The sequence below is a fragment of the Megascapheus bottae genome, chromosome 15 (assembly GCF_031878675.1).
Source record: "Megascapheus bottae isolate mThoBot1 chromosome 15, mThoBot2.hap1, whole genome shotgun sequence".
NCBI classification, from domain to species: Eukaryota; Metazoa; Chordata; class Mammalia; order Rodentia; family Geomyidae; genus Megascapheus; species Megascapheus bottae.
In genome coordinates, this window is record NC_143523.1 from 28,268,046 (window position 1) to 28,373,385 (window position 105,340).

At 40.2% G+C, this 105,340-nt stretch overlaps 2 protein-coding genes across 2 annotated transcripts; one reads left to right on the forward strand and one right to left on the reverse strand.

Annotated features, from left to right (window-relative positions):
- Window positions 1–694: 694 nt before the first annotated feature.
- On the reverse strand, window positions 695–81,191 carry Btaf1 (B-TFIID TATA-box binding protein associated factor 1). Its single transcript, XM_090346271.1, has 38 exons — window positions 80,912–81,191; window positions 74,829–74,952; window positions 71,593–71,707; window positions 68,044–68,190; window positions 64,132–64,295; window positions 60,210–60,346; window positions 59,676–59,805; window positions 59,366–59,434; window positions 56,741–56,830; window positions 55,457–55,552; window positions 55,191–55,367; window positions 52,589–52,729; window positions 50,867–50,991; window positions 46,893–47,013; window positions 43,541–43,645; window positions 39,566–39,715; window positions 39,144–39,286; window positions 38,473–38,647; window positions 35,941–36,144; window positions 33,492–33,918; window positions 31,284–31,474; window positions 28,770–28,923; window positions 28,055–28,164; window positions 25,673–25,874; window positions 24,326–24,474; window positions 21,842–21,994; window positions 21,461–21,582; window positions 21,206–21,373; window positions 18,232–18,309; window positions 17,989–18,118; window positions 14,775–14,916; window positions 14,562–14,692; window positions 12,793–12,918; window positions 10,418–10,570; window positions 7,112–7,323; window positions 6,109–6,268; window positions 5,397–5,567; window positions 695–3,674 (listed from the first exon to the last, which is right to left on the reverse strand). Exons 1-38 carry the CDS (start codon window positions 80,923–80,925, stop codon window positions 3,531–3,533), a joined length of 5,550 nt encoding a protein of 1,849 aa, XP_090202397.1. The 5' UTR covers window positions 80,926–81,191; the 3' UTR covers window positions 695–3,530.
- Window positions 81,192–87,767: 6,576 nt separating this feature from the next.
- Window positions 87,768–88,569, forward strand: Fgfbp3 (fibroblast growth factor binding protein 3). Its single transcript, XM_090346927.1, has one exon. The coding sequence runs from the start codon at window positions 87,768–87,770 to the stop codon at window positions 88,557–88,559; it is 792 nt and encodes a 263-aa protein (XP_090203053.1). The 3' UTR covers window positions 88,560–88,569.
- Window positions 88,570–105,340: the final 16,771 nt, after the last annotated feature.

Below are 105,340 nucleotides of genomic sequence, written 5' to 3' on the forward strand. Positions count from 1 at the left end.
CATTTACTGATGGACATAATTTTCTTTTTTCTTGTCAGTTGTGGGGCTTGAACTCTGGACACTGTTCCTAAACTCTTCAGCTCAAGGTTAGCACACTACCACTTAAGCCACAGTGCCACTTCGTTTTCTGGTGGTTAACTGGAGATAAAGTCTCTTCTGGACTTTTGTGCCCAGGCTGGCTTTGAACCAAAATCCTCATGTCTCAGCCTCCTGAATAACTAGGATTACAGGCATAAGCTACCAGCGCCAGGCTCCTAATTTGTTTTTGTAACTATTTTAATTCTATTTCTACAGTTTTTCTGATTATTCCATTTGCATCTGTTGACACTCCTGTAAACTAACCTTAAATAAAAACCCTTCTCCCTGAAGTAGTCTTATAGGTCAATTTATTGCTTTTAGGGTGTAAGAATATGTTTAGTAAAATGATGAACCATTAGATTTACCTGTCGTGTAACCTGGGTTTGATTCCTCATAGATAATTTTTTGGGGGGTTAGGATGATTTTAGAGCCACATGATTGCACTGTGGCTTTTATGGGAAGACTAAATGTTTTTCTCTTTAAGGGTCTTAGGATTTAGCACTATATGCAACAGAACTTGACTGGTTTGGTTAAATTTCTCAGACACACAGAAACCATTTCTAGCAGGCAAATTTTATCAAATGAGAGCTGTTTGGTTACAGAGCTCAGTATCAAGACCAGGCATTTTCTATTGTTGTAACTCAAAAGTTTTATTTTATTAATTCACACTGAGTTTTCTGGCATTTGATAACACATTTCTGCAATTTAACATAATTCCACTGAAGCAAGCATGTATTCTGGGAAACTGACTGCATTGGAGTTAATTTTTTGGGGGGGTGGGGGGGCCAGTCTTGTTATTGGAGATATGCATCTCATGGACTCTCCTGCCCGGGCTGGCTTTCGACCTCAGATCCTCAGATCTCAACTTCCTGAGCAGCTGGGATTACAAACATGAGCCACCAATGCCTGGCATGCTTTCTGCTTTTGTATAATTCCCATTGTGTCTGCATTGTCCTACTTTTTGCCTGTTAATGGTCATCTTCTCAACTAGTTTCATTGGAATATTTACTTTTGAATAAGCTTACATAAAGTATCCAGAGGAATAAGGTTCTGTCCGTTTAGTATCAAGGAAAAGTCAAAGAGTTTCTTTTGTGTTACCATTTTAATACGCTGTTGAAAAATTAGGATATCTTAAAGAAATCTTTATGGAATAAATAAGTATATGTGTAGTAAGTATATGTGTAAACATATATGAAAAAGAGCAATAATGTCCAGACCACCAAATTCTTAAAATTTCTCTTGGAAATACCAGCAGTAAAATCAATAATCTCTGAATCTATAAATGAAGATTAATTGTTTTAAATTTTCTATAACAGACACACAGAAAAGGGAAACAATACAATGGACATTCACGAACCCAATACTCAGTTAAAAACAGTGCTGATGTTCTACTGTGCTTGTTTTATTTCCCAGGCTTGCACATTAAAAAAAAAAAAAAAAGTGTCATCACATACATAAAACTGACAGCAGGTCCTAAATGCCACTCATGATCCATTTTCCTGTGTCACCATGAGGAAGGACAAGTGACTGAGACACTGAAGAATTCTTGTTTATATATTTTCCTTTACTTGGAAAAACTGGAATGTATGGTTTAGCATTTCACAACAAAGGTTTTTTTTTTTTTTAAATAAAACATTATTTCCCACTCTGACAACCCCTAAAGATCTTACTAATCTACACACATACTTTGAAATTAAACCTTTCAAGTTTTACTTGCTTTAAATAACTTGCATCTAGTTCTAATGTTCAAATTGGGGTATGGGAGCACAAAATAACTTTTTAATTTTTAGGATGTAAATTTTGTGTCCTTTACTATCTTTTTAATGATATTCTTCTCCATACATCTTCTTAGAAAATAACAATTGCTATGAGCTATCTTAAAGTTGGTCTATGGAAATAGCAGTTGTTTTTTTTTTAAGTGTTCAGCTTTTAAAAACCTGTGTATCTGGACTATCTATAATCAATCTTTTGTTTTTTTTTTCCTAATGATTATTTCCTACAAATAACACACAATTGCATATATTGTACAATTTCAATCTTATATTCACTCTCTTGTGGAATGCTGGGTTGAATGTTAACAGTATGGTTGTCAAGAGTAATGAAATGTGACACATGTCCATGTCTAAGTGCTGTAGAACAGTAGAACTTTTATAATTTTAAATACTTGTTATTGTACAGCTGAGGTCTGATGGTTTTTAAATTGATGCCTAACTGTATGATCTGATACGAACCTTGGGGATGTTTATTTTCTGTACATATATACAAATATACTCCATGTATGTGTATGCACATAGGCATGTATTAATTTATATAGGAAATTTATAAAATTATATATACATATGCATACATGCATATCTATATACATCTCCACCCTCACTGTTGAGCTCACTTCGGTAACACTATTTAATCCGCTTTATGCCCAATTATTGCTGCCTGGTATAATTACATGATTTTAGTGTCCAACCAGGCACCTCTGTGGGTGTGGGAGACACATCTGTGCATACAGATATGTATATTCATGTATGCGTGTGTGTATATATATATATGTGTAAAAGGGGAGTTATATCTCCCTCTTAGTTTCAGTCATGCATTACTACAATAAACAGTCTTCACCATAGGTTTTGGAATTTTTAACAGTGTAAAATCTACTTCTGAAAAACTGGATCATTCATAGTTACAAAATATATTATATATTTATATATATATATATGATTGAAACTTATTGAGTACACACGTTCTTCAGACTCTGGCTATATTCTAGCCATTAGATAAATTAAAAAAAAAAAAGAAAAGAAACAAAAACACCCTTGTAATAGGATGTTATGGTAGTTTTAAATACACCAGTACCTGAATTTAGCTATATTTAAAATTGACAAAATGATGTTAAAGATTGGAAAAACACTATGCACCTGCATTAAATATATAAAGGTTTTCAACGAGGGCCTAGTTTAACTCATTTACATTTTCATGTTCCAAAATTGACTATCATAGTCATTATTCTTAAAATTATGGCTCATTAAGGCTTTTGCACAAAAACCTCTATTTTTTAATCAGTTATAAAAACAAGCTTTATATATTTTAAAGAAAAAATGTACATGAACCCCAGAGTACCCTGGATATCATCCTGTACAAAGTGACTCCATAGAGAAGAGGCCCGCCCATAAGAACACCCTCCTGGTAGTAGCACATGTAAACCTTGTTTGGTTCCTCTGCTCTGCAGCTATTCAGCACATAAAATTTAACCCCTTTCACATTAACATGTAAATTTAATACAGTGCAAATATTTGAGAATAACTTGTTCCCCCCAGTGAAACAAGAGCCAGCATTGTGCTGAATATTCTTCAGATCTATTTACACATTGAGTTAAAAGTTCACCCTAAACTTAGAATTTTGCTGAATATCAGCAGAAATGTAACTGAACTAGCAGCAATTTTGTTCACAATATTTGATAATTATTTGAGAGAATGCATAAAATGTTCCAGGCTATATTCTGAATCATACTGCTCTTGATCCCAAAGATCACTCAGATTTTCAAGAATTGATTTCATACTTGCTTTTCCAGAGGTTGAAGTGTCAGCTTTTTCTGCTTTGCCATCCTTAAAAAAAATTGGCAAAAGATGAAAGATAATTAACTTCAGAAAATATTTTCTTTTAAAATATCACACTAGCCCCTAACACTGTATTTATTCATAGCCCACTCTATGTTCCTACAATTACAGTAACTTTAACTTTATTTGGAAAGAATTCTAAGCGCATTACAAACTACTCTGGTAATTGTAATTTTGTTGTTGTCTTCAGTCTCCCATACACAGTGTACATGGATGTATAATACTAGTCAGATGAGTTGAATACTAGTTATTTAATTTAAAAACAAACCAGGAGTATGAGAGGTTCCAGGAGATGCTGCGGCTATCTCTACCACTGCCACCACTGCCACCCAGGCATCATCTGTCCTCCAGGGCACTATTTCACTCCCAGGAAGCTGCGGCCCTGTTCAGATTTCTTTATCTCCAGAAACCAACCCCCCTCTTCCCCAAAAAAGGATACCTTGCATCCTGGAAGTTCATTTAACACTGTGAAATTAGCGGCCTCTTTCAAATTTAGACATAGCTAATGGAGGGGCAACAAGACCCAATGGGCTAAATAATGGAAATAAAATATGCCAGGCTGAACTAGTACTACTGGGAGAATCTTCTGCTGGAAAATCTAGTCTAGTGCTAGGTGAATTCAAGACAGTACCACTGGGGCTGCTTTTCTAACCCATCTGTGTCTTGATTACCCAACAGTAAAGTTTAAAATAAGGGATACAGGAGCTGTTCAAGGGAGATATCATCTCTTGGTACCAATGTGCTACAGAGGAGCACGAGCAGCCACAGCTGTGTATGGCATCACTAATGCAAGATTATTTTAAGTGTTTTGAAATTAACTTTTAAGCCAGGAGCGGTAGCTCACATCTGTAATCCTAGCTACTCAGGAGGCTGAGATCTGAGGATCAAGGTTCAAAGCCAGCCTGGGCACAACAGGACCTGAGACTCTTATCTCCAATTAACCTCTAGAAAATGGGAAGTGGGGCTTGACTCAAGGGTAGGGTGATAGCCTTGAAGTGAAGAGCTCAGTGACAGCACCCAGGCCAAGTTTAAGTCCCATGACCTGCCCCCACCCACACAAAAATTAACTTTCAATATCCCCTTGTCTAATATTTCAGCTATAGAAAGATGAAGACTGTGTATAATTGTTTTGCTGAAAGTCAGAGAGAATAATTTCTCATCATTAGGCATAAGGTCAACTGTCAATGTGGACCCATGGTTATTCAGTTTCTCCAAACTGGGACAATGGTCATCTCTGAGAAAAGATTTAGAAATTAACTAATTTGAGCTTGTGAAAACTATTTTTAGAAGGAGACTGATTACTACTTACTTATTACTTATCATGTGAGCACTTTTCTAAGTGTTTACATATATCTTTACCCTCGATAAACATGTAGTAAAATAGTTATAGATGCAAAAAGAAGAATTTATCAAAGGTTACAGTTAATGTGCCAGAAACTCCCAGCCATGAGTTTTACTGACTCCAGTGTTAATGTGAACTTGAACAAAAATGAATTAAGGAAAGAAATTTTGAGGCATGATACCAGAGATATCAACCAAAATCCCAACATTTTTTCAACAGCTGAGAATATGCTAAAAAGTTTTTTTTTAATCTATGCAATAAAAAATTCTGTCAAAGGGTTATATAATGGACACAAAACTCTCCCCTATAATTCTTTTTACTTCTTTCAGGGAGCCTGTGGGCTCATTAAAAATAAATATATTCATTACCTTATCAAGAGTAAACAGATCAAGAAGTTGATCTGTTCCCATACTCTGCAAACTTGAATTCTCTTGACTAATAACAGTATTTGCTATGTTCATCTTGAATTTCTGCAAACCCATTATTTTTTCTTCCAATGTTCCTCTGGTTATCAAGCGGTAAACATTAACCACACGTTTCTGAATGAGAAAAAGAGATAAGTAAATATAATGTAAAATTAATGACAGGGAACTTCTATTTCCACACCAGTACCTCTATGACCCTAACTGGGTTTGAGGGTTTTTTTGTTTTGTTTTTTTGCCAGTCCTGGGCTTGAGCTCAGGGCCTGAGCACTGTCCTTGGACTTTTTCAAGGCTAGAGCTCTACCACTTGAGCCTCAGCATCAATTCCAGCTTTTTCCTGTATATGTGGTACCGAGGAATCAAACCCGGGTCTTCATGCATGCTAGGCAAACACTCTACCACTAGGCCAAATTCCCTGAGATTTTATTTTGTCTGACCTAGAAGCTCAAATGTTTGCAGAAATCTCAGAACATTAGGATGTAACAGTGGCATAAGTTTGCGTATCTCAAGTACCTTATTTTAATGCATGAATTAAGTGGCCGATATAAATAAGGTCACAACATACATTTATTATCAGAGCAAGAACTTGCAAAGATGACTTTCTTTAGGGGGATTATTTCCTCAGTACACACGTTGAAACCTATGAGATGACTTTTACCTGTCCAATTCGATGGGCCCGGTCCATGGCTTGTAGATCACGCATAGGATTCCAGTCATGCTCCACGAATACCACAGTGTCAGCGCCTGTCAAGTTAAGCCCCAGGCCACCAACATGAGTTGTAAGTAATAGAACATCTATGGATGGATCATTGTTAAACCTGAAAGTACAGATGTAAGAAAATAAAATTAGTACATTTTCTCACTAGAGATTCATTAACAGAACTGCTTAATAGTAATGAGAGAGCTAAAGTTAAAACACTGCTTTAAAAAGCCATGGAATAGATACTTCCATGATTACTTGAGATTACAGTATCTTCCTTTCATATATGAAATATCTTAGCATTTATCAGAAATTTCATAAAGAGAAATAAGACCATCCCATTTGTATTTTACATCAGATGAAGTTCAAGTTGCAAAGTAATATATGAAAACACTGTAACAAAGATAGAATCTAACTATGAACCTTTATGGGTACAGAATAGTGAAAACAGGTTATATCTATTCAGTGAAGGCAGAAGGGAATGTTCAGGATTGCTAAATTTACCAATCTTAAAAAATGAAAAAGGACATCTTTCACTTTATTTTTTGTGGATCATGGGGCTTGAGCTTGGCCTGGGAGCTGTCCCTGTGCTCTTCAGCTCAAGGCTACCACTCTACCCTTGATCCAAGCCCCACTTCCCAAGTTTTCTGGAGGTTAGATGGAGATAAGAGTCTCAAGTCCTTTTGTGCCCAGGGTTGGCTTTGAACCTTGACCCTCAGATCTCAGCCTCCTGAGTAGATAGAATTACAGGTGTGAGGCACCATGCCCAGCCATCTACTCACTTTTAAGGAACTACTATTATTACTACATTAAAGAGACTAGCCACTAAGCTACCATTTAATACAGTCTTACTATGATCTGAACTTCATACATTTGCAGACTCACGAGGCAAAATTTAATAATGTAAACACTAATAAATGTACTAGGCTTGATTTATAGTAACAGTCTGAGAAGTACTTACCGGGAAACAATTGAATGCCTCTGACCAGGAGGTATGCTGCCATCTAATCTCAAATAAGTGACAGAGGGCAAGTGAGGTTTGAGCAGATCATGTTCTACTATATCAAGCATGCTTTTAAGCTGACAGAAGATCAGTATTCTGTGCTGGGCCACAACAGACTCTGTGCCACTCTCTGAAGTGCTGCCATTTCCCAAGCCACAGTCCAATAGCAACTTGGGGAATAAAAGGTCATTACACAGGTATTCAATAAAAATAGATAGCCAATCTCACTGTGACGAACATTTCTACTCCAAAAAAGTTAAACTTACTTAAAACCTGAAAAGAACATTAGTAAATGGGTAATTCAAATGTAAATGAAATTCAATTTTTATTTGAACAGATCTAACCAGTGTCAGTCCTACGGCTTGAATTCATAGCCTGAGCTCTGTCCTTCAGCTTTTTTTTTGCTCAAGGACAGTGCTCTACCATTAGAGCTACAGCACTACTTTATCTGTTTAGTAGTGGTTAACTGGAGGTAAGAGTCTCAAAGACTTACTCTGTCAGGGCTGGCTTTGAACTATGATCCTCATCAGCCTCTTAAGTAGCCAGGATTACAAACATGAACCACCAGTGTCCTGCACCAGTTGACTATTTAATAAGCATATTTGATATCTTTTTCCAAAATAACAGAAATTATATATACTTTATATACACACCTAAAGTTTGGTCAAGCAAAAAAATTATTTTATGTCTAAGCCAATCTAAAAATTATTCTTGTTTTATGACAGTTCATTATTTGATGTTTACTAATACAGAGATAAATACGTATGTATGTGTATAAACACATATAGTTATATAGATGATATAGTAACTTATATTAACTTATGTCAAATCTAAAATCTTCATACACTATTCTCCATGAAATTTTAGCACAGAATACTACCAGTTAAATCAATTACTAAAGTCTAGGCTTTTTTTTTTTTTTGCCAGTCCTAAGGCTTGACTCAGAGCCTGGCCACTGTCCTTGAACACTTTTTGTTCAAGGCTAATACTCTGCCACTTGAGTCATAGCACCACTTCTGGCTTTTTCTGTATATGTGGTACCAAGGAATGGAACATAGGTCTTCATGTATGCTAGGCAAGCACTCTACCACTAGGCTATGCCTCCAGCCTCCAAAGTGTAGGCTTTTTAAAACTAATTAGAACTAAACAATATTAGCACTAATATTTTGGTTCTCAAAATTGACTGATTTACTCTAACCTTTCAAATCAAGAACATAATCAAGAAAATTAACATTATATCAAGCTAGGCATTGGTTGCTAATATTTTATAATCCTAGTTACTCAAGAGACTGAGATCTGAGAATCCAGGTTCAAAGCCAGGCAGGGCAGACATATCTGACAGAGACTTGTCTGCAACTAACCAGCAAAAGAGACTCAACTGGAAGCATGGCTCAAGTATTAGAATGCTAGATGTTATCAGGAAAGCCAATTGACAGCATGAGGTCCTGAGTGCAAACCCCAGATTGGCAATGTGAGATGGGAGACAACCTTTAGAAAAGGAGAAAATATGTGTAAATCATGTATCATTAAATTAATGCTTATTATTCAGAAAATAAAGACTTACACAAAAGATTTCACTCAAAAATAAAGGACTTGGGTCAGCTTGCATGAAGACCCAGATTTTATTCCTTAACACCACATGCATAGAAAAGCTAGAAGTGTTATGGCTCAAGTGGTAGAGCACTAGCCTCGAGAAAAGCCAAAGGACAGTGCTCAGGCTCTAAGTTCAAGCCACATGACTGGCAAAAAAAAAAGAAAAAAAAGACTTGTACAGGGATTTTTTTGACGAGAACACAAAAATAGCCAACAAACTCACTCAACATTAGTAAATAGAGAATAACAAATAAAACCCGGGATGGGGGAGGGGAAACAGTACCACACCTATTAACATGGCAATAATACAACAAAACAAAACTAAAATATGTTGATGAGGGTGTGGACAAATTGGGACCTTGGTATACTGATAATAGGAATGGAAAACAGAAAAAAAAGGGGCATTTCAATAGCTATTGGTAAGCCAATGTTCACTGTAGCATTACTTATTCACAATGGTCAAAAGACACCCTATGAATAGAAAAAAATGTGGCACATCTATAGTAGACTATTATTCAGCCACAAAAGGGAATAAAGGACTGACACATGCTACAAATTGACAAGCCTTTAAGAATATTGTAGTTAGGACCGGGAGTTTAGCCTGGTGGTAGAATGCTTGCCTAGAATGCATGAAGATATGGGTTCAATTCCTTGGTACCACCTAGATAGCAAAAAGCCAGAAGTGGTGTTGTGGCTCCAGTGGTAGAGTTCTAACCTTAAGAAAACCCAAGGACAGTGCTCAGGCCCTGAGCCCAAGCCCGGGACTGGTTTAAATATATATATTATAGTAAGTAAAAGTTAGTCTATCAAAAAAGGACAAACATTATGTCTCCCATCCTTCCTTGCCAATTCTGGGACTTGAACTTGGGGCCTGATGCTCTCTCTTGGCTATTTTACATGAAACGTTTTAAAGTAGATTCATAGAGAACATAGATTAAAGATCACTATGGGGAGGGGAGGTGGGTACTTGTTAAAATGGTCAGACAGGGCCAGAAACACAGAAGAATGCTTGCCTAGCATGCACAAAGACCTGCATTTGATCCCTTGGTACCAAATACACAGAAAAAGCCGGAATTGGTGCTGTGGCTCAAGTGTTAGAGCTTTAGCCTTGAAAAAGGACAGTGCCCAAGCCCTGAGTTCAAGAACCAGGACTGGCAAAATAAAATAAAATAAAAATGGCCAGACACATAATCCCAGCACTTGGAAGGCTAAGGTGAGTTATGAGTTTAGACCAACCTGCACTACATAGTGAGACCTGGTCTCCATAAACAAAGTTAATATGACACTTTTTTTTTTTAAAGTCTGTATAAAAAAATGTAAGAAGCCAACTTTTTCTTTCTTTTTTTTTTTTGGTGGGTCATGGGGCTTGAACTCTGGGCCTAGACATTGTCCCTGAGCTCTTCAGTTCAAGGCTACCACCTTACCCCTGAATCACAGCTCCACTTCCTGTTCTCTAGTGATTAACTGGAGATAAGAGTCACATTCATTTAGTGCTTGGGCTGCCTTTGAACTATGATCCTCAGATCTTAGCATCCTTAGCATCTAGGATTACAGGCATGAGCCACCACACCCAGCTTAATAAGCCAACTTTTTGAAAAGTAAACGGCAAACCACCTAAATAATCTTTGTGTAAAGGAAAATCACTATCTTACTCTTACAAGACATACATACTTGTTTCAATGCAGACAGTTTAGGAGCATGTTGAATATCATGAAGAGAAGAATTCTGAACTGCTAGTTTTTCAGTAGTACTTTTGAACTCTGGATGCTGAGGTGTTAAGACTAATGCTGGATGGTTGCACAGTTTACGTAAGTACTGCAATGCCTTTGAAAAAGGAAAAGGTATAATCCAAGTCATTTCATATACTACACTCATTTGTATTTATGTATTTTTTCCTAGCTATTGTCTAGATGCCCTTTTCACCCCTGTTCTTCAACAAATTTTGATTTAAGAATCAGTTCAGCTGGACACTGTGGCACATATCTATAATCTTAGCTAGTTTGGATGCAGATCAGGAGAAGGGAAAGTTTGAATCCAGCTGGGCAACTTAGCAAAACTATCTCAAAATAAAAATTCAACACTACAGGGCGGTACACAGTGTCGAGAAATTGCTTTGGATTAAAGCCCTGTCAATAGGGGGGAAAAAATCAGTTCAAATATCTCTTCTATGATTCTTTTATAGTATATGTATTTCCACAAGGTTATTTGTGAGTTGAAAAAAGTGTTTATGTCTACCTCCCCCACTAGATAATGAGCTCTATATAGCACAAAGGATGTTTTGTGCTTGTAATGCACTGGTAGAAGGAAGGCAAAAGAATGTCTCCTTTAGAAACCTTCTAAAGTGCCTGATAATGCACACAGATTTGTCTAAAATAGATTTCTCCAACTTCAAGGGTCACAAGTTTCTTGGGGACCCTATATAAGTCTGTCAATCTCTCTCTAGTCTAGTTACGTAGTATTCTAATACAATAGGTTTTGGTGACTAAGTGACTTTCAATTGATTCTGTCTGAGAAACAGAACCCTATAGAAAGAACTGTTTTTGGACATAACTACATTCTTCCTTTCTCCTTCCCATAACCCTTCCTTTCTTCTCCTCTCTTCTCTGAGCTTACAATCTGGGTCTCACCCATGGAATAGGAATTTGAATTAAGAAGCACCAGTGACAAGGCTCAGATACTGTTGAACATTATGACAAAAATTGTGAGAGATGGGCAGAGAGCACGGCCTAGTGATACAGTGCCTAGCATGCATAAAATTGGGTTTGATTCCCTGGTACAACATATACAGAAAAAGTCGGAAGTTGTGCTGTGTCTCAAGTGGTAGAGCACTAGCCTTGAGAAAGCCCAAGGACAGTGCCCAGGCCCTAAGTTCAAGTCCCAGGGCTGACCAAAAAAAAATTGTGAGAGAAGTGTATCACAGTCATGTTTTTCCTCCCGTTTCAATAATTAATCTTTTCCCTTTTTTCTAGTGGTTAACTGGAGATAAGAACCTCACGGTCTTTAGGATCTTTAGTGCGCAGGTTGGCTCAGATCTCAGCCTCCTGAGTAGCTAGGATTAGAGGTGTGAGCCACTGCGCTCAGCTCAGTAATCTTTTATGGTGAACTACTTTAAGGGAGAAAGAGTTGACATTGTCATCTCTTTCATTTACTAATCCTTGCAGCAGGTAGGATATCTGCATATATCAATTGTCCTTCAGATCTTTGCTTAAATATCACTTTCTCAGTGAGATGTACACAAAGTACTCCTAATTCCATGATCCTGTTCTTAGCTTTACTTTTTTTCCCCTTTTTTTTGGCGGGGGCGGGGGTGGGGTGGGGAGGCAGTCTCAGGGCTTGAACTCAGAGCCTGAGTTCACACTTACTAGGCAGGTGCTCTAAGCTGAGCCACATCTCCACCTTTTTGCACTGGTTATTTTTGAGATATGGTTGAGAAGAGGTCTTACATATATACCTGGGCTGACCTCAAGCTGCAATCCTCCTAATCTTAGCCTCAAGTAGCTAGGATTTCAGGTGTGAGCCACCAGAACCTGGCTAATGTTACTAGACTTTTCTTTCTTTTTCTTTTTCTGTTGGTGGGTCATGGGGCTAAAACTCTGGGCCTGGGTGCTGTACCTGAGCTCTTCAGCTCAGGGTTATAGCCCTATCCCTGATCCACAGCTCCACTTCCCATTTTCTATGTTTATTTGGAGATGAATCTCACAGTCTTTGGTGCCCAGGCTGTCTTTGAACTGTGATCCCCACATCTCAGCCTCCTGAGTGGTTAGGATTACAGGCATGAGCCACTGCACTTGGCTTGTTACAAGACTTTTTAAAACTGCTAATATTTAGTATTAAATAGAAATAAACTCTTATTTCTGTGTTCCATACTAAAAAATGAACTGCTCCACCAATTAACTGGAGATAAGAGTCTCAGGTCCTTTTGTGCCCAGACTGGCTTTGAACCTTGATCCACAGATCTCAGCCTCCTGAGTAGCTAGGATTACAGGCATGAGCCACCTCGCCGAGCCTTTTTTTTTTTTTTTTTTAAAGTAGCTTGTCATCTGTACCTGGAATACATGACCTGTAGCTTTAAGCTTTGGTTTTTCCGTTTCTTCAGAAAGTGCAGCTGAAGAAACAGTCTCATCAACATCACACTTGGCACGAGACTTAGCAAAATCTTCATAAAGCTGAACCTGGAACATTGCCCCATTAAAAAAAAAAAAGTTATATACGTGTGTGTGTGTATACACACACACACATACATACATATACACATGCTCATATATATTCACATATATGTTCAATTATTCAAAATGTAAATAGCAAAGGCTAAAATCAGAAAATAAATTAGCTCTCATGAAGACACATTATGATACATAAAATTCCCTACAAATAAAAGTTAATTGGTTTTAATCAGTTTGTTTACAATTACATTAATGTTTAATACATTAAGTATGGCTGCACTTAATATTTTTAAAACTATTACCAAAATTTGAAATCTAGTGCTAATGTATTTTAGCACTACAACTATAGTTAATTCTTCTGGGCTTTGCTTTCCTTATTTAAAGAAATGGAAATTATCAATAGTTACAATGCTGTTATTTTTAATGCTCTGGATGATATGACATTATCCACAGCCAGATTTTTGACCCAAATAAATAAACACTGGCTTATACTACAGCCAATATCTAGTTTTAATTTCTATGTCTGAAAACATGAAGTGAAAAAAACACAGAAACAAAAAATAATATGTCTAAAATCTTGTCCCATTCTGTGTGACAAAAAATTTGTACCAATTTACTCTGTCCTTCTAGGGACATGAATTACACCCCTCTCCTTTTATAGAACATCTTTACTTAATTTCCACTGTTAGTGACCAACTGTCACAGTACCCAAGGCCTTGCTAAACAACCTGTATTTTAATTACATTCAATATTGACCCTAACGTGCAAGAGTTAGTGATGCTAGAAATTTGTACATGCTAAAGAAGTCACTATGGGGGCCGGGAGTTTGGCCTAGTGGTAGAGTGCTTGCCTAGCATGCATGAAGACCGGATTTGATTCCTCGGTACCACATACATAGCAAAAAGCCGGAAGTGGTGCTGAGGTTCAAGTGGTAGAGTGCTAGCCTTGAGAAAGTCCAAGGACAGTGCTCAAGCCCTGAGCCCAAGCCCAGGACTGGCAAAAAAATAAAATAAAATAAAGAAGTCACTATGTGCTTTCTTTCAGTAAAAGATTAAAAGCTGTTGAGTTAATAAAGTCCCCCCCCCCTTTTTTTTGCCAATCCTGGGGCTTGAACTCAGGGCCTGGGCACTGTCCTTGGGCTTTCTCAAGGCTAGAGCTCTACCACTTGAGTCACAGGACCATTTCTGGCTTTTTGCTATGTATGTAGTACTGAGGAATCGAACCCCAGTCTTTGTGCATGCTAGGCAAGCACTCTACCACTAGGCTACACTCCCGGCCCCTAAAGAAGAACTTTTTTAAAAAAAGATGTGATGCTACAATTAATGATGAGAATAAAAACTAGTATACATACAGGTTCAATGCTACTAGTAGGTTTAAGCTTCAACTACAGTGCCTTAGAATGTAACCTTCACTGATAAAAGAGTATCTCCTCATTAATCTACCCTATAACGATCCATTCAAGAAAGAAACTATGACACTGGATTTGTTTTAATGCTGTATTCAAACTACATGCATCTGAACTCATGTCTACATATCAAAACACATTTATTCCTAAAGCCTGGGGAAGTCAAACATAGTATTAAAATTCCTTTACTCAATACAAAACATTCTGCTAATAACATACTACCAACCACCACCAAAAATCACCTCACCTGCAGAGGACTGAGAGTACAATAATAGTCTTGAATGATTTTAGGTGGAAGATCCTGCAAAACATCTTCTTTCATTCTCCTCAAAAGAAATGGCAGGACCTGGCGGTGTAGAGCATCCATTGCAAGAACACCTATTAATAAGAGAATATGGCTTCAGATAAGGAATACATGATATTCACGGGCACAGCAATTATAACTGCATCTCTTTCATACCTGCTTCTTGTTCTCGACTGGAACTTCGAGCATCCCTACTTGCTAATATAGGTTTGCCATATCGAGCCGCAAACTGGCGTTCAGTACCCAAAAATCCTGGCATGAGGAAATCAAATAATGACCATAGCTCCAGAACATTGTTCTAAATGTGAAAAAAGAAATACCAGTTATATTTTGTATTGAGACTGTTTCTAGCTTAGTGAAAACTCATCATGATGATGTAAGTGAGAGATCATCACTATATTCTTAGGTATATGGGATGTCTCTACTTTAATGTACTTAAATTTAGATCCATGTCCATGGAGAAATCTCCACTGGGATGAGACATGAGCCTAAACATACTGTGGTTATACTACCTATAACATAATAGGATAGAAAAACCAAGACGGGTGGGGGGTGTGGGGGGGGAGGGAAATGGGTACCAAGACATGTGAAAGGGTATCAATGTATGTGAATTAATGCACCTTCTATCTGGCAAATATCATGTAACCCTTTTACTAATTACAATTAAAAAAAAACAAAAACAAAAACAAAAAAACCATAATAGGATAGAAACTTATTTCTGATTTCTTTTCGTTCATCTTTGATATTCATATTGATAGCAAGACAAGGAATTTTGCCAACAATCATATCAACAAGAGAAATCTGTAAGAGTTTGATTATGCTAATTGCAGCGGCTCATGCCTGGAATTCTAGCTACTCAGGAGCCTGAGATCTGAGGACTGGGGTTCAAAGCCAGCCCAGGCACTAAAGACCCTGAGCCTCTTATCTCCAATTAACCACTAGAAAACTGGAAGTGGTGCTATAGCTCCAGGGGTAGGGCAGTAGTAGCCTTGAGCTGAAGAGCTCAGGAACAAAGCCTAGGCCCAGACACAAAGCCCCACAATCTACCCCCCCAAAAAGTTTGATTATATTCTTTATGGGATATGAGGCAAATTTCTTTCCAAATCTTTTAGAAGTTTCATAAGAAAAAATGAGGCCAGCACTTTTCTAAATAGTTTTCAAAGGACATGGATCTTAAGGTATCCTCCTCACTTCTCTCCCCTACCTCATCTGCTCAGGCACTGGCTCCCCATGCTAGGCTCCCTCCTATATGGATACCTTCTAATCAACTGAGGCTCTGCAGCACAGAAACTCACCAGACAGCATCAGAAATAGACAATTTAAATGGGGAAGGAAGATAAGACAACCTTTAATTAGACAATCTTTTAATGTCTAGGCTGAGTAAAAGTAGTAACATAAAAAAAATATTGTGGTATGTCCGTCAATCTATTTATCTCATATATCTTCCTGTCTCTACTTCCTGAATGGTAGGATTACACTGTTCGTTGTTTGCATTTATTTTTTTAGCCCGTCCTGGGGCTTAAACTCAGGGCACTGTCCTTGGGCTTTCCTCAAGGTTAGAAGTCTAACCTTAGAAGTCTATGTATATGGTACCAAGGAATTGAACCCATGTCTTCATACATGCTAGGCAAGCAGTCTACCACTAGGCCACACTTCCGGCCCCTACACTATTTTCTGCTTACATCCAGCATTCTACATAACTTTAAATTGAAACAAAACAAGCCTACGAAGCCTAAAGGTGTTTTTTTCTCCCTTTAAATGTATTTCTTAAAACAAAAAAACAAAACAAAATGCTTTTGATTGACATGTTCTTCTGTAGAAGCTGCTTTTACTGAAAAACACTTGACTCTTTGGGTCCATAAAGTAAAAAGCAGGAGAAAATTTGGCATCCCTGTGCCTCCATTTTCACATATGTCCTGGCTCTGAGCCTTTCATCATACAGTCACCTGGAACTTAGGAAGGACACAACTGTCTGATGACATGTATACAAGGAGAGATGGAGAAACCTGCCCCCAAGGAAAGGAACAGCAGAGTCTCTTTAGGACTGACCTGATGGTCTTCCTCAAATGAACACAGTGATAATTTCAATTCTTCTCAAAACCAGGTTACCCATCATGACCGGGGCAGCTTTTGTCCCCTCCCCCTTTTTGGAGGGGGGGGCTGGTTGTGGGGCTTGAATTCTGTGCCTGGGCTCTGTTCCTGAGCTCATTAGTTCAAGGATACAGTCCTAGCCCTTGAGCCATAGTGCCACTTCCCGGTTTTCTAGTGGTTAATTGGAGGTAATAGAGTCTCTCAGTCTTTAGTGTCTGAGATTGAGCCTCTTGAGTAGCTAGGATTACAGGTGTGAATCACCTGACTAAATTTATTTTTTAATCATAAAGCTCCTGTGTGTTCTCCTAAGATGGGCATAGTCTGCCTCTTCTCTTTATATCCCTGTACAAATAAAGCCCTTTTGTCAAGCAGGAGCAAGTGGGCAGACCTGATATGTATAATCTGTAAAGTTGGACCTGGGATCTAAAACTCAGATTGGCTACTATGTAAGAGGCCCTGGATTTGATCTCTAGCACTGCAAAACCTGATTGATTTAGAAAGGTTTGTAATTAAGTATCTCTCTTACAATTGTTAAAAGTTATAGTGTTCACTTAATGAGCCCTAATTTTAAATAATTTAAAAAAGAAAATTTGAAAACTAGTAAGGAGCCATCAATTCCTAAAATTCAGCAAGTCATATGGTGCTCACCATGCAGAAGCATGTGAAGATACCTGCAAACCCACTCATTTCCTCACTTTCCCAACATAAACTTCTAATTGTTTTCCTTCAGTTGTTTCCTGTAACAGGAATTTATACTACATAATGACTCCTCTCTGAATGAGTTCTAGTTTTTCAGTGCTAAATCAGACTAGATTACAATTTAATAATCCCTAAGAATGGTCAGTTTAGAATCCCATATCGTTCATATGTGGGACATAAGAACTATCATTACATAGACTCTGGGCCTGGGCGCTGTTCTTGAGCTCTTCAGCTCAAGGCTACACCCCTACTCCTTGAGCTATAGCTCCACTTCCCATTTTCTAATGATTAACTGGAGTGGAGATATAAGTCTTTAGTGCCTGGGCTGGCTTTGAACCATGATCCTGAGAACTAAGCCTCTTGGTAGCTAGGATTACAGGTGTTAGCCACCAAGCCCAGCATTTAAAACTATATCTTAAATGTGAACTTCAAAAGCTGGTTTGTTGAAACAGTGCTACATGCCAAATGAACCATTATAATAACACACAAGTGGAATATTATCATCCTCACAAGCTAATTCAGAGCCAAATGCCAAGCTTGCTCTTCATATGCAAATCGAAAAAAATAGTAAACAAATTACCTGGATTGGTGTTCCAGAAAGAATAATCCTGTAATTAGCGGTCAGTTGTTTTACAGCTTTGGACAATTTTGTTTTTCCATTTTTAATGACATGACCTTCATCAAGAATGCAGTAGTTGAATTTAATATTTCTAAGGGAGAATAAGAAAACTTAAGCAACTTTTACTACATTAAAAGTTCTTAAAAGCAGGAAAATATTTTCTTCAAATTTGATAGTTTTTCTATAGAATATTTAAATTCTTACCTAAAAAAATCTATGTCATTCCTCACAACATCATATGAAGCCACTATCAGATTATGCCTTTTAACTTGATGCTGTAACCTTTATATAAAGAAATAAATTCAGGAAATGGGGGTTATGAAAAACTGCAATTTTAATAGTGAATTTAACTTGATGCTGTACCCTTTATGTAAAGAAATAAATTCAGGAAACAAGGGTTATGAAAAACTGTGTAATTTTAATAGTGAATGTGTAATAGCATAAGGTGCTTCTCACTACGAGAATACTACCTCAAAGACTACTTTCCGAAGATACAGCACTGAATAGAAAAGAGATGAACACCTGACTCAAAAGGTGGCTAACAATTTCATTTACCAAGATCTCTTTCTTAGTAGCACTATTCTTTGACCAATCCAGGAAAAGGGGTAGAGGTGGGTGGTCGATCATGTCTCTAAATCAACAAAGATTGAAACGTTAGAACCAGTGGAGCGGGCTGGGACTATGGCCTAGTGGTACAGTGCTTTTGCCTGTCGTGCATGAAGCCCTAGGTTCAATTCCTTGGTACCACATACACAGAAAAGGCTAGAAACGTGGGGCTGGGAGTTTGGCCTAGTGGTAGAGTACTTGGCTAGCATGCATGAAGACCTGGGTTTGATTTCCTCAGTACCACATTCGTAGAAAAGCTAGAAGTGGTGCTGTGGCTCAAATGGTAGAGTGCTAGCCTTGAGGAAAAGCCCAAGGACAGTGCTCAGGCCTTGCATTCAAGGCCCAAGACTAGCAAAAAGAAAGAGAAAAAGAGAGAGAGAGAGGGAGAGGGAGAGGGAAAGGGAGAGGGAGGGAGGGAGGAAGAGAGAGAGAGAGAGAGAGAGAGAGAGAGAGAGAGAGAAGGGGAAAGGGAAGGAAGAAAGAGATAAAGAAAAAGAAAAAGCTAGAAGTGGTACTGTGTCTCAAGTGGTAGAGTGCTAGCCTTGAGAGCTCAAAGACAGTACCCAGACCTGAGTTCATGTCCCAGGACTGACAACAAACAAAAAAAACCAGTGTAGCATTGTATCTTTTGACCACAACAGCTGGTTTGTGAGCCTGAGTCAAATAAAGCCAATCAATCATTTCTAGTATGGAAATATTCCTGATGGGATGGGGAAGATTTATTTACTATAGTTAAGATAGGAAAATATAGGCCTATCAACGTTATCTCATTCATTCATTGAAAACTGATGTACAGAAGAGATCAACATAATAAGTCATCTTTAGAGAAGGAAATCAAGTTAAATGATCTAGATGTGCCTGAAGCAAGAATTCACCCCTGAATTTCTCAGATTAGTGAATTAATGAATTTCCTTATTGCTTAAGATTATTTGAGTTGAATTCCTATCTCTTGCAAGCAAATGAATTCTGAGAAGCACTACAGTAGTTGCTTATGTATGTAAACTTTTGAGTTGCCTATATTCAGATTCTGACTGTCCATTTAATTTAGTGAACATGAACCAGGGCCTTATGCCTGTGAGCAGTTAGTAACAAACTGCAACAAAAGTAAATCTTACTATGACTATGTGAATACACAGTACTATATTTTACATAAATGTAAAACTGTTTAAAATAGTGCCTGGGAGAGCAGGAGACCAGGCTCACAGTGCATAGAACAAATCTAGCATGTATGAAGTCAAGTTCAAACCCCAGTTCTGCCTCCCTTCACTTCCCGCAAAAAGTATATGATGAATATTCATACTAAAAGTTCAGAAAAGGAACAAATCTGCAGATTTAATAATCTTGACCAGCCAAACTTTAAGTGAATTAAAATCAGTTTTACAATTACCATAATCACTTCCATTCTTTATATCTAGGAATGTAAGAGATATAGTCATTAACAGTAAGAGCTAAAGCTCTAACAAATTCCCACTGCCACAAATGGGCAGCGGCAGCAGTCACCATGGATGATCAAAGGCACATGAAGGAAGAACTAATAGTGGGACGAAGGGGGAACTCTTAGAAAAGTGGACAGGGAATGAAAATACGGAACTGAAGTATCAAGGAGAAGCTATGGGTCTTAAGGCCCCATAAATGAACATACAAAACAGGAGGGGATTCTAATACTTTCCTAACTCTAACACTAAAAAAAAAAAAAAAAAAGAAAGAAAAAAAAAGCAGGCACGGTGGCTTACGCCTGTCATCCTAGCTACTCAGGAAGCTGAGATCTGAGGCTGAGGATCAAGGTTCAAAGCCAGCCCGGGTACAAAAGGACAGGAGGCTCATATTATCTCCAATTAACCTCTAGAAAATGGGAAATAGGGCTTGGCTCAAGGGTAGAGTGGTAGCCTTGAGCTGAAGAGCTCAGGGACAGTGCCCAGGATGAGTTCAAGCTCCATGACCCACAAAAAAAAACAGCTGGGGCTGGTGGCTCACACCTGTAATCCCACCTGAGATCTGAGGATCACCGTTCAAAGCCAGCCCTGGACAGGAAAGTCTGCGAGACTTATTTCCAAATAACCACCAGAAAGTCTGCAAGACTTATTTCCAAATAACCACCAGAAAACTGGAACTGGTGCTATGGCTCAAGCGAAGAATGATAGCCTTGAGCTCAGGGACAGTGCCCAGGCCCAGAGTTCAAGCCCTGTGACCCACTAAAGCAAAAAAACAGAAATGTACTCTTTACCTGACACAGCTGTAACTCCTTATTATAAAACCCCAATAGGGGAAATGGTACTGTGGCTCAAGGTGTAAGGCAGTAGCCTTGAGCTGAAGAGCTCAGGGACAACACCAAGGGTCAACATTCAAGTCCCAAGACCAACCAAAAGACAAACAAAAAACCCAATAGAAGAACAATGGCTAAAGTCTTAAAGACTTTGCTGACCTTCACTGTTACTATCTTCCCAAAGCACACTCCTTTCTTAAGTAGAAAAGGTTTTCCCATAACCAAAAGTAACTAGAATTTAAATTTAATAAATTCTTCAAAGCCACATAAAAGATTAAACATTTGTTTTTGTTGCTATAGAGCTCATACCTTATTCTTTCAGTAGGAGGTCCAGTATAGTGCAATGGATTAAGATACTCTCTGGAGCAAAATTTACCTACTTCATCTACCCAATGACCTGTTAATGTTGGCGGACAAACCACCAAAGAAGGAAGTGGCATACACTCTGCCAATTTTGATCGCGCATATTCTTGAGCCCTTTAAAAGCAAAACACAACAAATTAAGTAATTGGTTTACATTTCTCAGATTCTGGAAAACTCATTTTACAAAACATTTTATTTTACCTCTGACAGTGATCCCCTGCTAGAATGCAGATGGATTGTAAAGTTTTTCCTAGTCCCATGTCATCACACAAAATTCCATGAAGTTTATACTTATTAAGAAATGCTAACCAGTTCACACCATCCTAAAGGGTTGGAGACACCAAAAACAAAAAAAAAAAAAAAAATATATATATATATATATAGATAGATAGATAGATAGATGTAAACAGATCACAAAAGTTTTTTCTTATAAGAAAAACCAGCACACCTACATTTTTTATATAAGCAAAAGAGAAATAGGACACTAAACACAAGATTTATTAAATCAATTATAAAAACCCTAGAGGTACATTTGAAACAATACTGGCTTCCCATTTGTACAAGAGTAAGCATTAACCTTACCTGCTGATATTTCCGCAGTTCAGCATTGATTGGTACTGGAATTTTGTAGGTCTCTAATTTTTTCCCATCTAACAGTTGTTCCAAAAAGTGCCGCTCTTTTGCTTTCAATTGGATTAGTTCTTCTGACATGTTAGGAGGGTCTGGAATGCCTGCCTAAAATGATTGCTTTACTGTATTAAAATTACTCAATTTTTATTTTTTGAGACAAGATTTAACTATAGGCCTTGACTGTTTAGTCACAACATTTTATTCTAAAATAGCAAGGAAATTCACACCTTAATAAAGGTGTTAAGGGGCAGGGAGTTTGGCCTAGTTGTAGAGTGCTTGCCTAGCATGCAAGAAGACCCAGGTTCAATTCCTCGGACCACATACATAGAAAAAGCCAGAAGTGATGCTCTGGCTCAAGTGGCTCTATCCTTGAGAAAGTCCAAGGACAGTGCTCAGGCCCTGAGTTCAAGCCCTGGGAATGGCAAAATAAACAAACAAACAAATAAATGTGGTTTTGAAGGCCCCAGTGAGTTCCCAAAATCTTTTCTATTATTTCTTTTTTCTTTTCTTTTCTTTTTGGCAATCCTGAAGCTTGAACTCAGGGCCTGGGCACAGTCCTTGGACAATTATTGCTCAAGACTAGCGCAACTGCCATTTGAGCCACAGCATCACTTCTAGCTTATTTGAGCCACATCATCACTTCCAACTTTTCTTGAGTATGTGGTTCCGAGGAATAAACACTCTACCACTAGGCTACACACTCGGCCCTCTACTATTTCATAATAAAGAAATTGTTTTTTTTTTTTCATTGTTGACATTTGTGAAAATGCTTGTGCCTTGCAAAGACTCAAGGTAGGGGGTACCAAAATATACCAGACACCATTCATTAACTTACAGATATGCAACACTTTTCTAAAATAGCCAGTGTCACTTTAACATGTCCCTGATAAAGTAATAAATATAACTGTACCAAACCTCAACTCTTAAGTACACAATCTTTATAACATCCTGTGACATAAATGTGTAATATATATGAAACACTTCTGTTCCTTGTCAAAGTTCAATATACTAAGGAAAAGTCCTTGTAAGACTGCTTAAGTGAAAAATTCTGTGATATTCATAAATTAATCCTGAAAGGATGCAACCTTGTTTCAGTAGTGTGATATGTCATAGTCTTTCTTTCTTTCTTTTTTATTGATTGATTGATTGATTGATTGCCAGTTCTGGGCTTAAGCTCAGGGCCTGTGGACTGTCCTTGGATTTTTCTCAAGGCTAGAGCTCTACCACTTGAGCCTCAGCACCACTTCTGGCTTTTTCTAAGTATGTGGTACCAAGGAATTGAACCCGGGTCTTCGTGCATGCTAGGCAAGCACTTTACCACTAGGCCAAACTCCCGGCCCCGATATGTCATATTCTTAAAATACAGATGTATGGCAGGAAATGGTAGCTTTATACCTGTAATTGTAGATATCAGATTAAGAGGATCATGGTTCAAGGCCAGCACAAACAACAGTACTAAGACCTGTTTCAATCAATACCTGGGCATGGTAGTCATTCCAGGTACAAGTATAAAAGAAGGACGGCCATCAAGCTGGCCTGATTAAAATATAAGCCTAGCATGCACAATGCCCTGGGTTCCATTCCTCAGTACTACAGACACAGAAAAAGCAGGAAGTGGTGCTGTGGCTCAAGTGGTAGAGTGCTAGCCTTGAGAAAGCTCAAGGATAGGGCCCAGACCCTGATTTCAAGCCTCAGGACTGATCCCCCCCACCAAAAAAAAAAAAAAAGGATGTAGGAGCTTAAGGCAGAGCTCAAGAGGTACAGTAGCAGACTAGTAAGCATGAAGCCATAGCTTCAAATTCTAGCACCATTTCCTCCTCACAAATTCTTGGAAGAATTATTACTCTATTTTTTTTGGGGGGGGTGGGTCATGGGGCTTGAACTTGGCCTGGGCACTGTCCTTGAGCTCTTTAGCTCAAGGCTACCACCTTACTCCTGGGGACCTGGGAGTTGTCCTATGAGCTCTTCATCCTTACCCCTTGAGCCACAGCCCTCCCCCCTTTCTAGTGATTAATTGGAGATAAGAGTCTCAAGGACTTTAGTGCCTGGAGCTGGCTTTGAATGCAATACTCAAATCTCAGCCTCCTGAGTAGCTAGGATTACAGGCTTGAGTGTTACCAGTGCCCACCCAACTAAATCAATGAAATTTTAGTGTAAAAAAGTATGGAACTTTGTTGTTGTTGTTCTTGGTTGTGGGACTTAAACTCTGGGCCTGGGTATTGTCCCTAAGTTCTTCAGCTTAAGGCTACTGCCCTACCCCTTGAGCCACAGCACCACTTCCAGTTTTCTGGTGGTTAACTGGAGATAAGAGTCACATGGATTGTAGGCTTTGACCCTTGATCTCAGTCTCCTGAGTAACTAGGATTACAAGCGTGAGCCACCACGCTCGCACTCGGCATTATGAATCATTTATAAACCAAATGTCTTCAAACTTACCTCAAGTGGCATGAGTCTAATTAGTGTTGCAAAGCACTGTGTGGCCATAAATCTTACACTGTCTGTCTGGTCACTCATTCTTCCCAACACAGGAACAACTAAAAGGACAATATATGGAACAATACCAACGTCCAGTTGTTCCATTACACCTTAACAAACCATTAAGGAAATATTGAAATGGTTTCCAAGAGATGTTTTCACAAACAAATTAATGTATCAAGACTGCAACTCTGAAAAAGTCCTTCATTTTATCATCTGTACTAGTGAGAATCAAATGGCTATCCCTCCAGAGCTCTGATCCAATTATAACACCATTTGAACACTAGTGTTCATTTGAAAACATTGCTTAACTTTCTTATAATTAAAAATAAAAAATCATATTTCTATCCAAAGAAGACTAAAGGAAATTTTACTAAAGATATTTTCTTAATAAATTTCTAGATGTTTCTAGAATTTCAGTGTCAGAATAAATGAAGCCATGTTAGAAGCAAGGAATAAAACTTGGTGTCACTCAAAGATTAATTCCAAATTTCTCACCAGAATCTTGACAATCACCAACTGGATATATTAGATTTAGGTAAGTGCAGTCCTTCTGTAATCTTCAATATTCTGAACCAGTTTCTACTGATCTGATCTTCATCTTTCTTGCTCTGAGACATTTCTTTCAGATACTTTGGAGTTAAAGAATGGCTGCCATGTCTTTAACAAAAAAATGCCAATGTATGTCTAGTTTCCTAGAGTATTTTAGTCAGTTTTCTTTTTTGGTCCGTTGTAGGACTGGAACTCTGGGCCTGGGCGCTGTCCCTGAGCTCTTCAGCTCAAAGCTATCGCTCCACCACTGGAGCCACAGCACTCCTTCCAGTTTTCTGGCAGTTAATTGGAGATAAGAGTTTTTCATGGACTTTCATGACTGGGCTGGCTTTGAATCGAAATCCTCAGATCTCAGCCTCCTAAGTAGTGAGGATTACAGGTATGAGCAACCACACCTGGCTATTTTAGTCTTCTTGACCCAATAAAATGAACAGTTTAGAACTGCTATATGTTTATAACAACACTGTTTCTGAAAAATATTAATAAAGCAATAATAAACACCAAGTCCCAGTTCTGTTATTATGCAGTTTAAAAGTACATAAAACTATTTTGCATATTAAAAAGCAATATTTAAAACTTATGTAATCTTTTTTTAACTATAAAACATTTATATTTGTAACATCCTTATAATGAAATAAGTCAAAATAAGTTTTCTTCTTGGAACAAGGCAGATTCTTTAAATGTATTTTTAAATAAATAATTTTGCTTCTTTAAGTAAAATAACATTACTCAACTGTTTATCAAAATAAAGGATACAGGCAAGTGCTTCAATGGCACCCTCTTGTTTGACATTGTCATCAATTGCTCCTAGCCATGGAAGAACCTTTTCCAAAAACATGTTCATAGTTTCCATGGTAGCTATTTTACTCATGACACCTACACAGCGTGCAGCCATGTGCCTCACTGCAGTGCTAGGGTACTGAAGGCACATATAAAGATGAGGCAAATGCTGTACCAACTAAAAAAAAAAGAATAAGGACAATTAGAATATTCATTATTTTTCTATTATAACATTAGTAGCCTATATAAACTCTAAGACATTGTCAGTATTAAAAGTGACTCTAAGTCCAAGAGTCTCCAAATATCTCAAAATGTTATGGTCAAAATATCCTCAATAGAAAATTAATCTAAATTCACAATAAGATACCAAAACTGTCTCAAAAGAAATACAAAAAGCACAACACTTCTCCATTGTTCAATAATGTTATCTCTTAAGTACCCAGAACTGAAAATGAACAAGAGACATGTCAAGAGGTTACTTTTAAACTGAGTGCAGTGGCTTATAGCTGTAATCCTGGCTATTAAGAAGGCTGAGATGAGAAGGATCATAGTTTGAAACTAGTATAGACAAAAAAAAAAAGGTAGTGAAAGCCCATCTCAACCAATAAAAGTTAGGTAAGTTGGTACATGTCTGACAATCAGTAGGGCAGTATAAACAAGAGGACTGAAGTGCAGGATGGCCCAGGCCAAATGCTCTATTTAAGAATTAAGAAAAGGGCCGGGAGTTTGGCCTAGTGGTAGAGTGCTTGCCTAGCATGCACGAATACCCGGGTTTGATTCCTCGGTATCACATACATCGAAAAAAGCTGGAAGTGGTGCTGAGGCTCAAGTGGTAGAGCTCTAGCCTTGAGAAAGTCCAAGGACAGTGCTCAGGCCCTGAGCCCAAGACCGGCAAAAAAAAAAAAAAAAAAAAGGATTAAGAAAAGCAAAAAGACTAACGGTTATGGCTCAAGTAATACAGTGTCTATCTAGTAAGCACAAGGCCAATGAATTCTTTTGAGACTGGGAAAAAGGCACCACACATCATCAGACCCCTCTACATTTGGCAGCATTGCTTTAGGTTTTAGGCACATATATAAATATAGTAATCTAATACATACCACTATTAACTAACTGTGCTACATGAAGCAATCAGATTACTGATGAGAACCAAATACCTGTTCAAGTTAGGCTAGGCTTACACTTTACATGAATGCAAGTTGCTAAGCATAGATGGTTCTGTCTACTAATAGTAAATTTTTTTTAAAAAGGTTTTTTTTTTCCTTTTTGAGTTGGAGTCTTGCTATGTTCCTGGGGTTGACTTCCAATTCCTAAGACCCAAGGAATCCTGCTTCTTGACTCTCCCAAGAGGGTAGGATACAAGTCACTGTATCTGGTTTATCAGCAGAATTTTAACAAGGACATTTTATTACTAATACACACAAATCTTCATTGCTGTCTACTCCCATCTAGAATTATTTTTTTTTTTGGCAGTCCTGGAGGTTAAATTCAGCTGGGCACTGTGATCAAGGCTAGCACTTGACCACATGAGCCATAGCACCACTTCTGGCTTTTCCTGTGAATGTGGTACTAAGGAATTGAACTCAGGACTTCATGCATGCTAGGCAAACACTATCATAAAGCCACATTCCCAGACCACTAGATTTGCTTTTATGAATCATTTTTCTGTGAAAGAACACAACATTAGAGCCAGAACCATGCAAGAGAATATAAACTCTACAGCACTTTCTAATATAGATATATGAAAAGACAAGTATTGCTTCTATGAAAAAAAGTAACATTTCTACTCCTTTTGTCCCACTTCTGTTACAAACAAACAAAGAAAACAAGCAAGGAAAAAGAAACAGCTAGGCACCAATGGCTCACACCCATCATTCTAACTGCCATCCTACTTGCTACTGAGGAAGATGAGACCACACACACACAGCTAGAATCATGGCTCAAGCATAAAGCTTGACATCTTGGTAACAGAAAAAATTTAAAAATCACAAACCGGTGTTCTATCTTTACCACTGAAGAATTTCATCTTAGGGAGGTGGTTTCCCTCTACCTCTCAACTTATTTGAAAGCAGATCTTATCACATGCTCTTTCTTTCTTGGAACCAGATTACTAGAATGATCTAAATAAGGCTCTGCTTACACTGTGTGAACAGAGCGCTTTCCAAAATGCCTTATAATTCTAAGTTTCCTCGTTGGATTTTCTATCATTCATGTTCTTGGCAAGAAGAGTTTTGTCAGTAAAAGAAACATCTACTTATACTAATGTGACATCTAACTGTTCTTTTCAGATCTTCAGTTTGCTTGTTTTTTAAAGTGGACCATTTGTTTTATCTGAAATACCACGCTTACAATAGTTACCATAGGATGAAGTTCAGAATCCATTGAAGCTGCTGCTGTTTCAAAAACTTGCAGAGAATTTACCAGCTCTTGAGCAGGGCCATCTCCCTTTTCCAGGAGGGACTTTCCATCTGTTCAAACATATGAAATATGTATTACTTTGCAACTTATTTTCAAAAATTAAAGCACGCAAAATATTTTAGTACCTCTCCAGCTAGTAGAAGACTATTGTCATGACCTAATTTATTTGGTGGGGTATGTTACTTGAAGCACTCTTTAAGTTTAAAATAATGATCCAATCAGGTGCAGTGGCTCCCCCACCTGTAATCCTAGCTACTCAGGAGGCTGAGATCTGAGGATCAAGGTTCAAAGCCAGCCTAGGCACAAAAGGACCTGAGTTGCTTATCTCCAATTAACCTCTAGAGAAGCAGGGCTTGGCTCAAGGGTAGGGCAGTAGCCTTGAGCTGAAGAGCTCAGGGACTGTACCCAGGATGAGTTCAAGCCCTATGACCCACAAAAAAAAAAAAATCCATTTCAAATATCTTTTTTAAATTTGTAATTGAAAAAAAAAGCAAAGATTATATAATATATAATACACACAGGGTTTTTAAACCAAATTTCCAATTTAAAAACACTGTCAGGAACAGACACAACAATTTTTACTTTACATGAATATATTTAGTTGGTAAGACAATAAGATTTGTTGAAAACTGAATTCTGAAAAATACATACATACCGAAATTATTTAGGTCAATTATATTCCTCAACGGGCCAACCATACTATCCCAGAGATGAGGCAACTTCACTGCCATTTCCCCACCAAAATGTTTCACTATAGTTGTCAAGGCAAATTCAGCTCCTCTCCTTTGTACCAGGTAAGGCTTCTGGGCCTTAAGTTAAATGTTAGTTGAAATGAGAATTTCAGAAAGACACATAATGCATTTAAAATTTTATCAAGAGAACTAAAAGTCAACATCTAAGAACTATTTCTATTAACCAATAAATTATTGGATTCTTTCTCTCTCTCTCTCTCTCTCCCTCTAGTAACTAAAATTATATAGGTCCTAGTTTTTTGTTTTTGACAGTCATGGGACTTGAACTCTGGGCCTCTTCAGCTCAAGGCTACTGCTCTACCTCTTGAGCCACAGCAACACTTCCAGTTTTCTGGTGGTTAATTGAAGATAAGCCTCTCACAGACTTTAGTGCCTGGGCTGACTTTGAACCACGATCATCAGATCTCAGCCTCCTGAGTAGCTAGGATTACAGGCATGAGCCACTGCATCCAGCTTCCTATATTTTTCTGTTCAAGGTAAAATACTTCTTTCTTGGGTTGAGCACAGGAAATAAAAATATATATGCTCTTCCAGAAAGTCCCTAAATTGTTTTATCATATTTTCCCTACCCCCCAAAAAAACCTAATTTCCAAACTTAATAACTTCTTATTCAGCAAAATTTAGACATGAAACTTTGCCCTGACTATCAAGAGCAAACCCTTTCTCACATTCCTCTCTTTCACATATTTTAATTCATGTGGAAGAGCTATGAAAAACATCAGTGTAAATATCAAGATGGCAAAATTTTGATGAATATTATTATGAGAAAATATGGACAGGAAAAAGACCACAGAATGTTTTCAAATGCAGGTACTATTTAAAAAACAAAACAAGGGGGCGGGAGTTTGGCCTAGTGGTTAAAGTGCTTGCCTAGCATGCATGAAGACCCGGGTTCAATTCCTCGGTACCACATACATAGAAAAAAGCCAGAAGTGGTGCTGAGGCTCAAGTGGTAGAGCTCTAGCCTTGAGAAAGCCCAAGGACAGTGCTCAGGCCCTGAGCTCAAGCCCAGGACTGGCAAAAAAAAAAAAAAAAAAAAAGTCTAAAAAACAAAACAAAACTTGATATAGACCTGTATTAAGATCTAGTCTTACTAGTCAATTTACTGCTAAATCTACATGGATTCTTTCAGCTTTACATGAAGAGAACAAAATATTCATTCCATTGTAGTAATAACTGTATAAAGCAGAAGATGGCTAGTAACAAAGTACTTGCTTAGGCCATTTGAGATTCCAGGTTTGTCCCCAGAACTACAATGAGAATAATAGTATGTGTCTTTTAAACTATTTAAAAATTATTCTCAGAAGGGGCCAGGAGTTTGGGCTAGTGGTAGAGTGCTTGCCTAGCACGCATGAAGACCTGGGTTTGATTCCTCGGCACCACATACATAGAAAAAAAAAAAAAGCCAGGGGCTGGGAGTTTGGCCTAGTGGTTAAAGTGCTTGCCTAGCACACACGAAGATCTGGGTTCGATTCCTTGGTACCACATACTTAGAAAAAGCCAGAAGTGGTGCTGAGGCTCAAGTGGTAGAGTTCTAGCCTTGAGAAAAATCCAAGGACAGTGCTCAGGCCCTGAGCTTAAGCCCAGGACTGGCAAAAAAAAAAAAAAAAAAATTCTCAGAAGAGGAATATTTATTGATAGGATAGAAAAAAGCTATCTCTAATATCTGCTAGAATCATGTTTAACACCATTTGACTTCTATCTATTATATGGATTAATTCATTTATATTTATGAATAGTTTATGTACCCACTTATCAAGGGTTCCTTGGTAGGATGACAAAAGTAAAGCTGGTACAAATCACAAATGAGAAATTAAAAGAAGTGTACTATTTTTCTCAACCATCATGCTGCTACAGTATTACAAAAGGCTGTACTAGTCCTTTCATTTTAAGTACAAAAATACAACCAGGGCCGGGAGTTTGGCCTAGTGGTTAAAGTGCTTGCCTAGCATGCATGAAGACCCGGGTTCGATTCCTCGGTACCCCACATACATAGCAAAAAGCCAGAAGTGGTGCTGAGGCTCAAGTGGTAGAGCTCTAGCCTTGAGAAAGTCCAAGGACAGTGCTCAGGCCCTGAGCTCAAGCCCAGGACTGGCAAAAAAAAAAAAAAAAAAAAAGAAAAAAAAAATACAACCAGATGGGCCTAGGAGTTTGGCCTAGTGGTAAGAGTGCTTGCCTAGCATGCACAAAGACCTAGGTTCAATTCTTTGGTATCTCATACATAGAGAAAGCCAGAAGTGGTGCTGTGGCTCAAGAGGTAGAGCTCTAGCCTGAGTTCAAGCCCTAGGACAGGCAAAAAAAAAAAAAAAAAAAAAAAAGGCAACCTTTAAACTGGTCAAACAACTCCTCTGTAAGCATTAAATCAAAGTAAAAACAAAAAAAAAACCCCAAAGAAACAAAAAACAAAACCTACTTACCTCATCAAGTTCAATAAGGCTATTCCCACTACTTCCTGCAGGAAAATCCACTATTTGAGCTTTTACTGCTTTCGGGGTAGGACCTCGCCTACTGGTGATAGCAAAAGCAGCTTTCTGATGCCTATACAATGTAATTATACCTCTGTGCTTGGTGACAGTATGATGCATTCCATCTTTTTCTGAGTTGGATCCTAATATGGAAAAAAGTTAACCTCTTAATCATAAGTGACCAAATATTGTTCTTCTCCAGAAGAAAGAATAAAAGGCCTTAATTTTTATGAGCTGGTGACAGTTTTAGACAAAAAAAAGTCTATTTGCTTTTTTTCCAACAAAGTTATCAAAGTTATAGAATCAATAAAGCAACAAAAAATATCACATGCGCTAGACATGATGGCTCACACCTATAATCCTAGCTACTCAGGAGGCTGAGATCTGAGGATCGAGGTTCAAAGCCATCCCAGGCATTAAAGACTGTGAGATTCTCATTTCCAATTAACCATCAGAAAACCAGAAGTGGCTGGTGTTGTGGCTCAAGGGGTAGGTAGCTTTGAGCTGAAGAGCTCAGGGACAACAGCCAGGCCCAGAGTTCGACTGACCCCCCCCCAAAAAAAAATTCACATGCAAGAATGACTGTATCAGCAAAAGAAACATTAAAAAAGGTTTCAAGCAAGTTTACTCTTAAAGGTTTCTTATCGCAAACCAAACACTAACCACTGCAAAGTATAGCTACCTCACAAGTCAATAAAAGAGGAGAGGCAGCTGGGCACTGGTAGTTCTCGCCTGTAATCTGAGGATCATAGTGTTTGAAGCCAGCCAGCCCAGACAGCAAAGTCCATGAAGTTCTTACTTCCAGTTAACTACACAAAAAGCCAGAAATGGAGCTACTGCACAATGATAAGCACTAACCTTAAGCAACAAAGCTCAGAGAGTATAAAGGCCCTGAGTTCAAGACCCAGGACTGTTTTCTTTTAAAGGGGGGATGACTCTATTACAATGTTATATATTAAAATGTATTAGTCTGAAATGTTCAAGTTCATTTACAGTTTTTTCAAGATCTACGTATGTTGCTGCCAAGTTGTAGCTCTTTATATTTTGAACAATTTTATTTTCCAAAATCTGGACAAAAATAAGCCATATATGACTGAAAATTCTAAATAAAACTCCAGTCTTTTGAGATCAACCTAATGAAAGCTGTTTTCCATGTAAAATTTTCTGGATTTAAAAAAAAAAAAAAAAAAAAAGCTTGGCTATTTAATTTATTTATTCATTTTTGCCAGTCCTGGAGTTTGAACTCAGCAGCCTGGACACTATCCTTGGGCTTTCTCAAGGCTACTGCTGTACCACTTGAGCCACAGCACCACTTCCAGCTTTTTCTGTATATGTGGCAACCAAGGAATAGAACCTAGGGCTTCAAGCACGCTAGGCAAGCACTCTACTGCTAGGCCAAACACCCGACTCCTTGGTTACCTTTGTCAAGAGTTCACTCGTATGCCAAACAGGCACTAAATTAATTGAAGCCAAACAGTGCAAAAAAGCTTTCATCAATAACTGATACATTTTCTAGCATCGTTAACAATGGTTTTCAAGGTGAACATGTCATATATATTTTTTTTGGCGGGGGGGGGGGGGGGGTACATGGGGCTTGTACTCTGGGTATAGGCGCTGTTCCTGAGCTCCTTTTGCTCAAACCTAGCACTCTATCACCTGAGACATAGTACCATTTTTGATTTTTCCTGAGTAATTTATTGGAAGTAAGAGTTTCATAGACTTTATTTGAACTGTATTCCTCAGATCTCAGCCTCATGAGTAGATAGGATTATAGGCGTGAGCCACCAGCTCCCAGCTAAATGAAACCAATTTTTTTTTTTTTTGGTCAGTCTTGGGGGCTTGAACTCAGGGCCTGTGCTCCAAGTTAGTGTGCTACCACTGAGCCACAGTGTAATTTCTGAGGCCTTATATATTTTAATCAAATATCAAACAAGTTATGAATAGTTTATACCTAAGAGAGCTGTGACTGATTAGCAGTCAAGTGCATATTAATATAATAATTTTTGTTATAATCAAACACTTTTCTATCAGAATGGGAAATGGAAAAAAATAGCTTTAACATGAACTGAATTATTCATGCTTTAATTATACCCATATGTAAATGAAAAATTTAAATGGTTAACTTCTCCTCTATCCCAAACAAAACATTTAGATATATACCTTTAGCATTTTCCTGGCCAGTTTGTGTTGGTACAGGACACGTAACACAGGGCGTTAGATACGGATCCACACAAAGTGAACTACAGAGATTTTTAACAATTTTTGAGTTGGGACAGGGTGTCCTTGCTGTGCACTGTTGAAGAAGTTTAGCTATGCACTGAGCTGCATAGTTTTGTACTAGTGTATTCTCTTCTTTTTTAATTGTCTCCATGAGCGGTTTTATGACAGGATTTAATTTCTCTGGAAGTTGCTGCAAGCTCACAACTGCGCATGCAGCAAAAGTATGCACACGCAACTGCAACACTTGCCACTCCTGGTTAGTCTCTGTAACTGTCATTTGGACTTGCTGCCGTTTACTATCTAACTGCTGTAACACTTGAGGATTTAAATCAAAGGTTGATGTGACTTCATTAAAAACAGTAGTGACCTGAAAAAAGAAAGAAATGAAAAACCATTATAATATTACATCAATCCCAAATAGGCAATACATTTCCTGTTTCACTAGTAAGTTCTACAGTATCAATATTGTTTAAATACACAGTAAGCTAAATGAATGCCTAAAAACATCTCCAAACCAATTCACTTTAATGACATTAGTAATATATTCTTTAAGGATGTCCCTCTTAATAATTTTTTGGGATTATAATTTATCTGCCATAAAATTAGCCTATTCTGTATATTACACAGTGTGTGAATATATATATATATAAGTATATATATATATATATATATATATATACACACACACACACATATACACATATACACATATACATCTATCTATCTATCTATCTATCTATCTATCTATCTATCTATCTATCTAATCACAAATTTGGAACATTTTCATCAGCCCCCAAAAGAAAACTTACATTTGTTAGCTCCCTTCTTACTTACATCCAGCCCCATGGAAAACCCTTACCATCCTTAAAGATGTATCTGTTTTGGGTGATTCATATGAATGGAATCACAACATACGTAGTCTTTTGTAGATGGTTATATTAACTTGTTTTCAAGGATAATCTCTTTTGTAGCATGCATAAATACTCAAGTCACCATTTTATCAAACAGTACTTGCAGGCATGGTGGCTCATGCCTGTAATCCTAGCTACTCAGGAGACGGAGATCTGAAGATCAAGGTTAAAAGCCAACCTGGGCACAAAAGGACCGAAGATTCTTACCTCTAGAAAATGGGAAGTGGAGCTTGGCTCAAGGGTAGGACAGTAGCCTTGAGCTGAAGAGCTCAGGGAGAATGCCCAACCCCAGTTCAAGCCCGATGACCCACAAAACAAACTAATAGTATTTCATTATATGATATATTTTTACAATATGCTTCCCTATCATTTATCCATTTATATTATTAATATTTGAGTTCTCTGAGTAATCATGCTCTGAACATTCATGTACATAAAGATCTTGTAATTGTTTGCATATAAAAATTAAGTCCTGTTTGTAAATTGCAATTATCTATAAATAGATAGATCCAGTCTGAACTTCATTGATCAGGAAAAACCTAACATTGGACAACACAACTTTTTTCTCTTTTTTGGGGGTGGTCTGGGCTTGGATATTGTCCCTGAGCTCTTCAGCTCAATGCTACCTTGAGCCACAACACCACTTATTTTTTTTTTTTTTTTGCCAGTCCTGGGCTTGGGCTCAGGGCCTGAGCACTGTCCTTGGACTTTCTCAAGGCTTAGCACTCTACCACCTGAGCCTCAGCACCACTTCCAGCTTTTTTCTATGTATGTGGTACCAAGGAATCGAACCCGGGTCTTCATGCATGCTAGGCAAGCACTCTACCACTAGGCCAAACTCACAGGCCCCCACAACACAACTTTTTAACAAAGAATTTTTTTTCTATTATTATTTTTTCACATATATGGTACTAAGGAATTGAACCCAGGTCCTCATGCATTCTAGGCAAGCACTCTACTACTAAGCTACATTCCTAGGCCTTGGTTTTTTTTTTTCTTTTTTTTTTTTTGAGACAGAGATTTACTATGTATACAGCTCAGACTGACCTGGAACTCATTATCCTCCTGTCTAATGAGTGTTGGGATTACAAGAATATGCCACTATGCACATCTAAAAATCTGACTCTGAAGTTCTAGAAATTATCAGTTCCATAATGATCAACACTGATATTAGTTTGCCTTTTTTTTTTTTTTTTGCTAGTCCTGGCACTGAACTCAGGGCCTGAGCACTACCCTTGGGCTTTCTCAAGGCTAGTGCTCAACCACTTAAGCCACAGCACCACTTCTGGCTTTTTCTGTGTATGTGGTACCAGGGAACTCCAGTACCATCTACAACTCCCTGTGAAAAAATGAGTAAGGATGATAGGTTAACAAGGCACAGTTCAAAAATTAATGTTTTTGTGTCAAATAGTCATGATAAATTTTTAATCTTTATTTCATGCTCTATGTACAATTAAGAAAATTATTTCTTTACTCACCAGGTCATTAGCTTGATCTATTGTTAAAACATTGTTGTGTATCCTATTACCAACTTCAATATGTGCATCAGCTAATGATGAAATAAATTGTTTACATTCATTCTGCATTCTTGTGAATGGAACAGCAATTTCATCATAATATAAATGTTCTGAAAGGATATCAAGTAAACGTGGCTGCACAGCTATGGTAACAGCTTTACACTCCTAAAATACAACAGACAACAAATATTCAGGACAAATATATAAATGTAATTTTATACCTACATTAAGTTTCACTTGTGACAATCAGATTCTAAATTTCTACTGATTTTGAATCTATGTTCTGTTATCTGACAGAACAAGTTAGTTATACAGAGAACCCTAAAATTTTAATACGAATGACTACAGAACATGCACATAAAACTATTATAATTCCACTAAATGGTCTCTTATTCCATTTTAAATATAGTCAAAAGCTTACATGTACATATATGCAGTAAAGATTTAAAAGTACTTTACTATAAAAATCAATCCAAAGAGAAAATCTGGCATGCACTAATTAAAAATGTTATTAAAAAGTCAATATTAGATTTCTTAACAGTTTAGCCACAGCTTCACATGCTATATGGTAGAAGTGGATATATAATTTAAAAGCTACTTACCTACCCCCAAATTTAACTAACCCTTCCCACTCTTTCTGGTTGTGGCCTGCCCCAACCAGAGGGGGACTGGCCTCAGTGATGAGCCATGAGAGATTCTGTGGGATCTGGGTGATCAGCCTGGGTTCACAGAGTAAATCCAGAGAAGCTCTGTGAGGGTCCAGAAACCGAACTGTCAACACTTGCTGCTGAGTCTGAGAGGCACAAAAACACAGCATCACTGCCTCTCCAGCACATTGAGTCCTGACTAAAAAACAGTGAGACTTGCTTCTTTCCAGAGGCAAAGCAGGGGTCTCAAATGCAATAGAGCATGGCTGAATTACTTTTAGATACAGCTTTGACAAAATGGTAAGAGGCAGTAACAAGCAACTCTCACAGCAAGTGCAGACAGTTAAATTTCCAGAATTCCAGTCAATGGAATAAACAAAACTAGCAAGAAATTTCTTTGGTTTACAGAAGCAAATCTTAAAGAAAATCATACTTCTTACTAGAAGTTACAGGTTTATCTGGCAGCATGAAAACTGGGGTTTAGATGCATACCTTGCTTTATTCTGTGACTAAAAATTCTGCCCTTGCTACTTAGTATCCATACAAGAAGAGCTCTAAAACAAAAAGGACTAAAAATGTTCTATTTGAAGGATACAGAGAGGAAAGAATAAGCAACTGAATATATAGCATCCAGTTTCTAGACTGCTTCTATTCATTAGTTGGTTGGTTGTCAGTTGTGAGGCTTAACGTCAAAACCTGGGCTGTCCCTGAGCTTTTTTGCTCAAGACTAACACTCTACCAGAGTCACAGCTTCACTTCCAGTTTTCTGGTAGCTAACGGGAGTTGAGGCTCAGACTTTCCAGCCCGAGCTGGCTTTGAATTGCAATCCTCAGACCTCAGCCTCCTGAGTAGCTAGAATAATAGGCTTGAGCCACCAGCACCCAGATTGATATTGATATCTCTCTCTCCCTCTCCCTCTCTCTCTTCCTCTCTCCCTCCCTCCCTCCCTCCCTCTTTCCCTCCACCCCCCCCCCCCGCTAGTCCTGGGGCTTGAACTCAGGGCCTGAGAACTGTCCTCTGGCTTTCTCAAGGCTAGAGCTCTACCACTTGAGCCACAGCACCACTTCTGGCCTTTTTTCTATGTATGCAGTACCAAGGAATCAAACCAGGGTCTTTGTAAATGCTAGGCAAGCATTCTACCACTAGGCCAAACTCCACCCTCCTTTTCTTTCTTTATTCCTTCCTTTCCTTTCTCCCACCCCTCCCTCTCCCCTCAACTTTCATTTTGGTTGGCTGTGGGGCTTGAACTCAGGGACTGGATACTGTCTTTTGCTCAAGTCCAGCACTTTACCACTTTGAGCTATAGCACTACTTCCTACTTGCCACTTCTGGGTTCTTGTTTTTGTTGTTTGTGGGTTGTTTTGTTTTTTTGGGGGGTTTTTTTTTGGTCCATTGTAGGAATTGAACTCTAGACCTGGGAATTGAACACTGTTCCTGAGCTCTTTAGCTCAAGATATACCACTTGAGCAACAGTGCCACTTCTGGTCTTCTAGTGGGTAACTGGAGATAAAAGTTTCATGGACGTTCGTGCCTGGGCTGGCTTTGAACCATGATACTCAGATCTCAACCTCCTGAATAGCTAGGATTACAGATGTGAGTCACCAGTGCCTGGCCCACTTCTGGTTTTTGAGTGATTAACTGAAGATGAGTCTCATGGAGATTTTCCTGCCCACGCTGGGATCTCAGCTTCCTTCTAAGTAGCTAGGATTACAGTAGGAGACAATTGTGTCTAGAAATAAATTTTTATAAGAATTCACTTCTCCGTTATAAAAATATACATAACTAAAAGCTAATAGAAACTGGTTTTACTTAATTTGTCTTTATTAGTTTGGGGATATAATCATACCTTTTGTAAAGTAGCCCATTCACAGATGACCAAAGCAACACTAATCCTTTGTAAGGCAGATTTGGAGTTCAAATGGAAGAGCAGTAACTGGCCAAGGGATTCTGCTGGTTTAATTTCTTGGGTTACCATATTTACACCTGGATCACAAATACAGCAACAAAGTGCTCCTAACAACCTAAAATGATGAAAAAATAAGTTACTATAAAAAAATTACCTCAGGGAAAATTTTCCCTATTGAAGCTATAAATTTTCTTATAAAGGAAAACTTTATAATCTCATTAAAATGTTTTAAAACAATTTTATTTTTAGCATTTAAAACAATTTAAAATACTTATTCCTTTGAATTTTTCCTTTTTCTTTTTTTTTGCCAGTTCTGGGCTTGAGCTCAGGGCCTGAGCACTGTGCTTGGGCTTTCTATAGTCTAGTGCTCCTACCCTTTGAGCCCCAGTGCCAGTTCTGGCATTTTCTATGTATGTGGTACCAAGGAATCAAACCCAGGTCTTTGTGCATGCTAGGCAAGCACTCTACCACTAGGCCAAACTCCCAGACCTTTAATTAGGCCATAACATAACTAGTATAAAGGAAGAAAGACTGACAGACAGAAAAATCTTACAGTTAAATAACTTCTAAGCCTAGACCTACATTTATGATTGACAAGGATGAATACTCACTTGGCTGCCATCATTCTGGCTCTCATAACTACAAAATCCCTGGTGGCTGGGTCTTCCATGACGGTGTCTGCACCTGCAATATACTCCTGAAGTACTTCTTTATTCTGGCTTTGGCCTTGGCGCACTTTGCCGCTTGTTTTTTCCTACGGAAAAAGAAAAAGTAAAAATCAGTCAAAATTTAATTGGCAACACCAAATATTGTTATAATCCCAGTATAGCTATTTTCATAAATTTAATGGCAAAAGATTACAATTTTGACAGAAAATAATCAGATTAAGAATAAAATATGGGGTTCTTACATGATAATGATAATTATGAGTTGACAACAAAATACATTTTGTGCCCCTACAGTTACCTTGGCTCTAGCTTTTACTTCTAGCAACATATTCAAACACAAATACATTTTGTGCCCCTACAGTTACCTTGGCTCTAGCTTTTACTTCTAGCAACATATTCAAATCAATCGGTAAGTGAGACGGCTGCATCATTAAGCAAAGCCAAGCACCCATCCATGGACAAGCAGCTGCTACCACATACTGAACTGATGCCTTGTTCAACAGTTCCATCCAAACCTACAAAAAAGGGGGAAACAAAATGAAAACTTTCAGTATTTAACAAATCCTAGTACTGGGTTGGGGATTTAGCTCAGTGGAAGGGTGCTTGCCTAGCAAGCTCTGAATTCAGTCTTTAATCCTACTAAAAATAAACAAAACCAAATACTTTTAACAATTATTATCATTATTTATTATTATTATTATTATTAGCCAGCCCTGGGCTTGAGCTCAGAGCCTGAGCACTGTCCTTGGGCTTTCTCAAGGCTAGAGCTCTGCTACTTGAGCCACAGCACCATTTTCTATATATGTGGTACTGAGGAATCAAACCCGAGTCTTCGTGCAAGCTAGGCAAGCACTCTACCACTAGGCCAAACTCTCTCCGATATTTTTTGTCTTTTTAAAGAAAGAAAAAAGGAAATAAGCTGGGCACCAGAAGCTACTCAGAAGGCTGAGATCTGAGGACTGAGGTTCAAGGTTCAAAACTAGCCAGGGCAGGAAAGTCTGTAAGACTTTTATCTCAAATTATCAGAAAACCAGAAATGCACTGTGGGTCAAAGTGGTAGAGTTTGAAGCACCATGACGGAGTTCAAGCACCAGAACAAAAAAAAAAGAGAAATAGTATAGAGATTTTTTTTGGGGGGGTGGGGTGGGGGGCGGTGCCAGTTCTGAGTCTTATGTGCTCAAGACTAGCCCTCTACTATTTGAGCCACAGCTCCAGTTCCACACTTTTTATGTGTGGTTAATTAGAGATAAGACTTTCATATACACTTTTTCTGCCTGGAATATCTTCTGACCACAACCCCCAGATCTCAACCTTCTATGTTGCTTAGAGGTATAAGCCACCAGCCCCCAGGAAGAGAGATTATTTTAGATAGAGAGGCTTATTTTAAAATGCTATGCTTTGTTTTTAACTCAAGGCATCATTCCCGCTAGGTAGATGCACTACCACTGAGTCATATCTATTTCTAGCCCTCCTTTCTAAGTACAAACTTAGAACTCAAAAACACTTATTTTAGGCGTTCCATTGTAGCTAGAATGACAGAATATATAACATCTAACTTATTCACCTGAAATGTGTCTCACAAACTTTTCTACCCTGGGGAGCTACAATCATGATCTTCCTGTTTCATTCTCTTCTACAGCTACAATGGGTATTCAAGAGTTCAGAACAAATGGCTTTTCCTGGACTTAAATTGGGATCGTCCAGTTCTCAGCCTGCAAAGTAGGTTGGGTAAATGCTGTTTTTCGGTATGTTAATATACTCATACCATTATGAAGTGATGCAAAGCAATGTATTCTTCAAAACAAAGGAATGTGGAAAATGGGTATGGTAGCATATGCCTATAGCCTAAGTACTCAGGAGGCTAAGACACATGAACTGAGTATTCAAAATTAGCCTGACTGGGGCTGGGAGTGTGGCCTAGTGGTAGAGTGCTTGCCTAGCACTAGCATGCACAAAGCCCTGCACAAAGCCAAGCCCTGTGTTTGATTCCTTGATACCACATATACAAAAAAAAAAAGCTGGTAGCCAAGTGTAGTGGTTCACACCTTTAATCCTAGCTACTCAGGAGGCTGAGATCCAAGGATCATGGTTTAAAGCCAGCCCCAACACTAAAGAACATGAGACTCTTACCTCCAATTAATCACTAGAAAATGGGAAGTAGGGCTGTGGCTCAAGGGGTAGGGTGGTAGCCTTGATCTGAAGAACTCAGGGACAGTAGCCAGATCAAAGTTCAAGCCTCATGACCACACCCCCTCCCCCCAAAACGCTGGAAGTGGTACTGTGGCTGAAGGGTAGAATGTTGGCCTTGAGAAAGCCTAAGACAGTGCCCATGTTCCGAGTTCAAGCCCCAGGACTGGCAAAAAGGATTAGCCTGGACATGTGCTGGTGGCTTATTCCTGTAATCATAGCTACTCAGGAGGCTGAGATCTAAGGATACTAGTTCAAAGCCACCTGGGTGTCTGTAAGATTGCTTTCTCCAATTAACCACCAGAAAACTGGAAGTTGAATTGTGACTTGGTGTGGTAGAGCATTAGCCTTGAGCAAAGGAGATCAGGGCCAAGTTAAAACACCACAACTGACCACCGCCCCCCCTCCCCATTGGGGACCGGGATTAGCCTGCAAAACATATAGAGTGATCCTGCCTCAGGAACAATGAAAAATCTACTTTTGAAAAGTAGATAGGCCCATAAAAGCAATAGTTGTCACAATTTACCAAGTCAATTAAAAATTTTTTTTTTTTGCTGGTCCTGGGGCTTTGGACTCAGGGTCTGAAGACTGTCCTTGGATTTTCCTCAAAGCTAGTGCTCTACCACTTGAGCTACAGGACCACTTCTGGCTTTTTCTGTGTATGTGGGACCCGAGGAATCAAACCAGGGCTTCATGCATACTAAGCAAGCACTCTACCACTAGGCCATGCTCTTGGCCACAATTAAAATAACCTTTTTGGGGGCCGGGAGTTTGGCCTAGTGGTAGAGTTCTTGCCTAGCATGCATGAAGACCCGGGTTTGATTCCTCGGTACCACATACGTAGCCAAAAAAAAAAAAAAAAGCCAGAAGTGGTGCTGTGGCTCAAGTGGTAGAGCCCTAGAGCCTTTAGAAAATCCAGGGACAGTGCTCAGGCCCTGAGCCCAAGCCCAGACTGGCAAAAAACACAAAAAACATAAACCTTTTTTTTTGGTGGGTCATGGGGCTCCAACTCGGCCTCAGTGGCACTGTCACTGAACTCTTTAGCTCAAGGCCACAGCCCTACCCTTGAGCCAAGCCCAACTTCCCATTTTCTAGAGGTTAATTGGAGATAAGAGTCTTGGGTCCTTTTGTGCTCAGGCTGGCTTTGAACCTTGATCCTCAGATCTCAGCCTCCTGAGTAGTTAGGATTACAGGAGTGAGCCACCATGCTGGCTTTAAAATACTTTTTATATACCATAAGGCTCAATTTTTTTTGTTTTGACTATTCTGGGGCTGGGCTCTGACCCTGAGCTTTTTGTTCAAATCTAGCCTTCTACCACTTGAGCCATAGTGCCAATTCCAGTTTTTTCTGAGTAGTTTACTGGAGATAAGAGTTTTACATACTTTTCTTCATGGGCTAACTTCAAACCACAATCTTTAGAGCTCAGTCTCCTAAGTAACTAGGACTACAGGTATGAACCACAAGCACCTCTTTCAATATTAGTCTTATATTCCACAAACACTTCAAGATATAAAACCTCCTCACAGTACTGAGTTAAATTTAGAAATGGTAATATCCTGGGATGAATTAGAAATAGTTCAAACCTTAATTCATGATCTTAATACAATATTTTTATTATGCGTATTATTAAACTGGCTTAAACCTACACACAAAAGTAATACCACAGGTTGTTAACAATGTTACCTTTGTTGACCTGAGGTCAACTTAATAGGATTGTACAGGTATGATACTGTCATTTCTTCCTACAAATGCTATTAAATAAATTAAATAGTGGTTTTTTTTTTTACAAGATTCCAATACATGAGTGCTCTTGCTATATCAAAGCAATGATAATTAGACTCTACATTACCAGTCCATTTCCCAAAATATTTTGAAGGATCCATAGTTATACTGATTATAACAAAATCACTAAAAAACAACATTCTTTTCTTTTACATTGAGACTTTCAGAGTTTGTTTAAAACATCTGTCTAATAAATGATATGGGGGGGGGGAAGCCAACCACAAATTTACTATAAAACACCTACCTTGTATATTCATCAGACTTTTCAAATACTTTTGAATAGCTTTTAATTTCTTTAAATCCCTAACAGTATAGTAAGTAGGAAAAGATTAATACTTATTTGGAAGAGTAAGATAGATTCACTGTGTACCTTGTGAATAAGGTCCAGAATTTCCTGACTGCTTTCTAAAACACAAAACTGAAAAATGTGTCGAAGCATATCAGACAGGATAGGTATGAGCCAAGATGAAGAGTTCTGCAAACAAAAATAGAATCAAATTTTAAAAACAGAATAAAATAGATGTCAGCGCACTTAAAGTATAAATGTTATTATATAATAATAAGCATTATAGTAATAACTGTTATATGGAAATATTACATTCTTTTACCAAAAAAGTTCACCTGCTATAGATTTTGGTAAGATTTAGATGCAATAAGTACCCCACTCCATTTCAACAGTTTGGAGAAATTACATAGTATGTAATCACAGAGGAAGTGGAAAGGTTCAACTATTGTTAGTCTACTTATTATTGAACTATTCATAGTCTATTGATTGTTGAACTCTCCTCCATCTTAGAAGCAAGTAACATCATTTTTTAAAGTCATTTTGGTGACATCAAGTATCACTATTTTGTCAGGGAAATCTTGAAAATGATCAGATATCACTACTGTGTTAGAAGATCAGTGTTTAAGCTCTATGATTAAATGGCAATGAAAGTAATGGGTTATATAATATCCAACCTAAAAAAACTGTGCTTTTGAGTTCACTGAAAGATAAGGGAATTTTTTTTTTTTTTTTTTGGCCAGTCCTGGGGCTTGAACTCAGGGGCTTGAGCATTGTCCTTCAGTTTTCTCAAGGCTAGAGCTCTATCACTTGAGCCACAGTACCACTTCTGGCTTTTGATATGTATGTGGTACCAGGGAATTGAATCTGGGTCTTTGTGCATTCTAGGCAAACACTCTACCACTAGGACAAACTCTGGTCCAACTTCTGGCTTTTTTTGCTTATGTAGTACTGAGGAATCGAACCCAGGACCTTATGCTTGCTAGGCAAACAGTCTACCAGTAGGCAACACTCCTGGCCCCAAATTCTTAAATTTGAAAGAAGGTTTGCACACTCTTTTCATATACAAGTGTACCAATGTTTCCAATTACAGCAGGTTCCAATGTCTCCTTACATATATGAAGAATCTCAATCTAACCAATTTCTCAACAATTCAAACACTTGCCCAAATCAAGCAACCAAATATCTATTGTGTATCCAGAACTCTTAAGAACAAGGAATCAGAAATATTGTCATTGCAATTTAGATAATTAAAAGCAACCAAGATGTCCTCCAGCAGGTAAATAGGTGAATCAACTGTTGTATACTCATAAAATAGAAACGAGTGATTTAAAAATGAGCTAAGGGAGCCTTAGGACTGACTTGTGAGCCTGTGTACAAGCTCATGTGCACATGTGTGCCATACACGTGCACATACAAAATCTACAAGATGTAGAGTAAGCCCTCAAGTATGGACTTTAGCTAATAATAATCAATATTCACTCATCAATTAAAACGAATGTACCTCTACATGAATGCAAAGTATTAACAAGAAATTTTTCGGATAGTAACAGAAATAAAAAAGGTATATAGACTAGGAGTTTGGTCTAGTGGTAGAGTGCTTGCCACATATATAGAAAAGCCAGAAGTGATGCTGTGGCTCCAGTGGTGGAGAGCTAGCATTGAGGAAAATCCAAGTACTCAGGCCCTGAGTTCAATCCCCAGGAAAGAAGGAAGGGAGGGATGGAGGAAGGGAATGAATATAGAAAATTCTCTGGACTTGCCCTCAATTTTTCTATAAATCTAAAATTCTTACATAATCTATATTTCAAAAAGAAAAAAAAAACCATGTGAAAGAAAGTGATCTGGTGACTTCAAAAGTAAAATTAAGAATACTTAGAAATAGGGCCGGGAGTAGGGCCCACTGGTAGAGTACTTGCTTAGTATGCACAAAGACCCAGTTCAATTCCACAGTACCAGGTACAAAAAAAAAGTGGTGCTGTGGCTCAAGTGGTAGAGCTCTAGCCTTGAGAAAACCCAAGGACAGTGCTCAAGCCCTGAGTTTAAACCGTGGGACTGGCAAAAGAAAGAAAGGAAAAGAAATACATAATGCGCATGTATATAAACAGAAAAGAAAGTTATTATCATACCAAATACGATCAAAGTACATTTTGTGTGTATATCGAAATATCACAATGAGCCTTCTTCATATGATCAATATATGCAAAAAAATTAGGTAGGAATTACAAAACTGAAGTAAATATGAAATGAAAATAATGAGTAGCCCACAATGGCTATCTTATCAGTCTGTCCTAATTGTCATACTAATTTATATCTAAGAGAATTATAAAGCAGATCCAAAAGTTTTTCTGCAAAAGATTCTGATGAGATAAAAATCAAAATGGAAAATGAAATTTATAGATGTTTATTCATAAAGTCTAATGTAACAGCACACTGCAGATTAAAGCAAATGCACATGTAATATTCCCAATTTACATAGAAACATATGGTTAGTGAACACAAGAGACATTTATTCATGCAAGTATCGAGTGTCTAAGAAAAAATTAAATTTTTTTTTTTTTTTTTTGGTCAGTCATGAGGCTTGAACTCAGGGCACTATCCTTGAGCTCTTCAGCTCAAGGCTATTGATGATTAAATGGAAATAAGAGTGTCACAGTCTTTAGTGCCAGACTGGCTTTTGAACCGCAATCTGCAGATCTCAGACTCCTGAGTAGCTAGGATTACAGGCATGAGCCACTGTGCTTGGCTTTAATTGATGCTTTTTAAAGATGAATGGTCCAAATTGCAGTATCTGTGTAAAATATATTATATAGATAAAATGTTGAAAGAATTTAGGTTCCGTGCAGATATTTCCCTAAGGTATTCTGTTCCACCTACAGGGTTTTTTTGTTGTTTTGCTTTGTTTTGAATCACAGTGTTAAAAAGTATTTTATAAACAAGGAAAGGACTCCTCAACTTAATGGACTCAAAACACTAATACTACTTCAATGAAATATGAAGACATTTCAGTGGGTGGTTCCTGAGTATACTATTCTTGGAAGTAGCAGGAGCTTAAAGATTGAGTAATCTGAACAGAGGAAGCAACAGCCTGGAATTCAATGGCCAATCACTTGGAATGGGCTCTGCCAATCATTCTCCCTTGTCAATCATAGAAAAGAAGCAAAGGTTGAGTAACAGGTATCCTACAGAAAGGGACTATTCAAACAAAACTTGCTTACTTATCAAGTATTTACCAAGGACTTCCTTTGTGTTAAGAACTATTCCAAGTGCTAAGGACACAACCAAAATATTAAAATATTTCTTTCCACATGATTTATTTCTGTATGTTTGTAGTTCCTATGCCACTTCTAGCCCAGAATTTTGATCTCTGAATATATAGCAAGTATGAGCTAATGATCAAGTTTATTTTATAAAATTAACTTATAAGCTCAATTCTTACCTGATCCTGTGTTGATAATAATGTAAACAGAGTTTCCAATGCTGCTCTTCGAACTGATGATATAGTGTGATGCAAAAATGGCCAGACACGTGGAACTAAAACTGTGAGAGACTGTTGAATACTAATAAAGAAGACACAAATTAATCTTACTCATTCTTGAAACTTCATAGATACATTCTTCTAATGTATCATTCTCGTGAGTACCTAGAGATTCTGAGATTTTACTCTTTCTGGTTAAAAAAAAAATCAATTTTCACATGGTCACCTAATAGTCTTATTAAAAAATGTTATTAGAGAACCAAAACTGGCAGAGAATGTAAGCCAGCAAAGGTTTAAATCTAACACTAGGTTTTCTATGGCACTGATGTCATGAACTACCTTTACCAAACTTTTCAGAATTCCTCAGTACCACATACATAGAAAAAAGCCAGAAGGGGTGCTGTGTCTCAAGTGGTAGTGCACTAGCTTTGAGAAAGTCCAAGGTCAGTGCTCATTCCCTGACCCCAAGCCCAGGACTAGCAACAAACAAACAAACCAACAAAAACACAACTGTTCTTTCTAAGGAAAATAGGATACTTACCTTAGTGATGCAATCAATCAGGTTCACTAAACCTCACTCCATACCCCCTGTGGCTAACCCCCCAATAGTAGATGTACATACTATCATCCCCCTTTGAGGCTATTTATGTTACATATCAAATGGTATGGTTTGTATCCTTATAATTTACTATTCTAGTTTAGTGATACCAATTAGAAAAACACTTTTTCCCCCCTTCTTACAAATTAGATTATGAGGAAGCAAGCAAAACCAAGTCTAGGCTAACCTGAATCATGGGATTACTACCATTCATGAATCATTTATAATAGTTACCTGTGCTAAGAAATGATTTGTATTTGACATCTGAAATACATAGAAAAAGATATGAATGAAGTAGTATGTACCAATGGTATATTACTTGTCCAACTTTTGTGCTTCCTTTCAGGAGGCCTATCTTTTAATATGATTTTAAAGTTTCTATGAACATACAACTTTTATATTAACATTTAGTAAGTTCACTTATAGAATTCTAAAATAAAAACATGCATACACGGACATAAAAGAGACTCAGAATACACAAAGGCATTACAAGGTCTTGTTAATAGTGTTCAGCTATTCATGCTGCAAATGACATGCTGCATTTCTTCTTACATAGCTGAAAAGTATCTAACACAGTAAGAAGCAAATTTTTAAGACAAATGAGAAGTATGGAAAATTGTATTAGTTCACATTGAATCATCATAACTTTCATTATATTATTGTACTTTCTTTTTTTTTTTTTTTGTGCCAGTCCTGGGCTTGAGCTCAGGGCCTGAGCACTGTCCTTGGACTTTCTCAAGGCTAGAGCTCTACCACTTGAGCCTCAGCACCACTTCCAGCTTTTTTCTATGTATGTGGTACAGAGGAATCGAACCCAGGTATTCATGCATGCTAGGCAAGCACTTTTCCCGGCCCATATTATTGTACTTTCTTACACTTTTCTAGTTTTTCTAACACCATCCATCAAGGCTGACAGAACAGATTCATTACTTCCATATTGTTTTATTTTGAAGTTTGACTAGCACATAAACTTGTTGATCACTTCATGTAATGTACATGACTGTTTACTTGCTATCATGACAGAGTAGAATAGTTCCTGAGACTGTGGCTCATAAATTTTTTAAAGTTTACAATTTGGACCTTCACAGAATGAGGTTTACTTGTTGAAACCTTGATTTATTAGAGTATTTAGCCAGGCTCTGGTGGCCCATGCCTGTAATGTTAGCTACTTAGAAGGTTGAGATCTGAGGATCATAGTTCAAGCCAACCCAGGCATGAAAGTCCATGAGACTCTTATCTCCAATTAACCAGCAGAAAATATAAGTAGAACTGTGACTCAAAGTAGCAGAGTGGTAGCCTTGAGGGAAAAAAAAGCAAAAAGGATCGCACCCACTTAGTTCAAGTCCAATGACTGACAAAACACTTCCCAGACTGAGTTCAAGTCCAATGACTGACAAAAAACAAAAACCACTCTATATTTTGCAACTTAAGCAACAGAAATTTAAAAAACAGGAAACATATGTACTACTACTTGTTTCTCTCTCTCTCTCTCTCTCTCTCTCTCTCTCTTTTTTTTGCCAGTCATGGGGCTTTAACTCAGGGCTTAAGCACTGTCCTTGGGCTCTCTCAAGGCTAGAGCTCTACCACTTGAGCCACCGCACCATTTCTGACTTTTTTCTAAGTATGTGGTACCGCGGAATCGAACCCAGGTCTTCAAGCATGCTAGGCAAGCATTCTACCACTAGGCCAAACTCCCAGCCCCTCTCCTATCGCTTTTATAGTTACTTGTTTTGACACTCCTACTTATATGTTATTGTATGAAGCTAAATTTAGCAATTACTACCAGTTAATGAAACATTTCCTATATACATCTTTGATTTTCATGTATACTTTAAAATCATAATCAGGTGCATATTTACTAAACACACTAAGCCAAAAAATTTACTCATCTGTGATTTTTAAAAATGTTTTAAATTTTCTTTTTCCAGTTCAAGGGCTTGAACTCACAGACTCTGTCTTTTGCTTGTCTCACTGACTTTTGTTTGTCTTGCTTACTTATGACTGGGACTCTACAACTTGAGCCACACCTCCAGCCCAGCTTTTTTATTGGTTAATTGGAAATAGGGTCTCAAGGACTTTTTTTCTTAATTCAGATCTACCTTTAAACTGAACTCAATCGAGTCAACCTCTTGAGTGAAATTTTTAAAATTTCATGTTTCTTCCATATCACTAATAAAAAACAAAACAGTAATATACAGGAGCCAGTCATAAGAAGTAGAGAACATTATTTGAGCATCACTTAAAATACTAGAATTGGAAAAGTCAGTAACATAGTTGTAATATCAATGTGGTATACGTTTCTGGCTTCATACTATTTTCCCCTTGGGTATTTATTACATTAATATGTATTCCTTTTCTAAACAAAACTGAATTATTCTGAAGAAATAAACATTACAAAGCACAAGTTCAAGAAGTAGTTCAGAAAGTGTGGCTCAAGGGGTAGGGTGGTAGCCTTGAGCTGAAGAGTTCAGGAACAACGCCCAGGCCCACACACACCCCCCCACAAAAAAGTAAAAATTCAAAAAGACAAGTTTTGAGAAATATAAAGCATCTGATAATCCTACTGTTACAGCCACTAATAAGGCAGAGACAAGAGCGGAAAATAGAATGAAATAATCATTTAAAGCAAATTGCTTTAGTATGTAGAAAATAATAAGTTGTATAACCAAAGTATACCAAGAGTAAGGCATGATGCAGTGGTAGGAAAGGGTATATACACGAACCCTACCACTAAACTTAATTCTCAGCCCTCAAAATTACCTTTTTTACACTCAAAGTGCTAGTAGCTAAAGATGACAACTTCTTGAAATTTTGATGCCAGAGCTAGGCTCTGTCCCTGAGCAATTTTGCTCAAGGATAGCATTCTACCACTTGAGCCACAGCTCCACTTCTTGCTTTTCTGGTGGTTAACTGGAGACAAGAATCTCATGGACTTTCTTGCCAAGCCAGCTTTGAACTGATATCCTCAGATCTCAGTCTGATCGGCTAGGATTTCAGGCATAAGCCACCAGTGTCAGCCTACACTAGCATTCTTTTTTTTTCCCCTTTGCTGGTTGTGGGGCTTGAACTCTGGGCCTGGGTCTGGGCACTCTACTCCTTAAGCCACAGAGTCACTTCCAGTTTTCTGGTGGTTAACTGGAGATAGGAGTCTCTCAGATTTTCATGCCCTGCTTGCATTGAACCACTATCTCAGATCTCAGACTCCTGAGTAGCTATGATTATAGGCTTGAGCCCCCAGCACCCGGCTTAGTGCTGTTATAGTTGAAAGATGTCTAGGGCTTAATAATTAACTGAAAAGTTAGTTTTTTACATTATACCATTAATTAAAAATAATTACCTGCATTGTTGGACCTGAGGATAAGTTAACAATGATGAAAGAAGAGTCATAATACTATTTGTTGAAGCTGTCAGATCATCTAATTCCAGAAGAGCATCCCATAAGGTATTTATAATAGAGGGTACCTATAAAAACCAGTTTTCAAGATAAATTATCAAAAACTTCATAAGACTTACAAAAGTGAGTCAACAATAGTATCTAATTCCAATGAACTTGCCAGGGTTTGTTTGTTCGTTTTTTTTGGTATGTATGCCAGGGCCTGGATGGACTTTCCTCTCATGGATTTTCCTACATAGATTGGCTTTGAAATAACAGTTCCCAGCCTGAACTTACCAGTTTTAAACAATGTTAAAAAGATATTTACAGGGCTAGGAATGTGACTTAGTGGTAAAGTGCTTATCCAGTATTAATGAAGCCCTGGGTTCAATTTCTCAGTACCACATAAATAGCAAAGGCTAAAAGTGGCACTGTGGCTCAAGTGGTAAGGTACTAGAGGCTTGAGCAAAAGAAGATCAGGGACCCAGGGCTGGCAAAAAAAAAAATACTAAGAATGAACAGTACTAGGCCAGACACAGTGGCTCATGCCTATAATCCTAGCTACTCAGGAGGCTGAAATCTGAGAATCAACGTTCAAAGCCAGCCCAGGCACAAAAGGACCTGAGACTCTTATCTCCAATTAATCTCTAAAAAAAGGGAAGTAGGGCTTGGCTCAAGGGTAGGGCAGTAGCCTTGAGCTGAAGAGGTCAGGGACAGTGCCCAGGCTGAGTTCAAGCCCCATGACTCACTGCCATTCTATTCTACCTTGTCACACTCCTTGGCTGGTCCTGTACCACCTAAGTCATGCCTCTAACTCGTAAAATAGTTAACATTCTATCTTATGTAAAAGACTTAACTCCAAAACAATACTATACAATGATACAAGATAAGCTACTCTATGTAAAGCAAGTTTAGATGATACCAGCCACCAGGAAAAAGCAAATTTTTCAGCTCATAAAATAATGCTAGCTGTACTGTAAACTTTGTGTTCTACACTAGATATATCTTAAAATAATCCCTTCAAAAAATGAGTTCAGATTTTAAAAAGCCAAAACGTAAAATAAAAACTAGTATCTCACGTCTCTAAAAATAATGATTAAGGGCCAGGAGTGTAGCCTAGTGGTAGAGTACTCACCTAGTATGCATGAAGCCCTGGGTTCAATTCCTCAGTACTACATACACTAAAAAAAAAAAGCCAGAAGTAATGCTGTGGCTCAAGTGACAGAGGGCTAGCCTTGAGCAAAAAGTGTCCAAGGACAGTACCTAGGCCCTGAATTCAAGGCTCAGGACTGGCAAAAATAAAATAAAGATTAAAGGAAAAATGGATTTTCTTCTCAAGAAAACCTGTATATTATTATACAGAAAGGCAAGTAAATATGATAGATAATAGTTTAATATTTCCAAATAATATATAATCAAGAATTCTTAGGGTTGGAAGTATAGATCAGCTGATAATGAGTGAAACCCATTACCACATATCAATCAGACAATGAGCAAAAAGAATCAGATATGGAATTTGATTCCTGGTCTCAGACCACTAAAAAAAAAAAAAAAATTCCCACTTCAGAATACTGTATGTCACAAGAAAATTGAGAATGAAGGGGAAAAAAGTACAATATGTTTTTCCTAATACTCCATTTCCAACGTAAACATTTTTCTACAGGGAACAATGAATATCAATTGTACCTTTTGTGTCTGAAGATAGACCAGGCTTTCTACAACAGGCACTAATGACGCTGCAGCGACAGCTCTGACATCATCATCAAGATCTTGAAGTCCTTCAATTATTCTAGTTAAAACTTTAGGTAATAAAGTATTAATTACATCCTATAAAACAGTAAAACAAAATAGATTAATTTTTAATGCAGTGTTGTTGGGGGTTTTTTTGTGGGGGGGAAGTGGGGTCACGGGGCTTGAACTCTGGCCTGGGCGTTGTCCCTGAGCTCTTTAGCTCAGGACTACTGCCCTACCCTTGAGCCACAGCCCCACTTCCCATTTTCTAGTGATTAATTAGAGATTAGAGTCTCTGGGTTTTGTAGTGCACCTGGGCCGGCTTTGAACCTAGATCCTTAGATCTCAGCCTCCTGAGTAGTTAGGATTACAGATGTGAGCCACCACACCCAGCTTTTAATGCAATGTTTGCATTTAAATATTATTTTTTTATATTTAGTGGTCTTCGTGTTTTAACTTGCTTTAGGTAAGTATTCCACCAGTTGACCTATACCTTTTCGTTCTGTTTCTTTTCCCTTTTTTCTTTTAATGTTGGCACTAATGCCTTCAGGTTCCTTCTTGCTGATGACTACAAGTATCCTATATTTCAGCCAAGCCTTCAGTCCCATATACTTTTTGACCTGAACTGGCCTCCTCAGTAGTTAGGATCATAGGATCATAGGCCTGACTTCTTTGCTTATTTTTGAGATCATTTTTTGTCCCCCCAGGCTAAACTGAAATTGTGAGCTTCCTAATCTAACTCACCTATGTACAAGGAGCAACAGGTCTATGCCACCATGGCCAAAGATATTGACTGTAATAGTCTCACTAAAGTTTTGCTTCGTTTACTCAAAGATCTTGCCAATCTCTTTTCAAGTGGCAAGGATTATAGGTGTGAGCCACTGGTGCCCAGCAAGTGTTTTTACTAAAGTTGTCATCTGGAAGTATAAATTCCAGTATTTATATATTGAAAATGAATCACATGAAAAAGAAAAATACCATGGGACTGGGAGTTTGACCTAGTGGTAGAGTGCTTGCCTAGAATGCACGAAGACCTGGGTTCAATTCCTCAGTGCCACATACGTAGAAAAAAGCCAGAAGTGGTGCTGAGGCTCAAGTGGTAGAGCTCTAGCCTTGAGAAAGTCCAAGGACAGTGCTCAGGCCCTGATCTTAAGTCAGGACTGGCAAAAATTTAAAAAAAAGAAGAAAAATACCAAGATATTATATAAATAATCCTATTTGAGAAAGATTACAATGTTATCAAGTACTTTATTACTGGAGGTTACTTAAATATCTGAATATATTCTGCTAGGTAAGACCACCAATTTTCTGTGTGAATAATATAAAAAAGTGCAAACCAGTATTATATATATAGCTTTTCTTTCAATTTTTTTTTTTATAGATAGCTTTTTATCAGCTCGGTTTTTTTGCCAGTCTCAGGTCAGAGATCAAGTGACATGATAGAAAAGAAAAAGGAGAGGCCAGGAGTTTGGCCTAGTGGTTAAAGTGCTTGCCTAGCATGCATGAAGACCCGGGTTCGATTCCTCGGTACCACATACGTAGAAAAAAGCCGGAAGTGGTGCTGTGGCTCAAGTGGTAGAGCTCTAGCCTTGAGAAAGTCCAAAGACAGTGCTCAGGCCCTGAGCTCAAGCCCATGACTGGCAAAAAAAAAAAAAAAAAAGAAAAAGGAAAAAGGAGGGGGGGAGGGAAATGGGAAACAGGACATGAGAAAGGGTATCAATATTTGTGAAGTAATGTACCTTCTATCTGATGAATATAATGTAACCCTTCTATTAATTATAATAAAAATATATGAAAAAAAAGAAAAGAAAAGAGGAAGGGAGAAAGGGAGGGAGAGAGGGAGGGAAAAAGAAAAGAGGGAAAGAGACTAGGGAGGAAAAGTATGATAATCTGAAAATTTCAAAAGTCTGAGTTCTATCTAGCCTTCAGGGATATGAAAGGAGGTTCCATTGTTTCATGCACTGAGCACTAAAAGAGAAGAAAAGCTGATTCAAACTATCAAGTAGAGCCAGGAGTGTGACCTAGTATAAAGTGCTTGCCTAGCATGCACAAAACCCTAGGTTCAGTTCCTCAGTATCACATACACAGAAAAAGCCCAATGAAGTGATGTGCCTTAAGTGGTAGAGCACTTGTCTAAAAGAAGTCCAAGGACAGTGCCCAGGCTCTGAGTTCAAGACTCAAAAAAAAAAAAAAAAAAGAATCTAGGGTCAAGCTGGGCACTGGTGGCTCAACATCTATAATCCTACCTACTCAGGAGGCTGAGCTCTGAGGACCCCAGTTTGAAGCCAGCCTGAGCAGCAAAGTCCATGAAATTCATCTCTAATTAACCACCAGAAAATTGGAAGTAGAGCTTTGGCTCAAAAAGGAGAGGTATTACCCTTGAGCAAAAGAGCTCAAGGATACCTAGGCCTTGAGTTCAAGCCCCATGACCAACAAGAACAACAACAACAAAAAATAGGATCATTTTTTATATGTAGTTAATGAAAGCTATCTATTTTCCCTTTCATATATAGTTAATAAGAACAGAAAATATACTTTGACAAAAACTGAAAGTTACCTGACGTACTGCCAGTGCATATTTAATTCCCAGCAGACCACCATGTCTAACTTCCCACTGATCTTGTGTAAGTAATTTTAGCAGTACATCTACAGTCTTATGAACGCCCGTTTCATTCATGTGTTTTAAAACCACACCTAATGTTTGCGCACAGGTTTCACGAACTGGTGCTACAACCTACAGAACAGAAAGAAAAAATATACATATTTGCAAATAAATAATTTTGTAGTATTTGTAATTTTAGGCAAACTTGATGTGATACTTACTTCATCAGAAACAAAGTCTCCAAATCTATCCAATGCGAAAACACAAAGGAGCCTAATAACCAAGTCTTCCAACCACTCTTGATGTTGCTGAATCATCTATAAAACACAATTCTTTTTTAGTAACAAAAATCATACTCTAAGCTGGGCAAGGTGGCTCATGCCTGTAATCCTAGCTACTCAGGAGGCTGAGATCTGAGGATCAAGGTTCAAAGCCAGCCCAGGCATTAAAGTCTGTGAGACTCTTATCTCCAGTTAACCACTAGAAAACAGGAGTGACCCTGTGGCTCAAGGGGTAGAATGACAGCCTTGACCTGAAGAGCTCAGGGACAGCATGCAGGCCCAGAATTCAAGTCCCAGAATTCAAGTCCCATAACTGACCCAAAAACAAACAAATAAAAAACACCGCTCTGTTCTGGAATGGGAAGACAACTTATATCCAAAATTTAAGATACGAGGTAAATTATTTGTGTATGTGCATGTGTGCCAATACTGGGGCTTGAAATCAGGGCTGAAAGTTCTTACTTAACTTTTTCACTCAAGGCTGTTTTCTACCACTTGAGTTACAATTCCACTTCCAGCTTTTTTGTTGGTAAATTGGAGAAAAGAGTTTCTGGTAGATAAGTAATGGTGTCTCACACCTATAATCCTAGGAGGCAGAAATCTGGAGACTGCTGTTTGAAACCATCCTAGGCAGGAAAGTCCATGAAACTATTCTCCCAATTAACTAACAAAAAGCTAGAAGTGGAGCTGTGGCTCCAGTGAAAAGTGCTAACCTTGCACAAAAAAGCTTTAAGGACAGCGTTTAGGCCCTGAGTTCAACCCATAAGACAAATCAAAGAAAGGAAAAAGGGGGAAAAAGAAAAGAAAAAAAAGAGAAAGCAAAGAGAAAAAGACAGTCCCTTTTATTTGTGTTCCTGGATTGGTTTAAAACTGAAATTCTCAGGTCAGATGTTTGGCCTAGGGGTAGAATGCTTGCCTAGCATGCAGAAGACTGGGGTTCAATTCCTCAGTACCGCATACATAGAAAAAGTGGGAAACGGTACTGTGGCTCAAGTGGTAGAGCTCCAACCTTGAGAAAGCCCAAGGACAGTTCTCAGGTGCTGAGTTCAAGCCCCAGGAGTAGGAAGTATAAATATATTTTATCTATTCACATTTCTCTTTTATCCCACTTTATATATATATCTCCACACACACATATATATACACACTCTTTTTACTCTCCTACGTTAGAAAAAGACTCTAACTTCTAAACTTTGGCAATAATGGTAGCTCTAATATACTTACCTCTTCCAAAGTGCTATCTCCCATTTTACCACCACTTCTTCCATGAGCTTTAAGAATTTCCCTAAGTCCAGTGCCTGCCCCATGTCGAACCTAAAAAAGTACCAAGAATCAAATGACAGAGGTTAAAAATTGAAACAAATTGAGGTTTTCTCAATATGAAAGAGAATATTGTACTTTAAGAAACTAAATCTAAATGGTACAAGAATGCATTCCTTTTTTTTTTTTTTTGCCAGTCCTCAGGCTTGAACTCAAGACCTGGGCACTGTCCTTGGAAACTTTTTCCTCAAAGCTAGTGCTCTGCAACTTGAGCCACACCACCACTTCAGGCTTTATCTATGTATGTGGTACCAAGGAATCGAACACAGGGCTTGGTGCATGCTAAGCTAGTACTCTGCCACTAGTGGTCACACTCCCAGCACCAAGAATGCATGTTTTTGCCAGGCACAAGTGGTTCATGCCTGTAATTCTAGCCACTTAGAAGCCTGAGATCTGAGGATCAAAGTTTGAAGCCAGACTAGACAGAAAGGTCTATGTGACTTCTATCTCTGATCAACCAGCAGAAAGCCAAAAGGAGAACTGTAGGTCAACAGTAGTAGAGTTCCAGACTTGAGTGAAAAAGCCAACTACCCCATGAGGCCATGAGTTCAAGGCCCAATACTGGCATGCGCGCGCGCGCACACACACACACACACACACACACACACACACACACACACAAGAATTTCTTGTATGTGGAATCTTTTAAAAGTTAACCAAGAAAATATCTATTCTAATATTCTTCTGAGACATAAGTACATATGGTTCTCCCTCTCTATGCCCTTTTTATATTCAGTAATATCCAAGCTAGGGAAAGAAAAAGAATTATGTATTTTTCTCAGAACACAAACACCGGTATTTTAGGAATACATGCATCTGCAGTAAGTTCCAGAGCTACTTGTAGTAAGAAGCAGGAAGACAATTCAAACAAAACATTCCTACTTCACTGGAACCCTCAGATGAAACACCTTTCTCAGGGAAGGTGAGGATATTCTGCCCTGTGTTATGATATTTGGAAGGGAAATACAAGACACTGACACACCACTCACTTATTCAAACCTAGACATAAGCTAAGACAATTTTAAAAAGTTCAGCAAGCAACAGAAATGCTACTAAAAGGTATCCAAAGTGGGGCTTCCCCTCCTCCTCTTAGTACTAGGAATTAAACACAAGGCCTCTTACATGCACTCTTAACAATGTGCTACAACTACAGCCCTAATGCAAGGTAGAGAAAATAAGTAATAATATATAGAGGCCAACCAAAAGAGAATAGAATGGTTTGAGGCTACCAAGGCACATATTCAACAAGAGGCTTTAAGCCGGGTGTTGGTGGCTCATCCCTCTAATCTTAGCTACTCAGGATGGTGAGATCTGAGGATCACAGCTCAAAGCCAGCCAGGGCACGTGAGACTCTTATTTCCAATTAACCACCAAATAACCAGAAGTGGTGATATGGCTCAAGTAGCCTTGAGCTAAAGAGCTCAAGGACAGTACCCAGGCCCAGAGTTCAAGTCCCATGACCAAACAACAATGAAAACAAAAGACAGGAGGCTTTACTCTCACCTCTCAACATACTGGGATCTGTTCACCTTTTCAAGATTTCTTTCAAAGAAAGTTTGGAGCAAAAAAGCTGGTGTGAAAACTACTTGGTTTTTTGGTTTTGTTTTTTCTTTTCTCTCTGGTGCTAGTACTAGAATCCAAGGCATAAAAAATAGTAACACACACATAAACTATTGAACTATCTCAGCCCTAATCAAAGTTATTTACTTTCAAAAGGAAACAATTTTTACTTCATGGAAAAAATGAAACTAGGCCGGGAGTTTGGCCTAGTGGTAGAGTGATTGCCTAGCATTCACAAAAACCCAGATTCAATTCCTTGGTACCACATACACCGGAAAAAGCCAGAAGTGGTGCTGAGACTCAAGTGGTAGAGCTCTGGCCTTGGGAAAAGTCCAATGACAGTGCTCAGGCCCTGAACTCAAGCCCAAACTGGCAAAAAAAAAAAAAAAAGAAAAGAAAAGAAAAAAAGAAACTGAAATAATAGTTGAAAGAATGAAAAGGATAATTCACTGGAGAATGTTTAAAATGATGAGAGTTAAAGATCAGTTTAAAACTTTTTGCTTTGAAGATTAAGGAATAATATGTATTCTGAGTTTAGAAGACACAAGAGAATAGGCACCCTAATATGACATTCTATCCTCTTTTATTTATTTTTTTTTGGGGGGGAGGGGCGGGTCATGGGGCTTGAACTCGGCCTGGGAGCTGTCCCTGACATCTTTAACTCAAGGCTATTGCCCTACCTTTGAGCCAAACTCTACTTCCCATTTTTTAGAAGTTAATTGGAAATAAGAGTCTCTGGTTCTTTTGTGCCCAGGCTGTCTTTGAACTACGATCCTCAGATCGCAGCCTCCTGAGTAGCTAGGATTACAGGCATGAGCCACCATGCCTGGCTAACATACCATTCTTAACACATTAGCATGTGCACACATACACGCATGCATGCATGCACGCACGCATACGCACACACACACACACACACACACACACACAAAGCTGAGAAAAAACTTATGATAAAGATGTGCTTCTTACCTCCCAAGAGGGATTAAAAAGATCATTGCAAAGTTCTTCACAAAAACTTTCCAAAGGCCATTCATTTGCCTAAGTAAAAATTATATAATTATTCCTGGCTCAAAGAGTTTATTTTACATTAACAATTTCAGTTAATTCAATATATTTATTTTTAGCATTAGTAATAGTAACTAGGCTTTAACTTTTTTAATGAATAAGACTTTCTACAAATGAAGATATGAAATTTTTACTAATAAAATCTCTCAATAGACAAACTGCTCAATATTCTACTGACAGTAATTTGAGAAAATTATTAACAATTTTAATATACCTCTTCAATTAAGGAAGAAGTGTCTGCAATATTGTCAATCAGAACTTTAGAATCATTTGCCGTCTGATTAATAACAACGTTTGCTATTTTCCTTCTCTTTTCTTCAGGCTCCCCATCAGTGCTATCATTGCTAAAAAAAAGAAAAGTCACCATTTTAAAGTTAATAAAGCATAATGTGAATCACAATGAATATAAGAGAATATTTCTTTAATTTTGTCGGTCATGGGGCTTCATTGAACTTGGGCCTGGGCCCTGTCCCTGAGCTACCGCCCTATCCCTGGGCACCATCTTGGGCTTTTTTCTACATATATGGTACTGAGGCATGGAACCCAGGTCTTCATGAATGTTACGCAAGCACTTATACCACTAGCCCAAAATCCTGGCCCTGAGAATGTTTTTTATTGTTTGTTTTACCAGTCCTAGACTTGTTCTCTTATAAATCAAGTAGACATAGATTTGAGCTACACAGCAATTACTTTAAGGGTCTATGCAAAAAAATTTATTATTTTAATTAAATAATCAGAAAATGATTACCTCTTCTCATTAGCTTCTACTGCATCCCTGGATCTCTGTTTTGCAAATAACTTAGCCATTCTTTTAGCTTTGTTCTTTTGTCTGTTGCTCATTCCTGCTCGAAATTCTGAATCAATCAATTCAGCTGCCTGTAGAGTCTAAAAAGTAAAAGAATGTTGAGTTTTAATGGTTAGAAGTTAAAATAAAACCTATAGTCCATTCCAATAGAGTATATAAATTTTAGTATACACAGATTAATCATATATTTTTTTTTAGTCATGCATGCTAGGCAAGCACTCTACTACTAGGACAAACTCCCTGCCCCCATATTCTTTTTTTCACAGCCTCATGTCATTCTCTCTTTTTTTTTTTTGGCCAGTCCTGGGCCTTGAACTCAGGGCCGGAGCACTGTCCTTGGACTTTCTCAAGGCTGGGCAAGCTCTCTACTGCTAGGCCAAACTCCCGGCCCCCATATCATTCTCTTATATGGCTGTTTTCTAATTTTACTCTCTTATTTCTTTTTCATCCAAACTTTATCAAATATGCTTTGGTCTCCTAACTTTTTTTCTGACACATATGCTAACACACACAAATGATTTTAACAGAGAAGAATTTTTGATCAGGTAAGATTCAGAATAACTATAAAACAACATAGATGTTTTGAGAAAAAAGAATGTCAATGATAAAAAATTAATGAGTATTGGCTTACAAGTGTAATGTAAACTAATCAGGAGGCTGAGACTTAGAGGATCATGGTTTGAAGTCAGCATGTACAGGTAAGTCCACATGACTCCCTCTCCAACTAGTCAGCAAAAAGCTATGCTGCAAATGTGAATCAACTTGTAGACAACCAGCTGTACAAAAAAATGCTGTGCAATAGATAAGATCAAGAGTTCAAGTGCAGGAAATGTGTGCCCCCTCCCCCAATACACACAAAGGGAAATTGATAGTCAACACATACTGGAAAAAAATAGACATTACAGCACTTAAGTAACAGATTGGTCCAGCATCCTAGAGTCACTTTAGTCACAACATGCTCCTTTACTCTTAACCATGGTCTACTTCCCCTCTTTAGTCTATCCATGGGAGACATTATAAAGACAGCATGCTAGGTTACATGTTATGGTGCAAGTCTACAGCTCCAGCACCTTGGAAGGCTAAGATCACTTGAGTCTAGGAGGTTGACTATGAACAACACTGCAAAAATCCTGATTCAGCAAAGCATAGTGGCTCATGATTGTAATCTCAGCTACTCAGAAGGCTGAGAAGGCTATACTTGGAGGCCACCCTGGCAAAAATTAAGAGAATCCATCTCAACACAAATGAGGAGTACAGTAGTACAAACCTATCTTTCCAGCTACAAGAATAATGAGTAGAGTATCAAAGTTCAGGCTGGGCTAGTACAAATCACAAGACCCTATCTGAAAAAGCAAAAGCAAAAGGGCTTGGGTGTGGCTCAAGCAGCAGAGAGCCTGCCTAGTAAGCACAAGGACCTGAGTTTAAACCCCTTCCTCTACCCCCAAAACAAACTTTGTCTCAAAAACTAAACAAAGACTGTATGCCTAATTGCAAGATTCAACTAAAATTTCTGCAGTCATGGTCCAGGAATCACCACTGTGCATGCATGTTGAGTACTGCATGGGCGCGTGCATGTGTGTGTGTGTGTGTGTGTCCGCACACATGTGCGCACGCATATACACAGTCTGTAACATTTAAGGTTACAAAATTTGGATCTGGAAAACTCCAAAGTAGCACTGTACATTACCTAATAAATTACTGTTTATCTCACTTTTTCTAATGGGCCCACACATTTATATTCTTACACTATGCTCACTATCCACTTTATTATTAAATTACTGTTTCTATTCTCCTTTATTTTATCCTATTTTTTCCTTATCTTTTATTCTGTCTTTTATTCTATCTACCCAAATTCCTTCCATTCCTTTTTGGTTTTCATTCTGTTCCTGCCTCTATCTTTTCCCTCCTTATCCCCTCTGTTATCTTCCATTTTTCTCTTGTCTATAAAACATATTCAGAAGCAGATGCTAGAGGTTCAAACCTATAATTCTAGCTACTCAGGAGGTTGAGACTGGAGGACTATGGTTCAAAGCTGGGCCAGGCAGGAGGGTCCATGAGACCCTCTTATCTCCAAAAAACTACAAGAAAACTGGAAGTACAGCCATGGCTAAAAGTGGTAGAGTGCTAGTGCCTTGAAGGAAAAAACTGAGGGATAGCACCCAGGCCCAGAGTTCAAGACTCATGACTGACCAAAAAACAAAATAAACTAAACAAAACTTATTTATCATCACACATGCTGTTGACCCTTAAGAATCATATTATAGGCCGGGAGTTTGGCTTAGTGGTTAAAGTGCTTGCCTATCATGCACGGAGACCCAGGTTTGATTCCTTGGTACCGCATATATAGAAAAAAAGCCGGAAGTGGTGCTGAGGCTCAAGTGGTAGAGTTCTAGCCTTGAGAAAGTCCAAGGACAGTGCTCAGGCCCTGAGCTCAAGCCCAGGACTGGCAAAAAAAATTGTATTATACTAATTCTAATGGTTTAGAAGAAAACTTGTATAAAGGCCAATGTAATCATTCTCCACTGAAGCAAAGGGAAAAGACAAGGAAATAAGTAGGGATTCCTTTTTATTCCTCCCCTTTTTTTTTGATAATTTTATTGTTATTGATAAGGTGTTATTCAGAGAGGTAACCATTTCATTAGTCAGGTAATGGAGTGTATTTCTTTTTTTGGAAAATGCCATCTATGCCTTTGCTTTCTTTCAGTTTCCCCTCCTGTCCCTGTCCACAAGTTACACAGCTAATTTTCCATATAGGGTATACTGAATACCATGATTACATTTGTTCACCCTTCCTCCCTCCTTTTCAAAACAGGGATTCTTAATGAGGCCCTAAAAGGATACAAGGGGTGGATAGTGGAGGGGAAAGACAGGGAAAGAGTACTGAGGATACTTGCATGTGAGGAGAGAACTAGAACTGGAAAAAATAAAAAATCTGTGGTATACAAAACTTAAGAAACATATCCAGCCAAGCCTGGTGGCTCATGCCTGTAATCCTAGCTACTCAGGAGGCTGAGAGGTGAGGATCGAGGGTCAAAGCCAGCCCAGACACTAAAGAACATGAAGCTCCAATTAATCACTAGAAAACAGGAAGTAGCACTATGGCTCAAGGGATAGGGTGGTAGCCTTGAGCTGAAGAGCTCAAGGACAAGGCACAGGCCCAGACCAAGTCCTGCGACCAACAAAATAAATACATTAATTAATTAATTAATTAATTTTAAAAAGCCCATTGTTCATGCTGGTAATCCCAGCTGAACTCACGAGGTTGAGATATGAGGACAGAGTTTAGGCAAGAGTCGGGTTTGGTGGCTCACCCCTGTAATCCTAGCTACTCAGAGAGATCTGAGGATCACAGTTCAAAGCCAGCCTGGGCACTAAAAAGCCCATGGGACTTTTTATCTCCAATTTACTACTAGAAAATCAGAAGTGGCACTCTGGCTCAAGGAGTAGGGTAGTAGCCTTGAGCTGAAGAGCTCAGGGACAATGCCCAGGCCCGGAGTCTAAGCACCAAGACGAGTTTAAGCCCTTTATAACTGGCACCAAAAGGAAAAAAAAAAAAAAAAAAAAGCTGGGCACTACTGGCTCATACCTGTAATCCTTAGTACTCAGGAAGCTCAGATTTGAGTATTGTGGTTCAAAGGCCACTCTGCACAGAAAAGTCTATGAGACTCTTATCAACTAATCACTCAAAGCCAGAAATGGATCTATGGTTCAAGTGATAGAGCACTATCCTTGTGCACAAAAGCTCAGCAACCACACCCAGGCTCTGAGTTCAAGTCTTACAACAGGCACAAATATAAAAAAGCTACTACATAAACAAAATGAAGTAAACCATTTGTGCAATCTAACAATCAAATGTTTTACCTACAGGTTGTTTGTTTACAAGGGTTGCTGAAGTTGGGGTATAATCCAAATCTTCATCATTAAAGAGCTCTTCAGTGCTCATTCCAATGGCTTCTCCCATATTGAGACCAAGTTTCTTCTGTAACAGTTTTCGTTGGCGTGCTATCCTCTCTTTATGATCCACTTCACCTTCAAACAGAAAAGAAATGTATCTCCTCCAAATCAATTAAGAAATTTTTTCCATTAAAATAAAAATTAAAAAAACTAAGCCAGACACCAATGGCTCACACTTGTAATTCTAATTACTCAAGAGGCTGAGATCTCAGGAAGTTCAGATCTCAGGATTACAGTTTGAAGCCAACCAGGGAAGAAATTCTCATCTCTAATCGACAAAAAGCTGGAAGTGGAGCCATGGCTCAAGTGCCAGAGAACCATCCTTATGACTAAAAGCTAAGAGAGCAGGTGCTGATGGCTCACACCACTAATCCTAGCTATTCAGGAGGCTAAGATCTGAGAATTGCAGTTCAAAGCCAGCCTGGGCAAAAAAGTCCTCATGAGACCCTATGTCCAAGTAAAGTACCTAGAAAAAGCTGGAAGTAGCACTATGGCTCAAGTGGTACAGCCTTGAAAAGAAACTCAGGAACAGGGGCTAGACCCTGAGTTCAAGCCCAAGGACCAGCAAAAATATAAATAATAAATAAATAAAAGCCGAGTGTGGTGGCTCATGCCTGAATCCTAGCTACTTGGGAGGCTGAGATGTGAGGATCAAGGTTCAAAGCCAGCCCAGGCACAAACGGATCAGAGACTCTTATCTCCAATTAACCTCTAGAAAACAGGAAGTGGGGCTTGGCTCAAAGGTAGGGCAACAGCCTTAAGCTGAAGAGCTCAGGGACAGTGCCCAGGCTGAGTTCAAGCACCATGAACCCCCCCACCAAAAAAAAAGTAAATGAAAAAAGTTCAGGGATAGGCCCTGAATTCAAGCCCCAGTACTGGAACAAACAAACGAATGAATGAATGAATGAATGAATGAACACACACACACACAGAACTAATAGAACCACATTCACAGTAATTTTGATTTTTTTTTCTTTTCTGTCAGTACTGGGGTTTGAACTCAGGGCCTAGACATTGTCTTTGGAAACTTTTAACTCAAGGCTAGCACTCTACCACTTGAGCCACAGTGCCACTTCTGGCTTTTTCTGAGTATGTGGTACCAATGAATCAAACCTAGGACTTCATGCATGCTAGGCAAGCACTCTACCACTACACTACGCTCCTGGATCACTTTTTTTGTGTGTGGGTGGTGTGGCTTGAACTCTGGCCCTAAGGCGCAGTCCCTCAGCTCTTCAGCTCAAGGCTACCACCCTACCCCTTGATCATCAGCACCACTTCCCGTTTTCTAGAGGTTAATTAGAGTCTGGGGTCCTATCATGTCTAATAAAGATGAAAGACATTTTATTTTAGTGGCATTTACATAAAGAAAGACTAGATTGACCACAAATCATAAATTATACTGAGTGATATTTGCTGGGTAAAGGACTAGTGATTAGTATAATTGTTGAAGTAGGTTAGCTATTAATAAAAGAGTTGAGCAAACAATGTGAGGAATGAAAAATCAACAGTTCAGGCAGAATTTACAATAAAGTATATTATGTATTTGATTACAAAAAAAAGTCTCAGGTTCTTTTCTGCCTGGGCTGGCTTTGAACCTTGATCCTCAGATCTCAGCCTCCTAAGTGCCTAGGATTACATGAGCCACCACGCCCAGATCTGGCTCCCAATAATATTAACATCCCATAAACTGTATCTACTATTGCCAACTTGTGACTGGAAAATGTTGTTCTAATTACAAAAGCATTCTATTTTTCATTGATATCTATCAATACACTGTCAATTATTATGCAATTATATCACATAAAAACTATATTATGGGCCGAGAGTTTGGCCTAGTGGTAGAGTGTTTGCCTAGCATGCACGAAGACCCGGTTTGATTCCTTGGTACCACATACTTAGAAAGAGCCAGAAGTGGTGCTGAGGCTCAAGTGGTAGAGCTCTAACCTTGAGAAAAATCTAAGGACAGTGCTCAGGCCCTGAGCTTAAACCCAGGACTGGCAAAAAAAAAAAAACACCTATATTATATGAAATGTGTAAATATATCAAATAAGATTTCCCCTTATGAAAATAAACCTATTTTTCATATATATATATACATATGTGTGTATACATACATACATATACATATTTGTACATGTGTGTGCGCACTTGCACATTTGTCAGGAAGAGAAAAATGGGTAGTTGATGATTAAAAAATACAACCCATTTCAGTTTTGTAAGATGAAAAGACTGCAACAATAGGAATGTAGTTAAGACCACTTAAATACTTAAGAATAAGATGGTAAGTTTTATATTGTACGTATTTTAGTACAATTTAAATAACCTGCCAGGCAAAGTAGTACTCATCTATAATCTCGGCTACTCAGGAAGGTAGATCACAAGTACCAGACCAGTCTGGACAACATAATGAGACTTCCATGTCAGGAAGAGAAATAAACCGAAAATCCAACATATTTTATAATAGTAATAAATATTATTTAGGAGAGTAAAAGTAATTGTAAGTATGGTACAACATGGGATAAATTTTAATAATATTCTGCTAAGTAAAAGGAATTCCACTTAATGTGAATTGTTCAGAATAGGTGTAATCTACAGACAGAATGTAAACTAATGATTGCTTAGAGCTAGAGAGGAAAAGGAGGTCAGTAGAGGAATAAAAGGGTGACATGTAAAGGACCTGAGATTTCCTTCACAAGCTTGCTTATTAGTGCTCTAACACTTAAGTCTTGTCTCCAGTCATGCTGGTGAATTGGCGATGGAGTCTCTCAGACTTTTCTGAATGGATTGGCTTTGAATCACAATCTTCTATCAGCGTCATAAACAATTAGGATTACAGATATAAGCCAGCAGCACTAGCTGGGGTTTCTCTCTGAGGTGATAAAAATATTCTAGGTAAGTGCCAGTGGCTCATGTCTATAATCCTAAGCTACTCAGGAGGCTGAGATATGAGGATCGTGGTTCAAAGCCAGTCAGAGCAAGAAAGTTTATGAGACTATGCTCTCCAATTATCAACAGAGAAAACGAGAAGTTGCACCTTAGCTCAAATGGTAGAGTGCTAGCCTTGAGCAAAAGGAGCTCAGGGATAGCACCCAGGTCCTGAGTTCAAACCCCACAATCAACAAAAAAACAAAATAATGGAAAAAAAGCAAGGCAAGTGCCAGGCACAGTGGCTCATGCCTGTAATCCTAGCTACTCCGGAGGCTGAGATCTGAGGATCACGGTCCAAAGCCAGCCCGGGTAATACAAAGCCAAGATACTCTTACCTCCAATTAATCACTAGAAAGCAAGAAGTAGGGCTATGACTCAAGGGTAGGGGAGTTGCCTATAGCTAAAGAGCTCAGGATCAACACCCACACCAGAGTTCAAGCCTCATGACCCCCTCCCAATCCCCCACAAAAAAGCCAAAGCAAATCCAAATGAGAATGAGGCTTTGAGTTCAAGTGCCAGTACTAATATGCACGCACGCACACACATACACATACACATACATATATATATACACACACAAACACACACCAATCATAAAAATTAAAAGACTTTTCAGATTTTGGAATATTACCACAACGTGTACTTACTTTTAAGTCTATTAAATTGAGGTTCAAATTCTTAGGTAACATTAATAAAATTACTGATATGTAGTGCACATTCACTAAGACGAAGAAAATAATCATAGTGTTTGCTGATTACATTTTCCATCCATAACATCTATTTGAAAACGTAGATTTATATTTCATGATATGCTAAATTAGGATGACTGATATTAAAAAGCATACCAAATGATAAAAGCACAAATTTCAGACTTCTCTACAGAATTATTACATACCTGATTTTTCATCTTGGACTTCAAATTCTGCACCAGCAGATCCCAAAAGTGATGCACCATGTTGTAATAATCTACATATATCAAACCTGTCGAAATTTAATCGATCTGTAGGAGACGAATCTTCCATAGAACTTTCTGAGGTTGATTCTAGAAGTTAATTTTAAAATATTGAGTTGACCATATAGCTAAAGTGTAGAACAATAATGTATCAATATGGTGTGTGGCAGTAACATCTTAAGAGAAAAAAAAAAAAGAAATAAGACTACTATAACTTACGATCAATTCTTAGTTATCTATGAATGAATTTTAAAATTGAAATTTTCAGGGCCAGGAGTGTGGCCTAGCAATGGAGTGCTTGCCTAGCATGCATGCGGTCCTGGGTTCAATTCCTTGGTACCACATACACAGAAAAAGCTGAAAGTGATGCCATGGCTCAAGTGACAGAGCACTAGCCTTGAAAAAGCCTAAGAACAGTGTCCAGGCACTGAGTTCAAGTCCCAGGGCTGGAAAAAACAAACAAACAAAAAAGAAAGACAAAAAAATTCAAACATTCCTTTCATTTATTTATTTAGTTAGTTATTTTTTTGTCAGTTGTAAGGTTTGAACTCTGGGCCTGGGAGCTGTCCCTGAACTAGCTTAAGGCTACCACTCTAACACACTGAACCACAGTGTCACTTCTGGTTTTGTGGCGGTTATTTGGAGATCATGGTCTCATGAACTTTCCTGGAAATGAATCTCAAGGAGTTTCATGCCTAGGCTGGCTTTGAATCTTGATCCTCAGATCTCAGCCTCCTGAGTAGTAGGATTATAGGCATGAGCCACAAGCACCCAGCTGAAACATTCCTTTTAGAGCGGCAGAATGTTAGTGGGTTTAACTATTTCCAACTATGAAAACATGTTACATAAAGAAATGCTAGCTGGATGGGGTAGCTCACACCTGTAATTCTAGCTACTCGGGAGGCTGAGATCTGAGGATCAAGGTTCAAAGCCAGCCAGGGCACAAAAGGACCTGAGACTCTTATCTCCAGTTAACCTCTAGAAAACAGTGGGGCTTGGTTCAAGGGTAGGACTGTAGCCTTGAGCTGAAGAGCCCAGGGACAGCACCCAGGCTGAGTTCAAGTCCCATGACCCAGGAAGGAAGGAAAGAAGGAAAGAAGGAAGGAAGAGAGGGAGGGAGGGAGGGAAGAAGGGAGGGAGGGAGGAGAGCAAAGAAAAGAGAGAAAGAAAGATGCTATCCTGGTTGGGAGTTTGGCCTAATGGTAGAGTGCTTGCCTAGCATGCATGAAGACCTGGGTTTCCTTGGTACCACATACATAGAAAAGCTGGAAGTGTTGTTCTGGCTCCAGTGGTGTAGTTCTAGCTTTGAGAAAGCCCAAGGACAGTGATCAGTCCCTCAGGACTGGCAAAAAAAAAAAAAAAAGAAGGAAAAGGAAGGAGGAGGAGGAGGAAGATGAGGACGAGGAAAAAAGGAGGAGGAGGAAGAGGAGAGGGAGGGGGAGGAGAAAAAGAAATGCTATCCTTATGTTGAAATGTATATTAAAGATCAGGCTATTCCCATTTATTAGCATCATGAGTGTACTACAATGCTAAAGTGGGAGACAAGTGGCTCAGTGGTTAAGAGTGCTTGCCTAGTATGCACAAGTACTCGGGTTAGATTCCTCAGTACCATATACACTGAAAAAGCCAGAGTGGCTCAAGTGGTAGAGCTCTAGCCTGCAGAAAGCTTAAGGACAGTGCCCATGCCCTGAGTTCAAGCCCTAGGACTGGCAAAAAAAACAAAAACAAAAAAATACTTTCCATGTAGCTTGGTACATGTGATCATGCCTGTGGTCCTAGCTATTTAGGAAGCTTAGAGCTAAAGATTATTAGTTGAAGCAGACCTGGCAAGACAGTCCATGAAACTCATTTCAAATTCACTGTCAAAAAAACCCAAAAGTGGAGCTGTGGTTCATGTAGTAGAGCACTAGCCCTAAGCAAAAAAAAAAAAAAAAAAAAAAAAAGCTCAAGAATAATACCTGGGCCATAAATTTAAGCCCTAGCACCAGCACCAAAATCTAACAACAAAAAACTGCCCATTAAAATGATTCAGTTACCATACTTAAAGCAAATTATACATTCATTTGAAGCCTGAAAACACAGAATACACATTTTAAAATATAATGTAATTTTTCACTAAAGTAATGGTTTATTTGGCTATTATTTGCAGTATAATTAATCTGCAAACTAGGTATAAACTTAGATTAAGGGAACTCATGAATATTTTACATTTTCCAACAACATTACTATAAATTTCAATGCTAGTATAAGAAGCAATTTAGGGCCATGTATATGGCCTAGTGGTAGAGCGTTGCCTAGCACGCATGAAAATCTGGGTTCGATTCCTTGGTACAATACACAGGAAAAGCCAGAAGTGGTACTGTGGCTCAAATGGTAGAATGGTAGCCTTGAGAAAACCCAAGGACAGTGCTCAGGCCCTGAGTTTAAGCTCCAAGACTGGCAATAATAACAATCATAATAATAACAATAATAGATCAGTAAGAATTTGAATATAATAATGCAAAATAAGTATGGATAATGAGCCAGAAAAAGGTTCTCTTCTAAAACAAGTTGTAACTCCTCTTGGTCACATTAGTACACATTAGTACAGTAAATCAAAAAATTAAGTGCCAACCAATAAAAGCTGAAACTTCAAGCAAGCTAAACCTATGGTATTCAAGTGACTTCAAAATGAATCTGGCCAGGCACTGATGGCTCATGTCTGTAATCCTAGTTACTTATTAGGCTGAGATCAGAGGATGGTTGTTCAAAGCCAGCCTGGGCAAAAAAGCTCGGGACAGTGTCCAATCCCTGAGTTCAAGCCCCAGAATAGGCCAAAAAAAGAAAAGAAACTGATTTATTTAGGGAATTTTTATTGTATGTTATGAGATGAAGTACTACCCAATTCTAGAATCTAAAATAAAGCTTATTAAGATCTTTAAGTCAATTGCAATGGAACATACCTGCATTCAGCTAGTTAGAAGGCAAAAAGGAAGTAATACCGCAATTCAAGGCCAATCTGAACAAAAAGTTGGTGCAACCCTGCAACCGCTATCTCAAATAACAAGCCAGGAGTAGTGTTCCATGTCTGTTATCTAGCTAATTAGGAGGCATAGGTAAAGCGTCGAGATCAGACGATAGCCCAGTCAAAAAGTGAATGTCTAGATGAAAAGGAATTAAAGCTAGAGCTGGAGTCATGAGTATTTGCCTAACAAGCACAAAGCCCTAAGTTCAAACCATAGTACAGTTATTTTTTGTGGCTGGCTTTACTGGGAGTGGGGTATCTGGAGTAACCAAACAAAAAAATAAAAATAAAAACAAACAAACAACAACAAAAAAAATCCAACTACCTTATACATTATTGCAGTCTATCAAGTTTATCATGAAAACTAAGCCTTTAAATAGAAATTATTAAAATATAATTTGATATTACTAAAATAATATTTAAATATAATATTGTTAATTCCATGATTCAGTTTTTTACTTCAAGCTACTTTTTTCACTTAAAGGCACCTTGTTTGGTTCTTGGCACTGGATTCCACTCAGGTACATTTTTCACTATAGCTTCAACAGCTTGTCCTGCAGCAATCCGGGTATCCCAATTTGCACTTCTCAAATAAATCAATACCTTAAAATAATTAGGAAATAAAAGTTATATATATACATATATACATGAAAAGTTTGCTAAAGTACCTAGAACAGGAAAATATAAATTTACTTAATAATTTCATAATTTAGCAGCCCATCAAAACCATAAAATACCTAAGCAATAACAAAATGCATTTATAAAGTTTTATTATCTGATGAAAATATCCACCATCTTAACCATAAGAAACTTCAAACAAAAGAAAACTTACATACATTTTTACAATAGTTTTTTTTTTTTTTGGGAGGGGGGGTCATGGGGCTTGAACTCTAAAAGGTCTGGGTGCTGTCCCTGAGTTCTTCAGCTCAAGGCTACCTACCACCCTACCCCTGGGCCTGAGCATTGTCCCTAAGCTCTTCAGCTTAAGGCTACCACCCTATCTTTGAGCTAAGCACCACTTCCTGTTTTCTAGAGGTTAATTGGAGATAAGAGTCTCAAGTCCCTTTGTGCCCAGGCTGGCTTTGAACCTTGATCCTCAGATCTCAACCTCCTGAGTAGCTAGGATTACAGGCATAAGCCACCACACCCGGCTAATAGCTATTTTTTCTAGTCAGACTCACTGTGTCAACAAAGCTACTTTAATATTCTAAAAGTACATATTTGATTAATCACACCCATTACTTAATGAAGGGTCACAAAAAAGAAAACAAAATACACACACATCTTTAAAAGCTACACACAAGTAGTGAAACAAATTTAGCAAGCTTATATACCATGAGAGAAATGCACAAAGACCATATATCTATATATTAAATGATTAGAAATAAAATTTAAAAAAATAATCCTAGCTGGGTACTTGGCTCACACCTGTAATCTTAACTACTCAGGTGGCTGAGATCTTAGGATCATAGCTTGAAGTCAGTTTGCACAGGCAGTAAAGTCCGTGAGATTCTTATCCACCAACTGGTAGAGTACTACCCTTGAGCAGAAAAGCTCAGGCCCGCAGTTCAAAAATCCCATGCACACTCCCATTCCCCCCCCCCAAAAGAAAAAGAATGGAAACAATCCTATCTGCAAAATCAGAAAGAAAAAATATTTAAGAACAAATAACACTAATAACACTGCTGGGCCAATTGCATGCCTGTAATTCTAACTATTTGGGAGGTTGAGGAGATTTTTTTTTCTCCTGACTATGGGGGACTGAACTCTAGGCGTGGGCATTGTCCCTGAGCTCTTTAGCTCAAGGCTAGTACTTTACCCCCTGAGCCACAGCCCCAATTCCAGTTTTCTGGTGGTTAATTGGAGATAAGAGTCTCTGGACTCATAGACTTTCCTGCCCAGATTAGCTTTTAACTGTGATCTTCAGATCTCCGCCTCCTGAGTAGCCAGGAATGCAGGTATGAGCCACCAGCACCTGGGTGACAAGAAACTTCTTATATATTTCAATTACTACACATTTGAAAACTACTAACTATAATTATTATCTATTAAGAACAAGTTAGATCACTAACAAACCAGATGAACAACTTAGTTCATTACCAAACTGGGTCAATTCAAATTTGTGATATAAAGGTTCTATAACATTAAATTTCTTAAGCAATTAATACTTGATTTTAGCTAAAAAACAACAACAACAACAACAACCAGGTGCCCTCAGTTATGTTTACAATCCTGACTACTCAGACTGAGATCTGAGGTTCAAAGCCAGACAGAGAGAGACAATTCAAAGAGTTTCATATCTCTAATCATCAAAGAGACAGAACTAGAGATTCATGGCTGAAGAAACAAGAATAGGAGGCCAAATGGCCGGGAGTTTGGCTGAGTGGTAGAGTGCTTGCCTAGTATGCACAAAGACCGGGGTTTGATTCCTTGGTACCACATACATAGAACAAAAAAACCGGAAATGGTGCTGAGGCTCAAGCTGTAGAGCTCTAGCCTTGAGTAAGTCCAAGGATAGTGCTCAGGCCCTGAGCTCAAGCCCAGGACTGGCAAAAAAAAAAAAATAGGAGGCCAAGTTCAAGACCCTGTATTAGCAAACGTGCGCACGTGCGCGCATACACACACACTCACACACAAATAGCAAGGGCCAGTGGCTCATGCCTGTAATCCTAACTTCTCAAGAGGCTCAGATATGAAGAGTCCATGAGACTTTTTTTTTTTTTTGGGGGGGGGGTGTCATTTGGGCTTGAACTCTGGGCCTGGGTGCTGTCTCTGAGCATTTCAGCTCAAGGGGTATGGCATTACCCTTGAACTGCCATACCCCTTGAGTCTCAACCCCACTTCCCATTTTCTAGAGGTTAATTGGAGATAAGAGTCTCATGTTCTTTGAGTGCCTGGGCTGGCTCTGAATGGTGATCCCAAAAACTCAGCCTCCTGAGTAGCTAGGATTTCAGGCGTGAGGCGCCATGCCCAGCTTCCAAGAGATTCTTATCTCCAAATAACTACCAGAAAACCACAAGTGACAGTATGACTCAAAGTGGTAGAGCACCAGCTCTAGCAGTATCGGGGACAGTGTCAAGGTTTTGAGTTAAAGCCCAACAACTGACCCAAAAAAACCCCACAACAATCAGAATTGGTAAAATTCTCAAAACTACTTGGAGAACTATTAAATTACTATTACAAATTGTTACTTGAGATGGACTTCTGCAGTGAGTATATCCTAGTGGTAGAGTGCTCACCTAGCAAGCATGCACAAAGCCATAGATTCAATTCCTTGGTACTACATGTACAGAAAAAGCCCTAAGTGGGGGCCGGGAGTTTGGCCTAGTGGTTAAAGTGCTTGCCTAGCATGCATGAAGACCCGGGTTCGATTCCCTGGTACCACATACATACAAAAAAAAAAAAAAGCCAGAAGTGGTGCTGAGGCTCAAGTGGTAGAGCTCTAGCCTTGAGAAAGTCCAAGGACAGTGCTCAGGCCCTGAGCTCAAGCCCAGGAATGGCAAAAAAAAAAAAAAAAAAAAGAAAGAAAGAAAAAGCCATAAGTGGTGCTGTGGCTCAAGTGGCAGAGATCAAGCCTTGAGCAGAATGTCCAAGGACAGTGCCCAGGGCATGAGAGTTCAAGCCCCAGGACCGGGGAAAAAAAAGGTGGACTTCTACCTTTGTTTTATTCCCAATCCATATTCAAGACTCTACAATTATACTAAGAAAAAAAGTGAGTTCTTACTTTAGATAACAGATTATTTAGTTCATGAGGATGAAGCTTCACTACTTCTCCAAGTTGTTGTGCAGCAGCTTTTCTTGTAACTGGAGTAGTGCCAGTATCCAGTAAGATAAAAAGACGATCAAGCCTATAATAAAAAAAAAATAAAATTATAAATCTGGATTATTTCCTCTTAAGTTTGAGTCAGTAAATATGCTGAGTCTTTATGGATAAAGATCTATAATACTGCTGTAGGAGATGCCTAATCATTGTTCTCAAAGTAGAAAAAGGAGAGGAAACAAGAAGACAAGAGTAAGAGAGTATTTGGGGAAATAACAGCTTGGTTTTTCAGGGGACACTTAAGGATGAAAGCCAGTGCCCTCTTGTGGAGACTTCTGCAAGAAAAATAAAGCCAGGGGAGCTGTGGTTCAAGTAGTGTGCACTACTAGCCTTGTGTACAAAATCTCAAGCTCTTAGTTCAAGCCCCAAGACTGGCATATATAAAGTAAAATAAATAAAAACACATCTTCCAGTTTCATATTATGGATGTGAAACTACGCCATGTTATCTTCTTCTAAACAAGAAGATAAATTAACACATTAGCACTAAGAACAAATATGAAGAGGTAAAACATCATCAAAGTCAGGTGCATAAGACCAGGTGTACCTCTCACCCAAAACATGAAACTTTCTGAGAATGGACACTCTACCTTTATATTTGATACCTAAAACATAGAAACCATTCAGTATATAATGAGTAAATGAATGATGAAAAAGTATAACCAAGCTATGCTATTTCCTTCTGGGCATTTTTCCTACCCTCCATCTCTGATTTAAAAAATCTAAAACCTCTTATATAATTTTATTAAAGTAATAATCTGGGAGCCAGGAGTATGGCCTAATGGTAGAGTATTTGCCTAGCAGGTATGAAGCCCTGGGTTCAATTCCTCAGACCAAATACACAGAAAAAGCCAGAAGTGGCACTGTGGCTCAAGTGGCAGAGTATTTACTAGCCTTAAGCAAAGTATCCAAGAACAGTGCCTAGGCCCTGAATTCAAGTCCCAGGACTGGCAAAATACATACACATACACACACACACACACACACACACACACACACACACACACACACACACACACACACACACACACACACACACACACACCTGGCCAGATGCCAATGGCTCATGTCTAGAATCCTTGCTACTCTGGAGGTTGAGAACTGAGGACCAAGATTTGAAGCCAGCCAGGGAGAAAGGGCCTGAGAAGCTTATCTCCAATCAACTATCAAAAAGCCAGAAGTAGAGGGTCCGGGGTTTGGCCTAGTGGTAGAGTACTTGTGTAGCATGCATGAAGACCCGAGTTCAATTCCTCGGCACCACATATATAGAAGAAAGCTGGAAGTGGTGTGGTGGCTCAAGTGGTAGAGCTCCAGCCTTGAGAAAAGTCCAAGGACAGTGCTCAGGTCCTGAGTTCAAGTCCCAGGACTGGCAAAAGAAAATAAGAATAATTACAAGGCTATGTAAGAATAATTACAAGTCAATTCAAATCAAGTGTGTCATCAACAGGCAAATTTAAAAATCCCTTAAAAAATAAAAAGCACGGGGCCGGGAGTTTGGCCTAGTGGTTAAAGTGCTTGCCTAGCATGCATGAAGACCCGGGTTCGATTCCTCGGTACCACATACACAGAAAAAAGCCGGAAGTGGTGCTGAGGCTCAAGTGGTAGAGCTCTAGCCTTGAGAAAGTCCAAGGACAGTGCTCAGGCCCTGAGCTCAAGCCCAGGACTGACAAAAAAAAAAAAGCACTGGTGGTTCATGCCTAATAATCCTAGCTATTCAAGAGGCTGAGATCTAAGATCATGGTCTGAAGCCAGCCCAGGCACAAAAGGCTGAGAGATCATCTCCAATTAACCACCCAAAAGTAACTAAAGTAGAGCTGTGGCACAAAGTGGTAGAGTACTAACCTTGAGCAAAAAAAGCTCAGGGGTAGCTCCTAGGCCTTAAGTTCTATAATCCTAGAATCAGGCACTGATAGCTCATACTATCATCCTAGCTACATGGGAGGCTAAAATGAGGATTATAGTTCTAGGCCAACTAAGCAGAGAACTTTCAAGACTCCATCTCAGTGGAAGAAGCTAGACATAGTGGTACATGCTTGTCATTCTTGCTACACTAACAAGCCTAAAATAGGAAGATTGCACTCCAGGTCCAGGCCCATGCTCAAGTGGGAAGATGGTCCTATCTCCCCAGGAAAGCCAGGTGCTGAGGCTCACCCCTGTACCTAGCTACTAAGGCAGCTGAGATAAGATCTGAGGATCAAGGTTCAAAGCCAGCCCAAGCACTAAAGTCCAAGAGACTCTTATCAGACTCTTATCTCCAATTAACTACCAGAAAACCAGAAGTGGTGCTGTGGCTCAAGGAGTAGGGTAGTAGCCTTGAGCTGAAGAGCTCAGGGACAGGGGCCCAGGCCCAGAGTTCAAGTCCCACAACCCACAAAAAAAAAAAAATCTAACCAGGGGCCAGGAGTGTGGCCTAATGGTAGAGTGCCTGCTCAAGCCCTGAGTTCAAGCTCCAAGACTGGCAAAAAAAAAAACCCTAACACAGACTTCTGTGATTTGTGTCTTTAAAGTGGCTGAGACTAGGACTGTTTCAAAACCGGCAAAAACAGAGAGGTTCCAAAGACCCTATCTCAAAAATAAACAGCAAAAAAATGGCATGGCTCATGTGGTAGGGCAGCATCCTATTGAAGACCTTGTATTCAAACCTCAGTACCACAAAAAAACAATTATTTTAAGTGGCTTACAACTGTAATCCTAGTTATTCAGGAAGCAATCTGAGGGTTGCAGCTCGAAGCCAGACCAAGCAAGAAAGTCCATGAGACTCTTATCTCCAATAAACTACTCAGAAAAAGCCACATGTAGTGCCGTGGCTGAAGTGGTAGAGTACTTGCCTTGAGCACAGAGAAGCTAAGGGACAGAGCCCAGGCTCAGAGTTCAAACCCTAGGATTTGCCCAAAAGAAAAACAGAAGATAAAAAACAAACAAAAAACTATAATCCTGGACAATATTCAAAGCTATATTTTCCTTTTTTTACCCCTACCCCCCTCCTTTTTTTTTTTAAGGCAAAACTGGGCTGGAAGCATAGTCCAAATGGCAGAAAACCAGATTAGCAAGCATGAGGCCCCTGAGTTCAAAGGCCCAGTATCACAAAAAAAAAAAAAAAAAAAAAAAAAAAATCCTTAACAGAAAAGCTATACCTAGGCTTCTGGTGTTGTTGCACATATCTATTATCCCGGGCCAGCATTTGAGAAGTGAAGGCAAAACAACTAACTCAGGGCCCAAAGTGTAGCCTAGTAGTAGAGTACTTGCCTAGGGTGCACGAAGCCCTCACAGAAAAATCTGGAACTGGTGCTGTGGCTCAAGTGGTAGAGTGTTAGCCTTGAGAAAGCTCAAGGACAGTGCCCAAGCCCTGAGTGCAAGCCCAGGACTGGCCAAAAAAAAAAAAGTTCAATCAGCTATACATTAACACCTTGTCTCCTCCTCCTGATTAGCTAGGATTATAGGCATGAGCCACTAGTGCTTGGCTCCAAGGCTACTTCTTTTTTTGTATGTGGCTCATGGAGCTTGAACTCGGCCTAGTGGTAGAATGCTCACCTACCATGCACAAAGCCCTGGGTTCGATTCCTCCGTACCACATACTCAGAAAAAGCCAGATGTGGTGCTGTGGCTCAAATGGCAGAATGCTAGCCTTGAGCAAAAAAAAAAAGTGTCCAAGGACAGGGCCTAGGCCCTGAGTTTAAGTCTCAGAACTGAAAAAAAAGAAAAAGGAAGGAAAGAGGGAGGGAGGGAAGGAGGGATGTGCTTAGTACATAAAGAATAGCTTAAAACTGGGCACTGGTGGCTCACCCCTGTAATCTGAGGATTGCAGTTCAAATCCAGGATAGTGGTTCAAAGGGTAGTCCAGAGAGGAAAGTCCATGAGACTCTATCTCCAATTAACCACCAGAAAATTGGAAATGGAGCTGTGACTTACAGTGGTAGAGTGCTAGTCTTGAAAGGGAAAAGCTCAGGGATGGTGCCCAGTCCCTGAATTCAAGCCCTATGATCACAACCAACAATAACAAAAATCTACAGAAAGGAGCACTACTGTTATTATCATTATTATTTTTTATCTTAATGGAAGCATTCAATTCAGAATTAGATGTCCTGCTGGGTGTTGGTGGTTCACGCCTGCAATGCTAGCTACTCAGGAGGCTCAAAGCCAGCCCAGGCACGAAAGTCCGTGAGACTCTTACCTCCAATTAATCACCAGAAAACCTTGAGCTGAAGAGCTCAGAGACAGGGCCTAAGCCCTGAGCTGAAGCCCTGCTTAGAAAGAGCTAGAAGTGTCAATGTCGCTCAAGTGGTAGAGTACAAGCCTTGAGCACAAAGAGGCTTAAGGACAGTGTCCAGGCCCTGAAGCCTGGGGTGTGTGTGGGGAGGGTGGGGGGATTAGGTGTCCTAAACTTAGTTGGATTAGTTAACCAAAGCAGGTAAGACTTTGTGTAGATGGTATTATTTAGGTCTATAAAGCTACATACAAGCCAGGCCCAGGTGTGCACACCTTAGCTACTAAGGAGGCTGATATGGGGAAGCATGGAGTTCAAAGGCAGAAAAATCTAAGAAACTCCATTTCCCAAAAGGTTAGGTCTAGGTATGTAGTTCAAAAGATGAAGAACCAACCAAATAAGCAAGTCCAGCAAGAGCTGGTCCTGAATTCAAACCTCAATATTGGCCAAAAAAAAAAAAAAAAAAAGCTATACCCAATACTTTGGGAAAAAAATGAAATAAAAAACAAAACAAACAAAAAAAGTCTGCTCTAAAAAAAGAAAGTTCTCATTCCCTTAAACAATGTAACTCAGGAGAAACAAATTTCACACTAAACTTATGTATCAGAGTATCTATGATATGTGAATATGCAGAAACATAAAATACCTCTTGTATTTTCTTTAACTACTGTTCTGTGTTCTGAAATAAGAATTTCCTCACACTGAATGGGTCAACCCATCTATTAAATAAAAATTAGATGTCCTATACTACCGGTACCTAGCAACTCACTTCACTCAACTCCCATGAGCTTCTCCCACACCATTTCATCAGTTATCTAGGGAGTCTGTGAAAGATAGGTTATATCTTTCTTTGCAAAACAGATAAAAGTTCAGCACATAATGTGTTCAAGGAATATATTTAACTGAAGAAAAATGAATGAAAAATACTTATTTTCATTACTTTGTCCTCTGGTCTATGTGTGAAGAGGACCCAAAGCTCTTTCAAAGTTAACCTCATCAACCTAAAGAACTTGGTGAATCTTAATGAACTGAATTACCAGAGAATGCTCCTTACTTACATCGGGCCACCAAAATCTAACCTCTCAAAAGTGCTCAACCCACCTATCGTATGGGGGGAGGGGAGGAGGCCGACACGACTTTCCCGGAGCTACACAGAGAAATGTCTTGTTACTATTTCTCTCGCTTCCTTAAAGACTGCCTACTGATGGACAATATTAGAAAATAATTTCAAGATCTGTGATGTCTTTGGAAAGAAAGCAAACACAATAACCCGTTTAAGATCTCGACATGGAAGAGGGAACGCGTACTGTAAAAGAGACGGGTTAAGCAATCTACCTTTAGGAAGAATATACCCCTCGAGTTGTAAATTAAACATGAGCACCATCACGCTGGACTCTCCGATGATAGTGATCCCAATCCCCATTTCCACCTTCCGACAGTTACTGCCAGGTTGGACCACGAAATGGAGGTTAAGGAAACAGACTTAGGATTCTGAAGACTCCTAGCACTGAAAAGGGGGTAGAGAAACCAGAGAAGAGAAAGGAAGGAACCGCCCTCACGTGCCCAGGTGCCTATTTCACGGGAAAACGACATTCCCGAGCACACCGACGAGGAGTAACCCGGGTCCACCCCACGCCGATCGCGGGGCGAACTCCCAAACTCCGGGCAAGGAGACGCCGGAATCCAGCCAGCGACGACGAGCACGGCTCCGGCTGGCGGCGCGGGGTGGAGACCGGGCCTCGCCCAACCCCTCTTCCCGTCCGCTCATCTCGAGTCAGACCCACCTGGAGACCGCCATGGCCCGGCGCCGGCGGTTCGGAACTCCGCGCGAGCGACGCGCCGCGCCGCCGAGGCGCTAGTTTCCACACAGCGCAGCGGAGCGGCGCAGGCCCAAGCCAGGCAGCTGAGGGGAACTGCCGGGGCGGCGCGGGGCGTCCTGGCCCGAGCCCTCGGGCATCTGCCTAGCCGTCTCCCCGAGCTCGTCCCCTCCGTGGTCGGGGAGCCAAAAGGGTCGGAGACCGAGGCGCCGGCGGCAGCACTCAGACCCGCACGACTTCAAACCCGGTGCCCCCAGCCCCGCTCTTTGCTGACGCAGGCGTCGACACGCCGGGCTGCACGTCAGCGCGCCGGAAGTGACGTCAGCGCTCCGCGCGCGGGGCTGCGCACAGCGAGCACAGGAGACAAGTTGAGGCGTCGCGTGGGCCTGGGCCATTGAGATTCCGGAAAGAGAGTTGTCTGTGCTGATGTGGAAATGGGGTGGGGGTGACCTAAGAGATCTCGCCTCTTAAGACGAGGCAGACATATGAAATGGGGGTCCCACCCGTTTTCTAAAGCGGGAAACAGAAGAATTGGCCAAAGTCCAACACCAGGGTCTCGAATTCCATTCTATTCTGTCCTGAGCCTCCTCTCGACAAGGCGGCGTCTAGACGAGCAAACAGAAGGAGCTTTAGGGCCCTGGTCCGGGTGGCAGTGCCGGTGGGAGGGTCGACAGCGGCTCTGTCCAGGACTTGTTTGGTTTTGCCAGGAGTTGTGTGTAAACCTGCCCATGGTTTTGCTAACGCCAGAACTGGGGCTTGAACTCGCAGGCTGGGCTCTTCCCCTTAACCTTTTCCTCTCGGGGCTAGTGCTCTAACGCTTGAGTCACAGCTCCACCTCCAGCTTTTTTTTTTTTTTTTTGGTGGTGATTAATTGGACAAAAGAGCCTCATGGACTTTCCTGCCTGGGCGGGCTTCATCCTGCAACAGATCTGTGCCTCCTACGTTGCTAGATTACAGGTGTATGTAAGCCACTGTTTTTTCACCCAGTGCAGGCCCTGATTCACTGTAAATTTCATGCTAATAGACCCTACCTACCTAGGCCCATTTTATGGCCACTAACACTTTAATCTTCAGAAAACTTGGTGTGTCATGTTAACTCCTCTGCTCGTAAAACATTCCTTTTGGCTTCTCATCACCTGAAAAGGTTTACATCTCAATCCTTGAGTCTGGTTTTCATTTGTAAAATGAGGTTGATGAATAGCACTGGGAGGGCTATGGCAATAAAATGAGGCTGTGTACTTAGCTTACAAAAACATGGGAAACTATAAAGTAATTAAATATTTGCAGAAAATGTAAGTACCTATATGTAGGCTGCATGAAGTCTCACATAATTAATGAAACAAACCTGTAAGGAAATTTTGGTTGCTGGAGTTGGAGAAGTATGATCTTCTTGTTTTTTAATGGAGTGGGGTGACACAGTGCTAGGGATAGAACCTAGGACTTTAAGCATCTCTGGTAGTGTTTGACCTTCTCTACCGTATCTTAGCCTATAAGCTCTAATTTTCACTTTATAGGTGAGGAAACTAAGCTCTGAGTAATTTGTCTGAGATCCAAGCTAGTAATAATATTTACTGTTAAACCAACAAGTACTTATTTGGACCCTGTGTGTCAGACACTGCAAGGCACTGTTTATATTATTACATAAGATCTGGTTAAGTTGATATTCAGGTATTGTCACATTTTCACACTGGTTTCATTTGATTCTTCATTTATCTCCCACTATCACAACTAAGTTTTGCTGGTTTTGCTGACCAAATACAGCATTCATTTAGCCAAAAATTAAGACTACTACATGAGTGATAAGGGCTTCAAAGAGACCAAAACAATACTGCCTATGGTATTGGCCTATAATCTCAATCTATACTGGGGGGCTGAGGCAGGAGGAATACAAGTTCAGTGTCAGGCTTGACTACTCAAAAAAAAAAAAAAAAAGAGTAGTTAAGGTGCCAGTAGTGCACACTTGTAATCCTACTCAGGAGGCTGAGGTCTGAGGACTGAAGTTCAAAGCCAGTGGATTCAGGGAAGTTTATGACTCTTTTGTTCTTTTTTTGCTGATCAGTCATAGGGCTTGAATTTTGGGCCTGAGCACTATCCCTGAGCTCTTCAGCTCAAGGCTAGCTCCTTAGGCTAGTGCCGGTTCGGTGGCTCACACCTGTAATCTTAGCTACTCAGGAGGCTGAGATCTGAGGATCAGGGTTCAAAGCCAGCCTGGGCAAAAAAGCACCTGAGACTCTTATCTCCAATTAACCTCTAGAAAATGGGAAATGGGGCTTGGCTCAAGGGTAGGGTAGTAGCCTAGAGCTGAAGACTTCAGGGACACACCCCAGGCCCAGGGGTAGGGTGGTAGCCTTGAGCTGAAGAGTTCAGGGACAACACCCAGGCCGAGGTCAAGTTCCATGACACCTCCCAAAAAATAATAAACAGAAAGAGCCAAAATGGCACTGTGGCTAGTCTTAAGCAAAAGAAACTCAGAGATAGTGCCCAGGCCATGAGTTCAAGTCCCATGACTAACTAGTACACACACACAACACACACACATACACACACACACACACACACACACACACTAAAAAACCGGTTAAAACAGTAACTTTTATGGGTTTATGGTAGTTCACATACATAATCAAGACACCTGTTGATGTTGGGGACCTGCCCAGAACTACATACTCTGCAACCACAGAGTATGAAGAAAAAAACAGCAACAATCCAATGGGTGGAAGCTGGTAGTTTTGTTTGCTGAAATAGGATTTATGTTTTTGCTGGCACTTGGGCTTGAACTCATGGCCCAGGTACTATCCCTGAGCCTATTTGTGCTCTACCACTTGAGTGATAGCATTGCTTCCAACTTTTACTGAGGAGTTTATTGGAGATAAAGAGTTTCAGGGGGACTGGGAGTTTGGCCTAGTGGTAGAGTGCTTGCCTAGCATGTGTGAAGACCCGGGTTCAATTCCTCCGTCCCACATACATAGAAAAAAGCCAGATGTGGTGCTGAGGTTTAAGTGGTAGAGCTCTAGCCTTGAGAAAGTCCAAGGACAGTGATCAGGCTCTGAGCTCAAGCCCAGGACTGGCAAAAAAAAAAAAAAAAAAAAAAAAAAAGAGTTTCAGGGACTTTCTTACCTGGTCTGGCTTGAAACTGTGATCCTTGCATTTCAGCCTCCTGAATAGATAGGATTATAGGCGTGAGCCATCAGCTCCCAGCTAGGACACATTTAAATCTTTTTTTTGGTGGGGTGGGTCAACATGGGACTTGAACTCTGGGCCTGGGTGCTGTCCCTGAGCTCTTCAGCTCAAGGCTGGTGCACTACTGCTGGGCCTCTGCATTGTCCCTGATTTTTTTCAGCTCAAGGCTACCACCCTAACCCTTGAGCAACAGTGCCACTTCTGCCTTTCTAGTGATTAATTGGGGATAAGAGTCTCACGGACTTTTTAGTGCCCCAGCTGGCTTTGAGTCTCAATCCTTAGCTCTCAGCCTCGTGAGTAGCTAGGATTATAGTTGTGAGCCACCGCTCCCGGATTATTTTTTTTTTTAAGTAGCTATTGGTAGTTTTTATTTCATTTTTTTAAAAATTGCATTTTATTGTTGGGATAAATACAGGGCAGTTTACATTTATCAGGTTGGCTTAATCTTTTTTTTTTTTTTTTTGCAAGTCCTGGGGCTTGAACTCCAGACCTCAACACTGTCCTTGGGCTTTCTCAAGGCTAGAACTCTACCACTGGAGCCACAACACCACTTCTGGCTTTTTCTCTGTATGTGGTACCTAGGATCCAGCCCAGGGCTTCACGCATATTAGGCAAGCACACAACCACTAGGCCACACTCCTAGCCCTCATTTTAATATTCTGTCTATTTTCTTTCCTCCTAAAAGATAGCAGAAGATTTTTTTTCATTTAATACGAGGGTAAAATCACAACTTTTTGGAATAAAGTTTTCCTTACCATTATAGTCCTACTGATTTTTCTGTTTCTAGATGCTGTAAGAGAAGTAAGGAAATACTGCACTTTGAGAAGAGCACAGCCAACAGACCTAGTGCATATGAAAATTCACAGAGGAAACTTTTTTGGTGTCGATTTTTTTTCATATATTTTTATTGTAATTAATAGAAGGGTTACATTATATTCGCCAGATAGAAGGTGCATTACTTCACATACATTGATACCCTCTCTCATGTCTTGGTCCCCATTTCCCTCCCCCCCTCGATTTTTTTTTTTTTTTTTTTTTGCCAGTCCTGAGGCTTGAAAACTCAGGGCCTGGGCACTGTCCTTGAGCTTTCTCAAGGCTACCACATAAGCCACACAGCACCACTTCTGGCTTTTTCTATGTATGTGGTAACTAAGGAATCAAACCCAGGACTTTGTGCATGCTAGGCAAGCTCGCTACCATTAGGCTAAACTGGCTTCCCAAATACATCTTTCTATCTCTGAAGTTTTTATGATACTTATTTTGGCTAGTGTTGAGCTATCTGGTTACCCATATTACTTAGCTGCTCAAAGAACTACTGAACAAAGGAATGTTTAAAACTCAAGCAGACACTGGGCATGGTGGCTCATGCCTGTAATCCTAGCTACTCAGAAGGCTGAGATCTGAGGATCTAGGTTCAAAGCCAGCCCAGGCACAAAAGAACTTGAGACTCTTATCTCCAGTTAACTACTAGAAAATTGGAAGTGGCACTGGGTGTTAGCCTTGAGTTGAAGAGTTCTAGTGCCATGACTGACAAAAACAACAACAACAACAAAAAAAAAAACCTCAAGCAGAAAATACTAATAAGGTCAAAAAGTTTATGGAAGAGAATGAAAATTTTAAATAGAAACCTAATTTTTTCATAAATATGTAAGTGTTATTGGCATCCCAAAGGAGTGGCCATACTGGTTTTCAGCATCAAAAACATTTTTTACCTGTAATTCAAGCACTGGCGAGACTGAGGCAGTCAGATCCAAAAGTTCAAGGCCAGCTTGGACTACATAGTGAGTTTAAGTCCAGTCTAGGATACAGAGGCCTTATCCTTGCCATCATTTTAAAAAAGTACCTTTCCTGCCTGGTGCCTGTGGCTCATGCCTATAATCCTAGATACTCAAGAGGTTAAGATCTGAGGATAGCAATTCAAAACCAAACCAGACAAGAAATTCCATGAGACTCATATCTCAAATTAATTGCCAAAAAGCAGATGTGGAGCAGTGGCCCAAGTAGAGCTCTAGCCTTGAGCAAAAAACCTCAGGGACAGTGCCTGGCCTTTATTTCAAGCCCCAGGACCAGAACACAAAAATATCTTTCCTTTCTTAGTATGTCATAGCACACCTGTGTGCATTTACTTTTCTTTGAGAACAATGCTATTAACAGCAAAGCATGGGAACATCTCATAATTCTAACTTTAGATAAACTTTTCATGGTAATTAGGGAAAATACCACAAGATGTCACTCGTTAGCTGAAAATGGATTCCAGTTCCATCCAGTATCTGATAAAATAAGCAGTGCCACAGCAACAGAACAAAAGCCTGTGATTACTCACTGGTGCTTTGCGCATACAAATAATAGGGAATTTATTTATTTACTTATTTTTGTTTTGTGTTTTGAAAAGACAAGGTTCCATTTGTGTAATGGACTAATTATTTACTGCTCTAACCAATTTTTTTTTTCTCCTTTTCTTATTCTGGTACTGGGGTTTGAACTTAGTGTCTTGATGATGCTATGTCAGTCTAGACAAGTATTCTACCACACATTAATTTACACTAGTCCTGAGTCCAAACCTGGTATTACTATATATATGTATATATATATATGTATATATATATATATAAAACAATTGTTTAAACACTCTGGTTTATCCTAGTGATTGTTGTTTGTTTCGTTCTATCTAAGGATTAAAGCTTAGTTCTTTTGTTTGAGCTTCATTTTGGGACAATTTACTTATGTAAAAGTAAAGAGAGAGGGGCCGGGAGTTTGGCCTAGTGGGTAAAGTGCTTGTCTAGCATGCGTGAAGACCCGGGTTCGATTCCTTGGTACCACATACATACCAAAAAAAAGCTGGAAGTGGTGCTGAGGCTAAAGTGGTAGAGCTCTAGCCTTGAGAAAGTCCAAGGACAGTGCTCAGGCCCTGAGCTCAAGCCCAGGACCGGAAAAAAAAATAAAAGTAAAGAGAGATTTGTTAAAACTGCAAGATTATTTTAAACAGTGGGAAAAGAACAAGATTTCTATTTCATGTTTCAGGCAGTACTGCTCTCTCAGTGTGTATGGGTCCCTTGACTGTGGGAAGCTCAATGCAAGAGGAGTTTGGGAGGGGCGTAGTAGAGGTGGGGCTTTCCCTCCCATTGATTACCCGTTCATTCACTGGGAAGCAGCTCAAACAGGCTAATCGCCTATTCAGTCTTTCCCGCTACGCTAATCAAGTTCTGCCACCTGGCTCACAAGTCGGTAAGTCCAAAGTGCAGTAAAAGTTGCACGCGCCCGAAAAGTTAATCGAAGATGATTTTGTAGCCAGTGCATTGGAAATGGAGAGGGTGGAGGAGCTGAAAAAGTGGCAACTATCGAACCCCCTCGTACCTGGGGGAAGAAATCTCAAAAGCACAAGTAGTTCTTTTCAAATAACCATTTTTGATTGTGGGAAACTGGAAGGCTCTGTAGAAAAGCCCCTCTGAAGCTGCGGCTGCCCGTGGGGGAAGTGGGTTTGCCGGGAAGTCTGGGGGGGGAGTTCGCAGGCTCCCGGCCGGGGACCCGGTGGGTAGCAGTGTCTGTGCCTTCACCCGCAGATCTGGGATACTCCTCGCCTGGCGTGGCCTACACTGGAAACACGCAGGAAAACCCAGACGCCTGGATGCTGACTCCGCAGACCATGCGTCCTCCGAGGGCGCGAGCATGGTTCCCGGCGCTGCTGCTGCTGCTGCTGCTGGCGTCCGGCTGCCTCCTCGCGGAGGCCCGGAGGGACAGGGGGGCAGCTGGCAGCCCGGTGCAATCGGCCTCCAGTCCGGGGGCAGGCGGTTCCTCGGGTCGCTTCGTGAGTCCGGAGCAACACGCGTGCAATTGGCAGCTCCTGCTGCCCAGCCCCGGAGCCAAAGCCAGCAGCGAACTGGCACTGCGCTGCCAGGGCCCGGACGGGACGCGCCGGCAGTGCGCCTTCCGCGGGGAGCCGGAGCGCTGCGCCGCCTACGGAGCCCGCCGCTCGCATTACTGGAAGCAGGTGCTGGGCGCGCTGCGCAAGAGGGGGCGGCCTTGCCACGACCCCACGCCCCTCCACGCCCGCGTGTGCGCCGGAAAGAAGGGCCAGGGCGCCCAGCTGCGCCTGATCACCACCGCCACCCTGCCCGCCGGCCCCACCACTGCGGCCCCGCGCCTCCCTGGGGAGCCCAGGCTCAAGGCCAGGAGCCAGGGGCGACCCCGGCCTCTCGCTCCGGGCCCCAAGGCTCCGGCCCCGCCTTCCCCTAGCGCGCCACCCCGAGGAAAACCTTCCGAGAGGAAGATCAAAGGGGGCAAGAGGAAGATGGCCTCGGATCCCGTGCGGGAGCGACCCATGGCCACGGGGCCCGACCCGGATGGGCTGGAGGAGAACGCCGAGCTCACCCAGACCTACTGCGCCGAGAAGTGGCACTCGCTCTGCAACTTCTTTGTCAATTTTTGGAACGGTTGAGGCTGCGATGTGGAAGAGACGGGGGCGGGGGAGGAGGGAGTGGGAGCACCCAGGGCAGGGAGGCTCCGGGCATCTTAGAACGCAGGGGGACCAGGATAGCAAGGGGAGAGGGAGTCCAGACTCTAGGATGGGGTAAGGGGGGGGAGGGTAGGGTGAAAGTATAAGCGGTGTGGAGAGTACGACAAAGCATTCAAAAATATCGAAGGGTTTCAATTCTGATGAGGAACAGGCTAGTAGGAACACATGGCCATGTGCAAAAACTGTAGACTCTGGAGAGAGATGGGTACAAAGAAAGACTGAGAAAAATCGTAAGCAGTAGATAACCTGAGCGAGGCTCAATGTCTTCTCACCAATTCAATTGGCAAAGTGACCGGCTTGTTTGTTTTCCTTTTCCAGATTGGTATGAACCTAGGCAGCTTGATGTCATAGGAAACGTCTGTGGAACTAGAAGCCTTGTAGGTCACAAATGAAATCTAAGAAAAGATATTCATGTAATTGCTGCATTTTATGCAATGATATCTAATTTTATTTAATTTTTTACTGTTTGCTGGTACTGGGGCTTAAACTTAGGGCCTGGACTCTGACCCTGAGTCTCTCTCTGCTCAAAGCTAGCACTCTACCGCTTGAGCCACAGCATCACTTATGGCTTTTTCTGAGTAGTTTATTGGAGATAAGAGTCTCAGGGACTTTGCTGCCTGAGCTGGCTTTGAACCGTGATCCTCAGATCTCAGTCTCATGAATAGCTAGGATTATAGGCATGAGCTACCGGCACCTGGCAACATCTAACAATTTCAACTTTCTAAATTCAGAAGTGAATTGTAAAAGTTCAGTGCCTTGTAAGTCTTTCTAAAAAATAAAATTCTTTATAATTGATCCTTCTTCTAAAGAAGCTAAAATATAAATATGTATCAGTCATTTTGACCATGATGTCTACTGTGCTTAACTGTTGATTTCATTTTTAATGTGATTGACTTTGTACTTGTTTAGTGCTCAATAAAAATGGCATAGCTAGATTTAAAGAACTGGAAAAGCAGTGGAAACTGCCTCTGTCTTTGGTCTACTTCCAAGTATTCTCTCACTCTCTCTCTGTCTCTGTCTCTCTGTCTCTGCCTCTGTCTCTCTTTCTCTCTGTGTCTCTGTCTCTGTCTCTGTCTGTCTGTCTGTCTCTCTCTCTCTTGGGCTTGAACTCAGGGTCTGGATGCTCTCCTTGCTCTTTTTGCTCAAAGATAGTGCTCTATTACCTTGAGCACCTCTGAGTAGTTAATTGGAGATAAGAGTTTCACTCACTTTCCTGCACAAGCTGGCTTTGAACGTCTATCCTCAGATCACTACCTTCTGAATATCTAGGATTACAGGTGTGAACCACTAGCACCCTGGCATACTTCCAAGTACTCTTAAATAAGATGTTTGTATTTTGAGATAGAGTCTCTCTGAGATAGGGTCCAAGCTGGCCTTGAACCCATTATCCTCCTGCCTCCACCTCAAAGTGCTGTGATTACAGGTGTACACCACCATAGACAGCGCTCTATTACTTGAGCTAAGCCCCCAATCTTGAATTAAGTTCTTCAGTACACTTTGAATTGTTGGAAGGATAAATGAGTAGGAAAGGCGTTAGCTCTGCAAAGCTTGGAGAAATTTTCAGACACGTCTGTAGAGAGCCCTAGCAGATGGCTCAAACTCTCTTACCTAGTTGCGTGTGTGTGTGTGTGTGTGTGTGTGTGTGTGTGTGTGTCTATGTCTGTATTCATGCCAGTACTGTGACTTGAACTCTGGGATTTGAGTGCTATCATTAGATTTTGGACCCAAGGCCAGAATTCTCCCATTTGAGCCACAACTCTTTTTTTTTTTTTTGGTGGTGGTTAATTGGAGACAAGAGTCTCACAGACTTCCCTGCCTGTCTGGCTTCAAATCAGGATCCTCGGCTATCATCCTCCTGAGTAGGCTTATAGGCATGAGCAGTGGCACCCGGCTCCTGTGGTGGGTTCTGAAAATGCTGCTGCTGGACGTGGTCAGATAACTGCACTCCTCACAGCAGATGGTCACTAAAGAAGTGAGCAACTCACTCCCACAGTTGTTATAAAAGATTAACTTTTGGCTGGCATATTAGTTGGGGGTTTTTTCCACTATCTTTGAAACGTATTACAGCTAAAGCCAAGAGAAGTATAGACAAAGGAAATGCCTATACTCTTGGTTTTACCACTAATCACTATATCAATTTCATCTCTCTAATCCTTGTACTTTCCCCAAAGGGTTGTTGGAGCATTAGATGTCATGCTCAAATAAATCTCATGTGAGCACGCTGTTGAGCATATGATAAAGAAATACATGGTTAGTGTTCCCCTGTCTTTTTGTATACCAATACAGGTACCTAAAAGGGGCTTCAATCTTAAAGGGCAGTTAGACAGAATCATAAAGGCAGAAGCAAGGGGTAGGGATGTAGCTCAACGGTAGAATATATACTTAGCATATGCAAGGCCCTGGGTTCTTTCCCCAGCAGAAAAGGGGAGGGGGGAGGGGAAGAAAGGAAAAATAAACAGAGGAGAGAGGGGCGGGGAACAGGGGAAAGAAGGAAAGAAAGTAAAAGGAAGAAGAAAAAGGAAGGAAAGGGAATGGAAAGAGGCTAAAAAGCAGGAAGTGGGGAGGGAAGGAAGGGAAGAAGCTGGGTGCTGGTGGCTCACATCTGTAATCCCAGCTACTCAGGAGGCTGAGATCTGAGGATCTTGGTTCAAAGCCAGCCCAGGCATGCAAGTCTGTGAGCCTGTTGACTCCAATTAGCCACCAGAAAACTGGAAGTGGCGCTATGGCACAAAGTGGTAGAGTGCTAGCCTGGAGATAAAGAGCTCAGGGACAACACCCAGGCCCAGAGTTCAAGCCCCATGACCAAAAAAAAAAAAAAAGAAAAGAAAAAGAAATACGGGAGAGCTATATGAAGAACACAGAAATACTTTTGAGGATGGAAAAGAAAGACTCCAAATGAAACCATATGGATATTTTTCTTATAGAAGACAGCTTCCCCATTTAAAGTATGTGTCAATTTAAATAGGGTTACAATTAAACTACCAGACTTTAGAGCATAAGAGCTTGACAGCAAAATTCCAATGGAAAATCAAGATGCAGGAGGGTTTCAGAGAAATACAGACAGAGAGAAAGGAAGAGAAGAAAGATGCTTTCATTAAGGGATTTGACTTGAAATGTCTAAAAACAGTCTCCCAAAGGAATGTTCACAGCTTGGTACAAAACAATGTAAATACTGTGTGGCAGGGGTGGAGGGAGGGTTGTTTCTAGGTAACCACAGGGACTCCCCGTAAAAACCTGAAGCTTGGAGCAGGCCAGCATTTCTGCTGACAGTGGCTGCCTTTGAGCAGGGTGGTCATGTGATGTTGGTGGGGCTGAAGACCCTAGACCTTTGATCCATATGTCTTTTTTGTTCTCAGGCACAATGATTACAATAAGAATGATTCTTCTTCTCATCAAGACAGGCATAGGATCTGGTGCATTGATTTGAAGATGTGGTAAAGAAGTGAAGGGGAGATTGTCAGTGTGGAATGCCCAGAAGGGCGAGACATCCAAATTTAGCTATGGGCTGTATAAGAATTTCTTCACAGTCCAAGTTGTCTACTTGGGGATATGAAACCTGATCAGTGAAACTTGTTGAAATGTTTTAAGAAGATGGAAGGGGTAAGGGAGAGTGATAGAAGGGGTTAAGTTAAATTGGGATATATTTTATATGTGTATAGAAATATCACAATGAAATCCTCCTTGTGCAATTAATGACGTAAGTGAAAAAAAACTAATAACAGAGATTGTGTAATCAAAAACAAACAATTCTTGAACAGTGCCACCACACAAAATTCCTATCAACATCTAAAGGCAGCAATTTATTCTACTATTGCCTAATCTCTTCCTATCTGCCCCAAGCTCTAAAGGGCCTCAATTATTGGGGGGGGGGGAAATGGAGGGGTTGTCAAATCAAAGAAACAGAGCAGGTGCCAGTGGCTCATGCCTATAATTGCAGCTACTCTGGAAGCTGAGGATCCAGGTTCAAAGCTAGACTGTGCAGACAAATCACAATCATCAGATTCTTATCTCTGGTTAGCAAACAAAAAACTAGAACTAGAGGCATAGCTTACCATGTTAGAACACCAGCTATGAGTGAACCCAGTGACAGAATGAGGCCCTGGGTTCAAATCCCAGCACCAACACACACACACACACACACACACACTTTATTTCTATTTGCTGCATGAGAATTATTTCCAGGAAAAATATCATGAGGTCTGAAATTTACTTTCAAATAATTCAGGAGTCTTTCTATAAAGATAAATGATAAGCTGGGCACGATGGCTCACTCCTATAACCCTAGCTACTCAAGAGGCTGAGATCTGAGGATCATAGTTCAAAGTCAGCCGGGCACAAAAAGCCCCGGAGACTCTTATCTCCAATTGAACCACCAGAAAACAGGAAGTGGTGCTGTGGCAGTAGCCTTGAGCTGAAGAGCTCAGGGACAGTGCCCAGACCCAGAGTTCAAGTCCCATGATCACCAAAAAAAAAAAAAAATAAAAAAATAATCCTCCCTTCTCTTCATTCTTTCCTTTTTTTCCCCCTTAACTTTGTTGGGTTTATTTTTGATATAAAATACAAATACAAACATACACAGAATATCCAAAAACATATTTCTCCATGAGATATGCCAAAACTCTTATTTATCAAAGCATGGTCTGTAAGTCTTCTCTTTTTTTTTTTTTTTTTTTTTTTTTGCCAGTCCTGGGCTTGGGCTCAGGGCCTGAGCACTGTCCGTGGACTTTCTCAAGGCTAGAGCTCTACCACTTGAGCCTCAGCACCACTTCTGGCTTTTTTCTATGTATGTGGTACCGAGGAATCGAACCCGGGTCTTCATGCATGCTAGGCAAGCACTTTAACCACTAGGCCAAACTCCCGGCCCCAGTCTTCTCTTTTTTTTCATATATTTTTTATTGTAATTAGTAGAAGGGTTACATTACATTCACCAGATAGAAGGTGCATTACTTCACAAACATTGATACCCCTTCTCATGTCTTGGTCTCCATTTCCCTCCCCCGACCCTCACCCCTCATCTTGTTTTCCCCCCTTCCCTATCCTATTTCAAACAACCAAATACCCATATATACATTATATCAAATAACAAGGTAAAATACCATAACAATAGGAGATAACCCAGGGACAGCAGAAGAGATGAGAGATAACATAGTACATTAAGGACAACAATCACTCATCATATGGCTTTTGTTTCTATATCCTGGAGGCAGCATTTTCAGGAACAGAAGCCATCTTCATTAATTGCATCAACTTCCCAAGTGCCATCATTACCTAAAATTATTTGCCACTTGCGGAGAGTATGTGGGTTGGAGGCGGGTATGCAGTGATGGTGAATGAACGGTGAGATTAAAAACACATCTGTAAGATGAAAGGCCCCACGCGCTGAGGTGGAGGAGTGGGTCCCGGGGAGCGTCCGCGCTGCGCTGCGCCCGGGGCGCACAGGGTTAACCCGGGGAGGGGTCCGCCGCCGCCGGCCCGCCCATGCCCGCCGCCGCTCAATGGCCACGGTGGTCTGATGGCGGTGGGGTGACTCGGCCGCTCCACGTCCGACCCTCCCACTGGCCAGACGCGCGCCCCGCCCCGGCTGCCCCGGGCCCCCCCAGTCACGTTACCTTCCCCTGGTATTGAAGCCGCCCCGCGGGTTACAAAGCAGGACATTAGGAAGTCTGCGGGTGTCGCAGGAACTAGAAATGTGGGGCCTGGGATTTGGTTTGTGGGGACAATGACCAAAGCTCTCCAGACCCCGTTGCCCAGAGTTTGCAATCTGACCCCCTTCTGTGATGTAACTGGGGACTGGTGTTTTCCAGTGAGACACTGATTCCCCCTTTGTTTCATTTTTTCATTTCACAGAGCACATGGTAACAAGATAGAAAGTCACAGGCCTAAATATTTTAAATCTATGGAGAGCTAAATTGAAATGAATGTTTATGCAAATAGGAATCCTGAACCAAGTCTCATCCTTTCAGCTTTCTTTTGTGGCAAGCCACATTTTGGGGTGTGTGTGCACAAGCATATGCAGTACCAGGGCTTGAACTCAGTATATATTAAGGACATTTCCCATCATGCAGGGCCTGAGGTGCTGTCCCTTAGCTTTTTGGCTTAGGATAGGGTGCAGCCTTGACCCACAGCTCTACTCTGGCTTTCTTTTTTTGGGGGGTGGGGTGGGATAGGTGGTGGCTAGAGATTACAGATTTTTTTTGGGGGGGGGGGTAGCTTCAGTTAACATTTCTTGACATTTTATTTTATTTTTATTTATTTATTTTTTCCAGTCCTGGGCTTGAGCTCAGGGCCTCAGCACTGTCCTTGGACTTTCTCAAGGCTAGAGCTCTACCACTTGAGCCTCAGCACCACTTCTGGCTTTTTTCTATGTATGTGGTACCAAGGAATTGAACCCGGGTTTTCGTGCATGCTAGGCAAGCACTTTAACCACTAGGCCAAACTCCCGGCCCATTTCTTGACATTTTATAAAACATAAAATATTGTAAAAGGTTTTTAATGTGAACCAATGATCATAAAAAATAGAGAATGTGTGACTAAGCAGATAATATAAAATGACATTTATTTTTACCAGAGAAATTAGCATGCAGGGCCGGGAGTTTGGCCCAGTGGTAGAATGCTTGCCTAGCATGCATGAAGACCAGGATTGGAGTCCTCGACAACACATACTTAGGAAAAAAGCCGAAGTGATGCTGAGGCTCAAGTGGTAGAGCTCTAGCTTTGAGAAAGTCCAAGGACAGTGCTCAAGTCCTGAGCTCAAGCCCAGGACTGGCAACAACAACAACCAAAAAAACCAAAAAACAAAACAAAACAACAACAACAAAAACAAGAAAAAGAAATTAGCATACATAGAGGAAATAAAATGAAATTTCCATATAGGGTATGCATGCTTTCAATTAGCGTTTGGAGATCTCTCCCTGAGCTCAGAGATGTCTCAGTATTCCAAAGTCAGAGTACTGGGTAAAAAGGTAACTATGTTCCTAAGTTCTAGGGACTGCAGGTTCTGGGAGAAACACTCCTCAAGCTCATGGGTTATCTAGGGCAGATGGAAGAGAGAAACTCAGTCCAGAAGTTTTCCCAAATAAAAGAACTAGGCAGGCCTGGAGTGTGGCCTAGCATGCATCAAGTCCTAGGTTCTATTCCTTGGTACCACATACACAGAAAAGCCAGAATTGGTGCTATGGTTCAAATTGTAGAGTACTTAGCTTGAGAAAGCTCAAGGAGAGTATCCAAGTACCGAATTAAGCCCTAGAAAAAAAAAGAAAGAGAGAAAGGAAGAAAGGAAGGAAGAAAGAATGAATGAACAAAAGAAAGAAAGAAAGAAAAGAAAGAAACAAACTAGGCCAAGCCAGGGGCCAGAGGCCCATACCTATAAGCTAGCTGTTCAGAAAACTAAAATCAGAGGATTGCGGTTCAAAGCCAACCCTGGGCAGGGAAGTCCATGAGATTCATCTCTAATTAACAACTGAAAATCTAGAAATGGGAAATGGAGGTATAGCTCAAGGGGTAGAGTGCTAGCCTTGAGGGAAAAAGCTAAAGGATAGCTCAGGCTGTGAGTTCAAGCCCCAGTATCAACACACACATACACAGGGCTGGGGGGACAGGAGTTTGGTCTAGTGGTAGAGTACTTGCCTAGCATGCATGAAGACCCAGGTTCAATTCCTCAGTACCACATACATAGAAAAAGCTGTAAGTGGTGCTGAGGCTCAAGTGGTAGAGTTATAGACTTGAGAAAGCTCAAGGAGAGTGCTCAGGCCCTTAGCTGGAGCCTGGGTCTGGCTAAAAAAGAAAGAAAGAAAAGAAAAGGCAAAGAAAGAAAGAAAGAAAGTTGGAGAAGGAAGAAAGGAAGTAAGGAAAGGGGAAATTAGTCCAGAGGTTTCCCAACTTTAGACATTACAACACAGGGCGTTCTTAAAATGCCTCATGGCCCAGATCCCACCATAATTAAATCAGAGTGCTAAATCGGAGTGAGAGTTTGGCATCAGTAGTTTGAAAAAAAAAAAGTTGCAAAAATTGGAGAATTGCTAAAACTAAGAAAGGGATGCTGATTTAATTTTTTTCTGAAAGGAAACCTTTGCCCTGCAGACATGTAGTAGGTGCTAGTAATTCTTTCCTTCTCCTCACTGCTTCGTGCCTTGTAAGCACTCAGGCTATCAGAGGCCTCACTTTGCCATCAGATGCCCTAACAGAACCAACCCATCATGGACTGACTTCTGTAAAGCTGTAAGCCCATGTTAACTCTTCCTTCTCCTTCCTTCCTTCCTTCCTTCCTTCCTTCCTTCCTTCCTTCCTTCCTTCCTTCCTTCCTTCCTTCTTCCCTTCCTTCCTTCCTTCCTTCCTTCCTTCCTCCCTCCCTCCTTCTTTCTCTTTCTTTCTTCTCTCTCTCTCTCTCTCTCTCTCTCTCTCTCTCTCTTTCTTTCTTTCTTTCTTTCTTTCTTTCTTTCTTTCTCTCTCTCTTCCTTTTTCTTTTCCTTCTGTCACTCACGGGGCCTTGAAATCAGGGCTTAGGCCCTGTCCCTAAGCTTTTTTGCTCAAGGCTAACAAGCATTCTACCACTTTGAGCCACAGCTCCACTTCTAGTTTTTAGGCAGAGATAAGTGTCTCACAAACCCTGCATTTGTGGCTCATAATCCTAGCTACTAAGCAAGCTGAGGTCTGAGGATCTACAGTTCAAAGCCAACCTGGGAAGGAAAGTTTGTGAGACTCTGATCTTCCATTAACCATAGAAAAAGCTGGAAGCAGTACTACGATGAACAAAAACACTCAGCCACGAGTTCAAGCCCCATGACCAGCAAAAAAAAAAAAAAAAAAAAAAGTAATTATAGAAGGTCAAGAACACATGAGGAATAGGCCACAGGAAGGGATTCTTTCCTATTACAAGGTCAAGACAAGATATGGGTTTAAGTCTTTCTCCACCCACAGCTGTTTCTACGCCATCACTCCCCTCTCTCCAAACACTGAAAGATTTACTCTAGTGGGCCCTGGCAGGAAATGGATTCTTGCCATTTCTCTCCTGTTTTAAATGGTAGTTTCATCAGTTAAAAGAGGGACTGGAAAGAAAACATCTTTGAATCCAAGCTGTGATGGCTTGCATTTTCATTAGACTACAGCGTACACCTCCTGTTTGAGAGAAGGTGAGGAAGCTGTTCCTTGACATTTCAAGAGGTTCACTAAGCACACCACTCAAGGTAGTGAAATCTCCACATGACCTTCTCTTCCTTTCCTTCCTCTTCCTTCCATTCTTCTTCCTCTCTCTCATTCCCAGTCCTGGGGCTTGAACTCTGGGCCTGGGCACTGTCCTTGAGCTTTCTCAAGGCAGGTGTTCTACCAGTTGAGCCACAGCACCATTTCCAGCTTTTTCTGTGTATATGGTACTAAGGAATTGAACCTAGGGCTTCATGCATGCTAGGCAAGCACTCTACCAATAAGCCAAACTCCTCCTTGCCTTCCATTCTTGACCAGGGTTCCTGCATGGTGTGGTGACCACTTGTGACTATTTTATTAGCCTCTGAGAGCACTGGTATCTCTCTGTAGGAAAGCCAATGCAAGGCATGTATTCCATCTCATTGCTCCTTCCAGGAAGCACTGGTTCCAACTGTGAGAACTGATGGGATTAACAAGGGTACTTTTGTGACATAGATTTATGTCACAATGGCTCTTCCAAATCTGGGGGACTCTGTGGAGCCAGGCTGGAAGGAAGGGGTCTGGAGGGAGAAGACCTTTTTCATTAATCCCTTGTCAGAGGTGATTCTGTTTCCATGGCTCTAAAAGAACAGTAAGGTTTGAAAAGCAGCCCTAAAAAGCAGAAGCTGATCTAAAATGAGGCAAGCCACAAGGATAAGCCCATGGACACACACTAATCATGTGTTCAGTAAGAATATAAGTGAGTTTTGAAGCAGGCTCCCTAAGAGTAGCTGGAAGCTGTATGCTGAGCCCCAAGAAGGGGCCAGACTCTTCCAAGTCTTTCCTCTGGTCACTTCTTCACCTTTCTATTCAGTTTAAATCTTGTCAGGAATTCACAGACGATCTCATCTGAGCCTAATACTTTACCCTGGGAGGCTGGCCAGGGCATCTGTGATACGTTTCCTTGTTATCAGTGTGTGGTCCCATAGGCAAAGATGTCAGAGTCTTATGGCCCTGCGAACACACACACACACACACACACACACACACACACACACACACACACACACACAAATGTAAAATGACAAAGCAAGGAGTTTAACAGGGAGAAAGTACAGGGGAAACTGGTGGGCTGAGCCAGGTGCATTCAAGGGTCAAACACATGGTTAAGGAAATTTTAGGAGCTTAGTAGCCTAGTGGTGGGAGTGCTTGTCTAGCACACACAAAGACCTTGGTTCTATTCCTCAGTACCACATATATAGAAAAAGCTGGATATGGTGCTGTGGCTCAAGTGGTAGAGTGCTAGCCTTGAGAAAGCCCAAGGACAGTGCTCAGGCCCTGAATTCAAGTCTCAGGACTGGAGAATAAAAAAGAGAAAGAAAAATATTTAGCTATCTAGGATTTGGAGTTTTTCTTGGTAGAGGATTTTTTCTTTTTGATGATTTCTTTTTCTCTTTTTTTTTTTTTTTTTTTGTCAGCTGTGGGCTTTGAACTCTAGACCTGCATGTTCTTCAGCTCAAAACTAGCACTCTACCATTTTGAACTACAGCACCACCTCCGATTTTCTGGTGCTTAATTGGAGATGAGTCTCATGATCTTTCGTGCCTGGCCTACCTTTGAACTGCCCTCCTCAGATTTCAGCCTCTAGAGTAGCTAGGATTACAGCTATCAGCCACCAGTGCCCAGATTTTTGGTAGAGAATCTGTTGCATGTGCATTTCATAGGCTTATGTGTATGAAATGCAGCCCACAACCCATGAAGCCTTAAGTAGGACTTTGGTGCTCGAAGGTCAGGTTAAGGACACAAAGGGTTCCACTGCATAGGTGCTTCAGTTTGATTTTTAACTGGCCCCTTGCCAGGCGGCCCATAGCTCATGCCAGGGTACCTGGCCAAGAACATGCTTGAAAAAAATCCATTGGCATGCTATGTAGTGATCCTGTGATGATCTATTTTGGTGGCAAGTCTTGGAGAAACAGGAAGATATTTTACTTAAACACATTAGGGTTTGGCCTTCCTCCTTTCGGTTTCAAGAAACTTCAAATACATTCACAAGCTTCTACCACATCTATCATCTCCACTGGGGTACTACTGTTATTTCATGGGGTTCAGTATGTGATGTCACTAGATGAGGGGGACTCTCAGCAGCTCCTTGGTTTTCATGTAACATGTAACATCCCAGATCCTTGAGATCCATGCGTGAAAACAGTTTCAGGGTATCATCAACACAGGAGAATCATCAGTCATTGGTAGGATGCAAATGGTTGTCTTAAGGGTTATTTCCAGCACTCTTCGGAGCAGCTCTCCCCTTTCCCCCCAATTTTTTTCTTTTTTCTTTTGTTGGTCATGGGACTTGAATTCTGGACCTGGGTGCTGTCCCTGAGTTCTTCAGCTTAAGGCTACCGACCCACCCCTTGAGCCACAGCCCCGCTTGCCCTTTTCTAGTGATTAATTGGAGATGAGTCTCACATTCTTCAGTGCTCAGGCTGGCTTTGAACTGAAATCCTCAGCTCTCAGCCTCTGGAGTAGCTAAGATTACAGGTGTGAGCCACTGCTATCCCTGTACCCATCTCTCCGCATTCTTTTTTTTTAAACAGTCTTGGGCTTGAGCTCAGGGCCTGAGCACTGTCCTTGGACTTTCTCAAGGCTAGCTCTACCACTTGAGCCTCAGCACCACTTCCAGTTTTTTCTATGTATATGGTACGAAGGAATTGAACCCGGGTTTTCGTGCATGCTAGGCAAGCACTCTACCACTAGGCCAAACCCCCGGCTCCCCTGCCCACCCCCCTGTTCTTTTTTTTTTTTTTTTTTTGTGGGTTGTGAGGCTTGAACTCTGGGACTGGGTGTTGTCCCTGAGCTCTTCCTCTCATGGCTACCCCTGAGCCACAGCCCCACTTCCCCTTTTCTAGTGATTAATTGGAGATAAGTCTCATATTCTTTAGTGCGAGGGCTGGCTTTGAACCTCCATCCTCAGATCTCAGCTTCCTGAGTAGCTGGGATTACAGGGTGAGCCACCGCCTCCTCCCCTCTCCCCCCTATTCCTGTAAAGCTCTCCCTCCCTGTGAATCCTGGGTAAGCATCCAGCCCTGAAAGAGGATGTGTTCAGAATATCATCCTTCCCTGTAAATCCTACCCATCAGGGCTGAGATGACCTAGAGATGTAGTATGTTAGGGTGGTATGTAAATGCAGACCACTAATCCTATCAGGAATGCTTAGGGTGTTTTTTGACCATCTTTCACAGCTCATAAATCTACTTGGGGGCAAAGCTGCCAGACACCATCAAGTTAAATTTCTTCAGTTTGGCAGTTTCTGTAAAACAGCTGGGATCATGCTTCAGTAAGGTCCAATAAAGACCTTTGTATGTGGAGGACTGGAGAACAGGTTCTCACATTTGGATACAATAGAACAAAACAGTGGGAAATACCAATGTCTGACTATTCAGACTGGTGGTCTCCTCCATGCCCGCCCCTGCCTGCCCACTGAGCCATGGATCCTCATGAATTCACAATTCTTTGCATGCAGATGGATCTATCTTGCTCCCAAACAATTGCCTGCACAGGCTCCTCTTGGATTAGCTTGTTTAATCTTTGTCTATAAATATAAACTGACTTTATTTACTTCCATTGGAATCTGCTAGCCTTTTTGTATTAGAATGTATTAAACTTCAGCCACATCGTGTCTGCATTGATTCATTCTCCTTTCAGTGATCAGAATAGAAACATTCCCCCCTCTTTGTGGAATAGAATGTCCTCCCATAAGAGTTCCCACTATTGGCCAGCATGCAGGGTTCAAACTGTCAAGAGAAATCAGTTTCAACCTCTGGATTACAGCTTCATTCAGACTCCTTTGGTCCCTCAAATGGATCAGTTTAAAATACAACAGATTTGGGATTCTAAGTAAAAACACGCATTCTTTGGACCATGTTTTAAGGGGGAGGCACTTAGGCAGGAATAGATTTCTACTTTCTCCAAGCCTCTTGGAAGTCGTGTTGGAAGTCGTTGCCTGGAGGGACGTAGAAGCTCACTTGTTAAATCTTTAGACCAGCTGGGTTTGGGAGGGTGAGGGGGATCCCTGGGAGCATAGATAGCAGTTATGACCCCTGAACTGAGACTGCGGGTACCACAAGCTCTGAAGAGATACTTACTCAGCCTTCATCTCTCTGGAGTATAAGCAGAAATGACATTGCCACAGAACATTTAGAAACATTCAGTGTGTCTTTCTCACTTCAGTCCTATATCACCCAAAGTAACAAGATACACTCCACCTAAATTTCCATGACAACATAGTCGTGGTCTAAACTTGCTCCCAACTCCCTACATGTTCAGTTATTTCCTGCATGGAGGGTGGGAAGATGAGGGGCAGAGCACTTCCCCAAAGATATATTGGATCCTGATGACATTTCTGGCTATCTCACAATATCTAGAGGACCCTGTGGTCTCTGCCAGGCTTCAACCAGCACTCAGTGTAAAACACCCAGGCCTTGCATGGAGGGTATCATCCCTAAACTTGGTTGGTAGGGTTGGCCTAAATTGCCTGGGGGGAGGGGGGTTGGCAGTCTACGTGGGTTTGAGGTTTCTGTCAGATAAATCTCTGTTCTCATCCTCCCTCATTTATTCATCTCACAATTCACTGAGCACTTTCTGTGTAAGATACAAAAAAAAAAAAAAACACAAAACACAAGAGGATCACCCTCCCCTAAAAGTTCCTGAATACAGTGATACAGTGGAAAGGCATGTGAAGATTCTCCATACTTACAAACTTGGCTCTTGAGTAAGTTCCTTTAACTTTTTTCCCCCCTCAGTCCTGGGGCTTGAACTCAGGGCCTGACCACTGTCCTTGGTCTTTCTCAAGGATAGAGCTCTGTATCACTTGAGCCACAGTGTCACTTCTGGCCTTTTCAATGTATATGGTACTGAGGAATCAAACCTGGGTCTTTGTGCATGCTAGGCAAGTACTCTACCACTAGACAAAACACCCAGCCCCAGTTCCTTTAACTCTTGAGCCCTAGTGCCCTGATCCGGAAGATGGATTTCATATCTTCCATGTGGAATTATCATCTGGTAGTGTAGGGATTTGATGAACTGTGATAACTGTTATTATAGTAGGTGAAATAGAATAAATTTGATTATTGATGGTTACTTTTGGTAGTAGCTGTTGCCACTAGACATGAGACATGAGACTATGTTAATGCTGTTGTGTCATTATTAGTTATAATGGCATTGGTCACCTCTGTAAGACGAACAGACCTTACAAGACCAGAGTCAAGATCATTTGTAGATGCCTGCTCATTCACTGTCTACTGAGCGCCATTTCTGTGCCAGATACTGAGTTGCACCAGGGGATTCATGCTGTGAAGCTCACATTTTAGGGTTGCGTGTTTTGTTTTAGATTGACAAGTATACTGTAATATGTATATATATATATAGTTTTTTTTTTCTTGTTTTGTGGTGCTGAGGATTGAACCCAGCCTACAAGGCTGCTACATTAACTTTAGAATATGACTGCTGTGCTGCAGAAAATAAGGGTAGGGTCAGGACAGGGAGTGTAGGGAGGAGACGATGTGCAGGGGAACTGGAAGAAGATGACACTGAACAGCAGCATTGAGGCAGGAACCCAGGGATTCTGTCAGGGAAGGGGAATCATTCTAGACAGATACAGGTACTGCACAGACCCATGGAAGATCGTGCCTCTGGAGAGTTGGAGTTGTGTGAGTGAAGTGAGCAGGGGTGGAGTGGGATGCAAAGGCTCACATTAGAGTCAAGCTAGGCATGTCAAGGACATGCCAAGTGAAATGGGAAGCCACTGCAGGCTTCTGACAAAGTAGAATAATGCGGGACTTAGGGGTTAGCAAGCTCATTCTTAATCTGTAGGTGAAATTAGACCGTGGAGCAGGGGAGATGAGAGTGGCAGACAAGGGTGGAAGGGGAACAGGAGATGGGATGTGGAATGTTTAGGGTAACAGATGCCCTCAGGGAATCTATTTATTTAGAAAGGGGTCTTGCTTTGTAAGGAGTACTGGGATGAGGGTTGTAGGATACCATACCACATTTGGCTTGAGTTTTGGTCTTGAATCTATAGTAATTAACTAGAAAAGAGAAAACAGTAGATTTGAGAAAGATTTGATCTTAGTCATGCTTTTACAGACTTATAGCTTAAAAGTTAAAATCTTTAGGTTACCTAACTCATTTGTATCATCCTTAAAAATTGAATGTTTGACTGGTGATCACTAAATTATGAAACAAGCCCAACACAGAAAGACAAACATTAGGGCCTGGTGCTGTGGCTTGTCTGTAATCCTAGCTACTCAGGAAGGTGAGATCTAAGGATCATGGTACAAAGTCAGCTTGGGTAGGAAATTCCATGATACTCTTCTCTACAGTTAACCACCAGAAAACCAGAAGTGGCACTGTAGGTCAATATGGTTGAGTGAAAAAAAGCTCAAAGTCTAGGTCCTGAGTTCAAACAACAAACAAAAACCAAACAAAAAATGTTCTTTCTCATATGGAAGCTAAAATTTAGAAAAAACATATTTGTTATTGAATGGGGAAAAAGAATAAGGCTCATAAATAAGTATGTTACCAATGTAAAAAATTAAGATAGAGCGATTATCAACAGATTTGGTATTCCTGCCCCAAGATAGGTTCAAACTATGTTTTACCCCAAGCTGACTGCAAACGATAACCACGGGCCTCCCAAATTGCTGGGGTTTTAGTTGTGTGGTACTGGGCCTAGCAACCAACTACAGAGTATGTATGTATGTATGTATGTATGTATGTATGTATGTATGTATGTCAGTCAGTCATGGGACTTGAACTCAGAGCCTAAGCACTGTCCTTGAGCTTTTGCCCAAGGATAGTGCTCTACCATTTTGAGCCACAGCTCCATTTCCAGTTTTTCAGTGGTTAATTGGAGATAAGAGCCTCACCGCTTTCCCTGTCTTGGCTGGCTTACAACTGTAAGGCCTTGGTCTCAGTCTCCTGAGTAGCTAGTATTATAGGCATGAGCCACCAGAGCCCAGCAAAGCTTTTATATGAAGAGCAATAACTTCCTGACGGTATAACTAAATTATTTTGGGTCAAAGGTTTTCCAAGCCAGTAAGCATAAAGGCAAGCATGTAGGGACTTGGGAGATAGTGAAAGGTCAATATTAGCCTAACTTTATAGAAATTTAATTGTTCCCCTAGTGAAGAAGGGGTAATTTGCTTCATCTATCAATCTAGTCCTCTAATTGAACATGACAATAAGTAAAAGTACACAGTAAAGAATAACAATTTTGAGAGCTTTGGGAAATTTATTTGCATTTTTCTTGCCTCATTAACCTGTAAACGATTGGATCATATCATACATTGGCATTCATGCTTAGCAAATAGCAAGCAAACACTTTAATAATACCTTAAATGAAGCAGGAAGATAAAGCTGTTGAAATATATTTCAAAGTTAGACTTACGGATTATTTGCACCATCATTCTCTTATAGAAAGCAGAGAATTGATCACACACAAGGACACTTAGCATACTGAATTATAAATATTTTCTTTTAAGAAGAACAAGAACTATCATTAACCTTGAGATTTGGAAACTTACTGAGAA

What these genes read in the sequence shown, in the direction of transcription:
- Btaf1 (XM_090346271.1), bottom strand. An exon ending in TGCCATTGAAGCACTTGCCT is followed by an intron (nt 24,475 to 25,672) that starts GTATCCTTTATT and finishes TGGTTTGTTAAG; the next exon opens with GTGTAATGGAACAACTGGAC. An exon ending in TTAGACTCATGCCACTTGAG is followed by an intron (nt 21,995 to 24,325) that starts GTAAGTTTGAAG and finishes CAATCATTTTAG; the next exon opens with GCAGGCATTCCAGACCCTCC.
- Fgfbp3 (XM_090346927.1), top strand. Translation starts at nt 87,768, where the DNA reads ATGCGTCCTCCGAGGGCGCGAGCATGGTTCCCGGCGCTGCTGCTGCTG.